The sequence below is a fragment of the Aotus nancymaae genome, unplaced genomic scaffold, assembly GCF_030222135.1.
Source record: "Aotus nancymaae isolate 86718 unplaced genomic scaffold, 86718_ANA_hifiasm-v0.15.2.pri h1tg000090l, whole genome shotgun sequence".
Taxonomy (NCBI): Eukaryota; Metazoa; Chordata; class Mammalia; order Primates; family Aotidae; genus Aotus; species Aotus nancymaae.
In genome coordinates, this window is record NW_026988505.1 from 1,187,957 (window position 1) to 1,332,135 (window position 144,179).

The following is a 144,179-nucleotide window of genomic DNA, read 5'->3' on the forward strand; positions in this document are numbered from 1 at the left end:
GCTAGACTTTTAAGTCAGAATACTAGTTTTAATTTATCCTCTTCTGCAAAATAGGACCATTCATTTGGTAAAATCAAGTAATTTTATTGGCCTTATTTTCCTTAGTTACAAGAAAAACAAAAGGTTGGAAGTGAATATTCTTTAGGTTATGATCTGGCTTGTACTTTATGTGATGATTTTACTAATTTTTTAGTGAGATTAAAAAAATAATTTTTGGGCCTCTGGAGAGAGAGATCCAAGATGGCTGATCACTAGCAGCTTGGGCTCGTAGCTCCCAGTGAAAGTACAGAGGATGAGAGGACGCCACACTTTCAGACGAATTTTTGTTGCTCATGGACCAAGAGATTCCCAGCAGAGGAGCCCCACGGGTCACCAGGGCGACTCTTGTGGCCGGTGCAGCAGTTTTGCTGGCGCCTCAGTGCGGCAGTTCTTGGTGCAGAGTCCAGAGATTCCTGGGCAGAAAAGCACCATCAATCTTAACACCACTGTTTTGGCCAGCACAGTGGATTGCTCAGATTTTGGCGCTGGGAATCAACAAGTTGGACGTCCTCTCAGAGACCTAGTTAGAAAGTCGGTAATTACAAAGACAACAGAGGGATAAATATATAATGAAGGGAAGAAACCAGCCTAAAAAGGCAGATAATACTCAAAATCAGAATGCCTCTCCCTCTACAGGGGATCGCAGTTCCTCATCAGCAACAGAACAAGGCTTAATGGAGAATGAGCATGTTCCATTATCAGAAGCAGATTTCAAAAGGTGGGTGATAAGAAACTTCTGTGAATTAAAAGAACTTGTTCTAACCCAATGCAAAGAAACTAAGAACCTTGAGAAAAGGTTTGACGAAATGGTAAAGAGAATGGACAATTTAGAGAGGAATATAAGTGAATTGATGGAGCTGAAAAACACAACACGAGAACTTTGTGAAGTATGCACAAGTTTAAACAGTCGAATTGATCAAGCAGAAGAAAGGATATCAGATGTCGAGGACCAGCTTAGTGAAATGAAATGAGAAGACAAGATTGGAGAAAAAAGGAATGAGCAAAGTCTCCAGGAAATATGGGACTATGTGAAAAGACCTAATTTACGTTTGATAGGTGTACCTGAATGTGACGAAGAGAATGAATCCAAGTTGGAAAATACTCTTCAGGATATCATTCAGGAAAACTTTCCCAACCTAGCAAGGCAGGGTAATATTCAACTCCAGGTAATACAGAGAACACCACAAAGATATTCTTCAAGAAGACCAACCCCAAGGCACATAATTGCCAGATTTATTAGGGTTGAAATGAAGGAGAAATTACTAAGGGCAGCCAGAGAGAAAGGTCAGGTTACCCACAAAGGGAAACCTATCAGACTTACAGCAGATCTCTCAGCAGAAACCCTACAAGCCAGAAAAGAGTGGGGACCAATATTTAACATCCTTAAAGAAAAGAACTTTCAACCCAGAATTTCATATCCAGCCAAACTAAGCTTTACAAGTGAAGGAAAAATTAAATCTTTTGCGAACAAACAAGTACTTAGAGAGTTCACCACCACCAGGCCTGCTTTACAAGAGCTTCTGAAAGAAGCACTATACATATAAAGGAATAACCAATATCAGCCTTTCCAAAAATATATCAAAAAGCAAAGAGCATCAATACAATGAAAAATTTACACCAACTAATGGGCAAAACAGCCAGCTAGCATCAAATGGCAGTATTAAACTCATATATATTCAAATTGGATAAAAAGCCAAAACCCATCGATATGCTGCATCCAGACCCATCTCACATGCAACGATACGCAAAGACTCAAAACAAAGAAAAGGAGGAAGATTTACCAACCAAACAGAGAGTAAAAATAAACAAATAAATAAAAAGCAGGAGATGCAATTCTCGCCTCAGATAAAATTTAAAGCAACAAAGATCAAAAGAGGAAAAGAAGTACATTACATAATGGCAAAAGGATCAATGTAACAAGAAGAGCTAACGATTCTATAGATCAACGAGACAGAAAATTAACAAGGACATCCAGGACTTGAACTCAGACACGGAACAAGTAAACTTAACAAACATTTATAGAACTCTCCACTTCAAATACACAAAACATACATTACCACCTCACACCTATTCCAAAAGTGACTACATAATTGGAAGTAAATCACTCCTCAGCAATCGCATAGCATTTCATAGGTTTAAATGAAATATTGTTTGGCTGCTTGTTTGTTATTTTCTTCCCTTATTCCTTCCTGTCTACATCATTAAGTATAATTATTGGTATAAAAGAGGTTTTCAATACCCATTACTAAACTGCATTCTAGCCTGGGCAAGAAAGCAATACTCCCATTCTCTCTCTCTCTTTCTCTTCCTTTTTCTTCCTCTTTTTCATTTTTTTTTCTTTCTTTCTTTCTTCCTTTTTTTTTAAAAAAAGAAAAAGGGGGGGGACACAACTATCTGCTTCCTACAAGAAACATATTTAACGGCAAAGATGCACATAGAAAGTGATTGTAAAATATACTCTACAAAAAAAATAATAATTTTCATGGTGTGTGACATATATATGAAAAGGTACACAAACTTTTTTTTTTTTGAGACAGAGTCTTGCTCTGTTGCCCAGGCTGGAGTGCAGTGGTGCGATCTCGGCTCACTGCAACCTCTGCCTCCTGGGTTCAAGTAATTCTCCTGCATCAGCCTCCCAAATAACTGGGATTACAGGTTTGCACCACCATGCCCAGCTAATTTTTTTGTATTTTAGTAGAGACGGGGTTTCACCATATTGTCCAGGATGGTCTCAATCTCCTGATCTGGCTATCTGCTTGCCTTGACCTCTCAAAGTGCTGGGATACAGGCGTGAGCCACTGCACCTGGCCACAAACTCTTAACATGCGCTTTTGTCAGATTTACGAAGTGGGCACAGCCACATAAACTGTGTTGAAGTCAAGAGTTGAAACATTACCAGTCACTAAGGAAGCCAGCTCCTCTCGTCATCCTGCTGACACTCAGGGTTTCTGCTTCCTGACTTCCAACATCGTGGGTTCACCTTGCTTGTATTAGAACTTTATAAAAACACCTAATAACTCAGTAAGTGTCTGACTTTTCTCACTCATCAATATTTTGAGAGAATCATTCATACGTTTTCATGGTTGTTTTTTGCCCATATTTATTGCAGTGTAACAGGGATTGGCAAACTTTTTCTGTAAAGCACAAAGTTGAAATTTTATTGTTGATGAATGTTGGGTTATTTCCAGTTCTGAATTATAACATATAGTACTGATACGAATATTCTCGTATACTTGTTTTAGAGCACACATGTATACATTTCTATATACTAGGGAACATGATTGCTGGGTCACAGAATATGTATATAGTCAGCTTTCGTGGATACTGCTAGACAACTTACCAAAGAGATTCTAACACCTTATGTTCCTACCAATCAATGTATGACATTTTTATTTGATCTACAATCTTAACAGTAGTTGGTTTTGTTCATCTTTTTAGTGAGTTAGTTGAGTATGTCGTGATAATCATGTCGTGGTTTTAATTTTCATTTTCCTGATAAAGAATAAAATTAAGTGGTTTATTTTATGTTTAGAGGGAATTTATATCTTATTTTGTCAATTGCCCATTCAAATATTTTGCTTATTTTCTATTGGTTTGTTTACTCTTTTTATTGATTTGTAGGAGCTCTTTACATACTACATCTTTTGACAAATGTATGTTTTGCAAATATCTTCACCCAACGTATGGCTTACATTTTCATTCATTTGAACGTGTCTTTTGATAGACAGAACTTCTTAGTTTTAATATAGTCAAATTTTTCCTGTGTGGTCAGCATATTTTTATTCTATTTAAGCAATCTTTACTTTTGCCAAGATTGTATAAATAATGCATGTTATTAATTCTATTTGTAGTTCTTCTTAATATTGTTATTCAACAAATTAACTAAATGTTACTCAATAATTATCCACTAGTTCCCCTAAGCCCATGAAAAAAGAGGAGGTGAAAGAAGCTTCAGAAGTTACCTGGCAGGGAACCTAGTAAGTGGATGGGAAGCTTCAAGAGGTCATCATGCGGTAGGCTTGCTTTTGTTATTTTAGTTATTTTTCAGGAGGTGAGGAAAAGATGACAGATGAGATGTTTCAAGTTTCTTTCTGTAAAGTAGAATGCCACCAGTATCACTTCACTCCAGCATTCCTATTATCCATACAAATATAAGTAGAATAAATAGACAGTATAGTTTTGCAGGGAATAACTTGCTGGAAGGTATGGAAAGAATCTTGGTAGGATTCTGGGTTATAAATTTAGGTGCAAATATCTTTATGAGTATATAATTTTAATACTTAAAAAAAACTTAGAAATATTGGAATTGTGATTCCAGATGGCTGTAAGAAGGATTTATGTCTTCTACTTCCCCATGTTCTTAATATTTTGGAAATTTAAAATAAATTCACTGTAATGCTTAACCCTGGAATTAGAATTAGAATCAGAATTTGGACTGAGGGGAAGAAACAGGGAAAAACCCAGGCAACTGAGGCATCTGCAGCATGTATTGGGAAAAGAGAGGCCATCCCTGTAAGTGGACTTTTTCAAAGTCAGGATAGCTCCAGCAGCAGAGGTAGCAAGTGTACACCTACAAGCCAGTCAGGAAATTAAGAGAGAAGTGGCTCAGATGCACCCTCAGCCTCCCTGTAGAGCCTGCCTTATGAAATTAGAAATAAACAACAAGGGAATGTGAAGAATTCTGATAACAAGGCCCCACCCAAATCCAGTCACATTGGAATGAGAGTGGCGCTGAGGTGTCCTATGATTTAAACGCACCCTCAGTGATGCTATTGTGCATCCTGGGTTGACAATGGCTGCCTTTTCATGTTTAATTAAAACATAATAATAGGTTGTGATTATTTACATCTGACAGACCCAGGATGTCTCACCGGGGCCACTTATGACCAGGGCCGCTTATGACATCTGACCAAAGCTGGTAACAGTTGAGATTTTTTTTTCCTGTGTTATTGTGAAAAATAGTACAATAGTTAGAAAAAATACGTATAATATCTTCTAACATTTTATTCTAAAAAATATAAGAAAGATTCATTCTTATGTGTTAATATAGCAATTCCTATAAATGAATTAAACACTCAGCATTCAGCTAACAATATATTTTCAAAAAACAGCACAATAAGCAAAGAATCAGATAGAAGAGATCAATGAATATAGTACAAAACTTAGTAAACTAGAAAACAAAGTACTAAACTTACTCCATAAAACCAAAGACACCCAGAAAAATTATTCACACCTTGAAAGGACCAAGAAAATAGATGAATACTGTTGAATCAATAAATGATATTTTTCAAGTCCGTTTTAAAAACAGAAAGCACATGACTTTACTAACACAAAAAATGTAATTATAAACTTACAGATGTAAAATGTCATAAGAACGTATGAATAACTTCTAATACAATGATGGTGATAATTATAATATGCATATTCTCTGACATTTATTGAAGCTATATATATTGTCATGTAATTCTGATACAAGTCTATGTGACAGATCTTTATTATCCCTTATAAACTAAACTTTAGAGAGGTTAAGTAATGCATCTAAGGTGACAGAAAAGCAAATCTGGACTCAGACCCAAGCCATCTAATTTCCAAAGTTCTTAACCACTTTGCAATATTATCTCCTAATGTGAATAAACTGTAAACTGATGTAAAAAATAAGGCTTTTTTTTTTCCAGTCAAATCAAGGGTTTTTACTTTAGAGACTCATCATTCTGGGATCTTAAGTGCTCCAGAATCAAGTCAATAGGTCCTGATGCAGATTGATTCTTGTTCATTGCTGATTTCCTTGGGGTATTGCTCTGTGTTTTTTCCTACAAACTGTCGTTAGTATATGAGGGAAGATTTAATTGGTTGTTTCTCTTTGTAAGTTTAAAGGTCAAGCTATTACTGAATATAAGATTCAGCTTTATTTTCCAAAAGGAGAAAAAAAGACTGGCCCAAATGAGATTTTATTAACCCATCTTTTCCTTTTCTTAGTAATACAGCTAAGTGACTTGTGACCAATGCGTTACTACAATCTTATCACTTATTCTTTTGCAGAAAGGCATTAAAAGTTAAAATTATCTTGAATGACATGAAATAAGATTGTTGATTTTTCCCCCTATGTCAAAATGAAAGGACACCATTGATAGTAGTATGTTATATACAGACTGACTTGAGTGAATTTATTTTCACTTCTTAAGGTTGTTGTTAGGTTTCTTTCTTCCTCTTTTTTTTTCTTTTTTTTTTTTTTAAAGAAAGACAACCATAAGTATGTGTACAGCCATGAGATATTCAACTGATTTCCACATGTGCCTTATGGAAAATAGATTTATTTCTTCAAAGTTAAATGTACAGTAACTGAGAAGTTATTTAGGTGGCCTTTTATCACCTGACTCTGGAAGAAAGGAATTGGTTTTAGTCTACACTTATAATTATAAATGTTGTGAGAGTAGAGAAATATTGGTGATTTTATGGTTGTTAAAAGGTCTAATATTTTCTATTTCAGTGGGAGCAATCCATTTGTTTTCCATTTAACAAAGTGACTTTGCTATTTCATTAGTGACTTCATGTTATTGTCCCTTCAGGAATTCCAGATGGTAATTGGAGTTGATAATTTTACTGGTACTATTGCAACCATCACACTACACACCCCAAGAGATTTTCTGTTAAGAATATAGCTATCTATGTTGACTTGGTGATATGCTTTGGATTTGTGTCTCCACCAAAATCCCATGTCCAGTTGTAATCCTCAGTGTTAGACGAGGAGCCTGGTGGGAAGTGATGGGATCATGGGGGCAGGTTTCCTCCTTGCTGTTCTCCTGAAAGTGAGTGACTTATGTGAGACCTGGTTGCTTAAAAGTGTGTAGCACCCTCCTCTCCCTTCCTCCTACTCTGGCCATGGAAGATGTACCTCCTTCACCTTGGCCGCCACCATGACTGTAAGTTTTCCGAGGATTTCCCAGTCATCCTTCCTATACAGCCTAAGGAACCGTGAGGTTATTAAACCTCATTTCTTTGTAAATTACACAGTCTCGGATGTTTCTTTATAACAGTGTGAGAACAAACTAATACACTTGGCTTTGGGTTAAGTTGTAAGGTAATTCCAGCAAGAGGAGATTGAAAATATTTGTTTTCTGAAATAATGGAAACTCTGAGAGACAATTTGAGCTTTTACAGTCTTACTGAAGGCAAGACCTAATTTTTATTTTAATCTTTGTACTCTAAGTATTTAGCAAGTGCCTGGTAATTAGTATGTGCTTAATAGACATTTATGGAGCAAATATACAAAAGTTTATGGAGACATCATTGTATCATTATATCAAAGCCTTCAATATATGTTTGTTATTTTGTACAATTTACAAAGCTAGCTTTTGTTAGACATAATTTGTGTCTTGAATTTGTTTGTTGGGTTTGCAAGTAGTTATTTCCCAGAAATTTCCAGGTATATATTATTATCACTGAGGACCAAGAGATAAATCAATTCTCAGATGCTGTGTGAATGCCCACATAACATACAGTCTATATTAAAATTCATTTTAGCTCTTCTACATAAATACAGTTTTTACATGATTAAGTTTACTTCTTCAGGAATGAAAATTTATTTTGATAATTCTAAATGAGATTCATTATAAAATTTCATGATTTAAACTGCCAATTCTTATTCTTTTTTATTAGGTTTAGATGTTGGCATAGTTGAAGAATTAACAGTATTAAAATCATATAATAAAAACTGGCAATCGTTTACACTATACCTCCTTCATTTCCACCTGGATAATAGATTTCAATTACTTTTGCTCTGTAGTTAATTAGGTCTTTCCTTCTAAGTATTACACTGCTTTAAAAAATACTCATTTAGGCATTATTTATTAGTTTCCTTTTATGATGAAGATTTAACTCCCTTATGTATCTTTCTCACAATTTCTCTTCCTGTGCTTTTAATATACCTGTATTACATTCTTTGGAGCAATAGTCAGTATTTTATACATGTTCATGGCTGAACAGAGGTTTTCCTGTAGTAAATTGTTACCTCAATTTGCTATAGCTTCCTATGTTCCCATTGCTAAAAAACATAAATAAAAATGAGGGCTACTGTTTAGATACATCAAGATCAACCACTCATAATTTAGGTGAAACATAAGTCTTCCCACTTTCCTGGTTATTGTAACTCTAAACATAAACAAAATTCCAACATTACTTATTTGTTAAACAAATGTCTAAGTGTTCCCATTAGCATCTGTTTTTTTTTTTTTGCTTTTTAGTAATGGCCATTCTGACTGGTGTCAGATGGTATCTCATTGTGGTTTTGATTTGCATTTGCCTAATGATCAGTGATTTAGAGCTTGTTTTCATATGCTTGCTGGCCGCATGTATGTGAAAGATCTCTTTCCTAGAGATTTCTGTTGCACTCTAGGGCAGGTGTTCGGTGGGACTGCCTTCTTTGTAGAATGCATTCTGGCTTTTATTTCCTAGGTCTTGTTTTTCTAGGTTTACTACTTCATTTTCTGAAGGAAAAGCTCGAGTAACTTCTTTAGGAAAGGTGCAAGGAAGGTAAAATATTGCATATCAACATTTCAAAAAGTTTATGCCCTTACTTTTGATGGAAGGTCTAGCTGAATATACAATTTAAATAATTTGAAGGTAGTGGTTCCCAACCTTTTGGACACCAGGGACTGGTTCCATGGAGACAATTTTCCCACAGGTGGGGTCGGAGGGCATTAGATTCTTATAATGAGCGTGCAACCTAGATCCCTCGCATGCACGGTTCACAGCGGGGTCCTCACCTCCTGCTGTGGGGCCCGGTTCCTAGCTAGGGGTCTACCACTTCCGGGGGGTTGTGGACCCCTGGTTTAAGGTGTTTCTTTACAGTTTTTCTGCTTCTTTTCCTGCTAAGAATTTTGATTTCCCTTTTTTTTTTTTGTGGTTATGTATTCTCTCTCTGGAAGCTTTTACTATTCATGATCTTTTAGCTCTGCATTTTAAGACTTCACAATGATATGCTTTATTGTGATTCTTTTTAAATTTTAACTTGTGCTAGGCACTCAGAAATTTAAACTTGGAAAGTCATATCATTCAGTTTAGGAAACTTTTTTGCATATCATTTTTTGATAATTTCACAACCTCCATTTCTCTGTTCTCTATTTATGGAGTTATTTTTAATCCTCGAAATTTTCTGTTCTCCTTTGTTTCCACCTGTCAGTTGATTTTGTTCTGTGGTGGCTGTTTTTTCTCTCGTGTCTTCTGGTGCTAATTGTATTTTCTTTTGCGCCCAGTTTGCCCATCAATTGAATTTGTAGTTTTAAATAGTATTAAATATATTTTTCAGGTATAGCATGTGTATTGAATCTTCATATTATAGGTTACAATTTCATCAAAATCTTCATCTTTTAATCTCTTTTGTATTTTTTCTCTAGTTTTTGAACATATAACTCATAGATATTTTTAAATTCTGGTTTACCAATTCCAGCACTATTATCTCAGTGGCTCTGCCTTTGTTTTCTATAGTTTTCTCTTGATTATTGCCCCTAGGGTTCTCTCCATTTACACGTATAGGATTTTTTTTTTTTATTGTTAGACATCATGTATGAAAGAGCAGTGGAGAGTATATATGATTTTATCTCCTTTCTTCTGCTAGGCAGAGAGAGTGGGGGCTGATCTCCACAACCCAATCGGGGATGCGGCAGATTGTGCTTTGCTAATGTTCATTCTTCCTGAGCTTCATGTGTGTTTCTAGGAAAAGGACCTTGGTGACATTTCTGTTGTGAGTCTAGAGAGGCTTTGTCTCCTCAAGACAAAGAGACTATGAAAATTTTTCCTCTATGTACTACTCCACAGCCTTGTTTTCAAACTTACTCCCTAGCCTCCTGCTTTACACTGCTTCAGAAGTGGCAAACATCTTGAGGGAAGCCTGGCTCTGTTGACACTCCCCTCCCCACCCCCCATAAGTTTTGACACCCCAGCTCAAGGTGAGCATCAGATTCTCCACTGTTTGTTTTCTGCCTCCAGCTGTGGCTTCTGCCTAAACTAAAGCCAAATTCTTAGTGGTCTGGCACATGGCTGCAGGGAAATGTTCTGCAAATTCTCAGCTCACCTTTGAACATTTCTTCCCTCTCCGGACTTTGTGCTTCTTTAGTCCTTGTTTATTCCGAAGCTCTCTGATACCTTTAACACCAGACTTTCTGTTGTAATACTCTCGACTCTTCTGCTTGTTCTAAGCTGCAGCTTCCACTTGCTGTACATTGTTTTATATAATTGGAAATGGAATTTCTATGTATTGGGAAGGTTTTTAGGTCCTAGTAAGACTATATTGAATGTTTACATTCTCTCTCTCTCTCTTAATATCGTTATCTGTCTCTCTATCTCTCTCAGATATGCTCAATTTTCCCAAAGATGCTGTATAGGGACTCTCCCACTAAACACATGCTTATTGTCCTATGACATACCATCTTTGATAATCTTGCCTAATGTTATGATCTGATAAACTAAATGGAAGAATCTGGGTAGAATGCTATAGGACTTTAGTTTACATTTCTACATTTTAGAATTTAGTACTGGATAGAATTTCTAGCTTCCAGCTTCCTCTTGGACCCACCCTGACTCTGTTAGATTCCCAGGGCTCTAGTGAAATGTAACTCTGTGGTTGCAGCCAATATACCTCCCTGAGAAGACCCTAAAAGCCTCTCTTCTAATTTTTTGTCTTTCACTTCCATCATTCATGGAGTTAGAAATATCTACTTTCAAATGCCACCCTTGAAACCTACTAAGTGTAGCTTTTGGCAATACTCTGAGACTGCTTTCTTATTGGCAGAGTAGAAATAGATGAAACACATCAATTTTCCCGCCCCCAGCACAGAGCCAGGAATACAGTCATCACTCAATAAATGCCCATAATTCCACAGTCCCTGTCTCATACGGACAAAAGGGAGGACAGAAGAGAAGATGCGTGAATGATAGAGATACGGCAAGGGCACCAGCCAGTTCTGTCCATTACAAAGTCTCCATGTGTAAGGCAGCCCTTGATATCTCTCCCAGACCCAAACTAAAAAGGGAGGAAGGAGGACATGGACATCAGACAGCACTTTCATAACTTGTCAAAAAGAGAGATTGGGCCAATGCCTTTGACTGTGTAATTAAAATATTGATGAGAACCCAACTCTTGAGTGTTTTAAAGCCCAGACTGAAAGCAATAAATGAGAGCAGAGGAGTTCCAGAAATTTCTCTGCTTTTTGTTTGCAGCCTGTGAGCATATGGTCAGAGACGTTCTGCTCCCTTGGCTAAATCACAGTGCTAACAAAGCAGAGATCCCTGAATGAGTTATTTAGCTTCTAGCTGGGGGGAGAAAAGACCAAAAAAATAACATGCCATGTTTTTCTTTAACACATTTCTGTAACGTGATGCACCTAAAGTTGAAAAGTTGACTTCCACTTCCTGGGCAACGTGGCTTGGGGTTGTGTTCAGCTCAAGATAAAACTCAGGTCAACACCAGGAATGAAGGAGAAATCTGTGGCTTAATGAAGGTGAATTATGATAGTACCTTCTCACATAAGTCACTGAGTACTCCTTCATTAATATCTTCAAGGACAATTTACACCCCAAACAATATGAACTGTAGCAGTACCTGTAGCCTCAGATATATTTACTTATATATATTTTTAAACCCCGTCGGGGTTGGATGTGACCTAGGGGTAAGGGGTTAAAGCTGGCTGAGGTACAGAGTTTACACACTCTGGCTTCAAGATGATCCTTTGAGTTTGCCTGCAGTGTGCCCTTTAGCTTTAATTCTGTTGATCTTTATCACTGTTTTGGGTTTAATGCTCCACCAAATACTGTAATTTGCTCATCCTTTTTAGCTTGAAGACACTGGATATAGCCAGATTCTTTAATCTCATAACCCAGATGAACAACTTGAAAGCTTATTATAATTTTTCTTTTAACTTTCTGTGTATCTGTATTAGAACAAGCAAGATTTTGTGTTATTAGAATAAAGTAAGTACAGACTAATTCCAGGGTTCTGTACAGAAAGGAGAAATGGAAACTTTACTTAATTTTTAATTTTTACTTTGCTCCTGTTATTACCACACGAAACCTGCTAAACAGCTACTTCTTATTTCCAAATCTCGTTATTGCCAACAAAGACCTTGAGAGAACCCATGCTTTCAGATGTGACATTTCGCAGCACGTTGGATTGAATTCTGTCACATTTGCATTACTTTTCTCAGAGTACAAGCCACTTATTTGACTCTTAGGGGAATTTTGGGTTGAGTTCGTACTTTGTTAGGGAGACTGAGGCTCAGCTCGTAGAAACAGGACTGTGGCATTGCATGGCACAGTAGGCGAGGTACCAGAAGTAGTCTACTTGTGGTCCTCTGGGGAGCTGACCTTGGGCATCCATCTTGGGCCTCAGTTCATTTGTCTTAGAGGGGGATGGTGCTTGTCCACTTTGTCCAGTCTGCCTGACGGGGTTGTTACGTACATTAATAAAGTAAACTGAGATGCCCTGAATATATGAATATGCTAAAGATAAGTAATTATTATAATTCCAGTCAATAACAGGTGGATAATTTATCCATGGTGATAAGGAAGTGAAAAGTATTCAGGTTTATGCAGATGTGTAGTGTTGGTAGTATCAATTTAAACAACACCATCGATAGCTTGGGCTTCACATTGTTTCTATGGTGGGTGTATCCAACTTCATCTGTTAGTAACATGTGTGAGTCAATTCCATCTTCCTGCCAAGCCATGGATGCCAGACCCTTGCTGGTGATTTTCCTGGCACTTCTGATGCTACCTGTCCTTCAAAGTCCATCTTAAATGCCACTTCTTCATTCATCGTCCTAGGATTTCTTCTTCTCTCACACAGAAGAGAACATTTCCTTGTCCATCAAATTCTCATTGCAAATTGTCTACAATACCTTTACAGCTCTTACCGCTTCCTAGTTTATATGAGTTATTTAAACTCTTGCTTTGCTGTTAGACCATTTGCTTCTTAAATATATAAAATAAACTGAATAAAAATAGATTGCACTTACTAGAGTTAACTCTGTGCCAGAAGCTGTGTTAAATTTTATATGCAAATTCTCTAGTTGAATCCTTACAACAGTCCTATGCATGTGGTTCCATTATTAATATATTGTAGAAGTGAAGAAACTGAGGGTGATTGAATTTAAATCATTGGTTCGATGTCACAAAATGGTTAAATGGCAAATTCAAACCCAGACAGTCTGGCTTCACAGTCTGTCTTAATTGGTTTGGGCTTTCATAACAAAACTGAGTGGCTTATAAACAAATGAAACCCATTTCTCACAGTTCTAGAGGCTGGAAATCCAACTTCAAGGTGCTAACAGATTTTGCGTCTGGTGAGGACCTACTCTCTGGTTCGTATATAGTTGTTCATCTTTTCTCTATGTCTTCACTTAGCAGAAGGGGTGAGGGAGCTCTCTAGGGTGTTTTTAATTACATCCCAAAGGCCCACTGCCAAATACCCTCACATTGGAGATACGGAGGCAACATATGAATTCTGAGGGAATGCAAATACCCTCCAGTTTTGGCATACATAATGTCCTCAGCTGATAATTATTTTATCTTATGAAAAAACACAGCTATTGTTGAGTAGTCACTAATGAAAATACGTTTTTTGGTTTTTTTTTTTTTTTTTTTGAGATGGAGTCTTGTTCTGTCACCCAGGCTGGAGTGTAATGATGTGATCTCGGCTCACTGCAGCCTCCTCCTCCCAGTTCAAGCAATTCTCGTGCCTCAGCCTCTTGAGTAGCTGAGACTACAGGCACACACCACCACACCTGGCAAATTTTTGTATTTCTAGTAGAGACGGGGTTTCACCGGGTTGGCCAGTCTGGTCTTGAACTCCTGATCTGAGATGTTTTGCCCTCCTCAGCCTCCCAAAGTGCTGGGATTACTGGCAAATTACAGGCATGAGCCACCATGCTTGGCTGTAAATTATAATTTAATAAAAGATTTGCCCTTGGGAAAAATTTGGTAAAGTTTAAAAAAGGCAAAATATTGAATTTTAGATAATTATAAAATAGCATTTTATTTATACCTTGAGAGTAGATCAACTAAAACAGCTTTACTGTGTGCTTTAAACTGTCTTAAATTGTTTTGTTAACTTATTCTTAAAATACAGAATTATATTTTATTTTCTGTTTTTGAATTGTTCCCTCTACCAACTGATGTTTGGCTTAGTACAGACACAATGGATTTGACTTTGCATATAAACTTAAGCATCTTTCTTTGCTACAATTTTCTCAATCATGTTGTGATTTTTCTCACCTTTTATTTCCTGGGACTAGAGGCCTCACAAAGGAATAGTTGACTTCACTGGTGGGGGATTTTTGCTTCAAAAATTTTTAAGTCATTTTTTTTTTTTTTTGAGATAGGGTCTCTCTCTCTGTCACCCAGGTTGGAATGCAGTGGCACAATCATGGCTCACTGCCTTCACTGTGATGCTGCCTCTTCCCTTCTGTGTGCATCAAACCATGCTTTGCCTTCCTCTTATAAAGAATATATTGGCCCCACCTGAATAATGCAGGAGAGTCTCCTCTCAAAATCCTTAATTTCACATCTGCAAAGTCTTCTTTTGTTTCTATCTAAGGCAACATTCACCAGTCCCAAAGACTAGGAGATGGATATCTCAGGAGTCATTATCCAGTTCTCAGTGGAATTGAGCCACATGGCAATATTAATTAATGTAAATTTATTAGTTAATGAAGATTAGTGGGTTGTCTTCCCTCATCTAGCCCACTTCTTTACTTCCTCATAATGTTTCCTGGGATCATCTCCCAAATAAACCACTCCTACCTAAATCTTTGTCTTGGAGTTTGCTTTTAGGAGAAGCAAGACTAATGTAATATCATAAAGATATTACATAAAATGTAATATCATAAAAGGAGATTTTAAATCTCCTTTTTCAGTAATTGGTGAGTAAAACAAAACATCTTAATAAGAATAAAGAATATTTGAATGATTCAATAAACTCGATTTCATGGATTTGTATTATAATAACTAATACTTAATATAACATCTAATATACTCTAGGCATTTAACAGATATGCTAACTGAAGCTCAGAGAGGTTAAAGTAACTTGTCAAAGATCACAGAGCTGGTAAATGTGGGAGTTATAATTTAGAGTCTGTGTCTTAATCATTTTGCTGTATTGCTTCTCAAAAACCACCATCCTTGCACAAACAATTACTATACAAACAATTTCACAACACAAGGGACATTTACAAAGATTGATTATCTACTAAGTCAAAATGAAGACTCAATAAACTCCAAGAATCAATACTAAAAGAGCATGTTCTGGAACAAAAATGGATTATAGAAACAATTTACAAACAGATTCAAAAGCTCTCATAGTTTGCAAGACACACACAAATGAAACGACCACACTTCTCATTCATTTATGGTGAAAAAAAAATGCCATTAATGTAATTAGAAAATACCTGTAACCGAATGATGATAAAAGCTGTGCACATTAAACATTACAAGATGTGGCTAAATTGGTATTTGTTTAGAAATTTAAATCTTAGAAGGATTCTATATTCCAGTTTTTATAAGTAGAATGAGAACTAGAAACAGAAAGAACCAGCAACAAAAGTATACATTGGAGGATATGGTAGGACATTAAAACTGGAATAAAAGAATCTGCCAGGCGTAAGAAGAAACCTTTTAAAAGACGAGGTGAGAAAGTTTCCTTCAACTATGCTGTTCTTAATATTGGTTAATCAGGAGCTTGCAGAGGAAGGTAAACATCCTCTGTTTCATAGATGATAAAGAGGAATATAAGAACTAGATAATGTATCAGAGTCTATTATTGAACCAGTGGAAATCAATACCCAGGACAGCAGGTGATTTCCCCCAGGACTGTGGATCCAGGGCTATGGAGACCTGGTGTGATCACCAAGAGCTGGGTTTGGTTTCTGGATGAAGAGCCGGACAGTGGGGTTACCAAAAACCATTAGACTTGCTGACTGCTTTCTAATTTTTCTATTTTCCTGATACAGGTGGGCACAACTGGGATGCTTCCAGAATAAATCAGACAAAAAGCTGAAGGGCAACTGGGGATCAGGCAGTACTTTCTTGTATATTTCCAATCGAGGCTTGGGACTTTGGAAGAAGAACAGGGCATTCGAATTGATTTTTATATATTTAATACAGCCAGAGTTAATGGCTTATAGATTTTTGTAACATTAGGCTCAGTTTGAGATGTTGGCTTTGAGCCACAATTTCAAAGGTCTTGGGAAGAATGCTATCAGTCAAACTGAGAAATCTCTCTGTAGGTTATTTTAGTATACATGTGTACTTCTGAATTCTTGAAAGACAAGATTCTCAGGTAACCATCATAGAAGTTTTGTATTTTTGGGGGGCACTTCACAACAGCATGCCTGGGATATTAGTGATAGGAATATCAGTGAAATACTCTATGCTTGCCCAGGACAAGTTCCTGCTCTCTGCTGCATCAGAGCCAATATCTATTTAAGAGCATGTTTACATAGAAGAGGTTAATTAATTTGTGATTACTTCAGTCTTTTCCTACTCCAGATCATTTGAGTAACATCCCTACTTTTTTCATGTTTTTGAGTTTGGAGATCCGTGTCTGGTGCCTAAAAGTACAGATTCTAGTATTTCAACTCCCGTGCATTCAAAATCTAGGAAATGATGAGAATTCACATTTCATTTTGTGAGTCAGAGTTTAGGACCTTGGAATGCTGGTTTTAAGCTTAAGAGAACTATGAGGAATGTGTGTATGAGGGGACAGGCATGTCTAATTCAAAAGTTTTATGATTGAAAAGGGAAAGTGAAGAAAAATAAAAAAGTAAGAGCAAATTGTATAGAGAGCATTGTTAGGATGCTGAAACAAACAAACAGCCACCACTAAAGTAAGAGAAATGATGACAATGGAAAAAATGCACCAGTAATTCATAGGAACCATTAATTAGGATAAGTATTGTTTGTAGAATAGGCAGAAAAAACTGAAGATTTTATAAATACATTAATGGAGGAGGAGGCACTTTGTTTCTTAACATTGAGATATAATTTAAACACAAAATCTGTACAAATATTAAGCGTATAGTTCTATGAACACACACACACACACACACCCCAGATTTTGTTAAGAAGCATTTCCATCATTCTCAGTGTAGTTGCTTATTTCTATCACCCTGTCATAGTTTTCCCTGTTCCATATGTCATGTAAATGGGATTTTAAGAAGGCATTATTTTGCCTGAATAAGGCCACTGAAAGCATTCTTGTGTATGTCTTTCAGTGTTCACATACACTCATTTTTCTAGCCTCTATCCCTAACTTGGAATTGCTGGGTCATTAGGTGGACATATGGTTTGCCTTTGTGGATCCTGCCAAGCAGTTTCTCAAAGTTCTTCAATCAATTTACACTCTTGCCAGCAATGTCTGAGAGTCCCAGTTGCCAATAACCTTGCCAACACTTGATCTTTTTGGTCTTTTTAGGCATTCTGGTACATTTGCTCTAACAGCTCTCTCTATTTTTACCTTGTATTTATTTGCCAAGCACCTGTTTATGTGAGTTGGTTATATGGATATCTTTTATTTTATGAAGCAACTGTCCAATGTTTTGGCAATTTAAAAAGTGAATTATCTTTTTTTACTCATTGGTAGCTGATAGTTACATGTTCTGAATATGTGTTCCTTCTCAAATATAAGAATTATGATATTTTCTCCATTGTCTTGCCTATTATTTATCCTAATGGCATCTTTTGATGAACAGAACTCCTTAATTTTAATGAAGTCTTACTTGTCGTTTTTCCTTTGATGGCTAATTCACTTTTATGTTCTTCAAGAACACTCGACTTACCCCAAGTTCGTGAAGATACTCTCCAAAGCTTTCCTGTAGAAGTCTGAACATGTTAACTTCATATTTAGATAATGCTTCACCTTTAATTAATTAAAAAATATGTATTAGGTAGAAATCAAGTTTCACTTTTTATTTTTAAAAGATCATTCAGTTTCTAGAGCCCCATTTACAGAAGAGGCCAGTTTCCACCAGATTGCATGATGCTTTTGTCATGAATCAAGTGACAGTACATGTATGTCTATTTCTTTATTCTGCTTTTTTCCATTGGCCTACTTATTTACCTTTTGTACCAATGTCACATTGTCTTTATTAGAATAGTTTTTAGTAATCATTAGCTCTAGTGGTGCATGTTTTCTGATACTGTATTTCTAAATCTCCCATCCTTTGCATTTCCATGTGAATTTTAGCATCAAATCTTATTAACCCCTATGGAAAAAAGTCTGCTGGAAATCCGTTTGGAATTACACTGTAGGTCTCGGTCAACTTGGGGATAATTTACATCTTAAAATGTTTAGTTTTTTATCCATGAACAGATACCATCTCTGCACTTATTTGTATTTTTAAAATTTTTCTCAGCACTGTATTATAGTTTTGGTATATAGACGTTTCATGTCTTGCCTTGGATTTTTTCACTAGGTATTAAGTATATGTAATGCTTTTATAGAAGCTATTGCTTTTTAAGCTTCATTTTGTAATGTCTGTTGTTATTGTAGAAAAATACAATTTATATTTGTATATTGAGTTTGTATGGAGTAATTTCCTTAAAATCACCTATTAACTCAAATAATTTTTGTAAATCTCTTTTAAAATTTTGCCATGTTAAGTAAATTGCACTTCATCGAGGTGTGTTATTTAAAAAATATGTTGCTAGATTATGTTTGATAGTTTTTGAGGTATTACTGAGATTATATTTATGAAGATATTGACATATAATCTATGTACAATCATATTATCTATCAACAGACAGTTTTACTTTTTCCTTTCTGATTTTGGTCCTTTTCATTTTTTTCTTGTCTGATTGCACTGGTTACAGTCAATATGACTGTGTTGAGTAGGGGTGGGGATAATAGCATCCTTTCCAGTCCACTGTTTCAATATTAAGGTATTAGCATTTTATTTTCTTTTTGAAAGTATATTGTATTAGATTGAGGGAGTTTTCTTACATTTCTTTTTGATGTGTTTATTATAAATGGGTGTAGAATTTTCCAAATGCTTATTTTCTACATTTATTGAGGTAATTTATGTTTTTTTCTCCTATATATTGTTAATGTGGTGAATTATATTGGTTTGGTTTTCAAATGTAAAACTAAATTTGCCACCTTCTTAAACTAAATCTCATTTGGTTATGGGGTGTGTGTGTGTGTTGTCTTGCCTGGTTGTCTTTTCTATATTTTGGGGATATTAAATTTTATGTTCATGAGGCTATTGATATATAATTTTCCATTTTGTAATACTTTTGTGAAGTTTTGATATTATGGTCGTCTTTGAAATGACTTGAGAAATAGGCTCACATTTTCTGTACTCTAAAGGAATTTCTGTATGTTTGTTATTGTTTTTTATTTTTTGGGGGGAATTACCCAGTTGAGCATTTTGGTTCTGAAATTTCATTTGTGAAAATAATTATACAAGCTGGGCACAGTGGCTCTTGCCTGTAATCCCAGTGCTTTGGGAGGCTAAGAAGGGGGAATCACTTGAGGCTAAGGGTTCAAGACAAGCCTAGTCAACTTAATGAGACCTCCTCTCTACAGAAATGAAGAAAAAATAGCCTATGGTGCGGTGGTTCACGCCTGTAATTCCAGCACTTTGGGAGGCCAAGGCAGGCGGATCATGAAGTCAAGAGACTGAGACTATCTTGGCCAACGTGGTGAAGCCCATCTCTACTAAAAATACAAAAGTTAGCTGGGCATGGTGGCATGTGCCTGCAGTTTCAGCTACTCGAGAGGCTGAGGCAGGAGAATTGCTTGAACCTGAGAGGGAGAGAGATTGCATTGAGCCAAGATCGCACCACTGCACTCCAGCCTGGCAACAGAGCGAGATGCCATCGAAAAACATACTAAAATAAAATAAAATAGCGGAGCATGGTGCACACCTGTAGGCCCAGCTACTTGGGAGACTGAGGTGGGAAAGATCTCTTGAGCCCAGGAATTTGAGGATGTAGTGTGCCATGATCTTCTTGCCATCTCACTGCAGCCTGGGTGACAGTGAGATTGTATCTCTCAAAACAAACAAACAGAAACCTGAAAAACAAAACATACAGACAAAAAGTAGAAAAAAAATTATGTATGATGCAATAGACTACATGCTTCTATGTCCCCTAACCATGAAATTCATATGTTGAAATCCTAACCCCCAAGGTGATGATATTAGAAGGTGGAGGCCTTTGGAAGGCATTTAGCTCATGAGGATGGAGCCCTCATGAATGGGATTAGTGTCCTTGTAAGAGGAGTCAGAGTGAACCCTCACTCCTTCCACCATGTGAGGCTGCAGCAAGATGGCATATGAACCAGGTCAAAGGCCCACCCCAAGCACAGAATCTGCTGGTTATTTCATCTTAAACCATCCAGGCTCTAGAACTGAGAAATAGATTTTTGTTGTTTCTAAACCACCCAGTCTATGGCACTATTGTTATAGCAGTTGAACAAACTAAGACATATAAATGCAATTTATTTAACAGATACAGAACTATCAACATTTTCTATTTTGTCTTCTAAGTTATGTTCTTCAAAAAATTCAAAGAATTTACTTATTATATTGGTAGGCAGACTATTTAGAATTATATCCTCTCAGGCTCTATTTCATGTAAAGGAGATATTAGTGATACTCTCTTTTACATTCTTCATGTTAGTAATTTTTTTTTTTGTCTTGACTAGCATCTTAGAGGTTCACTAGTTATTTTGAAGAACTAACTTCTGGTATTGTTGATTTTCTCATCTTATATTTATTTACTATTTCTTTTTTTTTTTTTAAAATAATTTAATACTATTAGAAGCAACGTTTAAATATATTTTGATTTTCCAACAGAATCAACTATCTAGTTTTTATCTGCTGAACTGTTTGTTTGGGAAGTAGTAACAGTGGCTTCCTAACTTAAGACAGTGCCACACCAAACCAGGAGGAAGAGAGGTGACATTTAATAAAGTGCTAAAAAAAAAGCACAGGGGTGATGGGTATATATTTCCTAAGAACAGAGACCACTTCATAAAAACCAATAACTCAACAGTAGAAACATGGGTAATTTTTCCTCTGTTTGGCTATATTTTCAAAATTTTTCTATAAACATATGTTACCTTTATAATGGGGAATACCCAATGAATTATTTATTTTAACAGTTACACATGACTCCAAGATAACTGGGAAAGACTTCAAGAGAAAGAGCTATCATGTCTTAATACATTATATTGAATGTATTTTCCTCCAAATTTAAATTATCATAATCTCTATTTCTGAAAATAGGAGAAAATGACAATCTCCAATAGATTTTATAAAATCTAATGTTTCTTTTTTTTTTTGAGAGAAAGAAAGAAAAAGAAATGAAGAAGAGGAAGAAAAAGGAAGAGAAAGAGAGAGAGAGAATGGGAGTATTGCTTTCTTGCCCAGGCTTATTTACTATTTCATTGTTTCCAACTCTTCTATCTTCTGAGCTGGAATTTCAGATCATGTGTTTTATATTTCTTAGTTTCTAAACTATGCCTTCAGTGCTGTAAATTTCCTTCTCATTCATGCCTTATCTTCACTTCGCACACTTTATGTTTCATTTTTATAATCATTCCAATTTCAATTGTGAGTTTTTCCACGACTTGGGAGTTATTTAAAAGTGTGCTGGCTAAGCGCGGTGGTTCATACCATAATCCTAGGATTTTGGAAGGCTTAGACAGGAGGACTGTTTGAGTCCAAGGGTTCAAGACCAGTCTGGGAAAATTAGATCCCATCTCTCCAAAAAAGGAGAAAATGTTCTCCGGTAGTCCCAGCTACTTGAGAGGGCTGGGGTGGGAGGAGTGCTTGAACCTGGGAGGTTGAGGCTGCAGTGAGCTCTGATTGTGCCACTGTACTGCAGCCTGGGTGACAGAGTGAGACCCTGTCTCAAAAATAAAAAATAAAAAGTGTGCTTCTTAACTTCCATACATTTGGGGATTTTTAGTTATCTTTTTGTTGTTGTTTCTATTTCGATTCAACTGTGGCAAGGAAACATAATCTGTATAATTATAATCCATTGGAATTTATGAAAACTTCTTTATGACCTAACATATGGTCTATTCTGGTAAAAGCTACATGAGCTATATATAGGTTTGGAATTCTATAAATGTCAGCAGGCCAACTTGATCAATAATGTTCACCTTTTTCATTTCTTTATTGATTTTTAATATGTTTGTTCTATCATTACTGAAAAAATGTGTTACAATATCCAGTTATGATTTTGGATTTCTCAATTGTTTTGGTCAATTTTTCCTTCATCTATTTTGAAATGAGGTCATGAAAACCATACCTTTCTTTAGGATTGCTGTTGCTTCCTAATGCATTGACCTTTCTGTTGTTAAGCTGTGTTTCTCTTCACCTCATTTTATGTTTCTTGCCATGTTGTCTATTTTTTTCTGAGTTACTATTGTTGCAATATGCTGTCTTGATTCATTTTCATATTCTGTATCCATTTTTCTCTATTTAAACTATAATTTGCTCTGTGTCCTTATATTTTAAATGTGCCTCCTATAAATACCTGGTGGCATCTTAGCTTTTTGTTTAGTCCAACCATGTCTGTCTTACATTTGGACTTAGTCTATTTACATTTAGTGTAATAAATAATATGGTTGGATTTAAGTCTACCACATTGTTATTTGTTTTTTATTTGTTCTGTTTGCTCATTGTTTTTTATAATACCTCCTCTATTCTTTTGTTTTAATCAGTGTTTTATTGATATACATTTATCTCATCTCTTGACTATGTAGAATGCTTTTTGAGGGACTATCATTCTGTTGGTGGTTAATCAAGAAAGTATAACATGGAAGTTTAACTTACAGGTATCATAAAAGTATAATTTCAGCACATCCCAACCAGTGCCAATTCTTAAAACACTTAACTCCATTTTCCTTTTTAAATATTTTATTGCTATAGTTTCATACATTTCACTTCTACATCTATAAACCCTAAAGGCATGTGAATATGAATGTCTCTTTAAGTAATCACTAGTATTTTATGTTTTTGAAACTAAAAGACTCTTATTTTTAGTAAATTCCAACAGCCTTCTGAGTTTGTTTTTGTTTTTGTTGTTTTTTCTCTCGAGTTCTCCCTTCTTTGGAATTCTGCCCCTGAAGCTTTGCTGCTTTAGTAGCCCCAGACTAATCTCTGTCTTCTCCAACCTGTGAGACCTCTCTGAGCCATAGCCTAGGAAGCACACCCGCAGAGGAAGACTGAATGTGGCAAGCCTCATGTCTCCTGTCTTTTGGGTGTTGCAGCCCTGTCTTGACAGTGCTTGTCTTGTGGAAGTAGTTGTTTCCTCTGTTTTCTTTAGGTTTTACTCTTGTTGATAGTGGGAGGATGTCTAATACCAGCTAAACTGTATTGGACGCTAGCATTACTTCATTTCTAGTTAAGAAGACTTGATTGTGCTTGTACCCTATTGTTTTTCCTTATGTCAGTATTTGTACTTTCATTACAACTTTTATCCATGGAAGAACAAGAGTGAAGGCTTCCAGTGTTTTGTACCATGGTGATCGTCATCTCCCTCCAGCCGAAAGGCTTGGATTCTACTGGGATTGACTATGTTTGATTTGATATGAGCTAATAACAGCCAAGAACTATTTCAGTTAAAATAGCCCAGACTTTGATAAATAAACTCATGCTTAACTAGAGGTTTCTTATATTTATTATCTTGCTGCCATCAGAGGACAAGAAGTTACTCTTCCACATGAAATTATCCCAGAAAGTGGTTAATCCCAGAACAGGGAATCGGTATGTAGAAGCAGCCCTTACACTGGGGAAACAGTGTAACGCTGTTTCTTCTTTTTGAGTTTCATGGCTATGGGAGCTGAACCCTGAGCATTGTGGGTCAGTTTAAGGAAACTTCCTTTGGAAGGGGGCTGGTCTCAGCATATGATGAAGAGTGGTGACCAAACATTGAACATGCTTTCTGGGATTCCCTGATAGCGGTCTGGGTCAGGACCCATGAATTTATACTAGCAATTTTAAGTTACTGTGTCTGAATTATTCCCAAGCCAATAGGAAAGCCTTGGTAGAAAACTGATCCTGATTTTTCTTATTCTGTGTAAAATTAAGGGAAGACATTCTTCTGTCTTTTAGATAAAGTTAAAGAGGGGAAGAAAGTGGCTGTGTGAAGGAAGGCATTTCAGAGATGCTGGCAATTATCGTCAGTGCAAGGAACAGTGGACTGAGGAGTGGAACTAGAGTAGATAAAATACGACTGTAACATTTGAATGGGGCTTGTGGGTACATGCTGCAGAGTTCAGAAGTTCCATTCTTAGATAATATTTTTGAGGAAGTGTCATGTTCATAAACAGGTCAAATATTATTTATAGTAATGTGTTTATAAAAAGCAAAAACAATTGTGTATGCAAAAAAACCCCACCAAAATAATAGAACAAATATAGAAATAAAAAACCAGAAAAACAAAAATATCCATGGACAAAGGATTAAGCAGATAGAATTGTGACCTATTTATGAAATTGAACATCATGCAGCAATGAGTGCAAGTGAGCCAGAGCTACATGTATAAAATAGAAGCAAGAGCCAGGAAAATATGGTGTTACATGAGGAAAGTTAGTTGCAAAAGTTGTCATACAGGATTCTATAGATTGTTGGGGATATAGATAAGTATGTATATATTACATAGACACATGATATAAACTAAATGCTAACTGTAGGATAATTTCCTTTCTTTACTTCCAGGAAATAAAGAAAGAGAATGAAACCAGAGAAACCCAAGAAAGGAGGCATTAATGTCATTTGCTAGCTTTTAATCTTTAAAAACCTTTCTAAGCAAGTATGACAATATTTTGTGAAGTGAGTAAGAAGTATATGAGGTTTACTAAATTATTGGCTGTATTTTCTGTGTATTTTAACTATTTTGTAATTACAAATTATTTTAAAATGTAAATGTGGCCTGATTTTACCACTAGAGATAGATACTTGTCTGTGGAACAAAAACAGCAATGAGGAAAAGTTGTGTGTACAACTCGTATCTGAAAAGGTGGTACTGCAATGACAGCTGACCGAGAGTGGAGGCCCCGGTCTTGCATTTTGGCCCTTAGTGATCAAAGCCATGTAAGACCTCATTTCTGCTCTCAAGGATCCCTCAGCTTGGTAGATGCTGTACTTATTAGAACCTTGAGGATGTTACACCATGAGGAAGAAAATATTGACAGATTCATATTCCCACACATATGTGCAGGCAACAACAGTGAGTCAAATTAAACAAGGGACACTTTGCAGCAATACATGCAGTTTCATTCCCAATTCAGAATGAAAGTTGCTCAACACAGGATGAAGGGATCCTAGGTATTGGCAGAAGCCTGCAGTCCTAAGGATGGCATAGCCTTTGGCCAATTACAGAAAGAGCTACTGTAGAATGTGGAGGTGAGCCTTTTTCTGGGAACTCTGGCAGGTTAAACTAGGGTCAAAAGTCAAAGGAGGGTCATTTAATCAAAGAACGTGACCTGTTTGATCTTTTGAGCTCAGCCTATAGCAAAGGCATCCGCGTTCCTCCTCGCGTTCTTTCCCCGCTGATTTCAATCCACAAAGCAGGTGCACTGCGCTGAAGAACTGTGCCCTAAGCTGGTCAGTGTCAGCAGTGAACCATTGCTAAATGCACCTTCATTTTAACGCTGAGTCTACCTTGGTGAGGATAAAGAAGTCCCTGCTTTGTGCGTGAAGCACTAAAAAGCAGCACTTGGCCTTAAGCAATAAAAATGATTGATGGTTTTAACTCCCAAGGAGAAACTTTTGGAAGCCATGGTGATTATTTCAAAATACGATTACACTTTAAAAAACAAGTGCAGGATAATTTGTTAGGAGAAGAATTCTCTTGACTTCCGTTTGTTAATCAAAATGATTAATGAAAGGATGTGGGGAGGCAAGAATATTAAGAAAATATCATATTAAAAGTGGAAATTTAACCTTTTATTAAAGTGAGACAGTAACATATTACAATTCATTGGGAAACACATACAATAAATATAGGGAATATATATATGTATTTTTTTTCATAAAACTCTGACTCTTTGAGACAGAAGAGAAAGACTCCAAGCAGTGTTTTCACATTAATAAAAGAGTTCAATACTACTATTTTTTTTCTGTTGTTTGCTTTATATTAACAGGCAAGATTAGAATAGATTTAGACTATATCCCAGGATGGAAGAATAATTCTGTTTGATGAAGCTTTTATTCAGTGCATGAGTGTGTGCCTGTGTACATGTGTTCCTGGGTGTGTGTGTGCATATGCTCATGTGTGCACTAAATCTTGTAAAATGTAGCTTGTTTTGAGGCATAATTTATATATAGTTAAATGTATAAATATTAGGGGCATAGTTCTACAACTTATACATATGTGTGTATACACTCATGTAGTCACACCTGATTAAATTAGAATAATGTCTGTTTTCAGAAAAGGTTTCTCATTTTTTACAACATATTTATTGATCTTTAAATTTTAGCCCTCTTTATTTGCAATCACTTGCTCCTCTTTTTAAAAATCTCTGGTACTCAGCATCCTTTATCTTCTCAGTTGTGTTTCCTTTTTCAAATTTTAAAACAATTGCAAAGTTATAGCTGGTATGTTTAATAGCAGCTGAAGCCCTCATATTAAGATAAAATTCACATACCATAAAATTCACCCACTGAAAGTATGTAATGCAAGGATTTAACATTTTTATCTTTTTAAAATTTATTTTAATTGACAAATAATAATTGTATATATTTGTGGTGCACAATGTGACATTCTGATATGTGTTTACAATTCAGTGGGTTTTGATATAGTTACAAAGTTTTGAAGTAATCACCACAATCCAGTCCCAGAACTGTTTGATTATATAAACTCCGTATTTCACACCCTACCCCCACCTTCTGACTCAAACCCTAGTAATTACTTCCTTGTTTTTTAAAATTACTTTTTTGTGTATTTATTTATCAATCAGTGGACATTTGGGTTGTTTCTACTTTTTGGCCATTATAAATAATGGTTCCATGAACATTCATGTACAAGTTTATGTGTGGACATGTTTTCATTTCTTTTGGTTCTGTATTTAGGAGTGGAGTTGCTATGTATAAACTCTATGGCTTCTTTTAAATTTTTATTTTTAAAAATTGACAATAATTGTACATATTCACAGGGTACATAGCGATGTTTTGATACATATAATATATAGTGACCAAATCAGGGTAATTAGCATACCCGTCATCTGAAACATTTATCGTTTCTTTGTGTTGGAAATGTTCAGTGTAGTTTTAACTTTTTGAGTCATTACCAAACTACTTTCCAAAGGGACTGTACCTTTTTACATTCCCAGTAGCAATGAAGGAGGGCTCCAGTTTATCTACATTCTCATTATTCTTGTTAGTGTTCTCTTTTCTTTATATAGCCATCTCATTTGATATATAGTGGTATGTCATTGTAGCTTTAATTTACATTTTCTGAATGACTAAAATGTTGAACATACTTTCATGTGCTGATAGGTTATTGGCATATCTTCTTTTGAGAATTCTCTACTTATATTCTTTACACATTTTAATAGAGTTATTTTTCTTTTTGTTGTTGAGTTGTAAGAGTTAAAACTACATATTTTTATATATTCTGGAAAATAGTCCTCAAAAAGAGAAATGATTTACAAATATTTTTCCCATTTTATTGGTTTTATTTTTATTTTCTTGATTATACACTTTCAAGCTTAAAAGTTTTAGAATTTGAAGTTCAATTCGTTCATTTCTTTCTTTTATTGCTTGTGTTTTTGGTGTCTTCTCCTTAATAATTCAATGTTTTCACATGGTGTAGCCCTGTTCAGATTGTGTATTTCTTCTTGACTCACTTTAGGTAGTTCATGTCTTTTTGGAAATTCTTCCACTTTAACCAGTTAATTTAATTTGTTATCATAAAATTGTTTATATAATAGTATTGCCTTATAGGCCATTTTATTTCTGTAATTGATAGTAACATTCCATTTTCATTCTTGAATTTAGTGTTTTGAGTCTTCTTTTTTTTATTTGTCAGTGTAGCCAAAAGCATATAAATTCTGTTGATCTTCTGAAAGAACTGGTTCTTTGTTTTTTCTATTGTCTTTATATTTTCTATGTTGTATATTTCTACTCTAATCTTTATTGATTTTTTCCTTGTGCTTGTTTTGGGTTTAGTTTGCTCTTTGTTTTTTCTTTTTCTTTTTTCTTTTCTTTTTTTTTTTGAGACGGAGTTTCACTGTTGTTACCCAGGCTGGAGTGCAATGGCGCGATCTCAGCTCACCGCAACCTCCGCCTCCTGGGTTCAGGCAATTCTCCTGCCTCAGCCTCCTGAGTAGCTGGGATTACAGGCACGCGCCACCATGCCCAGCTAATTTTTTGTATTTTTAGTAGAGACGGGGTTTCACCATGTTGACCAGGATGGTCTCGATCTCTTGACCTCGTGATCCACCCGCCTAGGCCTCCCAAAGTGCTGGGATTACAGGTGTAAGCCGCCACGCCCGGCCTGTTTTTTCTTTAAGTTTTAAGATGGTTTTTGCTTTGAGATCTTTATTTTTTAATGTAGATGTCCTATAAATTTTGGTGTGTTTTTATTTTCACTCGTCTTAAAATATTTTTACATTATATTTGTGATTTCTTCTTGATCTATGATTATTGCAGAGCAGGTTGTTTAATTTCAGTGTATTTTGAATTTTTCAAGGTTCTGTTTATTATTGATTTCTAATTTCAGTTTCATTCTAATATAAAAAATATTCTTTGTATGATTTCATTCCTTTTTAATTTATTGATTTGTATTATGACATAATACTTGATCTCTCCTGGTGAATGGTCCACCTGCATTTGAAAATAATGTATATTCTGCTATTGTTATGTAGAGTGTTTTATAGATGTCTGTTATGTCTAGTTAATTTGTAGTTTTGTTCAAAATCATCTGTTTTCTTTTTAATCTGCTTAGTTGTCCTATTTATAATTAAAAGTGAGGTAGTAAAGTCCCCAGTTATTACTTTTGCATTATTTATCCTTTCAATTCTTTCAGTTTTTGCTTCACATATTTTAGGATTCTGCTGTTCAGTTGTTTAGTGCATGTATTATTTATAATTTTTATTTACTTTTGATGAAGAAACAAACATTTTAACCCTTTTCTAATAATAAAATAACTATTTCTTTCTTTGTATTTATTGACAAATAGTGTCTTAAGGTCAATTTTGTCTGATATTAACATAGCCACTGAATCTCTTTTTAAATTATTGTTTTTAATGTATGATTTAATTATTTATTTATTTTTTACTTTTTCTACCATCGGATATAAATTATGTTTCTAGATTGAACCCACTGAAAAAACCCACACTATGCAGTGTCTTACTGCAACCTCCACCTCCTGGGTTCAAGCAATTCTTGTATCTCTGCTTCCTGCATAGCTGGGACTACAGGTGTGTGCTATCATGCCAGGCTAATTTTTGTATTTTTAGTAGAGGGGGGTTTCACCATACTGGCCAGGCTGGTCTTTAACTCTTGACCTCAAGTGATCCGTCCACCTCAGCCTCCCAAATTGCTTACATTACAGGTGTGAACCATTGTGAACAGCACAATTTTAAATCTCTGTCTTTTGTTGGAGTATTTGGTCCATTTAAATTTAATGTAATTAATGACATAACAAGGTTTATCTAATTTTTTGCCATTTGTTTTCTGTATAATGTCATTTTTGATCTGTATTTTTTCATTATTGCTTTCTTTTAAGTTAAAACTTTTTAATATAGCATTTTAATCCCCTTCTACTTTCTTTTACTGTATCTTTTTTGAGTAATTTTCTTAATGATTTTACTTAGGATTGTAATTAGCATTTCCATTTATAACAATCTCTATTGAATGAGGAAAAACTTAATTACAACAATATATAAAAGCTTCGCTTTATTTAGCTCCAGTTTCTTCCTCCCTTGTTTGTGCTATTATTGTCATATATGTTACATCTTGATACATTTTATGCCAGTCTGCATAGATGTGCAATTATTACTTTGTGCAATTGTCTTTTAAATAAGATAGAAAAAAAGCACATTTATGCTGTCTTTTATATCTACCTATGTACTTACATTTACAGGTGCTTTTTATTCTTTATGTAAATTCCTTTAGTATTTCTATTAGGGAAGTTTATTTAATACATTCTCTCACATGTTGTTTATCTAAAATATCTTCTAGTTTAAATATTAATTTTGCTGGATATAGAATTCTTCATTGACAGTCTTTTTCTTTGTGCACTTTGAATAATATATGACTGTCTTCTATAGGGCTTCTGATGAGAAGTCAGCTGTGAATCTATTAAAGGATATCTGGTACATCAAGTCACTTCCATTGCACTTTTTGAAATTACCTTTTTGTCTTTCTCTTTCAATAGCTTAACAATTATGTGCTCAGGTGTGTATATCTTCAGTTTTCTCTCATTTGGAGTTTGTTAGGCTTGTTGGATGTGCAGATTGATATTTTTCATAAAGTTTGGAAGTTTTTAGGTATTATTTCTTTAATTATTCTTTCTGCCTTTCTTTATTTCTTTTCTCCTGCAAATCCCATTGTGCTTATGTTGATATTTTCGATTATGCCCCACAGGTATCTAAGATTGTTCATTTTTTTTTTTTTTTGATCCTCAGACTGGCTGGTCTCAATTAACCTATCTTAACAATGATTTATTAATTTTTTTTGCCCACTCAGCTCTGTTTATATGCTTCTCTAATTTTTCATTCCAGCTATTGTGCTTTTTGACTTCATAATTTGTATTTGGTTCTTTTTAATAATTTGCGTATTGATATCTTTTATTCAGTGACACATCCTTATAAATAAATTCCTTTAGTTCTTTAAACATAATTTGTGTAAGTTTTTTGAACACATTTATAATAGTTGATTTTAAATTTTTGTCAGGTAAGTCTACATCTGAACTTCTTCATAGAAAGTTTCTAATCTAGACATTTTCAGGGACAGTTTCTATTGAGTGTCTTTTTTTTTCCTGTATATGTGCAATATTTTCTAGTTTCTTGGTTTGTCTCATTTCTTTCTGTGGAAAAAAAATGGACATTTAAATATTGTTTCAACTCTGGAAACCAGATTCTTCCCTATTCCTGGCATTTGTTGTTATTATTAGTTTTGCTATTTGTTTAGTGACTTTCCTAAGCTAATTATTTGAAGTCTGTATTCTTTTTCATGTGTAGCTACTGATGTCTCTGCACAGTTAGCTTAATGACTAGCTAGTGTTGGGACAGATATTTCTTAAATGATGGAGTCATGAAGCTTCTCAGTCTTTGCTGAAGAGTTCTGTATATGTATCAGTGCATGACTTCAAAACTCCCCTAAGCACTTTACAGCTCTGCCTTAGCCTTCACTTCCTGTTTTTTAAGAACTTCAAAATCAGTCAGTGGTGAGGACTTAGGGCTTTGTCAGCTCTTTTCTAAGCATGCACGTATCCTTGGGCATGTAAAAAGCTCTATGCACTCACATGGCTTCTTTGATTACCAGAAATATGTTGAAGCTTTTAAAAGCCACTCTACGTACATCTGACTTCCCAGCTTTTCTTTTATGTTATTTATTTATTTTTATTTATTTTTCGTTGTTGTTAGCTTGTTATTTGCCCCAACTTTTATCACTACTTCGATCACCCGAGGTTAAACAATTACTTTTTTTTTTTGAACAAACAGCACAGAGGTAAGGGCTGTTTGCATGTGGAGAGCTCTGAGCCATGAAAAAATGCTTTGGAGATAAAAATGAAGTTTTCAGGGAACTTGCAGGCATGTCAAATAATGACAAACCTCTGAGAATAGGGATTTTGAAAAAGCCCAACCTTGATCAAACCCCTGCATTGCCTGTGAGCCTGCTGTTTTTCACCTTGATTATGAGCTGTTAGTTTTCTAGGCTACCATGGAGAGGGGGAGAAAGTAATGGGTTTAGGGTAAATTAAAATGCCACAAAAATGTCCTATGCTTACTGAGATTCAGCTATTTTGCTTGAATAAGTGCTCCCAAAGACTGCTTTAAGCCTTTGGTTGATGTCAAGAGTCCTGAAAAAGTTGATTTTGGAAATTTTGCTAGTGTTCTCATTGCTTTTATGAGAGGTTTTTTTGGAGGTTTTCAATACTTCATTTTTCTAATAATGCCTGTTTATCTTTTTTTTTACTTCTCCCTCCCTTTCCCCTTCTCTCCCTCCTTCTTTCCTTCCTTTCTTTTTCTTGGGGGTTGTCTAAATTACCTGACATAAGAGAAGAGTAACAGTCATTTACCAGCCTTTGCTATGTAGCAAGTTACATGCCATTTGACCAACATATACTAGAAGGGTTAGCATAAAATGCAACTTACTCAGCATCCTCCTCTCTTCTAGGAATAAGTTAATGTAGAGATCAGTCATGGTGGCTCATACCTGTAACCCCAGCACTTTGGAAGTCTGAGGCAGGCAGATCACTTGAGGCCAGGAGTTTGAGAGCAGCCTAGGCAACACAGTGAAACCCTACATGTACTAAAATTATAAAAAATTGGCTGGGCATAGTGATGCATGCTTGCAATCCCAGCTACTCAGGAGGCTGAGGCAGGAGAATTGCTTGAATCCAGGAGGCAGAAACTGCAGTGAGCTGAGACTGTGCCACTGCACACCAGCCTGAGTGACAGAGCCAGACTCTGTCACAAAAAGAAAAAAAAGTAAATGTAGAAAAGCTTTTAAATTATATTTTCTGCTTTGTTTTTCTTCTATTTTTACTTAAAAATATTTGAAGATTTCAAATGCCCATCAGTGATAGACTGGATAAAGAAAATGTGGTACATATACACTATGGACTACTATGCAGCCTTAAAAAGGAATGAGATAATGTTCCTTGAAGGGACATGGATGAAGCTGAAAGCCATCATCCTCAGCAAACTAACACAGGAATAGAAAACCAAACACCACATGTTCTCACTGACAAGTGGGAGTTGACCAATGAGACCACGTGGATGCAGGGAGGGAAATAACACACACTGGGGCCTGTTGGCTGGGGAAAGGGGAGGGAGAGCATCAGGACAAATGTCTGATACATGTGGGGCTTCATACCTTGGTGACAGGTTGAGAGACAGAGCAAACCACTGTCACACACATTTACTTATGTAACAAACTTGCACATTCTGCACATGTATGTATCCTGGAACTTAAAGCAAAAGAAAAACAGAAATTTGTGGATTGTTTGCTTCATATACTTATATATGAAGACTATTATATAAATGTAATGTATAATACATCTTATAAATATATTTTCCACAATATATATTTCTTAATATAGTGTATATACTCATTTTATATATAATTGTTTAAATTTAAATCTTTTAAATTTAATATAGAAATTTAAAAATATTTCCTTAGTTTCTTTTCTTAACTAATTAAGTCATTTTTTAAAGGAGAAAGGAAGATAACGTGTAAGTGAAAAACAATGTTTTCACTCATATTAGTGTTTTGATTTTTAACATCAGTATTTTACTTTTTAAAAATTACTTCTAATATGGAGAAGGTTTTCTAGTTCAAGATATCAACGTACACATATGCATATATTTTAGTAATTTTTATCATGGTAAAATGTACGTGACATAAACTTTATCATTTTAACCATTTTTATATGTACAGTTCAGTGGCATTAAGTACATTCACAGTGTTGTGCAACCATTACCTCCATCCATCTCAAGAACTGTTTTAATTTTCCCACACTGAAATTCTGTAAAATTCTGAAAATCTATTAGAAAATTTCTCGTTATCTCCTTCCCTGAGACCCCAGAAAACGTCATTCTGTCTCTGTGAATTTGACCACTCTAGTACTTCCTATAAAGAGAATCATACAGTGTCCAGCTTATTTCACTGAGCATAATGTCCTCAAGGTTCATCTGTGTTGGATTTCTATAAATTTCCTTCTATATTGCTGATTTATATATATCATTCCACTAGATAATGTGTTCCTTGAGGGCAGGGATTACATTTTTAATTCTTTTGTGTCTCCCAGAGCAAATGAAAGTTTTATAAATGGGTAAATTAACACTTTTAACTTTAGTTTATTTTTCAGCAAACATTTTGTCAGCATTCACAATGATTTTTTTAAAACAAGTTTTTGTTTCCCTAATTGTAAAAGTGAAAATTGTTCCTTGATTGCCATCTCAAAACTCTTCATTCAGCAAAATTCAGACACCAATCTTCTACTGTTTGTTTTTAACATTTTGGCTAACAGAGTTATTGCCCATTAGAGCAGAATGATTTCTCTGTATTGATGGGCTGTCAAGCAGGACGGTATCCTTAGGCTCACTTCAATGGCAACAGCTTAATGGACTCCAACAACTATCCATGTTTTAGATAGATTTTCTTAGTATTTTTTCCAGATATACATTTCAGTTTGGGGAGTAATATTTCAAAGTGAGTATAATTGTGCTACAAATTATTCACTAGCTCTTTCTTAAAGTCATTGTAGATTTCTGCCAGCTAAGATGCTGTTTTCTTATTTATAAAGTATGTCTTTTTCTCACAAAGTTACTTTCTGTCAATATTGATTTTATGAATCCCATCACTTTTGTTCTCTACTAGCATCAACAGACAATTCCACATGACTGGAAGAGCCTCATGTTCTCTGTGTCTTAGCAAATCTGGTTGTGTCACTTGACAGGGTTAAAAGCAATGGATCATTTCCCGGATATCGGCTGGGAAAATACAAAGGAGTCCATTTGAAATCTGCTCAGTGACTGGGCAATACTGATGGTATTCTCTGCGGTTTAGTTTCATATTTCACTTCTTTTTAGAATGACTTCTAAATTTTTTTTGTACAGTTATAACAGAAAAAATCTCATCCATTTTTTCCAAATCTTAGCACCTACTTGATTCCAAAAAGTTATAAAAGATTTATGATTTTTTTTAATAAAATTTCTTTCTTCTTTTCATTCCTGTTGCACATTCTTTTATGTCTCATCCCTAGCAGATGTAAACACTTTGCACTTTCTATTTCTGTCCTGAAGACACTGGGCGTCTTCCTGGGTGCTCATCATTTTCATATTTCCATAGCCAAGATTATTGGTTTCCAGTTCATATCCCTCAGAGCTGTGTGAGTTTGGTTAACTTCCTTGAGCCTTTCGAATCTCTGAAACTAAAGCAATGATATGTCTCGTGAGATATTTCAAAGAAAGAATGAGAAAAGGGATGTTTAAAAATATGTGCTTGATATGAGAAAGTTAACTTTTTTCTCTTTTCAATTCCAATAGAATTTGAAATATTCAAATTATACGTGTTATTTTCGATTTTATTTAATTGCATAGCTTTCTATATCTGCCTCTTCAAAAATACAAATTGCTAAGTCTGAGCAATTGAGTTTCCCTGTATTTAATCTCCTGCAGTTCTATGCTACATGTTATAGAGACTCATTTTGATTTATTTAATAATAACTCAGTAAATCTTAATTATTTAGTAATAACACAAAGTAATTGAGAAAAAGTCCATCAGCATTCAAAGTTCCTACCACGCAGTCACTTAATATTAGTTCTCGTTAACAGACGAGCAAGTTATAATCTTTATAGAATTAAAGACTTGTGATGATAATGACTTTTTAGCTCTCATAGTCACATTATGAGATATTTTCTATTTTTAAATAAAATATTGCTGTTTGTTTTCAAGAGAGCTAAGGCCAAGCATTCAGTATCTCAAAAAATGTGTTTTACTGCATCTTAAAGGAACAATTACCTGTAAAGTGATGGCAAATATTATAATCTGCACCAGATAGTGTATTGTCAGTAAGTTAATAGTTTGCACTTAATCAGCAAATACGAACTTGCTGTCCATGGACATAGCTTTTCATCATAAAATTAATACACATTTTAACTCAACCTTTTAATATTCTGAAATATATCACTGGCAATTTTTTCACAGATGATGCTGATGTAAAATTCTTCATATAAACATCTTACATGGACATGGTGCCTCTTAGTTTCAAAAATAATTTACATATATTTTAATTATTTGGGCAATCCATATAACTGTCAATTTGAATGGATTACTTGGCAAAGTGATTAATCCTATTTGTGTGTGCGTTATTGTTGGAGAATCTTGTAGGTGTATAATGCATGTGTTCCATACATTTTAGTTTAGTCTGCACGTTCTAGGTGTGACATATTATGACAGTCTTTCAAATGCCAGTTTATTAGACATTAAAAGATGAGCATCTGTCAATCTGTGTTAGGCTTTATCAGACTAATTCACTGAACATCCTCTATGTTCTATTTCACATTTTATTTTTATTGTGGTAAGAACACTTAATGTGAGATCTACCCTCTTACCACATTTTTCAATGTACGCGACAGTACTGCCAATTAAAGGCACAGTGTTATGCAGCAGATCTCAAGAACTTATGCACTTTATGTAACTGAAACTTTCTAACTGTTCAAGAGGATCTCTCCTTTTTTCCCTCTCTAAGCCCCTGGCAGACACCATTCTACTCTCTGTTTCTATTAGTTTGACTACTTCATGTACCTCATATAAGTGGCATAATGCAGTATTTGTCCTTTGATGACTGGCTTAAGTCACTTAGCATGGTGTCCTCCAGGTTCATCCATGTTAAATCTAAAAGAATGAATGAGGCATCTGCACTCTTATGTCCACTACAACGTAATTCAAAGTACCCACGATTTGATAGCAACCTTAATATTCATCAATAGGTGAAGGGGTAAAGAAAATGTGGTATATACATACAGTGGACTATTATTCAGCCATAAAAAGATGGAAACATTTATGATGTCTTCTGATATTTGTATATTTTCTTTGCCAGTCTTCTTCGGTGTATGTTATACCATATGTATTCTTGTAAACTGTCTCAAAATATTTTTTTGGAATAAGGCTGTGTATGTAGAACTATAATAAATCCATGAATGTTAGAAGATATCATGAATGTTTTCTTTTTATGGCTGAATAATATTTTATTGCATATATGTACCATATTTTCTTTATCCATTTGATATGGTTTGACTGTGTCCCCACCCAAATCTCATCTTCAATTGTAGCTCCCATAATTCCCATGTGTGTGGGAGGGACCCAGTGGGAGATAATTGAATCATGGGAGTGGTTTCCCCTTTACTGTTCTCATGGTAGTGAATAAGTCTCATGAGATGTGATGATTTTATAAAGGGTTTCCCCTTTAATTTGGCTCTCATTCTCTCTTGTCTGCTGCTATGTAAGATGTGCCTTTTGCCTTCTGCCATGATTGTGAGGCTTCCCCAGCCATGTGGAAATGTGAGTCCGTTAAATCTCTTTTTCTTTATAAATTACCCAGTCTTGGGTGTGTCTCTATCAGCAGCTTGAGAACAAACTAATACACCATTTATCTATCTGTGGATATTTAGGAGACAGATTACAAGAATGTAAATAGCGTAATATATGTAACAACTTGATTGATCAAGTTGATTTTAGAGTAGTTAACTAGGAAAATCTTTTAAAAGGAAAAACATTTCCAATAGGAAATGGCATAAGAAAAAATAAAGGTAGGAGCTCAAAGTAAAAAAAAAAAAAACTGTTTATGTCTATATACCATTGACAAATAATTTCTCCATGGTGCCATTTCCTAATGATACAACATAATCACAACAGCGAGAGCATTAAAAATAACATAACAATATCAAGAGTTTCTCCTTAATCATCATCGATTGGACTAACCTTCTTTTCTCTGTAACCTGTGTCAATTTTTATTTTTTTTTTATTTTTATGGAATTAATATTTGCACAAGGTAAAAATGTCACAAAATGAATGCAAAGCAATTTTCCACTTACTTATCTTTCCCATCCAATTGGAAACCCTATTTGTATATTTCCTGTTCTCTTGTTATCTGTGTTATCTACTTCGGGACATATTCTATGCAAAGGAAAGCACCTATGTATTTTTTTTCTCCTTTTTCATTAATCAATATAACTTTAAGATCATTTCAGAATGCTTTTAGAGGATATACAATATTCCATTGTGTGGAAGTTCCCCGATTTTTTTAGTAATTCCCTTATTAAGAAAACTTCAGAAACCTTGAGTTCATACTCTTCCCTGACACTATTTATATGATCTTGGGCAAATTATTTTAACCTTTTTGGGTTTAAGTTTCTTGACTTGCAAAATAAATATTGATCTGGAAATTAGGACTGGGACTATTTATGTTGTAAGAGATTTCAGGAGGTCACAGAGTCCATTTTCTGGGCACTCTCTAGGGACCACGGTTACCTCAACAACATTGTCTGTATTCTTAGCATAGAATAGAAACAAACATCTGAGTGCTGCCATAGTTAGAGGTTTAGTTATGAGTCTAGAAAGAAGGACAGTAGAGCTGACCCTGTTGCTAAATTACTCGAAGTGTTGATTCTTTACATCCTCTCCCTGAGCCCTACTGGGGACGTAGGGTGAGTCAGGCACCATGCTGGAAGTTGGGGCTAAGTGTTAACAGTTGTTACACATAATTTATGGAAATGACACAAAGTGTCACCAGCCAAAACATGTACACGTACGTGAGACATAGTGTAGAACTCATACCTGAGTGTAGACAGCCAAGAGAAAACTCCCCCAAACCCAAAACAGATACAAGATCATTACGGTTGTGATAGGTGAACCTAGATAGAGTAATAAAGTGATAATAGCCTGCAGTCCTCGACTTTGCACTGTGCTACTCTGGGTGCAAAATCACAGGCCTGCCTGTGGCATTTTAATTTTTTGAGGGAAACAGGTCAAGAGCGAACAACTGCCAGATGCCCCACAAAGTACTTACTCGAGAGAGCTCACTGTTTCAGCCTCAGACGGTGTTGCATCTCTTTTGATGACATATCTTGATAAGACTGCTTTTTGATTCTTTCTGTGACAAAAGGTGAGTCCCTTGTGAAAATGAACGTGAAGAAGAAATGAGCATGGTGGTTCCCGGGAGCGAGAAGTTACGCAGCCCCCACAGGGACACACATTTCCTATTAGTGATTGCTGTGGGTGGTTGTTGAAGGATGAAATAAAAACATGATCTTTCTCTTTCAATTTATATCTATTGCCTTTTCAAATGGTGAGTATGTTGTTAGTCTATAAATAGGCTGAATCTCGCTGCTTAATAAATGAAAGTGCAAGGGCTTTTTCTTGACTTAGAGGTGCTCTCGCCAGGGAAGTCGGAGTAGTTCTGTGGCCGGGAGACACTTTAAATAGGGTGTTAGATGAGGGATCTCTGAAGATATGACACGTGAGAGGAGTCCTGCGGAGAGAAGGAGGCTTTTGAATGGAGAGCAAGTGCAGGGGTCCTGAAGACAAAGTGACCTTGGTGTTTAAGGAAAAAGAGGAGGCAGGTGCATCCAGACTCCAGTGGGTGAGAGGTGAGGGACATGGGATAACATCGAAGCTGGAGGCAGGCATCTGGCTCAGAGGGCTTTGAAGCTCACTATTAGGAGTGTGGATTTTATTCTAAAGGTAACAGGAAGCAGCTGAGAGGTTTTAAGATGGGGACATGACTTGACTCACATGTGAGTTGTGTGTGGCAGGTGGATGGTGAGGAGATGGTGGCACGAGGGTGGCGGATGAGTGAGTGGTACCCAACGGCTAGAGATGGAGATTTGTGATGGTCTAGGGTGGAAATGGTGACAGCCTGAGCTAATCCAATGGGAATAAATGGAATTAGGCAATTAAAATATGGGCCAGGTGTGGTGGCTCACACCTATAATCCCAGCACTTTAGGAGGCCAAGGCAGGGGGATCACTTGGGGTCAGGAGTTTCAGAACAACCTGGCCAACATGGTGAGACCATGTCTCTACCAAAAAAACAAAAAATGAGCCAGGCGTGGTGGTGCATAGCTGTAGCTACTAGGGTGGTTGAGGCAGGAGAATTGCTCGAACCCGGCAGGTGGAGGTTGCAATGAGCCGAGATGGCACCACTGCACTCCAGTCTTGGTAGTGACAGAGTAAGACTCCGTTCAAAGAAAACATGTTTGGGGAATAAAATTATCAGGGCTATTGGAGGAATTTTTATAAAGGAAGAATCGAGGGAAATATCTAGGGTTGCATCTTAAGCAATGTGGTAGATGCTGCCGTTTACTGAGATGAACAAAAGCAGGAGGACAGCAGTTTGTGGGGACAATCAAAAACTTCATTTACACATGAGGGCTTGAATGGAACTATAAACCCTTTTTGGTTCTAACATAAACCGGTGCATTGGTCTGAAGTGGTATCACCCAGCTCTTGGAGGGCATCGGGTGCACATTGGCCAAGGGCTGGGAGACAGAGCAGCCAGAGATGAAATGTTTTCAGCCTCAAATTCCCAGGAGGACTTACAGAGGCATGTGGGTGGGCCAGCCTCGAAATGTTTACATGAAATATAGCACAGGTCAGGGAGAAGGAAGCTGAAGAAGGCCATGTTCAGGGATGCCCTCACATCTGAAAAGGAGTTTCCATACCTGCAGGTTTAGCAATTGCCCGGGAGTCATGAGTGAGGAATTCTGTAATCTCAGTCAGCAGATAGACATAAAGTATTTCCAATCTGCAGGCTGGAAGATTAAGAATAAAAAACAGGTGGTAAGTTTGTTTTAAACAGCAGGTTTTGAAGTTATTTCTTTTCTATTTTATTTTGAGATGGAGTCTCACTCTATCACCCAGGCTGGAGTGCAGTGGTGCAATCCCGGCTCACTGCAACCTCTGCCTCATGAGTTCAAACGATTCTCCTGCCTCAGTCTCCCAAGTAGCTGGGATTACAGGTACCTGCCACCACACCTGGCTATTATTTATTTATTTATTTTGTATTTTTAGTAGAGATGGGATTTTGCCATGTTGGCCAGGCTGTTCTTGAACTCTTGACCTCAAGTGATCCACCCACCTCGGCCTCCCAAAGTGCAGGGATTACAGGCGTGAGCCATGGTGCCTGGCATGAAGTTATTTAAAATAGAAGAAACCTAAGCAAAACTTAACAATAGCAATGGCGAACTATACTTTCAACTAGGTGACAGCCCGTGGCTTGTTGTTTTCTTAATTTTCCTCCTGTGACATGGTTAGGCTTTGCGTCCCACCTAAATCTCCTCTTGCATTGTAATGCCCAGGTGTTGACGGAGAGGCCTGATGGGAGGTGACTGGATTGTGGGGGCGGGTTCTCCCAGGCTGTTCTGATGAGAGTGAGGGAGTTCTCACGAGATCTGATGGTTTTATAAGGGGCTCTTCCCCCTTGGCTGTTTCGCAAGCGCGTCTGCTGCCTTGTGAGGGAGTTGTCTGCTTCTCCCTCCCCTTCCACTGTGACGAGAAGTTTCCTGGGGCCTCCTAGCCATGCTTGCTGTTAAGCCTGCAGAACTGTGAGTTAATTAAGCCTTTTACTTTTATAATTACCCAGTCTCAGGTAGTATTTGTTATAGCAGTGTGAGAACAGACGAATACACCCTGAACTCAAAGGAATAGGCCTTTTGCGTCCTTATTTTTTTCCCCCAAGTCAGAAACAAATATAAATATTAGAGAAATATAGGAAAGCTATAAAATGTGCTTTGTGGTTGTTTTTAGATACAGGGCAATGGGACTGAAACCTCTCTCCTAATAACTTGCTCTCAAGAAATGTCATTTTGATATGTTTGAGTTATTTTGATACACCGACGTCATAAAACAAAAGAAGGTCTTATGCTCATATTCATGTGCTCACTGCCAAGGTATGGCAGATCACTGGAAATCCATGTGGCCTTGCTTTTTATCCACAATCATGCAGAAAGTGAAATATTGATGCTGGTTTACTTTGGCGAGGGGAGGGGTGGGGAGGATCCATTTCTTTTTATTCACTGAAATACTTTCCGTATTCACACGCTGATGTGATGTTTGCTGCCGTCTTCTCTCCTTGTGAAGGCTAATTTCTCTCGTGAGCACTATTTTGAGAGAGCTCCCTGACCTCACTAGAGAAGACCAGAGGAAGCAGCAGGGAAACCCAAAGGCACTTTGGACCCCTGAGCCCCATGTGGGAGTATGGGGGGTGGGAATTCGGTTAGGAAGAGCCGGGGAGACACTTACTAGGCTGCCAGCTGGCTGGCCTGCTCTCAATCTTTATCACCAAAGCTGGGAGTAAAAGGCAAATCTGTTTTCCTAAAAACCCACAGCACAGAGTTATGATCACTCCAGATTGTAGCTTTGTCTCTCTGCAGCTGGAATCTTAATTGGCTGTGCTATTTCTGTAACAGCTGTTGGAAATTCTGCCCTTTCTCAAGCTGCTATGCCTCTTCCGTGTCCGCCACACTTCAGATACGTTGAGGTTTTGTCATTGGAACAGAATTGTTGATTGGGGCACTTCTCATTGATGTTGAAGCCTGCCTGCAGGGGCCACTCAGGAGACCAGGGAAAAATGAGCTGCCGGAGGGAGAAGACTTTAAATAAAAGTTGAACAAAACTGCAGTGGAAGCCGGGGAGAGTCTTTTAAAGAGGTGGTTTAAGGTAGGGATTTGCCTAATAGGATGTGGGTCTCACAGGAGCTAATTATTAGGAGACAGTGATGCGGCTCAGTGGCAGGTGAGCTGGGGCTTCTCTAAAATCAGGTGAGGCACTTCTGCAGGTGCCTGCCAGTGGGAGGCAGATGCAAAGCCCCAGGTGTTTTCAGTTGCCTCCTTGGTGACTTCTGAATCTGGGTGTGGGGCTCATTACCTAAAATCAAATTGACTCAAACCTTAGCTCAGCAGCCAGGAGGGAGTGGTCAGGTGGACAGGGTTCCGTTCTGGGTGCTTTCTAAATTGTAAGATCTGCTGCATCCTGCTTTTGCGGAGTGATTGGGTATTTCCTAGGTGAATCCCAACTTAGGAGGTAAGGGTTTGTGTTCTGGGTCCGTCCCTCAGGTTGTTGTGTGGGCTTCAGTAGCTCATGTCCCCCAGCAGGCCCCCGTCTCTCTAATCGGATGGTTTTAGATGAGATTTTCATTAAAATCTTCTTCACTTCTTACATTCTCAAAGCCTTACCTCCTGGGAGCTTTTCCCCACCCACATGGAGATTCGGTGTACTGTAAAAGTAGATTTGGAGGAGGGATCTTAGTGCAGAGTGGGACAACCATCTGCCGCCAGCATTGAAGGTAATTGTGTGTGGGATTAGAGTGTATAGCAGACACAGAACATACCCGATCAGAAGATGCTTTTAATGACCCACCGTGTCACAGGTGCTAGATACATACAAGAACCATAGTCCCTCTAGAAGAAGCCAGCATTTTCACCATTCCTTGATCATTTGATTAGCAACCATCAACAACTTTATTTTTCAAAATTGGCCCTTTTGCTCAAATCTCCCTTAGGAGTCCATCAAATGCTTACTTAAATCTTAACACGCCTTAGATGTCTTAATCATTGTTATGTCTTTACTAGTTTACTTTCATTAAAATGCACTTTTTAAAAATTGTGAAGTGGGTTTTTTTCTACTATATTTTAAGATAGATTTTCTCCATTTTGCAAAGAGAAATGTTTGATCTATAATTGAAAAAAAATTTAGGGCTTATTGAAACAAATTATGCAAGCTAACTTTGATATTTTTAGGGAACATTTCATCATTTGCAAAGAGGGATCCGGTCACTGTGTTATAGTATATATAACAGAATAGGATTTAAGACATTTGAAATACAAAGGAAAGGAGAGGACTGAACATTGCTGTGAGACACTTTTATTAAATTACTTAGGATAGTGTCTGAAATATCACAAACAGCCAGCAAACGTTAGTACATAAAGGGGCTTTTAAAACATTAATTATTCTATTTGATTTGGAAGATAAATTCAAAACGACTTGATGGTTTTCAGGCACATTAAAAGGAAGTTGGCTGAAATACTAGATGATGGTAATACAAAAGTATCAACTAGTAAACTGAACAAAGAGGGTGGTGAGGTGGTGCAGTGTCTTCTGGGCTGGAGCCTGACCCCTGAAAAAGAGCTTTGCCTCTAATTGCTGTGCCATTGTGGAGGATTTATTTGCTGTCTCTGTGCCTGGGCTTTCTTATTTGTAAATAGAGGTTATAATTACATTACCTTTCTCATGGGGTTGTGAAAATTAAATAAGTTATTAGAATTAAGCACTTAAAGCAGCACCTGGCATATATTAAACACGCAAATGTTTAATATACGCCATTTGAAAAATGCCAAAATGAGGATTAGACTGGGCAGGAATGGATACTGAATATTTTCTAAATTAAAGACAACTAGATTCTAAGATGGAATGTTAAGCCAGTGAGTTCATTCCCTACTTTATTGGGAACAAGCCTTAAGAATCCCTGGTAGACATAAGATGGCATTTCAATTACTCCGAAATCAAATTTCTATCTTCTGTATTTATAGAATGTAATCATCTACTTGGATGCACGTGAAGAAGTCTCTCAGATCGTGGGAAGTTGTAGCCGCACAGTCTGCACGCTTTTTTTCATGGGGAGTTGAGGAACCAGCAGTCACTCTGCTCCCAAGTGTCTGCCACACAGCTGACCTGGCTGAGCATCTGTTCTGACAGGCACCTGCGAGGCACTAGGGGCCATCGTGGGAAGACTGGGTCTCTATGGTTTATGGAGCTTGCCCTTGAAGGAGGAATGGGAGGGAGACCCAGGGGAAAACAGATATGACATGATCATTTCATATAATGTCAGCCTGATAGTAGAACGTGCTGGGGAATACCTGACCGGACTGGAGGAGGCAGGGAAAGATCTTCCACCCAGGATGGGACACAAGCCAGGAGGGTAAAGCGGGAGCACAACAGTACCTGGCTTGACCAGATAGCCAGATGGTGCTCGTGTCCCCATGGGGCTTGGCCTGGGCTGTGGGTAGGGAAGAGATTAGAGGTGAAGGGGTAGAAACAGTATCTGGTGTGATGGCCTTGTGAATCATTTTAGGGGAGCTTGATTTCAGTACTAGTGGAAATGAGGACTCACTGGCAGATTTTAGGCTGAAATATGCATTTGTGACTCACGTGTAGAAAGATGCTTCTGGCGATCAGGTGGAGATGGTTTGGATGGGAATATGACCAGAGGCAGGGGATCCATCGTGAGACTCCTGGTGAGATTAGTCTCTATGAGATGACGTGAGCTTTGTCTCGGGTGCTGGCACCGAGGCTGGGAATGGATTCATAAATGCTCTTGTGGTGCCATGGACAGGACTGGAAGGGTTTTCCATGAGAAACCCTTAAGGGGTATGGCAGTGTTTTAGGAAATTGAGGTTTCCAGTGTGAGTAGGAAAAGAAAGTACATTTTGGCAGAAAAGACAATCTGCTGAGTCTTAAATATCTTGGGCATGAGCTGCATCTGCAAATGTAAGTGGAAAAGCCTGCAGGCAGGGCTGCAGGAGTGAAGAGTGTGGGACAGAGACCTGGTGGGGGTGGGATCAGCACATAGATGATATTTGACAGCCCGGAAGGAAGGAGGTGGCTCAGGCTACCCGCACGGGGAAGCCTGGCAGAGGCTGGGAGAGATAATCTGGGCTTCCCTTGGCTTTAAGGGATGGGAAGAAAACGGTAGCACCCAAAGTAAACCCAAGGGCAAATGCCAGAGCCAAATGGCAAAACAGCCACGTGGGAAATTGTAAGGCTCCAATGGAGAGAATCATGACCACAGTGCATGTGTTTGATGCAGTTTAGAAAGATTTACAAGCCCTTCCAAAAGGAAAGCACTTGAAAAGTCTCATGTTAGTTAGGTCAGAAACCCCATTCATGGAAGACCTCATTTGGAGGTCCCTTGGTTAGCTATGGGTTCGTTAAGAATTAAGCAAGGAGAATGCTGAAGAGCATATTTATTATTAAGAGATCAAATTAATCACACGCTAACAAGTGGAGTGAATTTATTAGACTTTCATGCCAGGAAGTTTATGTGATGGATTTCTTCTCCCTTTATAGTATGATTTTCACAGTTTGCCTAAATAAAACATAAGCTGCAGCCTAACACAACTGCTGACCTATTATCTGACGTTTCCTGCTACTTTCCAAGGATGGCCCATAATATCTCCTCCAGGAAGCCTTTTCTAATTGTGTTTAACTGGGAGTAAGGACTTGGGAAAAACCAAAGCTATGTTTTTCCTTTACTTGTCCCTCACACACCCCTCAGTACAACACTTCTGACACCAGATGTGTGAAGGTATTTTACCACAAACCAACCAAGGGGACACCAGGGGGATGTCCTCTACTTCAATTTAAATCTGACACTGTCTACCTGAGATAGCGCCCATTCCACAAGTTGAGGGCTCAGTCCCACAAGATTGCCCTCCGTATCAGACGCCAGTTGCAAGGAGGAGATGGTCACCTGTACTTCTGATCAGTCGGCTAGAAATTGGGGATTCTCACAACCCCTTCTTTGGGTTCTATTAACTTGCTAGAGCAACCCACAGAACTCAGGACCCCTTACCCATTCATTACAAATGAAACTACAAAGGACACAGATGAACAGATGGGAGAGATGCCTAAGACCAGGTATGTGAGAAGAGGCATGGAGCTTCCATGCATTCTCCGTGGCTCCCTGTGTTCAGCTGTCTGGAAGCTCCCTTGTTTTTTGGGGGGTTTTATGGAAGCTTCACTAGGTTGATAGAATTCACTTATTGATAGCATCACTGGCCATTGGTGATCAATTCAACCATCATTTTCTCTCTCCTCCCCTGAGGTTGGAGGGTAGGGCTGAAAATTCCAACCCTCTACTTGTGCCTTGATCTTTCCAGGGACAACCCTCCATCCTGAGGCTGCCTTGGAAAGCCCAGCCACCAGTTATCTTATGGGCTACAAAAGAAAGGCTCATCATTAGGGAATTTCATCCTTATATAAACATCATAGAGTGCACTACACACATCTAGATGGTACAGCCTACTGCACACCTAGGCTCTATGGCATAGCCTGTTGCTCCCAGCTTACAAATCCATATAGCATGTGAGTGTACTGAATACTGCAGACAATTGTAACATGATGGTATTTGTGTATCTAAACAGAACAGGGTAATACGTTGCACTATAATATTATGATGGCTATGAAGTCACTAGGAGATAGGAAGTTTTTGGATGTATTACAGTTTTATAGGACTACCCTTGTGTATGTGAAGTGTAGTTGACAGAAGTTGTTATGCTGTGCATGACTATTTCGCTATATCACACTGGGCATTATTTCTTTCTTCTTAGAACCCTCAGAGCTTTCATCTGCATATCACTAATAACACATTTATACTCTTCTTTGTACTAATTATCTGGGAAACTGCCATTGTCGTTTCTTTAGATGAACATCCCCTAATGGGCAGGAATTTTGTTTTTCGAGAATGTGAATGACACAATGCCTAGTTGTAGAATGTCCCTCTGGTATACAAGAGTCACTCCATAAATAGGTCTCATCGTAAGCTAACGTGTATGTTGAGTGTGACAGCAAGGACAAAGTCAAGACTGGAAATACAGGAAGAAAGGAACCATTAGTGATGAATTAAATCCTACGTAATGTACATATGGAGAGAAAAAAATAAGGTAGAAGAATAAACAATTTCTGCATAATCAGGTAACATTGGGTAGCTGATTATTTGAAAACTTGGCTATGACCAGAGTGGTTTTCTTTTGAAAAGCCAGGAGGAGCAACTGTGTAGTGAAATGGGGAGATGAGGTCTTTGAACTCAGTTACCAGACCCATAGGGTCCTTCAGTATTGGGCAACGTAGAGAGCTTGGAAGGACCTTAGCAAAAGGCAAAAAGTGACTCAAGTACTGAAACCTAAAGGTCTCCATCAGGATTGGAGTGACAACACACGTAGATATCAAAAGAAGGAAAAAGAAGAGGAAAAGATAGCTTGATCTGGCAGAAGGGTTAGTCGTAAGCAGATTGAGAAGTGTGTGTGTGTAGGGTATGAAGAGAAGTTGGTTAATGGGTACAAACATACAGTTAGAAGGAGTAGGTTCTAATGTTTGACAGCAGAGTAGGCTAACTAGTTAGCAGCAGTATATATTTCAGAACAGCTAGAAGAGAGGACTTGAAATGTTTCCGATACATAAAAGTGATAAATCATTGAGATGGTGGACACTCCAGATGCCCTGATTTGATCATTTCACATTCTGTGCATGTAACAAAATAACACTTGGACCACGTACAAATGCACAAATATTATGTATCAATAAACATTAAAAATTAAAAACACTGTATGCAAGTAAATTTTGGGCAAACATTTTGATGGAGAATGGTGAGTGTGGCTGAGGACCACAGTCATTTCAAACCACAAAGTTAATGAATCTAAAATATAAATGTAATCAACTTTGTATGTGCAGAAATTGGTTCTAGACTTGTATCTACTTTTCCAGAGGTTTGAATTCCAACTCTGCACTTCTTTGTTTTCCTCCTTGGGTTTGAATCATGGGTCATTCTGAGAATCTGATGAAAGAGATTAAAATCCTCTTTGGGAAAATGCACAGACACAAAATTCTGACTATACTTCTGTGGGCCTTTGAGGTTTCCCAAAATGATGGCTCCTGGCCCTTCTGCAGGGTGCTAAGCTGGTCCTTTGCAAAGGGGTGCCTTTTTGGATTCAGTTTCTGGGCTCTATTCCAAGTTTTTCTGAAGTTCCCTGGCCTCTGGTTGACAGCATTCACAAGGCTGTGCCCATTTCCTTATCTAAAAAGGCAGTACACAGATGCTGAAATGCTCAGGCAGAGCTGAGTTCTGTTTTATTTTCTTTTCACATGATTTTTCAGTGTCATCAAGCAAAACTCCATCTCTAGAATCGCCTAGAAGCACTGGCTAAGGATTATTTGGGAACCAAGCCGCACTTGGCGTGTTGTACCTCAGGCTTGCCGTCTTGAGTCTGTCTGGTTGGAAGGAAGGAGCAGAGTCGTGTTGCTCGCCAAGCTTCAGATGAGTTTGCTCACTAATGAGGTGGTGCTCTCAATTCCAAGAGCCAGTGTGCTGGGCAAAGCCATTTGATTTTAAGATGTTCCATAAAATTCTGAGAAAGATGGCAACAACAGAGCACCTCAAGTTGAATGAGAGGGAGCACTACAAAACCAGAGATTGAAGTGTGGGAAGGAATATTTATTGGTACCAACTCCATCTTGCCAGCCTCTATACCTGGCAACTGCAAGCCTTTCAGCAACTCTCAAAAGCAGATGAAGTTATTTCCTTTTGACCAGGCGTGGTGGCTCTTGCCTATAATCCCAGCCCTCTGGGAGACAGGCGGGCAGGTCATGAGGTCAGGAGTTGGAGACCAGCCTAGCCAACATAGCAACACCCCTTCTCTACTAAATACACAAAAATTATCCAGGTGTGGTGGCATGTGCCTGTAATCCCAGCTACTCAGGAGGCTGAGGTGGATGAATCGCTTGAACCCGGGAGGCGGAGGTTGCAGTGACTCCAGACCATGCCATTGCACTCCAGCCTGGGTTACAGAATGAGAATCCGTCTCAAAAAATAAAGTTATTTCCATTTTGCAATTTGAGGATCTAGTTTAATAAAAGTTAAATCCTGTTCAGAATCACTATGCCACCATGTAAGGTGTTTTTTTTTTTTTTTTAAATGGAGTCTCACTCTGTTGCCCAGGCTGGAGTATAGTGGCGTGATCTTGGTTCACTGCAACCTCTACCTCCCCAGTTCAAGTGATTTGCCTGACTCAGTCTCCCGAGTACCTGGGACTACAGGTTTGTGCTACCACACCTGGCTAATTTTTGTATTTTTAATAGAGACAGGGTTTCACCATGTTAGCCAGGCTGGTCTCAAACTCCTGACCTCAGGTGATTGACCTGCCTTGGGCTCCCAACGTGCTGGGATTACAGGCGTCATGTAAGGTGTTTGGTAGGGTTGAGATTATATCTGCTGTGTGACTTGGGAGCAGCAGCCTTGGGAAGGTGCATGAGTGGATGTGACCGGAGCAGTCTGCCTGCCTACAGGGAGCTCAGTCAGGTGGCTGATGCGGCAGTTCAGGAGGCCTAAAGGATGTAGCCCTGCAGGAGCTGAGTGTGGTGGTAGAGAATCCCACTCGGGTCACAGTGACAGCCAGAAGCACCTTGATGTGGTCGACTTTGTGAGCTGCACTGCAGCCTGGTGAGAGAGAGCTCGTTTTATTTTGGTCACTCAGGAAAGGTTTGGGTGCCGTCATTATTCCTTGTCTCCCTGGCTGCACCAGTAGGTCAGATGCTCATGGAGATGTTCTGTAGTAGCCTTTTGCCATCACAGCTGTAATGCAGGCCCTGTTTTAAGGGCCTATTTTCGGAGCCCCTAAGTGTTTATGAGGACCTGTTTTATAACCACTATTATATAAGCGTTTGATCTGGTAACTAAGAACTGGCCTGTTGGAGCAAATGGAGTCATATAACCATGATGAGCCACATGTCACTCCTCCGAGCCCCTCATGTTCCTCTGGGTCATCTGCCCCTCTGTGTGGTGGTCCCCAAAACTTTCCAGGAGGCTTCATAAACTGTACACGTGGTTTAGCTTCTTGATGCTGTCGTTTCTCTCATGCATTTTAATGAAACGTTTTAGATCTGGGTCCGCAATGGGCTACAGACCATTAACAGTTTGTAGCCCGTTAGGAACCAGGCAGCACAGCAGGAGGGGAGTGGAGGGCAAGCAAGTGAAGCTCCATCTGTATTTACAGTTGCTCCCTGTCACTCACATTACTGCCTGGTCTCTACCTGCTGTCAGATCAGTGGTGGCATTAGATTCTCAGGAGTGGAAACCCTATTGTGAACTGCACATGTGAGGATCTAAGCTGTGGGCTCCTTATGAGAATCAAATGCCTGATGATCCTTCACTGTCTTTCATCGCCCCCAGACGGCACTGTCTAGTTGTAGGAAAACAAGCTCAGGGCTTCACTGATTGTACATGATGGTGAACTGTATAATTATTTTCTTATATGTTGTAATAGCAATAGAAATGAGTCCACAATAAATGTAATGCACTTAAATTATCTTAAAATCATCTCATTTCCTGGCCTGTGTAAAAATTATCTTCCACGAATCTGGTCCCTGGTGCCAAAATCATTGGGGAACTGCTGTTCTAGATTATTATAATGGTCTCTCTATTGGCCTGGCTTCTATTGTGAGGGAGAACTGGGGTGGGGCCCCCAGCCAACTCAAGAAAAGCACACAATCTGAGTGAGAAACTTTAAGTCACTGAGATTTGAAAGTGTTTGTTACTCTATCATAACCAAGTTGATACTGACTGATACTTCCTCCCATGCTGTTCTGAAATGAATACCCAACTTTCCAGCTTACTTATATTTTGCACTGATGATATTAATTTTTTCCAAACTCAGCATTTGAGTAATAAATGCTTGGCTCCTGCCTTTAAACTCTGCCATTTGAATCCATACTCTTCTCCAGAGTGTGAATGATTAGCTTCTTTGAAGCACACAAGCTTATGTCTCTCCTGGCTCTCAATTTCTGGAGGGTTTCATATGAAGGCTGCTGGTGTATGAGGTGAAATGGAGTATCTTTATATGGCCCCACCCCACTCAAGGCATAAGCACTGTATTGGGATGCCCTGGATGGGATGAGTAAGAGTGGCCATGTCACCCCACAGTCTGCTGTTTCTCCCCTGGACACTGCCAAGCAGCTTTCTTCACTTAGGAGGAATTTGCTTTCAGCAGTCACTCCATGACATTTGCCCTCTGCTGCCCCTTATGGGATTGTAGGATGTTAGCTTTGTAGACACGGAGTTTGAAGCATCTTCCTAGGAGACCCTTCTGCTCCTATATAAATCAGAAGCAGACAACAGAGGGAGGGGAGAGTGTAGAAGTGTCCCTCACTACCATGGCCTAGATAATTCTTGACTACCTTAAAAATGCCACTTGGCTATTTGAAAATTCATGAGTATTAGCATGAAGCAGTTGGCTCCAAACAGGTTAATGTGTGTAGGCGTCAAATGTTAATGGCCGTTCATAATCAGGGAAATGAACAGATTATGCCCTCTCTGGGGAAAGGCATACTTCACATGTATGAGGAGTGTGTCTCCAAGAGCACGGGGGACTGAAAGCAGGTGTCATGATATCCAGGGAACACTGAATTCTAGACTGACCTTGGCATTTTATTTAGAGTAGGGTGCATGTTGCATGAAGAGCCAGCTGGGGTTGGAAGAGTGGAAAGGCCAAAAGTGGGTTCTGTGAACCTGGTCATGGGCAGGGGCTTGCTCAGGCTGGTCACTGGTATCTCTCTTCTTCTGTCTCCTCACCCTTTGGCATGTCTGTCCTTATAACCAGAGGCATTACCTTAAACAAGAGTGTTGGCCAGGTGAGGAGCAAAAATGGGCTACAAATTGCTACTAATAAGAATAAAAGTAACAGTGACGAAAATTATAACCATAATGCAATAACTACTCACATAGCATCTAAATTACACCAGATGTAGTCTATCTTTTATTGGTAGGATCTGTAATCATTAAAAGAAACCTGAAAATAACTTAGAATAGCTCTCATTTTACAAATAAGGTAGTGAAAAGTCAAAAAGCTTAAAAAACTTGCTATAGGTCACACAGTTAGGGTCTGAATTTGCAGATCTAGATATATTGTCTCCTGTGTGATAGTCAAAAATATTGATGTACACTCATTAAAATAATTGCATTGTTCTTTATGGTTTCATAAATCACAATATTTTGATTTACTGCAGTTATATTTGGCATTGTTACTGGGTTATCTTAATCTTACTGGACTATATGACTTCACCTTACTACTCAAAATAATTTTATTAAGTTTTCCAACAAACATGGGCTTTATTGACTTGTGTTCATCTCACTGAGGAATCAGAACCAGAAGCCTGGGCCTTATCCCATCTCCCTTACTTCCCTACCACCACCTGCAGAAACTTCCTACCTTCTCCCTATCCAGCATTCCATCCAGATCACTGTATTTGGGATATAACCACATTCCCTCAACTCAATTTTACTTTTTATCCTTTTGCAAAGAGGTAGAGAATAATGGATTCTTGGCCTCTGAATCTAAATACCCAAGGATTCTAATGTACCAAAGGAATTTAAACTTGGGGCTGAATTAAGCCTCTACAATGACACAGTCTCATTTTTCCCTTTTGTTTCTAGGCTCCCTGGATGTCCTGACCCTCTATCCTTGTATTCATTCTGACTCCCATGCACTTACTCTGTGGATATTGCTGTTTCAGTGACCTAGGTCTTTCCACTTGTTGGACCCAATGTGCCTGGTGGAATCCACAGCTTCATCCCCTCTACATTGCAGTGGCTGTGGTCCTTGAACCAGCAGCATGAGCAACACCTGGCTCTTGTGAATCTGTAATTTAACAAGCCTCCCAGGTGACTTGGCTGCATCTGAAGGTTTGAGAACCACAGCTCTCAGGCATTTACAATCATTGAACAGGAATTCCTCCCCCAAAATCTCTCCTGCCTTGTTTATATTCTAAAGCTTACTTTTCTTTATTACTATAAAGGAATACATTAATATTCTCTTACAATTTTTATGTTCTTCTGTTTCAGCTTTCTCCCCACTTTGGACATTTTTTACCCATCTCTTATTATAAGTCCCCCTTCCTCTCTGTTTTTGCGCTCCTCCAATTCTCTATCCTTGTTCCTATTTTTAATCTTTTTCTACTCTCCCTCTGAATTATTCTCATCACTTTGTCTCTGCTGTGATTCATGCTTCAGCATCTCTTATCTGAGCCTCACATAGTTTCATATTACCAAATGCCCACCTTATCCTTGTATTTTCTTAATATTTTAAAGAATAATTTCTGACTCTACAAGAAGATCTACCACTGTGGAACAAAACAAAAAGAAATGTTTGGAACATAAGAAACAAACCAATTGGAATAGGTGTGGTGATACCTCGGTTCACAACACAGGCTGAAAATCTGCTGTAACCTAGGAGCAAATTCAGAGAAATCCCATGAACAGAGAGGAAAACAAAAAGAGCAGGGAGTTACCCCGAAGGTGATCTAGGGAGTAGCTGATGAAGTGACTGAATTTGTAGCAGTGGGGCCAGAAGTCAGTCTGTTATCCCTCCCTGGCAACACACAGGTATGATATACAAGCCCATAGAAGAACATCTGCAGAGAAAAAGTGAAACATCTGCTTAATATTGAGTATATGATCTTGGGGGAGTTCAGGCTAGAAATTGAAATAATTGAAGATATTCATAATGGAAAAGAAGAGATGGAAGGAGGCCCTGACTGTTAATTCTACCAAGGAATAAAATTCACTCTAATCCTTGAAGTCTAGGATAGATATTTCATCCTTTGGGCCATCTGGAATCAGAGCCTAGGTGCTGACTTCCCTCCCACGTGCACTAAGAGGAAGCAGTCCAACTCTAGGAAGGTATCAGTTGAGAAAACCAACTTACACAACCTCAGAGGCAGCTTATTCATCTTCCTAGATAAGAAATGCTAGGTCTTTAAAGTGGAAAAAAATGAGGATGACCAAGTTGTTGGAGAAAACGAAGTTCATTAAATGTAAGCCAAAAATGAAACAAATAGGCTGACTCCAGATACAAAAGAGAGAATTCAGGGATCAGAAGAGAAGTTAATACTTTTGAAAACATTTGAGAGGATGATACTTCCATACAATGAAAAGGATGCCATTAAAAAGGAATAACTAGAGAACAAGATTAGTCTTGGAAATTAAGCATGTTATTTCTTTAAAAAAATCAATATGTGGTATGCAAAATAGATATGAAAAGTACTCTAGAAGATGATGAGGAATTGCCTCAGACTGTAGAGCAAGAAGAAAATATAAGTTCCAAATGTAAGATTAAAGGTAAGAAGATGAACCTAGAAGTCCTATTATTTGTTATCTACTAGGGATGTCATATGGGGAAAATGGAAGTTAAGGAAAAGAAAAATGGGTTTATATTTGTAACCAAAATAATGTAAGTGAATTAAATTCTACAGTAAAACAAAAGGATCAGTAAAAAAATTTAGTTAAAGTGTGTAAGAAATATACTTAAAATAAATGGAGAACTTTTGGAAATACAGAAATGAAAACCGATTTTTTTTCCCTTAAGACAAATGCAAACAAATTAGAAAACAATTGTGAAAATATAGAGGGGAAAAAGGCAAAACCCAAAACTCTAACGTGGTTAAAGATACTTGATAATGATAAAAATCTTAAATGTACTTCAAAACTAAGAGTCCTAAATCTTTATTACTATCCATATATATTTCAGATACATAGATACATATTAGATAGTGCAGGTTCAGTTCCAGATGATGGCAGTAAAGCAAATACTGCAATTAAATGAGTCATTCAAATTTTCAGGTTCCCAGTACATGTGTAAGTTATGTTCACGCTACATTGCAGTCGGTTAAATGTAGAATAGCATGTCTAAAACAATGTTAATACCTTTATTAAAAATGCTTTATTGCTAAAAATGCTAATGAACATTGGAGCCTTCAGGGAGTCATAATCTTTTTGCTGATGGAGGGTCTTGTCTTGATGTTGATGGCTGCTGATTGATTAAGGTTGTGGTAGGTGAGGGTGGTGGCTGTGGCAGTTTCTTAAGTAGAACCACAGTGAAGTTTGCCACATTGATTCTTCCTTTGATGAAAGATTTATTTGTAGCATGCAATACTGCTTGATAGCATTTTACCCACAGTAGAAGTTCTTTCAAGATTGGAACCAACCTTCTTAAACTCTACTGCTGTTTTATCAACTAGGTTTATGTACTATTTTGAATCTTTTTTCATTCAACAGTGTTCACATCATCTTCACTAGGAGTAGATTCTATCACAGAAACCACCCTTTTTGCTTATCCATAACAAGCAACTCTTCATTCACTCAAGTGTAATAATGAAATTGCAGCAATGCAGCCACATCTTCAGACTTCACTTCTAGTTCTAGTTTTCTTGCTGTTTCTACCATATCTGTAATTTTCTTCAGTGAGGTTTTAAACCCTTCAAAATCATCAAAGAGGGTTGAAATAAACTTCTTATGAAGTCCTGTTCATGTTGATACTTTGACCTCCCATGAATCAAGATAAATCTTAATAGCATCTAAAATGGTAAATCATTTTCAGGAGGTTTTGAATTTACTTTGCCCAGGCCCATCAGTGAAGTCACTATCTATGGCAGCTGTAGGCTAACATTGACTTCTTAAAGAATTGAAAGTTGAAATTACTCCTTGATTCATGGGCTATAGCATGGATGTTGTGTCAGCAGGCATGAAAACAACATTCTTCTTGTACATCTCTGTCAGAGCTCTTGAGTGAACAGGTGCATTGTCAATGAGCAGTAATATTTTTACAGAAAATTTCTGAGCAGTAAGTCTCAACAGATGGCTTAAAATATTCAGTATACCATGCTATAAACAGATAAGCTGTCATCCAGGCTTTGTTATTTCATTTCCAGAGCACATGCAGAATAGATGTAACATAATTCTTAAGGGCCCTAAGATTTTCAGAATAATAAATAACCATTGGCTGGGCACAGTGACTCAGGTCTGTAGTCTGAGCAGTTTGGTAGGCTGAGGAGAGCAGATCATTTGAGGACTGGAGTTTGAAACCAGGCTGGCCAACATGGCAAAACCTCATCTCTACTAAAAATATAAAAATCAGCTGGTGTTGTGGCACATGCCTGTAATCCCAGCTAGGTTTGAGGCAGAGGCAGGAGAATCGCTTGAGCCTGGGAGGCAGAGTTTACAGTGAGCTAAGATTGTGCCACTGCACTCCAGTCTGGGCAACAGAGTGAGAGTCCATCTCAAAAAGGAAAAAAAAAAAAAAATGACCATTGGCTGCATTAGCCCCTACCAAGAGAGTTAGCTTGAAATTTTCAGCTTCGAAGCTAGGCATTGACTTCTCCTCTCCAGTTATAAAATTCCTAGATGACATCTTATTTAAATATAAGGCTGTTTTGTCTCCGTTGAACACCTGTTGTTGAATATAGCCACCATCATAAATTATCTTAACTAGATTTTCTAGATAACTTGCTGGAGAATCTATATGATCACTTTCTACTTCACCTTGCACTTTTATGTTACGGAGATGGCTTTTTTCCTTAAACCTCATGAACCAGTTTCTGCTAGCTTCAGACTTCTGCAGCTTCGTCATCTCTCTCAGCCTTTATAGAACTGAAGAGAGTTAGGGGACTTGCTCTGGACTAGGCTTTGACTTAAAGGATCATTGTGACTGGTGTGATCTTCTATCCAGACGACTAAAACTTTCTCCATATCAGAAATAAGGCTGTTTCACTTTCTGATTATTGTTTTAACTGGAGTAGCATTTTACATCTCCCTCAAGAACTTTTCCTTTGTGTTCACAACTTGGCTGTTTGGCTTAAGAGGTGTAACTTTCAGTCTGTCTTGGCTTTTAACATGCCTTTCTTATGAAGGTTAATCATTTCTAGCTTCTGATTTAAAGTGAGAAACATGTGACACTTCCTTTCATGGAAACACTTAGTGATCATTGAAGGGTTATTCACTGGCCTAATTTCAACATTATTTTGCCTCAAGGAATAATGAAGCCTAAGGAGAGGAAGAGAGGTGGGAGAATAGTCTATTTAAGGACTCACGTAACACTTAGAACTACGTTTGCTGTCTTACGTGAGTGCATATTTTGGTGCAGTAAACAATTCCAATAATACTAAAGTCACTGATCACAGATCACCATAGCAGATAGAATAATAATGGAAAAGTGTGAAATATTGTGAGAGGAACCAAAGTGTGACACAGCGACTGGAACTGTGCTGCTGCTGCTGCTGTAGAAGTGGAGCCAATAGACTTGGTGATTAATGCAGGGTTGTCACAAACCTAAAAAACAAGAAAACAACATCCTCCAAGTCCGACAGAGTGACGCACAATAAAATGAAATATGCCTCTATAGCAGATACTATCAGAATATAATATAACGTAGTCATGATCAGAGTGAAAGAAAAATATACCCGACTCAAAATTCGCTTACAAACAACACACTAAGTAGTATGAACCCTTCAATGAAAGAATCAGTCAAGGGTGATATCAGTTTGTATTCAACATAGTATGTCATCATTTTAAACACAATTTGCTGTGAATAATATCGTATTAGGCAAGAAAGGTTACGTTCCTATTTCATAAGGGAAAATTTTGCATTCAATATTCACTTTTAAAACAATGTAAAAAACTTAGTAATTACAACAAAGATAGATAAAAACGAACATACCATCTCCCTGCCAGATCTCTTTGGAATTAATGACAAAATAAAATGAAAACCCTTAAATATATCTAGCATTAAAAAGGAAAAACATAAAATGAACAACTTTTCAGACATCAGTAAAAATGACCTAACTTGATATAAAAACTTGTGTGTGGGGGTGAGGGAGGGTGAAGCTAAGATGGTATTCACAGACAGAATTTAGCCTGGAAAACATAGTGAGACCCTCATGTCTAACGAAATAAAACCCAAAACATGTAGAATTCTGTTTTAAGCTTCCTATTTTGGAAAAGTGTTTACATAGTGCCCGACAATGTTCATTGCAGCCTCGTTTGAAATAAAATATTGAAGAGTTAATACTGACTAATGAAAGAACAGTTAAGCAATTAATAATGGCTAAGGCTTCATAAAAACATGGTACATCCATACTCGAAAGTACTTTTCAGGGGTACAAAGACTGATTTACACCCGTAGGCCTGTGTGTGCATGAGTGTATACACCCACACAAACACATGTATTCTCTCTTATACTCTCATACGTAAAAACAGCCCAAACATTAAAACATTATTCTTAAGAAACAAAGATTTAGAAAATCTGTAGAGCATAATCTCGTGAACATGCAAGCAACACAAAATATTTCTGAATGTACGAATATGCATGTAAATGCAAAGCAGGTATTCTGGAAAAATTTACATTGAAATCGTAATACTTGCTTCTTCCAAGGTTAATGTAATTAGACTGGGAGGTGGTAAGTGATGATTATGTTTACATTTGTTTCTGTATAAATCATTTGAGGTAGGATCGGTATATTCTTTGAAAAAATTTGTTTAAAACCCCAGGAATTATAGCCATCTATTAAACCGACAGAATTAAAATTCTAGTTGTTAATCAGTACAGCCAGTGTGATTTTAATGGGAGTGTTGGAAAGCTCTGCTGAGCTCGTGGAATGGATCTGTCTGTGGCCACACACAGGATGTTTAGAGAAGTCGGCTGCAGGTTAAAGGAGGAAGTCGGCAGCGTTAGAGGACTGAATTCTGGGGAGCCAAGCATGGAGGTTTTGGGAATGGAATTTCATTGAAAAAGAATTAGATGTACTAAATTAAAACATGACGTTATACCTAATCTCTTAAATAAATGTAACTGCAGGTTGGTGAGAAATGGGGACCACAAGAATGTTTCCTCCGAAGATGCAGAGCTTAGGCTCTTTTTTTTTTTTTTTTTTTTTTTTTTTTTGAGACGGAGTTTCGCTCTTGTTATCCAGGCTGGTGCGATGGCGCGATCTCGGCTCACCGCAACCTCCGTCTCCTGGGTTCTGGCAATTCTCCTCCTGCCTCAGCCTCCTGAGTAGCTGGGATTACAGGCACGAGCCACCATGCCCAGCTAATTTTTTTGTATTTTTTAGTAGAGACGGGGTGAGCTTAGGTTCTTAATGTCACAAGAATGGCATTACAATATTTAAATTATACAAAATAAAGATAATGTAAAGTCCAATGAAATAATTGGTTGAGGTGATCTTTTGTGACACCTCCAATGGGCCCACCATCGTACTTTCTTGGCAGTTGACCCTAAATCACCATTTGGGATGAGTTGCTCTAATAATAACTGAATCATTTATGTTAAACTTAACCTCAGTATTGCCTTGACTTCCCATTAGGAAAAAGGATGACCCAGTGCTTGGATCCATCACTCTTGTTTTGCAGTCACCTTATAGGCCATGAAGATAGCATGAAGAGGAGGAGAGTGAGATGCTGACCTGGCCAGTGCTGAAGAAAACAAAAGCTGTGTACTCAGCACTGTGCCTGGCCACCAGACTCGGTATGTGTGGAGAGAAGTATATTTAGTGTGTGTCTTGAAGATCAAGTTTTAATAAGACCTCCAGAATAAAAAGGAGACACTGCCTCCTTTTACCTCTATATTTCAGCGTGAGTGTACATGAACTTCTGCAATCTGAGCAGTAAATCTGGCCTGCTCTTATTGTAAGCGTTGTCTATGTTATTCTGGATTAATGGGCATTTTTTTTTGGTGGGAGGAGCAGCAGTGTACCTAATAATAGCTCTCAGAATACTAGATAATGTCTTATGACCTTAATCACATTTGCTGTGAGATACCAAAATAATTTTGTAAATGGTCTACATGGGAACATGGGAAGTTTTTTTTTTTTAAATAAATTTTATATTGCTTAAAGAGAAGAACTCTACAATCTAAAGAAAACCTTTTTCTGAAAGCAATTCTCAAGCCTCTGAAGATGGTGGTGTAAATTTGGCCATGGGCTGTAACACAGCATGTGGTCCCTGGCTCAAGGCATCTTAAGTCACCTGGGAACTTGTTAAAAGTGCATTTATTCCAGGCCCACTGAGTTGGACACTTTGCAGGTAGGGCCAGCAATCTGTCATCTCAGCAGCTCTCCAGGGATGCTCTTGCGTGCTCAAGTCTGAAAACCACAATGCTGCCTATCAGGCTGTGAAAAACATGTCAAACAGTTGACTGTTCTCACCTATAACCTATTAAGGCACTGTTTAGACCTGTGCTGTCCCATAGAAATAGAATGTGAGCCACATACGTAGTTGAAGATTTTCTCCTAGCTCCATGAAGTAAAAGGTGGCTGAAATTAATTTTAGTAATATTTTAAAATGCATTATACTCAAAATATTACTTCATCATGAAACCAGTATAAAATATAAACGTATATTTTACGTTCTTTTCTTTTCAGTACTACATCTTTGAATTCCAGGGCATTTTACACTCACACCTCATTTCATTATAAAGCAGCCACATTTCAAGTTCTCAAGAACCACTCACGGCTAGTGGTCCTTGTGTTGGGTAACACAGACTATGATTTAGGGGACGTTATAGCCTTTGAGGGAAACCTGGGCCCCAGCTACATATTTTGCTTTGAATCACCTGGACTGGATTGAATGAAGATCTCCTTATCCAAGTGATTGGGACCCAGGTCCACAGTTAGCTCTCCAGCAGCCAGATGAGGCAGACAGAGCCTCAGAAGCTCATGGCATAAGGCGGTCTGTGGTACCCAGTCCCCATGTGCACCTCTTCCTGTTTTGTGAAACTAGAGTATATTTGCTTTGTTAGCAAAGAGTGGTAGATGACAGATCTTCCACCCTAGTAGAAAATCTAGGACATTGCTTTTCAGGCTTGGGAATGAACACAAGTAAACGTTGTTTTTTCCAGGTAGAGACAAGAGAATATTGGGGAGCACCAGGGATTTGTATCAGACTTCAGAAATTGACACAAGGCTCTGCTGCATGCTTGTTGAATCAGTTTATTTAGATACAGGATCTTGCTCTGTTTCCCATGTTGGAGTCCAGTGGTGTGATCATGGCTCACTGCAGCCTCAAATTCCTGAGCTTAAATGATTCTCCTGCCTCAATCTCCTGAGGAGCTAGGACTACAGACGTGTGACACCACACTCGGCTATTTTCATTTTTATTTTTAGTAGAGGTGAGGTCTCACTGTGTTGGCCAGGCTTGTCTTGAACTCCTGGGCTCAAGGAATCTTCCTGCCTTGGCCTCCCAGAGCACTGGGAGTATAGGCATGAGCCACTGCATCTTGCCTGTAGCTTTTTTGAGGAATGCAGGAGTAGTAATTGTTTCAGGAGGCTTGATACGGGTTGGCTCTGTGTCCCTACCGAAATCTCATCTCAAATTATAATCCGCACATGTCAGGGGAGGGGCCTGTTAGGGGGTGATTAGATCTTGGGGGTGGTTTCCTTTATGCTGTTCCTTGACAGTGAGTTCTCGTGGGCACGTCCCCCTTGTGCTGTTTCTCCTGCCACCATGTAAGATGTGCCTTGCTTCCCCTTCACCTTCCACCATGGTTGTAAGTTTCCTGAGGGCTTTCCAGCCATGTGGAACTGTGAGTCAATTAAACCTATTTTTTAAATAAATTACCCAGTCTCAGATGGTTTTTTTATAGCAGTATGAAACAGATTAATACAAGGCTGTTGAAGTCAAGCCTGTATGTTAAAGCCCTTTGTAAAATCTACAATGTATTGCATAGTATGTGATCCTTTCTAAATTGAGCTTTTGTTCAAATCTATTTTAGGCCCTATTTTTTACACTTAAGCTTTTAACAGGCTGACTTATATCCACAGATCTGGGCATCTTGGCCCAGGGCTTCAAGTGATTGCTGTGTCATCTCAGGTGCTGTAAGCAAGGTTGCTCTGAGGTGTGGGTGATAAAACATAGTCCATTCTGAGACACAGTGTTGGACTTCAAGGCTCTTCTCTCCATTTATTGAAGTGTATTGTCTGTCTCTGCCTCTCTTCCTGTCTCTGTCTTCCTGTCTCTTTGCCTGTTTGCCTCTCTATCTCTCTGATCTTCATTCATGCAGTTTGTATTGCGTTTCTGTGTGTGAAAACTGGGGTTTCAGACCTTCTACTATCACAGTTGTCCTTTCCTCCCTGTATTCCTTTCCCATGAGACTTTCCTTCATCCTTCAAAAAGGTCCTATATTTGTTTCATCAGTGAATACAGTTAATTGTATTAATTAGCACCATTCCTCTGCTTGCTTTTATTTACTTTGGGTCTCTGTCAGGGATAGACCACCCACATTTATGGCATTGCATTTCTCTGAGTTGTGTAATGGATTTATTCATCACTGTAAATAAGGCTCCCAGACCTCCTTCCATGCAGGGTCACTCATGTGCGCTCTCCCCACCCACGTACCGCCTCACACTCTGGACTACCCACTGCTGAGCTTCACATGTTCAAGTTTGGTAATAAAGAAGTCCAAAGCAATCCTGCCTAAAAACAGTCTCTCACTTTTCTCTCATCTCTTTCTGGTGTGTTTTTTTCAAAGGGTGGAAATTCATCATTCTTAGAATGAAGAATTGTATCAGCATTTGTCCTGATACTAATTTATATTTGTTAATTGTTCCTTGAGGGATGGTTATCCCACTTAACTTCTACACGTTTCAGGTTCTTAACCCATCTGAGGAAAAGTGCCATTCATTGCTAGCGCTCATATGATTTTACATAAACATGCTCTTTGAGGACGAAGCAAATCTGACTGATTTTCAGTGTGAAAACAAAACATAAAAACTGTTCTTGGAGTTATTTCTAAACAGAAAATGTCAGAATTGTCTGAATTATTAGAATAATATATTTCAGAAAAATGGGATTCATCAAATGAATCTTCAGCCAATAACTGTTCAATGTGAACGTCACATGTAGGAACGTTACGTTTTCTAGGATTTGACATTTTCAGCAATCAAAAATCACTGTTTCATAATTGGGAATACCACTACTAAAATCAGAATGCTGTAAATAGAGTGATGTCTTTTGTTTCCAAAGTCAATATACTAGAGTGATGCAAAAATAACAAAAGCAAGATAATTTGTGGCAAAGTTATCTCAGGGTAAACCCTGCAGCCACAAGTGCTACTGGTGAGTCTTCCTGGGGCAAATGGGAAATGGGCTGAATATCTTCAGTCATACGCTGGATTACACCATTTCTGCTGTATTTGTTGTCTTCACATTCATGACCTGCTATCATTTACATATTTGGTATTCTCTCTTCCTTAGGTTCCATATGATTGTGTTAATATTTTTCATTTTTTTCCTGATTATAAAACATACATGAGAAAAATACAGAAATATAAAACAAAGGTAAAGAACACAAATAGTTCTACCATTCTGAAACTGCCATTAATGTTTTTCTAATCTTTTTTAATCTTACAAATTTTCTTTACATGGTATTATGCCATATATAAATTTTTATACTTTTCCCCCTAAATATCACATAATCATTTCCCCATGGTATTAAAATTTTGTCAAATTGGAGTTTTTAATGGTTAAGTAGTAGATCAGCATAGAGACGTTACCTGAAATTGCGAAACAGATTTTGTTCAATTTTTACTTGTATATTTGGGAATTTTTTTCTTGTTTTCATGTCTAAGAGATCACTTGGTCATGTAAAACATTCTTGGATCACATCTGTTGGATTGAAACTCTTCAGATGTGCCTTGGAGGTCTCCTTACATTTAGAGCTAAAGGTAAGTGTGGTTTTCCTTGCTTTGTAGATAACTTTTTTTTGGTTACTGCCTGGACATCTGTAGAAGTTCTTTTTCTATGTTCTTGAAATTCCCATTGTTTTTCAGGATGTCTTTGATTGGGATGCACTTTTTAATCATTTTTCCTGGAACTTGGGGATATTTTTTGATCTGCATACTCAGGTCATTTTCTGGGCAAGTAAAATTTCCTAGAATGTTCAGAGTTGGTTTGTGTTTGGGTTTGGGTCTGGAGTCTGTGCCTTAGAAGTAGCTCCATACTTCAGTTACTCAGCCTAGAATGTTGCAGTCATGCCTGGCTCTTCTTCACTCACCCACTGCTAATCCTTCAGCAATGTCTGTTTTTTTCCATCAGTGTTTCCAGAATCCCACCTATTGATTTCCTACCCTAGCTGTGCCCTCGTCTAAGCTAATGTCACTTCTGTCTGGATTGCTACAATCATTGATTTCTTGGTTCTACTCTTTACCTGCAGTTTATTTTCAACACAGTACCCCAGATGATCCTATCCAAACCTAGATCAATTATTGCTATAGCTCTGCTCAGAATCTTCCAGTGTTTTTTCATTTCATTTCATTTAGAGATAACCAAAGTCCTAATCTGCCTCCCAAGGCTCTGCATGGACTGGGCTCAATTGCCTCTGGCTCTCTTCCCTGCTAGTTGGCCCAGGTTCCCTCCTCCCATGCTGCAATGGTTTTCAAGCACATTCCTGCATCCTGCATCAGCACTGGTTCTTCCTTCTGCCAGGAACCCTCTTCTCCCAGATACTGTTTCCTCACTGTCTTTTAAACTTTGCTCAAACATCACTTTCTCAGCAAGGTCTCTAACTGCTGTGTTTCAAATTGCAATTTCCTGGAATTCTTGAACTCCCTTTGCTGATTTTTCTTGTAGGTGTTTTTAACTTCTAACACACTATACTTATTTCTTTGGTTGGCTGTGTATCTTCCTTATCAGAATGTAAGCTCCAGGAGGACAGGGACTTTTGCCTGAGTTATTTAACAAATGCGTCCTTTATGCCTTAAATTGTGGCTGGTACCTGGTGGGGACTGAATAGCTACTTGGTAGATTCATGAATGGAAAGTTGGTTGAGGTTATGTTACCGGCTGTGAGCCAAATATGTATTTAGACAGAAACTTGCATATTGCATGTTATTAAATAATCATGTTTTAAAATCTGATATTCAGCTGTTATTTTTCCACGAAAGGAGATGGTCCATCCTTTTTTTGTGTGTATGAGATGGAGTTTTGCTCTTGTTGCCCAGTTTGGAGTGCAGTGGCATGATCTCTGCTCACTACAACCTCTGTCTCCTGGGTTCAAGTGATTCTCCTGCTTCTGCCTCCCGTGAAGCTGGGATTGCAGGCATGCACCACCATGCCTGGCTAATTTTGTATTTTTAGTGGAGACGGGGTTTCTCCGTGTTGGTCAGGCTGGTCTTGAACTCCTGACCTCGGGTGATCCGCCCACCGTGGCCTCCCAACATGCTGGGATTACAGGCGTGAGCCACCACACCTGGTAAGTCCATCCTTTTTAAGCATGTCATGAATTGTTCTCTTCCTTGTGGAGTGTGTACACGTGCACGTGTGCAGCTGGATGCTTATTGACCCTCATAATTTTTTTATGTCATAAGGCTTTAGGGGTGCACTCTTCGAAGCTCTGTTTCTGTCTGTAAGCCTTAGATTTAGTGCTATGGAAAGAGAATTCACTGCTGATTTTGCTGATGCATCATCTGAAGGCCACGCACCTGCAGAAGTGAAGGCCGAATGAAGCTACAGGGCCAATCTGATGTTCTTGGAAGTTTGGACTGTATTGTCTTTCCATGTTCGGAAAATGATTTATTGACAAAACTCATAATCTCATTTCAAGAGAGTGTCATCTTGGAGAAATGTATTAATTACTTCCTTTTCCTTTCGTCCACAAACAAGATTCTGCAAAAGCTAATGCCCCAATTATAGTTTGCACAATTGAGGCTACTTTCTGTTTCTACCCCAGCTGATGCCCCTGGCAGAGTTTTATCCTCCAGTAAGGACTATTTGTTGCTAAAACTTAAGCCTAGCCTGTAGGGCGGAGTGAACTGCTGAAATCTGGATCATGCATATTTATTCTCAGTCATTTGGTTACAAGAATTAGAATTGTTTTGTTTAAGCCGTAGAGAGAAAGTGTGCTGTGGGGGCAGTCATTAAATCTTCAATCCTTCGGGGAACCTAAGCTAATGTTCCTCATTCGTCACCTAGGATAAGTGTTTATGTTCCTGGAAAAGAGGGTTGATTAATTTTATATAATCATCCAAATTATGAACTGTATGTGTATGTATATATACATTTGTTTGTGTGTTTTTTGTTCCACTTGGGCTCTCTAGAAAGCAGAGCCAGAGGCTAAGGGCTTGCCTGCCTGCTCCTTCACCAGGAGGCATGTGTGAGGGACGCAGGAGAAGGTGATGCAGGGTGGGAGGGAGAGGCAGCAGCCCAGAGCATTGCTCAGCTGACCACCGGTAAGTGAAACCTCCTGCTTTATCTTGAGGCCGTCTCTTGAAAAGCCCCATCTCTTACCTGTGTCTCAGGACCCTATCACCAACTGTGGGTGGAGATGGGAAAGAACAGATCTGCAGGCTCCGGTCTTCCATTCAGAGTTAAGAGCTCCCTGGGCCTCCTGGACAGGTGCTACACTCCTTACCTCAACATCAACAGGAGGCCCCAGGGAGGCCCTCTTGCCCCTGGCCAGAGGTCAGAGGCATTGGTGGGAGAGTGTAGGTTGTACCCTGCAAGAAAGTGATCTGAACCCAGGGAGATTTGGTCCGGAACAAAAGACTGGTGAAGTAGAGAGGACCTGTAACAGAGAATTAGTGTCCTGTGGTGTCCATCCTGTATGTCTCAGAACTTCTTGGCCCAGTTCTCATGCTACAAATTGGGACTGAAATTCATGAGAATAGAAAGCCCTTGCTTCAACCCTAACAGAGTGTAAAAACAGAATCTTACTGACAGTCTCTCTTGTCAAAGACAATATTAGAAGACAATGAAGGCAAAATGAGTAGTGAAACAGAGTGTGGTGAAAAGTGAACACCTGTGATAGGTTTCCCTCTCTCTGCATTTGACTCATAGATTGTTTGGCTGGTGGCATGACCCAGGCATTTATCCCTGAGGCGTCAGTGTCCTTGTTAAGCCAGGTGTGCTGCAAATCCTCCTTTAGTGCTCTCTCTGGTCAGAGAAACACCAGGTAAGCGACCTCGGCTGGTTCTGCTGGTCCTCAGCCTGGCCTGTTACTTAGCTACCCTGCCTACCTTCACGTATAGGCCAGATTCCTTCTGCCTGGAGAGCACATCCCTTTTTTGCCTGTGGGCCCACCTATATGACAAACTCAAAGTGACCAGGTAGCAGTCAGAGTTTTGGAGTCCCCGGAACACTTCCCTGTGTACCTACCTGCCTCCCAGGATCTCAGATCTGGACGAGCCTACGTTTGAGGAGCAAGAAGCATGGATTTTGCAGGTGGCTCCACAGGAATCATGGCAAAAAGGGCTGATTTTGCTGCCACTGCTGTTTGAGCTCATCTGTTCTGTCTCCTGGGAGCACAGGATGTTGTCCCCTAAGGTGATAACTTATTCTAGCCTTTATCGAAACATTAGGCTCCAACATAGAATAGGTTATGGTTATGTCTCTTTTTTTAGTATAAAATGAATTTTAGTCTGAGACAGTATTGTTTGGGATGCAGTGCTGAGGGATAAGCAATTATATAGTTCTTTTTTATCATTGCATTTTAAGTTCTGGGGTACATGTGCAGATCTAGCAGGATTGTTGCATAGGTACACTTATGCCATGGTGGTTTGCTGTCTCCATCCCCCTGTCACCTACATCAGGCATTTCTCCCAATGTTATCCCTCCCCAACTACTCACCCCCGACCAGACCCTAGTGTGTGACATTCCACTCCCTGTGCCCATGTGTTCTCATTGTTCAACACCCGCCTATGAGAACATGCAGTGTTTGGTTTTCTGTTCTTATATGAGTTTGCTGAGAATGATGGTTTCCAGAGTCATCCATGTCCTTTGAAAGGACATGAACTTATCCTTTTTTGTGGCTGCACAATGTTCCATGGTGTTTATGTGCCACATTTTCTTTGTCCAGTCTATTATTGATGGACATTTGGATTGATTCCAAGTCTTTGCTATTGTAAACAGTGCCACAATGAACATAGGTGTGCATGTGTCTTTATAATAGAACTATGTATAATGCTTTGGGTATATACCTAATAATAGGATTGCTGGGTTAAATGGTATTTATTTCTAAATCCTTGAGGACTCACCACACTGTTTTCCACAGTGGTTGAACTAATTTACACTCCCACCAACAGTGTAAAAGTGTTCCTATTTCTCCACATCCTCTCAGCATCTGTGGTCTCCAGATTTTTTAATGATTGCCATTCTAACTGGCATGAGATGGTATCTCAGTGTGGTTTTCATTTGCATTTCTCTGATGACCAGTGATGATGAGCATTTTTTCACGTTTGTTGGCCTCATAAATGTTTTCTTTTGAAAAGGGTCTATTCATATCTTTCGCCCACTTTTGAATGGGGTTGTTTTTTTCTTGTAAATCTGCTTTAGTTACTTTTAGATTCTGAATATTAGCCCTTTGTCAGATGGGTAGATTGCAAAAGTTTTTTCCCGTTCTGTTGGTTACCGGTTCACTCTGATGATTGTTTCTTTTGCTGTACAGAAACTCTTAAGTTTAATTAGATCCCATTTGTCTATTTTGGCTTTTGTTGCCATTGCTTTTGTAGTTCTTTGATGATAGTGCATGTGAGAATCAAGGTCAAAACATATCTGGGGTACAGATTACAGTGAGGAAAACCTGGAATTATATAGAAAAACCTTCTGCCACACTGGGAGATGAGACATAAAACCATGACTTAGCAAGTCCAGCTTGGCGAGTAGCTGAGTTTATTAGGGCTTACATATGAGGTTTTCTGGGACAGCTCTAGAGATCTGCGTTGACTCCCATCCCTAAACTGCTTTTAAGCTAATTTTCTGGCTCCTTGCTGTGTGTGTGTGTGTGTGTGTGTGAGAGAGAGAGAGAGAGAGAGAGAGCGCAAGAGAGAGAGAGAGAGAACTGTGTTCTCTGGTAGATTTTCAGATACTCTCTGGGATATTTGAGTTCTCAGGAACACCTGCTCCTTGGCTGGGTCCCGTGGTCTTTGTCCGTGATCTGGTCTTTAAGTTTCCGGCGGTGGATATACACCCTTTAGTAACCTGGTGGGGAACCCATCACACTACACAGATTGATTCCAGTTAGAGTAACTTCACTACATCCTCTGGGGCAAAGGCAGCATAGAAATACCTACCTGCCAGCATCCTGTATTACATGGGAGCCTCAGGATAGTGGCACTTTTAAGATTCAGTGTCTATCTTTGCTGCTGCTGGATTAGAAATGTAGCAGTGTTAGTTACTATACCAGCCTTTGTGAAAAGGACCCCATTTCTTGGGCTCATATATAGCCTCTGTATCTGCCACTAATAGTAACTTATTTCATGGGCTTTTTGCCCCAGCACAGTGAGGGTGAAGAAGAGAGACCAACACCTGCAAGATAATTCATCTCCCACGTAGCTGTTCAGTCTTTGTTTGGAAAACCTGGAGTTGATCTTGGACAGGAGATGCAGATCCACCCACTGTGTGCCCATCCCAGGTTCAGTAACCTCTTCGCAGATGTCCTTGTCTTCAGTCAGTCTTCCTATTGGTTTCCTGTCCTGCTCCTGACCAACAAGTCAAGGCAATAACCTCTGCCCTGGATCATGTGCCAATGGAGAGTTCTCTCTCCATGGGAAGGGGAGATGCAATGCACCGCGCCCAGCTATCCCATTGAGGATTTTCTTCCACTGCTGCCCTTCAGACCTCTTCCCAATCTGTCCTTCCTGCAACAGCTTCTCATTTTCTAGTAACCACGGTGCTGACCCATCTCTGAATTCAGCACACATTCTTTCCTTTTTCATCGGCTGGTCTCAAAAAGCCCCTGGATCATATGAGTTGAGGAAGGTGTCAGTGCAGTAAAGGTGGATGATGAGGGATGTGGCCGTATGTATTTAATTTATTCATACCTTCTGGACCTGCACAGATTCTGTCTAAAATGTGCCATCTTTGACAGTGGATTGCTAGTGGGCCCGCAAGAATCTACAACCCAGTGGCATTGGCAATGCCAACCTTCTAATGGACAGCCCCAAATACATGGTCAGCTGGTGTCCCATAGTCTGATGATCTGGGGTCTGTGTGACCATTTTCCTGCAGGGATTTTGCAGAGACTGCAGAGATCATTCTGATCACTGATTCACAGGGCTGTGTGGCCACATGGCTTGCCCTGAAGTCTGGACCTACTGAAAATCTCTTCATTACCAGTTACCCAGTAAATGGCTCAGAGTGGCACTTCCAAGTGTCATGCAAGCTGCCTGCGGGACCCAAAGAGACAACCATGTTCCCAAGTATTTACCCCAATGAGCTGTCAACTTAAATCTACAAAAAAAAAAAAAAAAAAAAACCTGCACAAAAACGGTTTAGCAGCTTTATTCATAATCCTCTCAAAATGGGAAACAACCAGGATGGCCTTCAGTTTTTTCCAAGTTGATTTGTACCTACAGTGCAAATCCATAAACATCCCTGAGGATTTTTTCATGGAACTTAAGATGATTTTAAAATTGGGATGGATGAAAGAATGGTCAAGAATGTCTAGGACACTTGTGAATATACATCCATATAACAAAATATTACTCAGCAAGAAATGTAAATGAGCTATTGAGTCATTAAAAGACATGAAAGAAGCTTAAATGAATATTACTTAGGTGAAAGAGTCATTCCGAAAAGGCAAAAAATTGCATGACTTCAACTATGTGACATTCTGAAAAAAACACAAATCTGTAGAGACAGTGAGAGGATCAGTCTTTGCCTGGAGCTCCAAGGGAGAAAGGACTAAACTGTGAACAGACGGTTTTTGGGGCAGTGAAACTACCTTAACTCTGTGATACTGAATGGATGTTATTCTTCCTTTGTCAAAACCCATGGAATCTGCAATGCAAAGTGAATCTTAATGTTAATTTTGAGCTTAGTTATTAATATATCAATATTGGTTAATCAGTTATAATAAATGTACAACACGAATGCAAGGAGCTAATGACAGAAACTGTTGGAGAGAAGGGGTATATGAAATTACTCCTGGAATGCAGTATTGCTTATTATTTTGTAACCTGAGACTACTATCTTGGCCAGGTGGTAGTTGATATGTTAAGACGGACCATCCAGATACCCCAATTCCCCACTGACTTTTGGGACCAAGGTACTTATACCCCCAGCTTCAGGGAGTGTCACCTGGTAACAGCCAGCAGCTCAGTCCCTCCCTAGGATTCTCTTCTCTGAAGAAATTGCCTCTCCCAAAGTTACAGCTGCCCCTCACAGGTTCTCCCTTCTGGTTATTTGTATAGAAAAATCCTACAAAGTCTGTGGAAAATTTTTATAAATATAAGTGCAGAAAACATTTAGATTATCAAATCAAGGAGAAACTGTTTATAATAACATCAAAGGATATCATGTATATGAAAATAAAACTAAACGGTTGATGTCTAAGACCTCTACAAGGAAAGCAGTAAAATGTTACAAAGATATCTAAAATTACACACACACACACACACACACACACACACATATTTGTAGTAATTATTTACAGATAGTTGATACTAATTTTTTGTCACATGACCCTGTAATAAGTCCAAGTGTTGTAAAGATTCCAATTCTCCCGAAGTTGTTGTATAAATGTAGTACAAATCCAATCAAATTCTTGATGGGAATTTTTTTCACAGAACTGCGTGATGTAATTCTAAATTTATAGGAAAAAGAAATAGCTAAGAATGGGCAAAGCACTTGTGAAGGAAAAAAGCAGAAAAGAAACTTGCCCTAATATAAATTATTATAAAATTAGTGTAATTATGAAAATGTGATGTTGGCTCAGGGTTATTCAATTGATCAGTGGAACAGAGTTGCTCATAGAAGATCCATGCGTGCAGTACGTCAGAACAATCGGGAGAGATGGCAGGATATACGGGACTGGAAAAACAGCTGTCGTGAAAAAAATGAATTGGACCATTATCTCATACAATACACTCCACTTAACTGCAGCAGCATTAAATAATTACATGAACAACAAAATCTAACTACTTTTTAAGAGAGAAAGTATAACTAAATATCTTGTACCTTGGAGTAAAGAAAGTTGTCTTAAATAGCGTACAAAAAGCTTTGTTTATGAATGAGAAAAATAGCTAAATATGACTATTAAAATTTATATCTCTTGTATCCCAACAGATATATTAAAGGAAGTAGATGATTCATTAGACTTTCACAAACACACAACTTAGTATCAAGTGTATACATAGAACATTTACAAAATGTGTTCGTGGACCATATACAAAGCAACGAGGAAAGCAGCTCATTGGAAAATAGTTGCCGAAAGTAAGCAGGCATTTGGTAGAACAGGAAACATATTTTGCCAATACAACATAAAAAGAGATTGTTCACATCATTAGTGATGAGAAAAATCCACTTTGACACCTCAGTGAGACAGTTTTACATGATTTTGAGTTGCAACAGTTAAAAATTTGACACTGTATTAGTCTTTTCTCACACAGTTAATACAGACATACCTGAGATAGAGTACTTTATAAGGGTAAGAGGTTTAATTGACTCACAGTTCAGCATGGCTGAGGAGGCCTGAGGAAACTACAATCATGGCAGAAGGTGAAGCAAACACATCCTTCTTCATACGGTGGCAGGAAGAAGTGCCAAGAGAAAGGGGAAAGGCCTCTTGTAAAACTACCACATCTCGTCAGAACTCAGTATCACGAGAACAGCATGGAGGTAGCTGTCCCCATGATTCAATTACCTCCCACTGGGTCCCTCCCATGACAGATGGGGATTATGGAAACTACAGTTCAAGATGAGATTTGGGTGGGGACACAGCCAAACCATATCAGATACTGTCAAGTTTATAGTAGATGCTAGACCCAGAGACTCTTAGACATTTCTGGTGATCTCAAATGGCACATCTTTGACAAGCAGATTGGCTGTTTCTTAAACCTTAATATTTATCTAATGATCTAGCAATTGCTCTCCTGGTTATATCCAAAAAAAGTCATGTGCATGTTCAGCAGGAGACATGAATGAAAATGTTCACATGTGTGAATGCTATTCACAAAAGTAGAGACCAGGAAATAACCCACCTGCCCAGTCATGGGAGAATGCATAAATAAACTGGCAGGTTTCACAATGGAACCTCAAATAATTGAACTACAAGTGGCACAGGACAATGTGGATGGTTTTAGCTAAAAATATTACACGAAAAAGTAAATTCTATAAGATTAAACAGATTTTTAGAAAAATCCTAACCAAGTTAAAAAAGATGCATATACATGTACTTTTTGGGAATATATATGGATGCAATTAAGTTTCATATAACAGTAAGAATATTATGGATGTAGCTTCAAGATGGTGATTAAACTGGGTGGAGGAAGGAGAGAAGATGGAAAGTAGTTGGAATATGTTATCTTCACTGTTGTAGCATTTAATGTAGGTGGTGTATTTGAAAGTACTACATTGTGAGGCAGAGCTAATTAAATAAAAGGACCATTTATGGATGAATGATAGAAGCATGCCATGAACAAGATTTAGAACTTAATTCTGTTCCTCAAATTTAAATGGTGGTGGAAGGAATATAGTTTCTGTCTTTGTGCATGCATTATTTCATATATGTGTAAGTATATGTGTAAACTATACCTGAAAGTAGAATTTTTGGTGAAAGAATATTTTGAATTTTAAATGTTGGTAGATAACTCCCAAAACTCTACAGACGTGTAACTTAAACTCCCTCCAGCAATACATGAGAGTCTGATTAACTCACACTTCTATCAGTACAAAATGTTGCCATAAATTTGAGATTTCTCAATGTGAAAGATGAAACATACCTCATTGAAATTATTACTGTGCATTTCTGATATTGTTGAGAATTATCTTTTATTTGCAAACAATTCATATTTCCTTCTTTGTAAAATACCTGTTCGACTTTATTTTTTAAATCTCATTTGAATTATTTCTTACTGATTCTTAGATCTTTATATATTTGACTAACCTTCTAATATGGCAATTTGGAAAACACTTTTCCCAATTTGTTTCTTTTCACCTTGAGTTATTTTTATTAGCTATGTAGAAATTATGTATTTATTTTTGTAGTCAGATTTGTTAGTCTTTACTTTTATGACATTTGGATTTTATGCCTACTCAGAAAGGTTGTCTTGCTTATGACTTCCTCCTTGCTTCTTGATTACTTAAAAAATTGTGTTTCTTTTAATATTTTAATCTCATTTCCCAAGTTTAAAGATCTGTCCCAACAGATATTTGTTAGATGTCAGTAGTGCAGTTAATATTCACTTTTTCCAACTTGGCTATCTTGTTACCCTAACATTACAATTTTCCCCAATGTTTTAAAAATGTCATCTTTATTATTTACTGAGAGTTCCTATGTACATGCATCTATTTTTGCATTTTTCTAGCATGTTTCATTGATCTGTTTATTGATTGGCAGTGTCACATTGTTTATTTTAGGCATTGCTTTACTATCTCATAAGGAACAGGTTTTATCTGCATTGTGTAGATTTTATAGATTGTGTGATAATTGGGATAGATTTCATTATTGTTTTCAAACCCCCTTTTCGTTTAAGGGACATACAATTTTCTGCTCTCATTGACTGGAATTAGCAACATGACTTGCTTTGGCCAATGAACTTGAGTGGTCCTGGGGTGCCCTGAGAAGTCCCACTTGACAGAGGCCTCTGTCCTGCCATTGCCTGGTTTCTGGTAACACAGGAAGGGTATACCTTAGCGGGGAATAGGGATGGGGAAGATAACATTTGAGGCAAGGCTTACAAATTAAGTGTAGTTCATAGTTACAACTTTTCTTTTAAATAATTTGGCAGCCCTTTCTCACCTTTTGATACAGTCTGGCTGTGTCCCCACCCAAATTTCATCATGAATTGTAGTTCCTATAATCCCCACATGTTGTGGGAGGGACCTGATGGGAAGTAGTTTAATCATGGGGCTGTTTCCCTCATGCTATTCTTGTGAGAGTGAGTGAGGCCTCACAAGATCTGGTGGTTTTATAAGGGGCTTTTCTGCCTTGCTTGACAGTTCTCTTTCCTGCCATCATGTGAAAAAGAGTGTGTTTACTTCCCCTTCTACCATGATTGTGTTTCCTGAGGCTTCCCTGGCCATGGGAAACTGTGAGTCAATTAGGCATCTTTCCTTTATAAATTATCCAGTCTCTGGCAGTATTTAATAGCAGCATGAGAATGGATTAACACAACTGTTTATAAGGATTACCTTTTAAAAACATGTGTTGAGGTCGGATGTGGTGGGGCATGCCTGTAATACCAGCACTTTGGGAGGCTGAGGTGAAGGATTACTTGAGGCCAAGTTTGAGTCTAGTCTGGACAACATAGTGAGACCCCGTCTCTATAAAAAATACAAAATATAGTTGGACATGGTGGTGCACCTTTGTGGTACCAGCTCTTCGGGACAGAACAAGAATGATGAGGAAGAGTTCAGCTGTAATCTAAAAAGCAGAAGTTACCACAACATGCTACATGACTCAGACCACAGTCACATTTCTTGGGAGACTTAAGGTGTTACAGGAATTCCAGCAACTTTTAATTTTTACTTGTTTACTTATGGCCAATGTTGTGTTGCACATTCAACTTTTTTCTGAGAGTGTAGAGACATGATTGTTCTGATTTTTTCCCTAATTACTCTTCTTTTCAGTTTTCTCTGCGTAGGTTTTCAGCATGAGGCCATGGGTTTGACCTGGGAACATTCAGAATAACAGCTCTTGTCACAGCAAACATCAGAGCCCTTCCCCAGCTGTCAAGCTTCTTCTCTACCCATGGCCTGAGGGCTCTGCCTGCTGATTCTTTAGCCATGCCAGACCCGTCTGCCTCCTGGCATGCACAGGCTGTTTTAGTTTTTTTGTTTGCCTTTTTTTTTTTTTAAGACAGTCTTCCATTGTCACCCGGGCTGAAGTGCAGTGGCATCATCTCTGCTCACTGCAACCTCTGCCTCCCAGGTTCAAGTGATTCCTTTGACTTGGTCTCCCAAGTAGCTGGGATTATAGGCACCTGCTACCACATCTGGCTATTGTTTTTTGTATTTTAGTAGAGATGGGGTTTCACCATGTTGACCAGGCTGGTCTCAAATTCCTTACCTCGTGATCCACCCACCTCTGCCTCCCAAAGTGCTGAGATTACAGGCATTAGCCACTGTGCCTGGCACAGAGTGTTTTTCAAATCCTGACTTTGATAAGTTGAAATTAAATTTTTGTCCAGAATGATGGAAATGACATAAAACAAGGTAAGAATGTCATGCCTCATTATTAAAAGCACATTTGAATAGTATTGAAATTTAAAAAAAACTTTTTTTTTTTTTTGCTAGCATGAATGATCTGAAGTCTGTTGGCTGTTTCCAGTATTATTTATTTCAGGCATCTTGGTCCCATATTACCTGATGAATTTTTAAAGGACAGCAAGGGCATAAACCTTTTCCCCACAAATGACAAAACATCGTGAAAACAACTTGCAACTTATATCTATATGGTAATTTCAGATAGCATAATACTGATCTTTTGGATAGGAAGGGCTAGAATGGTATCTTTTTAATACTTTCTAGCTGCCGAGATTTCAAATATGTGTGGAGTTGTGAAAGCAGCCAGTGCTGCCATGAGCTAAAACAATCCTCGGGTGTGACGTGTTTGGAAAAGAAACTTTGGGAATAATTGAACCTATACTAATGGGATGAAGCCCCACCTCTTTAGAATACAGTTACATGTGTGGTTGGTGTGTGTGTGTGTGTGTGTATATGCATTTATGTAGAACATCACTTCTGTGACAGGCTTCTTTATTTTTTTCCTTTGAGACAGTGTCTCAATGTGCTTTCCAGGCTGGAGTACAGTGGCGCAGTCGTAGATCACTGCAAGCTCCACCTTCAGGGTTCAAGTGATGCTCCAGCCTCAGCCTCCCAAATAGCTAGGATTACAGGTACCTGCCACCAGGCCTGGCTAATTTTTTGTATTTTTAGTAGAGATTGGGTTTCACCATGCTGGCCAGGCTGGTCTCGAACTCCTGATCTCAGGTAATCCACCTGTCTCAGCCTCCCAAAGTGCTGGGATTACAGGCATGAGCCCCTGAGCCCACCCTATTACAGCCTTCTTAATACAATCATAAACATTTTTTTAGCTGTGCTAAATACTTCCTATTTTTAGTAAGATCCAATAGATTCTATAGAGTACCTCAATGTAAATTTTCATTTTCATTTTTTAATTCATGTTTTTGGCTCTTTCTTCACCTACTGCACTCCTTGTTCCAATCTGTTTTGTAAGGGTTTTGGGCTTTTTATAAGGGTTTCATCACTTCTTTCAAAGATGTCCCCAGTCTTTCTGTATGCATGGATTCAAGGGCTAAATTATAATTAAAATTGTCATCAAAACTAATGAAAAGAGGTGCTTCTCATCAATGGGCACTGTAAATTCTCTCACAGTTGTTTCTGCGACAGAGCTTCCTCTTGAGAGAGGTGCAGTGGCTTTGCTACATGACTGTGTATCTTGCTCTGATGACTCTGCCCTTTGATGTCTACTTTTGAAAGTAGTGAGAAAGGTTTAAAGCCCCTAGCTTCTCAGCTGGAGGATCATTTTAGTTTGGATTACAGCAGAAGCTGGCAGAATAATGGACTCTTCCTTCTGTCTGTACTATGGGTATTAAATATTTTCCCTAACTTGAGTGGCCTAGAGTTTTACAAGGTAATTTAGTACCTGGTCATGGTTTTCTTGTCAATAGATATTTGTGTTTGTGGACATGTAGCTGCTGCATCTTAGGTACTAATTTATTTTGATATTACTTCATTCCTTGGGTCTTATTCAAGGGCTTTGTTCCCTATGTAGGCCAAGTCCTTTGATTTCATCTTTGGAGATTCTGTAGAGTACACCATACTCAAAGTTCCTCAAAGGGGCTATTTGTTCTGTGACAACTTTGATTATAAAGTAAAGGAGGTTTTTCCAAAGAAACTGATGTTGATTGAGTTTACTTTTTCCACTACTATTAGATGACCATCCCTCTTTAATGAAATATTTAAATGCTTAATGCAAAGCATAACTACGTATTATGAAGTTTTTAAATTCTTGAATGGGTATTGTTGCATAATGTGGTATTGTGTGTATCTGTGTATGTTCTGTTAGTCTAATATATGTTTGCTGCAGTGCAAAACAAAAAAATTACTGACTGAACAAAAATAGTTCTTGCTTCTGTTAAAACCTAGTGCAAGAATATGTGTGTGTGCGTTCCTTCCAGGGTAACTCAGAAATTCAGGCACCCTTTTCTTTATATGTGCTGCCATGTAAATACAAGTTCTTCAAAGACTCTGTGAAAGCAGGAAAAACTGGGATGGTTAAGAGTGTTTGACGGGCCAGGTGACATGGCTTATGCCTGTAATCCAGCATTTTAGGAGCCTGAGGTGGGCAGATGACTTCAGGTCAGGAGTTCGAGACCAGCCTGGCCAACATGGTGAAACCTCATCTCTATTAAAAATACAAAAGTCAGCTGGGTGTAGTAGTCCATGCCTGTAATCCCAGCTAAGCTGAGTCAGGAAGATTGTTTGAACCCAGGAGGCAGAGGTTTCAGTGAGCTGAGATTGTGCCACTGTTGCACTCCAGCCTGGGTGACAAAGTGAGACTCTGTCTTAAAAAACAATTTTAAAAAAGTGTTTCATGGCCAGGCCTGAAATGGAGCACATCACTTCTGCCCCTAACTCACTGAAGCAGAATCCAAATCATCTGTGAAGAAGGCAGGTGACCAAACACGATTGGTAATAATTTAGGAAGTCCCTGTTACATTCTTGTTAATGGCTGATTTTTGTCCTCCTTTCTCCCCTGCAAAATTCATGTGTTGAAATCGCAATCTCAGAATGTGACAATTTAGAGATGGGGCCTTTAAAAAGAAGATGAAGTTAACGTGAGGCTTTGAGGGTGGGCCCTTACCTAACTGGACTGGTATCCTTGTAAAAAATAAAAAATGAGGACACACAAAAAAGAGACACCAGAGGTGCAAGAGCACAGAAGAAACACCATGTGAAGATGCAGGGAGAAGGTGGCTGCCTGCAAGCCAAGGAAAGAGGCTTCGGGAGGAACCATCCTTGCTGATGCCTTGGTCTTGGACTTCCAGCCCCTAGAGTTGTAAGAAAATAGTCTGCTGTTTAAGCCTCCCAGCCTATGGCACTTCCTTATGGCAGCTCTAGGAAATTAAGAAAATTCCATAAAAGAATGACATTTAATTTATAATTTTGGTAAGTTGACAGTTTTGTCATATTAACTTCTTGCTAAGAATTTTCCATTTGTTTAAGGCATTTCCTAGGACATTTTATATGAATCTGTAGATTTCTTCAGGTAGTTATGCACATCTATTTTAAAGTTATTTTCTTGGCTACAGTTTTTAGTAGTGTTTTGGAATAGAATATTTATCATCATGATTTCCTAATTAATTAGGGAAGCGGTTGATTTTTGTAAATTATTTCGTAATCCGTATATCCTACTGAGCTCTCATTAATTCATACACATTTTCAATTGTTTCTCTTGAATGTTGCAAGTAACGATTATTCTGTGCATGTGGTAGACAATCTATTAAAATGCATGCAGCATAGATTTTCTATATTTTGCTTGTTTAAAACACAAATGAGTGAGAGTGTACAAGGTTCCCTTTCATGCCTATCAATTTCTCTCTTTTCTTTAAAATCTGTTTTTGCACTGTATATTTCTATGATACGCATTTTTGAATGGATGTTTTTCTGTTATATATTCATAATGAACTATTATAAATCACTCTTTTTAACTTTACTTTGACTTTTATTATTTTTTTATGCTGTAATCCTTGCCTTGGTTATCATTTTTTGACATAGCTTATGAATGTTTAATTTTGATGTTTGTCAGTGGCTTTGTTTTGGCAGTGTTGCTAGCTTATTTTGGAAATTAAATAATCCAGTCTGAGAGTCTTGCCTTTGAAAGAGAAACTCTTCCCGTTTTGCCCACAGTCTTAACTGACAGAGTCTCTCTTCTGTCATCTTTTAATGCCTTCTTAGTTTTTATTCCTTTTATCATGAATGAGCTTCCTCACCACTCCTTACTTCTATCCATAATAAAGAAATTGTATATGCTATTTCTTAAGGACTGACAGTTTGTGTCACTCTAAAATTAGTATACTGAAGCCCCAACCCCAGTGTGGCTGTATTTGGAATAAGGAAGTCATTAAGCTTCAATGAAGCCATAAATGTGGAGCTCTGGTCTGATGGGATTAGTGTTCCTGTGAGAAGAGAAGCCAGAACTCTCTTTTGTGCTCGCTCTCCCCCACCATATCCCTTTCCATCTCCTTCCCTGCTCCTTCCCTGCTTTACCTCCCTCCCTTTCTAGCTCCCTCAGATGCTCCAAAAGAGGTCATGAGGACATATCAAGAAGGCAAGAAAGCAGCCATCTGGAAATCAAGTGAGAGCCCTCATCAGAAACCAAACTAGTCAGCACTCTGGTCTTCTGCTTCCAGGCTTCATAGCTGTGAGGAAAATACATTTCTGTGGTTTAAGCCACCCAGTCTGTGGTATTTTGTTATGGCAGCCCAAGCAGATGAATACACTGTTTTTGTTTATTTTTATTTTCAGTCATTTTTGGGACTACATAACCAAGCAGTGGTTTTGGATTACATGGATGAGTTCTTTAGCAGTGATTTCTGAGATTTTGGTGAACCTGTCACCTGAGCCGTGTATACTGTACCCAATATGTAGTATTTTATCCACCCACCTCCCACCCTTACCCCTGAGTCTCCAAAGTCCATTATGTTCTTCTTATGCCTTTGTATCTTTATAGCTTAGCTCTCTTGTACAAGGAAGAACATAAAGTATTTGGTTTTTCACTCCCGAGTTACTCCAATTAGAATAATGGCTTCTAGCTCCAACCAAGTTGCTGCAAAGGCCATTATTTCATATCATTTTATGGCTGGGTAGTATTTCATGGTGTATATCTACATTTTGTTTACTAATTTGTTGATGGGCATTTAGGTTGGTTGAATATTTTCGCAACTGCAAATTGTAATACACTGTTTTATATTATCTAAAGTTCACCTATTTAAAAAAATTTAAGGCAATTTTTTTTCTAATAATCAGTATCAGCAATAAACCATATTGATGACCACATGAAATTCAGGGCAATTTTTACACTTACTTATTTTAAACCAGTACTGGCCATTATTGATCTGAAAAGTTAGATAATATTTTTATTTTAGATTATTTATCTTACATGTCAACATGTAAAATTATGTTTACATTCTGGTTTATAGCTGTACTATAAGAATTATTCAGATAAAAATAGTTTAAATGGGATTGTGTGCTACTCATCAGTCCTTCTATACTTCTGCTCAATGGCAAAACTTAGCCAGTGCCATTGAGGGAGGTCTCTGGTTTGAGGCTCTGACAGGCAAGTGTGGGTGTGTCTAGGATCTGCAGTGGGTCTGCCTGTATAGTGAGCCTCTAAAGTTCCCTCTAGAGAGAGTCGTACAGCAGCACGTTCTTACTGTGAGGCACCCTGGTCCATGGGAAGTTTTTGGAGGATGGCGCTGGGGAAGGGGAGAAAGGGAAGACATGACAGGAAAATACAAAAGGAAACTGTGCTCCAGGAGGCAAGGGTTCCTTCTTGAGACCTTGGACATTGGATAATCTAGGAGAAGAGTGCTACCCTCTGGGAGCAGAGAACCCAATTTTGTTTTCTGGAACTCTGTGGCAGGATCTGATAGTAAGCTATTGTAATACAGCACCAAGCCATCTGCCTTCCATTTCTTGGCAAAGTGCCTCCTGCTATTTGAGGAGAATAGAATCATTTCTCTTCAGCACCTTCCCATTTACAGTCTTAGGAAAGTATCCTGGGCTAATGCATCTAGGTTTTCCTGTTAGCCATGAAAAAGGTGGTCAGCTCTCTAAGGCCACAATCTCTACCCAGAGGACAGAGTGTAACAGATAGATGTCTGGTTTATTATTTTCTAGTTATATCACTTTTGCAACTTCTCTTCTTTGGAGTTCCTCAGTGTGATTTATCTGGGAGCGTTCTGTGGATACTCCCCCATAAAGGGCTGTAGGAGATCTACTTTCTATGCCTTTTGATATGATTTGGCTGTGTCCCCTCCCAAATCTCATCTTAAATTGTAGCTCCCACAATGCCCATTTGTCATGGGGAGGACCTGGTGGGAGGTAGTTGATTCATGGGGGTGAGTATTTCCTGTACTGTTCTCATGATCATAAGTCTCATGAGATCTGAGGGTTTATAAAGAGGAGTTTCCCTGCACAAGCTCTCTTCCTTACTGCCATATAAGATGTGACTTTGCTTTTCCTTTGTCTTCTACCATGATTGTGAGGAATCCCCAGCCACGTGGAACTGTGAGTCCATTAAACCTCTTATTCTTTATGAATTACCCAGTCTCAGGTATGTCTTTATTGCAGTATGGGAACAGACTAATAAACCCTTTTATTGTCTCCAAACATAAATGAAGACCTAAAGGTATAGTGCACCTAGTCTGGTGTTTGGTACAAAAGTGGTCTTTAATAATATTTGTTGAAGAAATTACTGAATGTCGAATATTAAATCATATGCTTTTCTGTTTTTAACTCTGAAAAATTATCTGATAGAAGAAATCTGCATTCAATCTAATTTTTCTTTGTGTCATTGATCTAATTTTTCTACTTTAATAGTTATTTCCTTCAAGTATAAGATTTTCATCAGCTGGGGTCCACATATTCATTTTTACTTTAAAGGAAATTTTGCTGCTATCCAGAATACTCCTCAACTAGCAGATTCAGACCTTCTACCCGAGAATTTCTTGTTTCCTATTATGCATTTAGTGTTGCTTCTCCTTCTGTCACTCTGTGTCTTTTCAAGGAACACAAATTACATACAATTTCAAGTTCATTATACCTATTTTATATCTTCTCTCATGTTTAACTCTTTGTCTTTCTTATTCATGAACACGAGATAGTTTCTTGAGCTTTTTATCTGTTTTATTAATTGTTTTCTACAGTATCAGTTCTGTTCCACTGATTCTAGTGCACATTATTTTTCTATAATTAAACTTTTGCTTCTGTTAGATACAAAGTATTCCTTGTTTAATCTGACTCTCCTTAGATTTTTGTTTGCCTCTTGGCCATACATTTTTAGTATCTGTCTGTAGCCTTATAACCCAATATTTCATACACAGGTTTTTAAAAGCCGTGTTTTCTATTGGGATTGTAAAATGTCTTTCTGCAGTGAATCGTGTGTTCTCCCTTCTTTCGTATTGTATTCTCCTTCTCTTTTTTCTTTTGTTTTAAAATCTTTATTTTAAAAGAGTTTTTAAATTTAAAATTTTTAAATTTAAATTTATTTATTTTAAAAAGATTTTATTGTGTTCTCCTTCCCTTTTTTGTTTTAAAATCTTTGTTAGACTTTTCTTTTTGTTTGCTCATTGGAAGTCGTATAAATATTATCCGTGTCTTGTACTTTACTGGATCAATTCTTGTGGACTCTCTTACTGCATGTCTTTAGTGACCTAATCTTTGATTTCAAAAATGTGCTTAAAACTAGGAAGAGAAGGAACTCAATCTACTCCAGGGGCCATTAAATGCCTCCTGAGTTCAGAGATATCTGCAGGGCTTAAAGCCAATAAGCTGTTTGTTTCACTTTTGTTTGTGATTAGGGGCTTAAGTAAAGCATAATCTTTTCATCATTAAATTAAAATTTAATTGTTAAAAATACATGGGTTACTTTTTTAAACACTTGGTTAACTACTTGGTCCAAAAAGAGAGAAATTCAGGCTGTATAAAAGGAGAATTTATTTTGAAGAAATTATTCTGAAATTATTCAGGGTTACTATTCAATGTGAATATTCACGTAAAGAAATAACCTTTATGGCAAATAATTAGGTACTATGGCACAGCTTCCCAGAATACATAATAACTATAGGTCAAGAAAGTGTGGTCATGGTTTAAACTGCATAAAATTTCAGTATCACTATTCTTTATTAATCACAAAGAAAGGATATATGGGAATGTTGTAATTTTATGGGGTAATGAAGAATTCACACAGAATTTATATTCATATCTGTGTATCTGTAAGAGTATCTGTATATCTATTTCTATACTAAAAGACAAGCTGACATCAGTCTGAACTTTCGTGACTTCTAAACTCACCACTTTCTGTAACTTGATAGTAAAATAGTGTTTCCAGGTAATATATAGAATCACAAGTTTAATAAATTTCACATAGACAGTGGATAACTTTTCAGTGTGAGTATGCTGCAAATATCACATGGGACATATTATTTATCCTAACAAAATACTTTTTATTTGGAAATCAAATTTAACTATATATTCTATATTTTTATTTGCCAAATGTAGCACCATTATATTAGAATTATTTTTAAAAATTTTTTCAAAATGTGGCTTATCAATTTATAAATATATTACATTTTTGAAATTGGAATGTGATTTTATATTTCCAAATCTAATGTTGAAGTAAGAAAATAGGATTTCTAACAGATAAGTCCACTGACCTTTGAATTAAAGCAAGATGTCATGAATAGTCAATAATCTTGTATAACAGTATTCCCAATGAGATACGTTGTACAAGAAATAAAATTAACTATTCTGTAAGGGTTGTATGTTTACTCTGTAGAGAGTTTATTTCGTTGTGAGAAGGTTTTTAGTTTAATTAGATCCCATTTGTCAAATTTTGCTTTTGTTGCAGTTGCTTTTGGCATCTTCATTATGAAATACTTACCTGTGCCTATCTCCTGAATGGCATTGCCTAGGTTCTTTTATGGGGTTTTTATAGTTTTGGTTTTACATTTGTCTTTAATCCACATTGAGTTGATTTTTATATGGATATATGGCGTAAGAAAGGAGACCAGTTTGAATTTTTTACATATTGCTAGCCCGTTGTCCAAGCACCGTTTATCACAGAGGGAATCTTTAGAGTGATTAGCTCAGATTGCCTACATTAGTAATTTAGTATATTACATCAGTAAATTGTGTGCCTGTGTTACAATAGGCAGGTTAGTACTCACAACAAGAGCAGTAGTCAGAACAGCATCATTTTTGTGCAAGTTTCCTGAGCTCTGATTCCCTAGGGATGACACAAGAATTCCAGATGTCACTTGCATGTGTAATAGAACCCTGAGGTGGGGAAACCAAATCCTTCATATAATGGGCAGTGAGCCTGCCTGTCCTTTACTTTAGACAGAAACACTCTGCTTCTGAAGATGTTTGCTATGGAAGCATTCCTGAAACAATAGTCTGGAACAAGGAAGTCACTTCCATACTTCGTAAGACTACACAGAAACACAGAAGACTCATGAAAATTTGTCTTCTTACAGAGAGGGAACATAGAATTGGACTGAAGGGAATACAATGAGTAGGGTTGTGAGAAAGCTAGGGTTTGTGTTACCCATGTAAAAATGCAGGTCTGAAGATGAAAAGCAGAGAGGAGAATAAGAGTGACAATTCGAGATTATTGCTTTTTGAGCTACCTCTTATTTTTAAAAATCTTGGCTCTAGGGTTATTAAACTCAGTGTTCCTAATTTCGACCAATATCTTGAGAAGTGTTCTACCTGAAACACCTTTCCATTTTCTGTATCTACGAGAAGAATCAAAATGTTCCAGGTAAATTTTGCAGTATGCTAGTTTGTGGTAACACATTTTCAAAAGCAGCCTCTTTTTTAGTTTCCTGTTACTTTATAATCTTGCAGAAATGCAACTCCACAAACTGTTTTCAGTAAAATGGAACATGCTGTCCCTTTTATGACTGCCTTTAAGTCTCAGACAATGTGCCCAAAATCCTGTGTTGTGAATATTAAGTTTTAACAGTCATGCATTTCTGTATTTTTATAGAACTTCTAAATTAATATTTACCAAGCTTGAGGAGTTTAGAAAAGAATGTGATAACGTCGTTGAAATGTATCTAGAACCTGCTACTTAGAGTGGCACTCAGTGGTACTCTTCATCGCATGAATGTCCAGGACTAGGCAGAGGAAGAGAACAGCTACTCCAGAGTCCTTTTCAAATTTCATACATCTGTCTGTAAGACGACATGGAGAAAACAGCTACCGCAAAGCCATTCTCAAATTTCATACAACTTTGTCTGCAGGGCAACATGCCAAACTCCTCATAGAGTGAACAGAGACAAAACAATCCTTGCTTAGGGTGAATAAATTATCCAGACATGATTCTCTGAACCTGGCTTATATTTGACCCCTGTGTCTCTTGAGGGCAAAGAAGTATATATTTCCACATTTAATAGTGTGGCCGGGAACTTTTTGCCCTTCAATTAGATAATAAGTTGATTATAATTCTAGATAATTCATGTATATGAAAAAAAACTCATTGGTGACCAAAGGTCAAAATTTATTTTGTGACAAGTATGGACAGAGGGAAAAGTAAACTGAATTTAGTCACAGACCTAAAGATCTTAAACCCTTTCAAAAGATATCATGACAAGAAAATGCACTGACTTCTGCATGACACTTCAGGGTGCATGGTGCTTGCGCTTCCTATCACGCTATGTGACGAGGTATTATTAATAGCTACTATCCACAGACTTGGAAAAGGTTACACCCACTTAGTGGCCTATGAATATTTCTCAAGGAATTTAAGGAAAAAAGTCATGCCCTTTTGGTGGCTATATTGTTTCTTTTTCAACTGTGTGTGTGTGTGTGTGTGTGTGTGTGCACGCGCGTGCGCAGTTGTGTGTGTGTATACATAATTACACATGAATGGAAAGATGAATGTGTGTATAGACAAATAGGTAAGGATAGGTCAATGGGCCGATGGATAGATAGATGGATGGTTGAATGGATGGATGGTTGGGTGAATAGTTGGGTTAGGGGGTTGGTGAGTAGATGATCACATGGTTGGATAGGTGGATGGATAGATGAATGATTGGATTGATGAATGGATGAATGATTGGGTGGGTAAGTGGTTAGTTGGTTAGAGGGATACATGGATAGCGAGATAGATATACCACAAGCTACCAGAAGTTGCTGTGATGGACGGACTCTTTTAGTGTCACAGATTGAATAGGATGAGGGAGAAGCAGGCAAATGACTTGCCTTTTCACTTTCTTAATGATGTCTTTTGATTGAGAGGTTTTAAAATTGCTGTTGTCCAATACAGTTATGCATCACTTAATGAGAGGATTACCTTCTGATATATGCATCATTAGGTAATTTTGTCATTGTGGGAACATCATAGAGTATATCTGCATAAACACAGATGCTGTAGTTTCCTATACACCTAGACTGTATGGTATAACCCTATTTCTCCTAGGTTAAAAGATGCATAGTATGTTACTGTACTGAATGCTCTAGGCAGTTGTAATACAATGATATTTTTGTATCTAAGCATATCTAAATATAGAAAAAGTACAGTAAAAATATGGTATACAAGATAAAAAAGTGTATACTTGCATAGGACCGCCCATGAATGGTGCTTGCAGGACTGTAAGTTGCTCTTTGTGAATCAGAGAGCGAGTGGTGAGTGGGTGTTAATTCCTGGGACATTACCATACACTACTGCAGACTTTATTGACACTATGTACTTAAGCCGTACAACATTTATAAAAACACTCTTCTTTTTTCAATAATTAAACAGCTTAATATAACTTTTTTATTTTTTGATATAGAGAGTCTGTCACCCAGGCCAGAGTGCAGTGGCACTCAGGTCACTGCAACTTCCACCTCCTGGGTTCAAGTATTCTACTCCCAGAAGCAGAAAAAGAATTCTCCTGCCTCAACCTCTCAAGTAGCTGGGATTACAGGTGCCCGCCACCACACCCAGCTAATTTTTGTATTTCTGTATTTTTTTTTTTTTTGAGACGGAGTTTCGCTCTTGTTACCTAGGTTGGAGTGCAATGGCGCGATCTTGGCTAACCGTAACCTCCATCTCCTGGGTTCAGGCAATTCTCCTGCCTCAGTCTCCTGAGTAGCTGGGATTACAGGCACGCACCACCACACCCAGCTAATTTTTTGTATTTTTAGTAGAGACGGGGTTTCACCATGTTGGCCAGGCTGATCTTGAATTCCTGACCTCAGGTGATCCGCCTGCCTCGGCCTCCCAATGTGCTGGGATTACATGTGTGTGCCTGGCCAGCTTACTGTAACTCTTTACTTAAAACAGTTTAAAACAAACACTACAGCTGTACAAAAACACTTTTTGTATATCTTTATTCGGTAAGTTTTTTCTACTTAGTAATTTTTTAAAACTTTTTAAACTTTATTGTTAAATACTAAGACACAAACACACATTAACCTCGGCCCACACAGGGCGAGGACCATTAATATCTCTCTCTTCCACCTCCACATCTTGTCCCACTGGAAAGTCTGCAGGGGCAATAGCACATGGAGATGTCATCTCCTATGACGACAATGCCTTCTTCTGGAACGCCTCCTGGAAGACCTGCCTAAGGCTGTTTACTGCTAATACTTTTTTATAGTTGGAAGGAATACAGTTTAATATAATAAAATGTATAGTAATATATCAGTAACATAGTCGTTTATCAAGTATTAGGTACTGCGCATCATTGCATGTGCTGTACTTATATACGACTGGCAGGGCAGTGGGTTTGTTTACATCAGCATTAAAAAAAAAAAAAAAAAAGATGAAGAATGTGTTGTGCTACCACCTTACTTTTGCAACAGTGCCACTAGGTGGCAGGAATTTTTCAGATCCGTTATAATCTTACGGGACCTCTGTGATGTATGCTGCCTGTCACTGACCACAATGTCATTATGTGGCACGTGGCTGTATACCAGTCCTTAAATTTATTTTTGGTGTATTTTGCATTCTGGTCCTCCAGATTACCTTACCATTTGCATTTAGATCTAGAATCACTCTGGAAATGAAGTGAAGTAAAGGTCAAAGTTATTTTCCTCCTTGTATACGCATTTGCTCCAGAACCATTTATAGAAAATATAATTCTTCCCCTACTGTTCTCCATTGAGAATTTTGTCAAAATACAGGAAACTGTATATGTGAGCACTAATTTTTGAATTTTTACTCTACTTCTGACATCCATTTGTCCCAATTTGTGCCAATACCACCCTGTCTTAATTACGATACCTTTATATTAGTTTGATATTTGGTAGTGTAAGTCTTCCATCTTGACTTTCTATTTTTTCTTTGTTTCTACAGTTCTATTTTTTAAATGGACAAATAATGATACATATTCATGGGGTACACAGATGTTTCAATATATAAAATATTAATAATCAGATCAGGGTATTTAGCATATCTATCATCTCAAACATTTATCATTTCTTTGTGTTTGTTTTCTTTAATATTACCCTGGATTTTCTTGGCGCTTCATATTTTTGTATAAATTATAGAATAAAATTTTCAATTTATAAAAAAGGATTCTGTTGAGAGTTATATTGAGATTGTGTTGAATATCTAGATCAATTTGGAGGAAAGGAATATGTTTACACCAGTCTTACAATACATAAATATGGTATACCCATCTATTTAGGTCTTAAACTTCTCTCATTCATATTTTACATTTTTTTGTGTGTAGAGATCATGTACTTCTTTTGTTATTTGATATATTTTTAGATGCTTTTGTAATGATATTTGAAATTTTTTATTTTCCAGTTGGTTCATGTTATATAAAAATTTCATTGAATTTTTATATTAACATAGCCCGAAACCTTGCCGCATTTATTAATTCCAATAGTTTGTTTCTAGTTTCTTTTGGATTTTTATGAACACAAAGATGTCACGTGGGAAACTAGCAGTTCATTTTTATTTTTTTATTTTTTCTAATCATTAGGCTTTTCATTTTATTCTCTTGTATTGGCTGGACTTTCCATGAAAATGTTGACTGGTAACAGCCATGGTGAATCTCCTGGTTCACTCTAAGCTAGAAAGCTTTCTAGAATTCATCGCTGAATATGATGCATTGTGTAGGTATTTTTGTGGATTTTAAAAAAGATTCAATACATTACCATTTATTGCTTGTTATTATGAAATAAATGATTTTTCACCTTTATCAAGTACTTTGTCTACAGTTACCAAGGTGATCACCATAAAAAGTTTTGCGAAGTTCTATTTTATCCAATTAACCAAACAAGTTTGGTTAGGTATTATTTCTTCAGTTACTAGAGAAATTTACTGGCGAAGACACCTGGATCTGGAGTTTTCTTCTTAAAAATATTTTTAATTATGAGGAAATTTTTTAAAACAGCATTATAAACAATACTTTCATGTGTTTTTTAAATGCATTTTTTATGGAATTTATTTCAATTATGTTTTCAAAATTATAGCTGTTTATAATCATTATATTTAATGTTTCTATTACTTTTGCTGATACTCTGTTTTCATTCTTGATGTTAGTAACTTGTATTTTCTCTGCTTCTCTTGGAAATCATTGTTGCTAGGTGCTTGCCAGTTACTAACTTAAAGTATCAAAGAATCACCTTTTATTTTTGTTGACTGTCTAATTCTCTTGGGAGATTTTCCAAATTTTTATCTTTTCCTCCATGAAACATATTAATTACAGTTATATTAAGTCCCTGCCTTTTAAGTTCAATATCTTGATGGGTTAGGGATCTATGTATATTACCGTTTTTGTTTGGTTTCATGCTCTTTCCTCTTGGCATGCTGACTTGTTTTTATTGAATAAAGATGACTAATGTAGACGTTCCCTGGAGGATTTGCTGTCTCCTCTGCTAGGAAGAAAGACTGAGTCAAAATTCGTAACTGGATTGACTAGAGATAGGGTTATTGTTTTGGTAGGGCATATTCCATCTCTGACTTGCCCCTACTTCTAAGGCATGGAAGTGATGACATTTATTCTAGGGCTGAGTGCCTGGCATGTTCAGGGGGTCTTTCTTGAGCTCTAATTATTTGCACAGGGGAAACTGGACAATTCTGCTTGCTTTTCAGAGGCTGTCTCCTTAGAGTTTTAGTTTCCTACCCATGCAGTTTCATAATATAGTAGATGTTTTAGGGTAGAATGCCAGTTTATTTGTAGTCCCCCAAGAATTGATTTGTGTCTTTCTAGTCCGGGAAATGGCCCAGAGCTCTGCTGGTTTTTCAGATGTGCAACAGTAGCCTTGGATTCTTACCTCTTGCTTTGCACTTAAAACTGACAGATGCCCAGGGATGATGTGACAGCAGAATTTATTTGCTATTACTTTGTGGAGGAAGTGTGTATTTGTTTTCATGAGAGAAATTTGGCCTTGAATTCCTCGTTATCGTGCTCTCATAAAATTTTAGCAATAAGCCATTCTGGCCTCGTAAATTAGAAATAGGAATTAGTCCATCATTTTTTTAGTTTCTGTAAATGTTTGACTTTATTTCTTACTTGGAAGTTTAGATGAATTCCTTTATGATGTCCTTTGATGAAGATTTATTTATTTAGAGACAGTCTCAATCTGTTACCCAGGCTGGAGTGCAGTGGCGTGATCTCAGCTCACTGCAACCTCCACCTCCCATGTTCAAATGATTCTCCTGCCTCAGCCTCAGGAGGCATGGGCCATTATGCCCAACTAATTTTTTTGTATTTTTAGTAGAGACAGAGTTTGATCATGTTGGCCAGGCTGGTCTTGAACACCTGATCTCAAGTGATCCACCGATCTTGTTGTACCAAAGTGCTGGGATTATAGGCATGAGCCATTGTGCCTGGCTTCAGAGAAAGCTTTTATCTAAATTTTTTATTTGGAACATTTTAGGCTATACATATAAATTTTAATGCATAGATAAAATATTAATTTTAAAAAATTAGTAGGTTTATTTGTGCTTTTCTTTAAAAAGTGTGAATTTTATTTAAATTTATTAGCAAAGAGTTGCTCATAAATATTCTCATGGCAGTTTATTACTAGTGTCTTTGTTTTTTCATTTCTGGTACTGATAATTTGTACCTTCTATTTTTATTTTTCATCAGTCTTGCTAAACGCTTAAACAGATGATTAGTTTTTCGAAGAACAAACGTTTAGCTTTGCTGCCTTTTTCTATATTTATTTTCTGTAGCATTAAAATCTGGCTTTCATTATTTTCCCCCTCTGCTTGTCCTGTTCTTTCTCACTGTAATTTAGTCCTCTGTAATATAGGTACTTAAGGTTGCATGCTTGTTCTTGTTTACTCTTTAGCTGTATCCCATTATATGACTAATTACCATTATCTTTTTCTAAATACTTAACACATTTACATTTAGGATTTTTCTTTGACAAAGAGTTTTTAGAAAATGAGCATTGTTGTATTTCCAATTATTTGGGATGTTTTAAGTTACCTTTCTAATATTCTTCTCTAAGTTCACAGGAATCTGAGAACACACTCTGTGTTATGGCAGTCCTTTGAAATTTTGGTAATTTGCTTTATGTTATAGATGAATCATTTTGGATTAATGTCTTATCTACAACGTATACTCTGTAATTATTGGCTATAATACTTTCTGCATGGTACTTACTGTTAATTTTGTTTTTCAAATCATCTATTTCCTAAAGAGTCTCTGCTTCTTCCATCAATTACTATGGGAGGTATGTAAAAAATGCTTGTGGCTTTGTTAAATTTGCTTAGTGTATTTCAAATCTCCATGATTATATGCATAAAAATTTATAATTTGCATATTTTTGTTAGAATTACTCTTTTTTCATTATTAAATACTCCTTTTCATCACCAGAGTGGTTTCTTGTGACAGCACTACCCTGTCTGATGTTACTAGAGCTCACTATCTTTTTGAACAATTTCTATTTCATGATGCACATTTCTATCCTTTACTTTTTAATCCATATCCTTATAAGTGTATTTTAAACATGGTTGGGTTTTGTTGTATCTAACTCTCTTGTTATTTTTGTATATTAAAGTATTACGGAGTATTATGCCTGTTTAGTCACCTATATATTCAGATCTATGTGCCATTTGTGATTTATTTTTTGTTTACCAAATCTTTCTGTTTATTTCCCTATCCCTTCATTTACTTCTTTTGGATTAATCAAATATTTTAAAAGCGTTTTATCTTCTTAATTATCTCTTTAGTAATGAATTCTTTTATTATCATTTTAGTGGCTACTCTGGAGGCTATTACTGAAAACAGCAGTCTTAATACCCATCATATACAATAATGAAAAACATAAACTTTCAACATTTAAGTACAATATAAGGACTCCTTTAGTAATTGTTGTTTCCTTTTCTGGTTATGTATTAAATTTTACATTTACTTGAACTCCCTCATTATCATTACTATGATTTCTATTTATTTACTATTATTATTTTCTATGATTTAGATTTAGCCTCATGTTTTCTTTTTCCATTTTTCTTTATTTAAATTTCTGTGCATCCTTTTGCCTTCATGTTGCTTATATTTGCAGACTAGTTTTCAGCATTTTATTTAATGTATGGTTGATGGTGAACATTTACTTGTTTCTCCTGTTTTTATTTTTTATATATTTTGTAGAATGTTTTTTGTTCATAGATTTCTAGGTAGGCAGGTATTTTCTTTTTTCAGAATTTAAATTTGAATTCCATTGTATTCTGGCTTCCATCAGTTATATGAAGAAATCAACTGTAAATCTAACTGTTGCTCCTTTAAAGCAATGTGGATTTTTTTTCTGTGTATGTTTCAATATTTTTTCTTTGTATTCGGGTTTCAGTAGTATTAGTATAATATTCCTTGATGGGAATATGAGAATATGTGTATATATTCTGTATGGGAATATATATATATATTCTGTCTATATGAGAATATATGTGTATATATATAGAATATATATTGTATGTTGTATGTATATATTACATAAAATATATACATATACATGTGTATATAAAATATATACATGCATATGTATATATTTTATGTTGTATGTATATATGTAATAGATATGTATATATTATGTATATATTACATATATACATGCAACATAAAATATATACATATACATACAACTTACATATTGTATATATACATAAAACAATATATATTCTGTATATATATATACACACTTACATCTTGTATATATACATACAATATATACACACAACAACATATAATATATATTCTGTATATATATGTACACATATATAGAGACACGCACGTGCATGTGCACATGAGCACATATATGTCTTATTTTTCTGTGTATACACAATATATATACATTGTATGTTGTATATATATACATTGTATATACATACAACTTACATATTGTATGTATACATACAATATACAGTATATATTCTGTATATACACACATGCACATATTTTACAGACACGCACATGCACAGGCACACACACACATGTGCACCTATGTATTTGTCTTATTTTTCTGGTCATTCACAGAGCCTCCTCAACCTGAGATGGTCAATGTGTCAATGTCTTTCTTCAATTTTGTAAATGTAAAAAAATATTTCTTTGTGTAATGCTTCTATTCTTTTTCTTTTTTCTTCCTGTCTGGGACTTTAATAATGTAAACATGTTACAGCATTTCATTGTGTCTCACTTGATTCAGATTATTTTCATTTCCCATTTTTTCTCTCAGTATTGGAGAGAACTGTATCTTTTCTGACAATCAATATTTGAGATCACTAATATTCTGTTTAACCTGCTAATAAAACTGTTATTTTATTGTTCAATTCTATAATTATAATTGTTTTCTTTTCTAAATGTTCTCTGGTGAAGTTCTTTACCTTGTCATATTTTTTTCTGAAGATACTCATCAGTGCTATTTTAAATGTAGCTAGTATCTTCAACTCCAGAGTGTGGGTCTGTTTCTAATATGTGTATTGTCTCTTGATACTGTCTTGGCATGCTTGGTAATTTTAGACTAATTGTTAGACATTGCACATGAAAATTTTTTTAGAGTGTGGTTATCGTTATCTTAAAGTGATTTTTCTTTAGCTTTTGTTAGGCAGCTGTAATGGAGTACTTCATCTTAATCCAATAAACTAATTTGAGGTGTGATTTAAATCTTTCAATTTTTATTCTCCCATTCTCTTTTAAACAATAAAAGCAAATATTTGTTCCCACAAGACCATGCAGATAACTCTTATAAACTATGCTACTAACTCTATGTTGTGATGTTCTAAGCTCAAATATCATTCTCTATCTGACTTGCTCTCTCTAAAAAAATTTTGGCAAGATCAATCACTTCCTCTTTCTCTTAACAAATGTATTGGAGTATACATATTTCAGAAAATAAAATGCACTGATTTTCAGTGTGAAATTCAATAATTTTTAGAAATTTTATTAGGTTGTGCAAACATCACCATTCAATTTTAGAAAATTTTTATCACCCCCAAAATATCTCATGTATCTATTAGCAAGTTACTCCCATTTCCACTTTCAGTCCCAGACTGCCATTAAACTACCTTCTTTCAATACAGATTTGCCTTTTCTTGAATTTCACATAAATGGAATCATATTATACATGTGGCATTTTTGTCTTTCTTCTTTTACTTAATGTTTTTGAGGTTCACACATGTTTCAGCATGTATCAGTTGTTCATTCCTCTTTACTGCCAAATAGTATTCAATTTTATACATATACCATATTTGTTTATCCATGGATTAGTTGATGGATATTTGGATTCATCCTACCTTTTGACATTTATGAGTAATTATGCTATAAACACTAGTGTCTTCCCTTTTTCTGGACTTACATTTAAATTTATCAAGCTGGGCATGGTGGCTTAGGTCTGTAATCCCAGCGCTTTGGGAGGCTGAGGTGGGCAGATCACTTAAGGCCAGCAGTTTGAGACCAGCCTAGCCAACCTGGCAAAACCCCATCTCTACTAAAAGTACAAAAAATTATCCAGGTATGGTTGTCTGCACTTGTAATCCTAGCTACTTGGGAGGCTAAGGCATGAGAATCCCTTGAACTTAGGAGGCATAGGTTGCAGTGAGCCAAGACAGCACCACTGTACTCCAGCTTAGCTGACAGAGCAAGATTCTGTCCTCGAAAAAATAAAGATAAGTAATAAATAAGTAAATAGATAAATTTCTCTGGTAGCTACATAGGAGAGTCATTACAGGATCATGTAGTAATTTGTATTAACTTTTCCAGGATATGGCAAACTGTTTTCCAAAGTGGTTACACCATTTTACATCCCAATCAATACTTTGCTTCTTCCCCCCTTTTTTTTTGGAGGGATGGGGCTTCTGGGTCATCTCCCTCTCTTAGTTCACTGACATCAGCTCCTATTTCTTGGCCTTCTTTGATGGGCTGTTCTCAAGTCCCTAACATCCAGAATTTGAAGGATCTTAAAGCTCATTTTTAAGATATGCTTTCTTCTCTATTGATAATTACCTAACAGGATATTTCAACAAACCTCATGACTTTGAAAGCTTTTTCCCTGATAATTTTACATATTTGTATCTTCAGGCCAGACCTTTCCCCATGAATAGGCACTCCCATCTGTCTACTGGATATCTTCCCTTCAGTAAACAACAGACATTTAAAAAAATCAGGAGGTTCATAACTGAAATCATGATTCCTGTCCCACACCCTGCCTCCCAAATTCCTCTTTTCATAGGCTATATTGTTTTCTTCTCAGTAAATGCAAGCTCATCATTACAATCGATCAAGCTAAACATTCTTCACATTCAAATCTAATCTGTCAGCAAATCCAATTAATGCTACCTCCCAATATGTTTAATAATTGATTCCTTCCTTCCTTTCACTCTGCTTCCAAACAGTTCCACAAATTCCCGTTTTATTCAGAATAAAACTCAAATCACTTACCAAAGTCACTGGGGCTTAATACCTTAGATAATCTGGATTTGCTGCTATCCCTACTGTCCATCTCCTATAACTTTTCACTTCCTTACCCCATTCCAGACACACTGACTTCTTCAGTGTTACTTTAAATTTCCAGTATTCTCACCACTGGCTTCATCTGTGTAAAATCCATGCCAGCCCCTCTGCCCCAGCTGTCTGCATGACTTTCCATCTCTTCTTGTTGAAATACCACCATATCAGAGAGGTCTCCCCTATCTTTTATGAAATACCAACTACATGCATCCTTAGCCTTGTACTTTTTACCTTTCCCTCTGAGTTATTTTTCTCTATTTTGCTAATGTTTAGTTGGTATACAGGTTGACTGTCCCTTAATTAAAATGCTTGAGACTAGAAGTGTTTTGGATTTTGGAATATTTGCATATACATAATGAGATATCTTTGGGAGGGTACTCAAGTCTAAATATGAAGTTTATGTTTTATATACACCTTGTAAAATAAAATACACACATAGCCTGAAGCTAATTTTATATAATATTTTAAATAATTCTGTGCATTAAACCAAGTTTTGGCTGCATCCCATCACAAGAGATCAGATATAGAAATTTTTCCCTTATGTTTTCATGTCAGTGGTCAAAAAATTTTAGACTTTGGAGCATTTTGGATTTCAGATTTTATTAGGATGCTCAACCGGTATAATATATTTGTTAATTGTTTGTGTCCTTCCATTAAAATGTAAGAACTGTAAAGGCAGGGAATATGTCAGATTTATCCTCTGCTGTATTCTCAGGGCTTGAATGATTCCTGGTATTGTAGATTCTTAATACATATTTATTGAATAAAAGATTAAATAATAACAGAACAAGAATTAAAGATAGGAGACTTAAGGAAAAGTGGACCCGGGCTGTTGCCCAGGTGATTAGCATAGGGCATTTTTTTTTAAAATAAAATTTCTATTCTACCTTCTTTTTCATAATAGCAGACTAGGTTTTCTTGGACAAACATTGCTCCTCCATCATAAAGTGCATGTGGCACAGTCAGCAAAGCTGATATATTTATAATATTTTCAGGACCTGTATACTGTTTCTCATAGTGGCTCCAGCAATTTACAATCCCGGCAACAGTGCGCAGGGGCTCCCTTTTCTCCACCTTATCATCCCACACTTGTTGTCTTTTGTGTTTTTGATAATGGCCATTATAACAAGTGTGAAGTGATGTCTCGTTATGGTTCTGATTTGCATTTGCCTGATAATAGTGATGTTGAGAAGATTAACATATACATGTTGGCCCCTTTGTATGTTTCCTTTGAGCAAATGTCTTTTCAGTTCTTCAGCCTATTATTTAATTGGATTATTTGTGTTTCTACTTTAGAGTTGTAAAATTTCCTCATGTATTTTGGATATTAACCCTGTATCATATATGTGGTTTATGACTATTTTAAACAGAAGCACCATAAGATCCATCAATCCCACTTCTGAGTATATATTCAAAGAAATTGAAATCATAGTCTTGAAGAGATAGCTGCACTGCCAAGTTCCCTGCATTATTATTCACAGTAGTCAGGACATAGAAGCAGCCTAAATGCCCATTGATACATGAATTGATGAACTGTGATATATACTCATAATGATATGTTACTCAGCCTTAACAAATAGGAAGATCCTGCCATTTGCAGCAACATGGATGAACCTGGAGGACATTATGCTAAATGAAATAAAACAAGCATGAAAGGAAAAATACTACATGATACCACAAATGTGAAGTATCTAAAATAACCAAACACATAGAAGCACAGAAAGGATAATGATGGCTGTCAGAGGGACAGATGGGGAAGTTTTAGAGTACAAAGTCAATTACACAAAATGAATAAAACCTAAAATCTGTGGTGCAGCGTGGTGCTCATAGTTAATGATACTGTGTTGGATACTTAGACACTTGCTAACAGGGTCTAAGGTCAGGTTAATTGTTCTTATAAAAAATGATAAATAGGGTGGGAGGAAACTTTCGGAGGTAATGGATAGGTTGATGGCATGGATTGTGGTGATACTTTCATGAGTATATACTTATCTCTAAACTTGTCAAGTTGCATACACTAAATATATATGCATTTTTGTATATCCATCGTACCTCAATAAAGTAGTATAAAAAAATTGAAGTGTTCTGGGCAAATTGGAATGATTAGATACCCTGAAAAATAAAAAGAAAAAGGAAATTTACTCAGTCTAATTGTAGAAGGTTGGCATGTGATCCAAACTGGACCAATCAAGTGCCCTCCTGGAATTTTAGTGACACATAGTCTGAAATCAGCAGAAGCTTATTCATCCTGCCAGTGGCATCTATTAATTATCCAAATCCCAAGAGCTCCTCTGATTTTAATTTTTGTTGAATCTTAAGGTTTTTAGCTTTCTTTTTGGTCCCCTTGGCTATGACTGTCCTACCAATTAATATATCTTTTATGTTAGTTTTTTTCTATTGTTAAGTAAAGTATCAAGGTAGATATTGACAGATTAAAAAAGAAAGATCAACTACATTTTCACAGTAAGTGTAAACTATTCAGGAGGTTCTTATGGGAAACTGAATGAGTTAGTGCCTCATTTAACTTCCGTGATTCATTTGTTCATTCACTCACTCAAGTATTTACCGAGCACCTGTCATATACTAACAGTGTTCTGCTTTGTACATACACATATGGTACTTTCATTAAGAATCTCAGAATCTAATAGAGAATAATCAAATTTCAATGTCTGTGCAGAGTACTTAGTGTGGGTATGAAGACAAGAGTGGTTAGTTGTGCTGGGGACTTAGAGGGCCAGGAAGGGACCAACAGAGTTTCCTAAGCTCCAGCTGGAGCCTGGGAAGATGAATAGGCATTTCCAGGTAGTCAAGAAAAGGTGGGATAGGAAACAGGGGAAGGCTTTGCATTCAGAGAGGGCATGCAGACTTCCCAGGAAGTGGCAGTTCCAGGTAGCATGCTGGCAGTGTAGGGAGACTTTTGGTCTTTGTTTATCTACATGGATACCTAAAACAAGGTTCTAAGAAAATAACATTTCATTACTATAATTTTCCCCAGAAGATGAGGAGGGTACTTGAAGTTTTCTGGAAGTTCAGTGTTGAAATCACCCCCTTTTCCACACTGCAGATCTCAGTACCTGATAAAATGACACAGGGGCAGAAACGTAAGAAAGTGTATGGCAGATAAACACCCACTGATCCAATATTTGGACTTTCATAGGGAAAATGATATTTTGTGAAATTATCTTTCAGCTGTATTACTCCTTACCATGTGTAAAATGAAGCACGTGTACTCTGAGTAGCTTTGAGGATAAAGACAGAAAACTCTGAACAGTGGGTGGCCACTTACCCTTCCTTAGCACAGCTTAGAAAAAGCAACTCCTTGTATAATGATGCTATCAAAGTAGGGATCTGATATGATTGAACTTGTTTTGTTGTACAAATTCATGTGACTGAAAACAGGACTTGACACTTGGAATCCATGCAGGAGAAATTAGAGAAGATGCCTCCTGATAAGAATCAGAGTACAGTTGAGCCCAGGCTGCTATTGTAAACATCCATTTAAAAAAAATGTTCCCTAGTGAATTGTGTTTTCAGACCATACAGAATTATGTACAGAAAGATGTTTAGAAATGTAAGAAATCAACATTAAATTCTTCATTTTCTGGCCTTTGGCTGAACTAGAGTGAAAGAATTTGATAAACTAGTTTTTTTTTGATACACTAATTTTTAATGAATCACTCTGTTCCTTTTGGCACTGGTAATGCTGCATTATCACCGAAATATAAAGGAAGAGTTAAATCAGTTTCTAATGGTTGACTTGTTATCTTCTCTGGCTTACAAGTGAAACATTTGTGAAAATACAGGACAGTGCACCCTCCACAATAAACTTGTAATTATTGAAAGGCATAATGTTTCTGTGCACCTGCTGTGTGCCTGGTCTTATACTAGGTCATGGCGATACATGAATGACCATGGCCATGATACATGACCACGACAACCAGATCCTTTCCTTTCATAGCTTATTTTAGTGCTATGAAAAGTAAAAATTCTCTAGGAAGGGAAGCTTTCCTAAAACTACCCCCATATTCAACATGTATGTAGTAAACATTAAAATTCCAAAACAAATATATTGTTTAGTACACACTTTCCATTTTAATTTTGAATACCTTATGCAGTTAATAGGTGAATCAGATGATCATTTACATAGAAATATTGCCTAGGAATATGAAAATCTTCTGTGTGTATATGGGATAAAGAAGATCTTCAAAACAAAGCTGGTCTCACAACTGCTCAGCGAGAGGAAATCTCTCTCTTATTGTTCTAATGAATCTTGTTTGTTTTGCGAGTGAAGAACATTGCCAAGAATTTTTGGCCCCTCTATAGGGTTCATACTGGTAGAGTTGATTTTACGATCCTACAATAATAATTTTTCCTTCTGTTCTAGTTAAAGGGTTGTCAGGGTCTCATTATATTCAGAGATTCTAATTTCTGAATTGAGTCTGTTTCATCCTGGCAAATCATTAAGTGCAAATCATCAAGTACAAATCACTGTTGGTTACCACATTATGTCCCACAAAATATGGTATAGGGTTCTTGGCTTCTGTACCTTTGTCTCAATTTTATGTCAGTGCTGTATAGTTTGGATTACAGAGGGGGTGTGTGTGTGTGTGTTTAAGCAAAGAGCAGGGCAAGAGAGGATTTTAAGAGTAAAGATGTTGGATTACAGGTGGATGCTGGACAATTCATTGGTACAATGCAAATCAATTTAAACAAGAGCACATGAGAGGATATTTAGTAAAGTATTTTGAAGGTTGGCAAAAATTCAGTTGTGCCTGATTAAAAAAAAATCCATTGCTCTTTTTACTATGAATTCTCATTTTGAGTGGTGAGATAGCAGACATACTTTTTTTTACTTTTTTTTTTCTGATACAGAGTCTTGCTCTCTTGCCCAGGCTGGAGTGCAATGGCACAGCCTTGGCTCACTGCAACTTCTGCCTCCCAGGTACAAGCAATTTTCCTGTGTCAGCCTCCCAAGTGCCACCACACCTGGCTAATTTTTGTATTTTTAGTAGAGATGGGGTTTCCCCATGTTGTCCAGGCTGGTCTCGTACTCCTGACCTTGTGATCTGCCCACCTCAGTCTCCCAAAGTACTGGGATTATAGGTATGAGCCACTGTGCTCAAGCTGGCATGCATACATTTAATATATTATTAGCAGATAATAGCAGTGTTACTTCTGGATTGTAAAATTCTGACTCCATATAATGAAAGCAAGATCATCTTTCTATTGTGTCTTGTGTAGCATATTGGAAATATGTCACGCATGACTCCTTTTGACCTTTTTAGAAAGAATTAGTTACAGACAAGGTGCTATTTTGACTTGTATTGCCAAGAGACTGTAGTTTGTTAGTAAAAATTATTGAGTGTTAAGGAAGGCTATAAAGAATGAACAAGAGAAGAGAAAACCCAGTGGGCATTTGCTGCATCTGCTCCAATCCCCTGGGATGAAGTGATAGCAGAAATGATAAATACTGGACCACTTTCCAAGAGTTCCAAATTACATGGCACCATACCCCAGGGGAAGTTTAACTTCCTAGACATCTGTTGGGTTACAAATACTGCAATCCCATGCTTCCTAAATTATGCTGGGGACAGCTTTACGATGCAGCAAGTGAGAAACTAACCAGAGTTGAAGTCATTTTGACTTAACTTGAGAAAAACAAAGAGAACTTGTATCAAAGTATTGGGCAAAAGAGAGATGGACACATAGGGCTTGGAGCAGATCTGGCTCATCATGACCAGGCAGGCTGACATAGGAGCTGGAACAAATGTATATTTAAGCAAATAAGAAAAAAATTTATTTGACTTGTTTAAAAATTACATTTTTGAGAAATCTTGATTCGTGACAGCAATGGCAACTTTTTCCTCATGTGAGGTGATCGACAATATTACCAAAAAATCCATTTTTTCAAGAAAATAAGTCTGAGGAAAGGAATTGTTGGACAATTTAAAAATGAAATATTTATCTCATACAGAGTCTATATCATTTCTGTGCTGTATTCACACACACATCCTCACATATTCCTGAAGAACTTTGGAAAAGGCATGTTAGACCTAATCAGTGGCAGAGATACTATGATATGTAACAAGGAAGAGCATGCACATCATTTATTTACTTTCCTCTCTAGGTGTATGATCATTCTACCCATCTCAGCCTCTCTTCTGGAGTGTGGTCAGCACATGGCTGGTTTCTAGCCTGTGGGAGGGAAATGAACATGATGAACGTGCTCTCTCCACTGACAAAACACAAGGACTCTGAACCCTAGCATGGGGCAGAGCCATGATATGGAAGGAGCCTGGGACCTTCTAAGTCTACCTGACAACCAGGAATATCTCTTTTGAACTTTCTGTGGGCAACAAATAATTCTGTTGTTCTAAGCCTATCAGATTTTGTGGATTTACCTATTCTAGAAGCTAGCTTTTTTCCCCCCTTTAACTATTATGATTCTTAGAATTCATGTGAAGGAAAATCTATTTTTTATTAACTCTTTTCTATTATTTCAAAAACATTATACAATGAGTTTTACAGTCAATTTTATCTGTTTATCTTACTGACTTAGGTATGTCTATTAAAATCAAAAGGATAGAGCTGGAAGCCATTTATAAGTTGGAGCTAAATAGTGAGAATGCATGGATTTAGGGATGGGAGCAACACTTACTGGGGCCTGTCATGGGTGGGATGTGGGAGGTAGAACATTAGGAAAAATAGCTAATGCATGTGGGCTTAATACCTAGGTGACGGGTTGACAGGTGGCCCAAACCACCATGACACATGTTTACCTATGTAACAAACCTACACATCCTGGACATGCATTCTAGAACTTCAAAATTAAAATAAATCCAGTAAACATTTACTAAGAGCATTTAACTCTTAAGGTACTATCGTTGGTGTTGGGTAGATTTCACTGGAGAGGCTAAGAAGTAGAAAATTAAAAATTAGAAGAAGCTGAGAGGAAGTGGGTAAATAAAGTGTCTCCCAAGCATGCCTTCTCCTGGACTTCAAAAGAAAACAGAGAAGAAAGCAGTTTATAAATGCACCATCATGGTGTACCGTTTCCACCTCTTGGATAGTATGTTTTTTCTATATAGTGTTTTTTGTTTGTACCATCTTTAAACGTTTTCTTTATAATACTATTCTTTTTCTTTTGTATAATTACATTTTTCTAAGAAATATGTAAAAATCACCAATAGTTCCATCCCATTGTCTTGAGTAGTCAACAGGAATCTCAGAGAATCAGTAATATTTATAGATTTGTCAAAAGGCCATGCCAATAAAGGCATGATTACATTATGACAAAATACCCTAAATGGGAGCTATTTATGATAGATTAAAATACCTTAGTACCTGATTAAGCTGATATAATTGTGCAATAACAAATGGCTACATTTGGACTCTCAAGATTTAAGAAACTGTTAGTGGCTTATTTAACAAATAATAACTGAGCACTTATTGCATGCAATGCATAGTGTTAAGCATCCTGTAGAATACAAAACAGAGAAAAAGGAAAACCATCTCCTAAAGCAATCATCTTGCACTTATAAATCTCAAATAGGAGATTCGAGATGCTCTTACATATCCAAGATTTATTTCTAGTATTACGCTAAAGAAAAAACGCTCCAAGTAATTAAAGGAAAGAAAAACATAGCTCCATTGTTAACCTAGAGGAGACCTCATGTTGGAGAAGCTATTTGTACTGCTGAGTAGCAAAGTCGAGCACACTGGCCCCAGTACTGAAAGATTTCCTGTTATACAGCATTACTAGTGATGAAGATTTACTCCTAAAATTAGAAAGCAGCCTAAACAGAGGCAATTTCTGAGATCATCTGAGGCACTGCATCTGACATCCTCAACACATTTCACTCATTCCCCCTACAAGGCACTGTGCTCCACGGTGTTAATTACTATCAGGGACCTGCTATCTTACTGAGGTCACAGTCTATTTGAATGTCCTTGGAAGAATACAGAAGTACAGAAGTATTTTTATTTTTTTTAAATAGGGTCTTGCTTTGTCACCCAGGCTGGATTGCAGTGGCACGATCTTGGCTCACTGCAGCCTCAGCCTCCTGGGTTCAAATGATCCTCCTGCCTCAGCCTCCCAAGTAGCTGAGACTACAGGCACCTGCCACCACACCTGCCTGCTTTTTTGTATTTTTTTGGTAGAGATGGGGTTTCACCATGTTGGCCAGGCTGGTCTTGAACTCCTAACCTCAAGTGATCCACCCACCTTGGCTTCCCAAAGTGTTGGGATTACAGGCATGAGCCACTGAGCTCTGCTGACTTAGCATCATTCTTAAACACCATAATGCAGTTTGAAAAGACTTGAAAAGAGGCATTGGATGAAGAAAGTACTTTGGGGCTAGGGCCTCTTTAGAGACTGCACGTAATTGGCTCTGTTGATGTTGGGAAAGATACTTGCAAAAATACATTTTGTGCTTTATGATAGAAATAAGTTAATCTATAAGAATTTAACCACAAATTGTCTACGAACTAATTTGGGAACATCAGAACTGAGAAACCAAATAAAATAATGTGTGCTAAGTTCCAGCAGTGATGTTAAAGACCAAGAAGAAAGGTGACAGGACACTATAAGTTGAAAGTTTGGCTTGGAATTTCCTTATTTATTTATCAGCTTAATGCTGTTTCTCACACTAAACTTCCTCTTGTAAAACACAAAACTTTTGCACAATACTCACTGAAATCAAGAGGGAAAGTGCTTATTATATCTTGCTAAAAAGGCATAATTTATTCTAGCAGCAATAGATACATGGAGAGAGATACCTCGAAATAGGTTATATACATTTCAGATGAGGAGTTAATATGTCTCTCTTTATTCCTAATTTTAACAAAAATGTCTCTTAAGGATTAAAATGTTATTTGAATACTTTGTTCACTCATTTAGTGAATTATCTAGTCTTTCCACTTCTTTATTTGCTACTCATAATTTTTGTGTGTTTTGACAAGCCTATTTATACATAGTACTATATTAAAAATTAAAGTTTGATTACTGTTATAATGTATTCAACATCAGTGCTCTTTCATGTATATTTCAAGTAAATGTGACAAAAATTATCTATCTGAGGCAATCACCCTTTTCAAAATATGCTTTTACTTTTGTTATCAGTGCTTGTAAAATTTGTATTTGTTATTTAAATTTATCATATTAGCCATCAACATTTTGCTTAATGAAGCAAGTATTTTTGTTCAAAGAAAATGTCTAGTTTTGATTAGCTGTTATTTTGAAATTTGCTGATAAAAGCAAATTAACTTTCAATTGACTAATTTGCATGTTACCAACTGTTAAACTGTGTACATAGTTACAAATGTGACTCTGACTCATAATTCATCTAGAGGTCAACTGGCGGATGTTTTTAGATAATATAACTGAAGTTCAAACTTTCTTACGAGAATTTAATGATGTATGTGAGGTCCTAACATCTCAATTTTAGGCCATTTTGGGATGGGACACCTTTTGGGTTTTACACATTTAACCATAAATAAAATGAATGAAGTCTCAAAATTTCATTGGAATTTGCACTTACATTTCAGCACTTGTTTTGGGCTGACTCTCAGCTTGGGATATAATCTTTTATGTAGCTGATAGCTGTTAGCCTTACCACTTTCAAAAACTGGTAATTTTAATCTTGATCTAATGATATGTGTTTTTATTTGTCCTTGGCAAATGTAAAAGTGCATTATAATCAAAACAATATTTATATGTTGTAACTCTTGATTCAACCAACATTATGTTGCTATGCTAGTAGGCAGTTGTAAGCACAGGATGTAAGGGCAGTCTGGCTGCCACATCTGTCACCACATTGATCACCAGGGTTGATATGGCTGATCTGGCTGGCTAGGCAGGTGACCCCTGCCTCCCTCACCATTGCATGTGTGTCCCTCCTGAAGCTGCATGCTCATTCAAAGAGGACAACCATTTCTGATAAAGGGCGACCGGTCTTCTGTCGAGGGTATACGAGTAGCTGCATTCCCCTGCTAGAGCCTCCAAACAAGCTCTCAGGAAAAATAACTGTTAATATGTGTAAATACTTACCCTTCTCAGTTAATGTGGTGTCCTTAGGATGAACTGCTGCTGGATAATTAAAGCCACAGAGGTTATGTGTGGTGATCCTGGAAATGAATCTATCAGGAAAGTGCTGGATACCAGGAGTGCCCATGTGGAAACTGAAAATCAAGGGAGAACACTAAAGACAAAAGAAGTATACAATAATAGTTCCTGTAGGGATGTGGAGGGGCGTGTCAGACACCCGAAATTTGAGTTTGAGAGCAAACTGATGATGGAATGGATCTGGGACCATCATCTGACTCTGAATCACGTTGACATCTCTACTGCTTTTGGTTCTTAAAGTGCTCTCAGCTGGGACAGGGACACATCACAATTCTGAAACTGCCTTGTGCTGTGTGTTAGGACTTGACAATAGGGCATGGAAGAAAGAAGACAGCTCTGAGCCTGGGCATTGTCCAACAGGAGGGGTGTGGCAAGAGCTTCGGGCCGTGGTTGGGGAAGGGGGATACATAAAATACGCACCACCGGAAATCGAGTTTGGGAAGAAGTATGTTGAAGGAGTGTGAGACCACAACAAACCTCTTTGTGCACCAGGGCAGGGAGGAACAAAACCGTAGTATCAAGGGTCAGGAAACCGGAGTTTTACAGCATGGTCTTTAGCTGACTGCGTGAACTCGAATCAAATAATGGCATCTTTCTTGGCCTGTTTTGTTACTTTAAAAATAAAGAGGGTATTCCTCCTGTGTTGCTGTGTAACAAGTTGCCAGAAACTTAGTGACTTAAAATGATTCAAACTTAAGATCTCACTGTTTTTGCTTGTTAGAAATCTAGGCAAGACATGGCTAGATTCTGTGTTCCAAAGAGCTGAGCGGAAATCAAGTTGTCCTGGGTGCTGTGCTTCTCACCTTGTGCTTACGGCCGTCTTCCAAGCTCACAGGTTGTCTACAGAATTACTTCTTTGCACTTGTCGGACTGAGGGTCCCATTTTGCTTGTGGCTGCTGTCTGAGGAACACTCGGCTTGGTGAGGATGTCTGCAGTTCCTGCCACGTGGCCCTTACGGATAGTTCATGGTATGTCCGATTTCTTCCAAGCCACTCAGAGTGTGTCTTTCTGATGTTCTGTTCTGCAGTTAGCAGGAGAAAACCCTCTGCTTTTAAAGGGCTCATGAGGTTAGGTCAGGACTACCCAGATAATCTCCCTATTATAAGGAGGACTGATTTGGGAACTTAGTTACATATTTAAATTCCCTTCACATCAGCACCCAGATGAGTGAAACAGGGGCGAGGTTTGTATACACCAGAAAGCAGAATATTGGAAGAGACACATGTTAAAATTCTGCCGCCTCCAAAAGGGTTTTCTTTTAAAACTCACTCTGATTCTAAATTCTATGAGTTTGCTGGTTAAGTGACTACAGTGGCTCTTGTGAAAAGCACTGTGACTTTGAACCCAAGGGTTCATCTTCCTGAAGATTTAGGCACCTGTAGTGCAAGCTAGGTCTTCAGACACCAATACAGTCTGATAATAAAATAGATAATATAAAAGTAGAAAACCTAAATGTGCTAGATTTCATGTTAAAGTTCATAGAGAATGACAATGAATTTGGCCAAAGTGTTGGGGTTGGTCTCATCTGTTACTCTTTCCCTTATGTTCTTCTAAGTTAACTCCTATTTTTTTTTTCTTAAAATGAAAGGATTTGTTCAAATGGAACAGAGGTAAAATCATTGATTTGTTCTTAAACTGGCACCTGTGTTATTTAAATTATACTTTATTATTTCCAGGCTCGTATGTCCTTCCTCATTTATTGACATCTAATTAGTATAACTGTTGATTTCACAAGAGATTTCAGTTTTAGAATCCCTGGATTCTGGTTCTGCTTCTTCTAATTACTACATGTATGAAAGTTGTTACATGACCAAAACTCAATTTCTTTTATATTTACAAATGGAGGTAATGCCAGCTACTTCACAGGTTATTGTGAATATATGAGACAATAAACATAAAAATTTATTTTTAACTATGAATCACTACAAATATAAGGTATTAATAGTTAACAATCATCCTCTAGTACTGAAACTTTATCCAATAAATCTTTATGAATTAGATATATAAGTGGTTTAAACATAATTTAAATTCATCCCACAACTATAGAAAACTTCTCTTCTTCCAAAATCTTCCAATAGCACAAACCTGATGATGCAATTTCTTTGCTAAGAAATCTTCAGTGCCTGCTTATTAAAGCGTACATGATTTTTTCTGGCATTAAACTCCTTCTGTTCTGGCTCTAACTCATTCTCTGACCTTGTCTCCTTCTCCTTCTTCTCCCCCTTCTCCCAGCCTCTATCCTCCAGTCCTGTAATTCCGACTGGCCTTAAAGCAGACTCCACATGGCTCTTCACTATCTCCGCCTGTGATGATTTTACCTCTAATCCGAGGTATACCTCAGATACCTCCTATGGGAGGAATTCCTGGATTTTAGACAGTTAACCTTGAACTCACCTCGGCTGCTCATGCAGCCCTTCATACTTAAGCGTTTGTTCTATTTTTCTGGGAAGAAGGTTACTGGTTTATAGATCTTATCCCACAAGAACATGGGGTACTCAAACACAGGAGCCATGTCTTCACCCTCCCTGTTTCTTCATCAGCCTAGTGTTGTCCTTGTGAAAGATGCCCAAGAAACTTTTAATAAAAATCCATTTGAATGAATAAGGAAGTCCACAAAATCTGGTTAAATCAGTGCTTTTCAGCTGAGGTCAAATTTATGTCTCTAGTCTGTACAGAAAGCCCATTGACTTTATTGTGTAATGAAGCATCTGGCTGTGGAAGGTGGATGGCGTGGCGAAGGAATGTTTCCTGCCTCTGAGAGCATGAGGTGGCATTCGCTTTGAAGTAAAACACATGTCTGCATTTTCTCACGTGGCATTTTCTTGATAGCCCAGAAATAACAAAGATAAAACAAAATGTGTAAGAATTAAAATCATCAAAGGAGAGGGAGACTTGTTATTTTTGCTTAGATCAGGGAATGGTTGTCTTAGACATGAATTATTTTGTTTCTAAGTATGCATGTGAGACTAGTACAGTGATTTTCTGCAGGAAATGATGACTTCTTTTTTACAAACTCTGTGTGTGTGCAGATACCGAACTCAGAAAAGTAGGTAAACATGAAATGCTCACTATTTTGAAGTAGTTAAATGAAAAACATCTTAGGGAGAAAAGTCCTCATAGGAGAGACCAACTGAATTATACTATCGTTACAATATAGGATGGAAATTGCCATGGGTGTTAGACATTTCCTGTTAGCACTATGGCCAATTTTTGTGTTTCTTTCAGCATCATAAATGTGACAGAAGGAAAACTGAGTTCATTTTCCAGGTTGCTTGCCAGCATTCTGACTTACTTATTTGAACCTTCCAACCCACCAACCCACCTACCTTCCTTCCTTCCTTCCTCCCTTCCTTCCCTCCCTCCCTGCTTCCCTCCCTCCCTGCTCTCTTCTCTTCTCCCCAATCTGATATGAGCTCTTTTTCTCCTTTCTGTGGTATGGATTCATTTATGTACCTCAGTTCTCCCCTCCCCCACTCTCCCCTTCCCCTTTTCTCCTCCCCCTAATTTGATATGGGTTCTTTTTCTCCTTTCTATGGCTATGGATTTATTTATGTCATAATTAATATAATTACAATATAATAGTAACATAATATTTCAAATAGTTTCCCATAGCAGAGTCTAAAAGGCTCTTCTGAAGATTAAGAAAATGCAAAGCAAAGGGGCAGTTCTGAGTTTCTGCACAGTGCAGACTTTGCCAGGTGGTCTCCCATGTGAAGTCCTTGTTTGAGAGGAAAATGGCTGTGTCTGTTTGCAGAGGTGAAGGACTTTCTACTGTAAATGAAAGTTAAAGAGAAAGCAGCAGTCAGCTTTCCAGCATTTCCAGGGGACTCAGGGAGAGGAGATGGAGGGATAGAGAGATAGAAGGCAAGACCAAGAGGCATGAAGTTGCATGTATTTGTGAGTGAATGCATGCGTGAATGGAAGAACAGATTAGTGAATGGATGGACAAGTTACTGAATGATAGCCAGGCAGGTGAGATCTTAAAACATCTGGTGACTAAATTGGTTTGAAGGACATAGGCTTACAGGTAGAAAGTGGTTCAAATTACAATTGCTTTAAAACTCTGAATTTGACTAAAAGCTAATCGAGATTTAGATGAACATAGCTATTGTTAATAGATGGTAGCTGTCTTAGTATTTCTCTCAAAATTAGTTCCACTATTTCTTCATATTGTACTTCAATTTCTCTTCAGTTTCAGTCATTCGTTTTTATTCACTTAATCATCCATGTCTAGTGAGCACCAACTCTGCACTGGCTGCATGGTAACCATGGCCAATATAACATGAGCATGTCAGAAGTGGATGGCTCACAGTTCACTGTTTAACAGTTACTTCATCATCAACATAAACTCTTCTCCTCTGAGAATCACACATTTAAGAAGGAGTAAAAATGTATTGATTTATGAGCTTTATCCCCACTTTTAGGCATCAATGCCTTATCTGTTGGTGCAAGTCAGTGATCTTTTGCCACCTGTAGCCGTTACCTAAATCATACACATGGCAGGTGATGAATCACATTAGCTACTAGGAGAACTTGCCTTGCAATTCGATATTATTCCTCATGAATACATCTCCTAGCCCTTTATGATCTCAGGTCTCCCTGTTGTGGGTGTTGTAAGTCATGTTCTCTTTTGCACAGGATCCTCACATATTTTTAGGAATGGCCAACCGAAATTTTACTTACTACTTCCAAAAAGTTAGGACCTGTATCTGAGCCCCCGAAGGAGACGTGTTAATGCATGAGTGTAGTCAAGGCTTCCCTGGTAGCTCAAAGTAAATACGAATTCTAAACTGTGCGGTTTAGGTACCAAGTAATGCCAACAATGTCTCAGCTGCTTTAATTTCCTGATTCATCCTTTTCAATGAGAAAGTATGAAGCAGATCAGAGACTCAGTCATTGATCAGCACTGTCACTTAGAGATGCGTGTGAATGAGATGTGGATATGCTACGCCCATTTTTCTTGTGGCGTTACCTAAAACATGTTCAGATAAGTTTTGTGAGGCACAGTCTCATCTAACTTCACCCCAGGCTCTTGGACAGCCTGGCAGACTCGGGTAGGAAGTGTACTGGCTTTATTTGCTTATTGTTTATTACCTTCATGGACTCATTTCTCCCCACCGGGGAAGGGTGGTTGTATGATATGAGGAACTTTCTACTTTTTGCTTCTCTTTTGTATAGTTTAGTTGAATATATTTGCTTTTAATTTTCTTTGCATCACATCTTATCATTCAGAAGATAGTCATTAAGCAACGACAAAATGCCAAACTCTGTACCATGTATCGGGGTTGCAGTGCTAAGCAAAATAGCCACAGTGCCTGACCTCGTAGAGAACTCTGGCAGAGTTACCTCGTTTCAGTTACAGGGCTAGATGTGTTGTCCTGTGGGGAACACTTTTACATTTACCCTTTTGGACACCATCCACTTTGCCTGAATAGTATCCTTTCAAGGTTTGTGGAGCAATGTCTAACCACCCTCATTTCAATGAGCTTATATACTGTTGCTTTATTTTTTAATGAGATGGAGTCTCGCTCTGTCAGGCTGGAGTGCAGTGGTGCAATCTCAGCTCACTGCCACCTCCGTCTCCCAGGTTCAAGCAATTCTCCTGCCTCATCCTCCCGAGTAGCTGGGACACTGCAGGCACATGCCACCACACCTAGCCAATTTTTTGTAGAGATGGGGTTCCACCGTGTTAGCCAGGATGGTCTCAATCGCCTGACCTCGTGAACTGCCTGCTTTGGCCTCCCAAAGTGCTGGGATTATAGGTGTGAGCCACCGTGCCCAGACTGTTGCTATATGCTTACACCACTCTCATCCCCACTGCTACTGCTGAGAAATCCCCTGTGCTCCACGCCTCCTCCACAGCACCTCATTGGTCCTGTGAGGTGTGGGAGGGCATTAGATCCACACAAAAGAGCTCTGGGACCTTCCTGAGGGCTTCAACTATTGACTCAGGAGCAAGTGGAGGCTGTGAGAGGTTCCAGAATTCCTTCTCCTCCTCCCTTCAGAATAACTCAACCATTAGCTATTCATCTGTTCCTGTTCCAAGAAGTTTCTGAACAATACAAACAGTTCCACTGCAAAAACAAAAACACAAATAGAAAAATCAAGGTTTGCAAAACAATTTGCTGGGTGCAACACCCTCGCGTTGGAAATATTGAAAAGGAATGGATGTCTACAGAGGTCAAGGGGCTGAATGGTGCCCAAGGAAGGGCCAGCAGACTTGTGTCTGTTCCCTTCTGTTCTACTGGGCCACAGAGCAATCACTCTCAGACCAGACAAGGTGTTAAGTGTGGTCCCTGAGAAGAGCGCCCCAGCTGACATTAGGCACACTAAAGTTTGAACACTACTGTCACCATGGTCAGAGGTGGATTTGGAGAGAGAGAAAGGTGTCTGTGAGTCTCGGCACTGGCTGCTCACTGGCCTAAGAGTGTCCTCTCTTTATCGCTTCTCATTTCTGACCCGGTACATACAATCCACTTAAAGCATCCAGGTCTTTGATATTTGGAAATCTCCTCTGGCAGAGACACTCTTCAGATTTGTCTCATCTACTTTGGGGAGGCTGCATGATTTCCAGGCCAGCTCCAGGTGATGTCCATAAAGCCATGCCTAAACCGTCAGGCAGCACTGAGCAGCGTGCCTCTGGGCCTTCCTGTGCCGCCCATGCTTCTTCCATAGCGCAGATGGGCTTGACTCTTTTCTTTCTCTGCTAGAATGTGAGCTACTTGAAGGCAGAGCCCATTTCTGTTTATCTCTGTCTCTCAGAGCAAACTAAAGTACTTAGCCCGGAGTAAGCTCTGTCTCCCATGATGAGAGACAGAGAGAGTGCACATATCATTGCCAATTTGGTACACCGTTTTACTAATACACCAAATATATTTAATATTTAATAAATATTGCTGTATTAGTAATTTATTACTAAATATATATAACCACAAGTATATTAGTCATACAGATATTTGTTTATATATTAGTAAGTGTATTATAAATAAGTATATTACTACATGTATGTGTTTATTAAATGACTCAATTCTGTCTTTTCCCAATATTATCAGTGGTATAGTGAACAAATCAACTACTTTGATTCCATTTCCTTGTCTTAAAAATGAGTGCTTTTTAAAAGTTTGTTACAATGATAAAATCAGAAAATACTATATGGAAGTGCTTTGTGAATGTGTGTATATATGTGTGTGTGTGTGTGTTTATGTATATGTATATATAATTCTTCTTAGAGTTTGTTTCTATGCAATAACATATTTTAAAAAGAAGAAAAAAACAGTAAAATAGTAAACCATCAGTTTGTCAACCAAAAAAAAAAAGAAAAACAGCATTCGTGGCAGCAATCCTTCAAATATTTCTCTCCATGCAATTCACCAGCTGCGTTTGTTCCTTTCTTTCTCATTGGTCTCTTCAACTTCGGTGTGAATTACACACCTTCCTCCAGCAACTCTATGCTCTTTGCAAAGTAAATCAACCTGGTCTGTCACTGTCTTTGGTATTTCCTTTCTCTATTTTTCAGACCAGGCAGCAAAGACAGTCTCTTTGTGGTAGGCCAGAAAGAAGGTGAGCTGGAGACTATGCTAATTCTGTGTTATGTATGTATAGACTCATATACACCACAGCACCTCACACAAATGCCAGCAGAGAATGTTCGCCGTGTTTGTTGTTACTCCTTTCCTACTGTTCTCTGTTTGAGACTTGCTAGATTTATGGCCTTAAAACTATAATGTTTTCTTGTATCTGTGAGTTAATTCATACTGAAATAGGAAGACTGGAACATACACAAAGCAAATGCAATAATCAGGGAAGTACACTTTTAAATCAGGAATGTGTGTGTGTGAGAGAGAGAGACAGAGAGAGACCTGTTGTTTTAAATAGATGTGCATTCATGTTTAGAAATACAAATGATAAAACAAGGCATAGTCTCTTTTCTCCATTTCATACATACATGACACCATGATACATGCACTGTTCAATGCCTTGCTTTGTTCGGTTTCCTTATTGGGACACAAAGGCTTTCTTGATTGTCTTTTTTTCTTTCTTTCTTTTTTTAGAGACAGAGTCTCACTCTGTTGCTCAGGCTGGAGTGCAGTGGTGTGCTCTAGAGCCACTTCAACCTCCACCTCCCGGGTTCTGAGATTATCCTGTCTCAGCCTCCCCAGCAGCTGAGACTACAGGTGTGTCCCACCACACCTGGCTGATTTTTTTTTTGTATTTTTAGTAGAGACGGTGTTTCACGGTGTTAGCCAGGGTGGTCTCGATCACCTGACCTTATGACCCACCTGCCTCAGCCTCCCAAAGTCCTGGGATTACAGGTGTGAGTCACTGCGCCCGGCTTTGATTCTCTTTTTAACGGCACAGGGTCTCTGTAGTTGATTTAGCTAGCCCTCTGCTGAGTGGCTGCAGCCAATCTTTCGTTATTACGCACAGTGCTGTCGTGCATACCAAACACATTCGTTGTATGAGAGTGCCTGTTTGCTAATTGGGAACTTTGGGCAAGAAATACTTCATACATTTTTTTTCCTCTTCTCTCTTCATCCTATCTCTCTCCTTTTTCCATCCTGTTTGGCAAACTTCAGTGACACAGTAGATCACAGTCTAAAATATGCTAAATATTTATACTTTCTGAGAGCATTTGTCATAAAACTCATCGTCTTTATTCTTTTTGAACAAGGAGTCTCTCTGTCTCTTTACTCTTTCCCTCTTTGATTGTACTAATCCTTATAGCTCCAACCTTACCCAGGCTGATGGGAATTAGAGGATTCTTATTCCCCTGGATACCTGTTGGATCTTCATAATCGATGCCCTCCTCTTCCTAAATTCATCAAGAATAAGAACATTTAATAATAAAGAACTAATTGATTTTTCTGGGTTCTAATTGAGCCTGTCTGCAAACTTTAAATAGTTCTAGTGAATTAGCTTTCATTTCATTTATTCAACTTTTACTATATACAACATACTGGGTAGGGGACCCAGTAGAGACTGGGTGAAAAGACAAAACTTAGTAACAAACCATTTGTTGCTGTTCATAAGCTCATCTTCAGAATGGAAGAGTTTATTTCCCCATGTTATATATTTGAAGTAATTTTTTCAATAATTCAAAGTTTTCTATTAAACAATTAGAAGCAATTAATGCTAGTATATATGTGAAAATAGTGGACTGTTTCACTCAAGTTAACTTTTCATATTGTTAAAGTTTACCCTTAATGTGTTAAACCTTTGCAAGGTGCTCAACCATTTTGGATGGAATTTTTCCTAAAACATATTACAAGTGTTTCTACCTTAAAAAAAGAGAACACGTTTTAATATGACCTTTTCTTTCCTCACTAAAAAGTGGGAAGGGTGTTCAGGGTATTCTCTAAGGTCTCTTTGCTTTCAACGTTGTGCAATTAGATGATGATTCTACCATCCATCCTGCAGCAGGGCTGTGATACAGCATGCTCCCTGGGCCTACTGTGGGCTCAGTCCTATTTGCTCCCATAATAAATGGTTCCAGATAACTCTGCTTTAAAAAAAATTACTAACATAAAGACAAGGCAGGGAGCAATTGGGAAATATTAAGATAAAGGAAGTCATAACACCCCACCAGCCTCACATTTTCTCTGTTCGACTTTTCTTTTTGTAGTCTAAATCTTCCTCTGGGAGCAGTTTCCTTCTTTCTCATGTACATTCTTAAGGATTTCTTTCAGTAAAGTTTTCTCAATTTGCTTTTGGCCTGAAGATGCCCTTATCTGCTATGTGAAGATTATTAGGATTCTTCTTAGTTGAATGTTAAATTCTTTCCACACTTTCACTATATCATTTAACTTTTTTCTGGTTCCTAGGATTAGTCTTGAAAAGTCTACCCTTTGGTTCCTTTCCCTTGTAGGTAATCGTCCTTCACTGGTGAGTAATTTTGCCCTTCCTTTGTAGGTAATTCTTTTAATGTTTTCTCTTTGTGTTTGGGGTTCTGTAACGTAGCACGGTTCGAGACCATATTTTCCTTTGTATTTCCTTTTGTGCTCTCGGTCATTGTTGCCTTGAATTTTGCTTCTTCCCACGCCGTTGGCGCTTTCATAGCCCATCCAGACTTAGTTTGGCCTCTTTCTTGTGCCCTTTCATTCTCTCTACTTCTCATCTACATTTTTTACATCTCATTTTCTCTCTGTGCTGCATTCTGTCTTGCTTCTGATTTAGCTACTAATTCCACCGTCATCTTGTCTGCTATTCCACCTCCCCATTGTATTTTAACTATATTCATACTTATATCTTGTAAGATCTTTATTACTTTGGTTATATTGTTAATTTACTTCTGAAATTATCTTACTTTTTAATATGTATAAACATTATTTTATATTTCATATCTTGTAATTGTAGTGCAACCTCTGCAGTAATGTTAGGGGGTCTGAATCTGTAGTCTTTGTTTCTGTAGGTTCTTTCTTGTTATAAATAAACATCTTCAGTTTTGAGCTCATGTTCTGTAAAAATCTAGACCAAGTTTTGATGTGCATTTTCTCCCCATATCGGCTTCATTGAGATAGCAAAAAATTAGTCACTTTTAAATTTTGAGATTTGTATCCACCAGCAAATCACAATGGAGAGCATTATTGTATGCTCATTCTCATTGAGCATTCAAATGGTTTATGTCTTATATACTGGTTCAAATATTGCCTCATTTTTCCTGGGTTGTCTGCAGTGTTTTATTGAGTTGTAAGAGTATTTTTTCCATGCTGTAGCTAGCTTTTTCATCTTAAAATAGGAATCATTTAAGGAAAAAATTTTAAAAATTTGGTAAAGTTCAAGTTGTCCATATTTTATGATTTATGCTTTCTATAAACCATGCAAGAAATTTATTCTTACCCGTAAGTTACAAGTATATTCTTCCATGCTTTCTTCTAAGAAATGTTAAACTTTTACGTTTCACCTGGTTTGAGTTAATTCTTTGTTTTTTTTTTGGAAACAGTCTCACTGTCACCCAGGCTGGTGTGTAGTGGTGTGATTTCAGCTCACTGCAACCTCTGCCTCCCAGGTTCAAGTGGTTCTTCTGCCTCAGTCTCCCAGGCAGCTCGGTGTCTGCCACCATACCTGGCTAATTTTTATTTTTAGTAGACAATGGGTTTTACCACATTGGCCAGGTTGGGCTCAAACTCCTAACTTCAAGTGATCCTCCCACCTTGGCCTCAAAGTGCTGGGATTACAGTCATCAGCCACCATGCCCTGCCTTTGAGTTAATTTTTTTATTTGCACGTTACATACATGTGAGCTCTTTTTTTTTTTTGCATGTGAACACTCAATAACTCCAAGATCATTTGTTGAAAGGACTATTGCCTTTGCACCTTTGTTGAAAAGCAGCTGATTATATATCAGTCTAATTAGAACCCTCTATTCTGTTACATTGGTCTATTCAGTTGATCAACTGAATACTCTCCAGTCTTATTACTGTAGTTTTATAATAATACTTAAAATTAGAAATGTACCTTTTCCAACTTTGTTCCACTTCTTCAAAATGATTTCTTAACTCTTCCATGTTGTTTGCATTTCACTGTGAATTTCATTATACAATAGTCAGTTTTTACACAAAGCCCATTGAGATTTTGATTTCCATAGTATTGAACTTACATATCTGATAAAACGTCATGTCTCTTATGGACTTAATAGACATATTCAGTGTTCCTCCAAAATGTTTATGTTGAAGTCCTGATTCCCAGTGTGATGATATTTGGAGATAAGGCCTTTGGGAGTTAGATACAGTGAAGTTCATGGGGGTGAGGCTCACATGATGGGATTAGTTTTCTCAGGACAAAAGAAACCAAATAGCTTACCATTTCTCTCTTTACATATGAAGACCCAGCATGAAGGATGCTGTCTGTAAGGCAGAGGGAAAAAAAAAATGCCCTCTCTAGGAACCAATGCTGGCATTCTGATGTCAGACTTCGAGCTTCCAAAGCCATGAGGTAATAAATCTCTTCTGTTTAAGACAATATGTCTGTGGTATTTTGTTATAGTGACCAGAACTAAGACTAGATCTTAGCAACACTGAGGTTTTTGAACCGTGAATATGATGTATGTCTCCATTTATTTAGATATTCTTTAATTCCTGTCAGCAGTGTCTTATCGACTTTAGCATATAAATCTTTTGTCAGATTTATCCTCAATGTTCAATTTTTGATGTTATTTCAAATTAATTTTTAAATTTTAATTTCTAATTCCTTATTGTAGCACATAAAACTAAGTTGATTTTATATGTTGATCTTTTATCCTGCAATGTTGAAGAACCCATTTATTTATTAACCCTGGTAGATTTTTTTTTGTATAATTAAAATTTCTTTTTTGAATGCTTGGTGAAATTTACAGACATAGTCTTCTTTCTGAAGAAGTTTTTAATAATTCAATTTATTAGAGATAGAACAATTGATATCTTTTGCTTCCTGTGTGAGTTTTGAAAGTTTGTTTCTTTCAAGGACTTAGTCCATTCCATCTGTGTTGTCAATTTTATTGTCATAATGTTTTTTGTAATATTTTATTACTTTCCTTTAAATATCTACAAAATATATATTAATGCCATTCTTTTTCTTTCATAAAATTAAAGTTCCTTCTTTTCTCTTTTTATAAGTTTTGTATGGAGGTTTATTGATTTCACTGCTTCTACTAAATAACCAGCTTTTATTTCACTTTCTGTTTATAATTTTATAGATTATTTTAACTTCATAAGTTTTGTTCTCATTTTAACTTTTATTCTGAATATAGAATTCTATTTTTCTTTTTTTACTTTCAACACATTAAAGATATTCTTTTGTTGCTTACATGGTTTCTAAGGAGAAATCTGATGTTATCCTTGTTTTTTTCTCCTATGTCTTGTTACCTTGGTGGATTTTAAGAGATTCATCACTATTTTAAAGCAGTTTAATTTTAATTGGGTTTTATTCATATTTTTTGTGCTTGGAGTTCATTGGCCTCCTTGGATCTGAAAATGTATAGTTTTCATCAAATTTGAAAAAAAATTTTAGTCAGTAATTCTTCATATATGCTTTCTGTCATCCTTTCTATCTCTTCTCCTTCAGAAACTCCAGTTAAACATGTATTAAGCTCTTTATCTCATTTCTCACAAATACTTTTATTCTTTAGTCTCCTTTCTCTCTATTTGACTAAATGGAGCTATTATTAAAATGCTTACAAGTTAATTAATCTTTCATTTTGCAATCTAAACTGCAATTAATTCGTGTAGTGTGTTTTTGTTCTCCGTGCTATAGTTTTCATTTATAGAAGTTTGATTGATTAAATTGTTTACTGTCTCTCTTGTCTCCACTTAACCTGATCAGCCATCCTTCTAGCTCTTTCAATACATGGAATATAGTTGTAAAAATGTATTAATGTGTCATGTCTCAGCTGATTTTAATTTTGACCTTTCATTATCGGTTACGTTTTTTGGCTTCTATGTGTGCCTAGTAGTTTTAACTTGTATTCCAGTTGTGCATTTTACCTTTTGAGGTGCTGGACATTTTATTCCTATAAATGCTTTTAGCTTTATTCTTGGGATACAGTTAAATTACTTGGAAAGCTCTTTATACTTTTGTGTGTTGCTTTAAGCTTTGCTGGGAGTCAGCAGAGCAGCATTTGCTTTATGACTAATTTTGCCTGATTACTGAGGCATAACCATTCTGATTACTGTTCCTGATGTCCTGTGAATGATGATGTTTTCTGCTGTGCCTGTGGAAGCAGGATTATTCCTGGTTCTATGTGAGCTAAGAGGAGTGTTTCCTTTGATCCCTTTGGGAGATTATTTAATTGGCTTCTTATACTTTCTTTAACATCTGGACTAATAAGAACTCATTTTAAGCCTCAAGACTACTTTCTTCAGATTTCTGGGTATCTCTCTGTGCCTTGATGGTCTCTGGTGGTCTTCCCTCAACACTCCAGATTGTTTACCCTCCCTGAATTCCCACAGAGACCACCAGGTTCTGCCTGGGTTTCCCTTCTTTGTGCCACAGCCTGGAGTCTAACTTCAGGCAATAAGCTGGGGAAATCAGAGGGCATACCTGCATCATTTGCAATGTCTGCAGAATCCTTGTCCTCTGTCACCTGATGCCTAATGTCTTGAAAATATTAATTCATACATTAGATCCCTTTGAAGTTAATTATTTAGACTGGATTGTAAATCCATTCTCTATTACTTCATCTTGGCCAGCAGGCGGGTTTCACTTTTACTTTGAATGATAGTCTTGCTGGATATGAACTTTTTGGTGCACAGTTTTTTTTTTTTTCTCTCTCTCAGTGCATTGATTGTGACTTTCCATAGCATTCCTGCCTACCCTATTCCTAATGAGAAGTCAGCCATTAGTAACACATTTGTTATCTTTTATGCAGCAAGTAGTTTTTATCTTGATGTTTTCAATGTTTTATCTTGTCATTGGCTTTTGGCAATTTGACTATGAAGTGCCTACATGTGAATCTCTGTGTTTATGCTACTTGGAGTGTGTTGAGTTTTTTAGACATATACATTAATGTCTATCATCTAATTTGGGAAGTTTTCAGCCTTTATTTCTTCAAATATTTTTTTCTTACCCCTTTTCCCACCTGTCTTTATCCCATGTATGCCTGGTATTCCTTGATGGGCTTGGTGTTTAACCATGCAGCTATGAGCTTGTGTTTATTTCTTTTTTTTATTTTTTCCTTTTTGATTTTTAAATTGAATAATTTCTCCTGATCTACCTTCAAGTTCATTTATCTTTTCTTCTATCATCTCAAATCTGTTGGGTTCATCTAGTAACATTTTTACCTTTTAAAAACTATTCAATGCTAGTATTTCCATAGATTTGATAGTTTCTTATTTTTTAATTGAGATTCTCTTTTTGTTGAGTCATTATCACTTTTTTTGTAATTGTTTAAACATACTTTCATTATTTGAACATATGTGTATAGTTGCTTTAAACCATTATCTGGTAAATCCAGTATCTGGGCCCATTCTGAGTTAATTTTTATTGACCTTTTTTTTCTTACTTTTGCATCCTTGGTTATATTTTCTGTTTCTGTGCATGCTTTGTAATTCTCTAAGAGCTGGTTATTTTAGTTATTTTATTGTAGCAGCTCTCAGTTCAGAATTTTTCCCTTTACATTTTTCTTAATGTACTTAGACTTAAGGCTCTGTCTTCCATGTTGTTTGAGTTGCTGAAGTCTGTGCTGTTTTTGAATTCTTGTTTTTATTTTTTAGTCTATCTTCTAGGGGTTGACCCTATGACAGTGTAGCTTAGTGGTGAGTGAATGTTTCTGGCAGAGCTTGTGCTGGAACATCTCAGGGCCATACATTTCCAGTCTCTGCCGATGGATGTGTATTTGTGTGAGAAAAGTAGGTGGGGGAGCACATTACATGTATTCAAAGTTTTCTCACCTTTTATTTTCCACTGGAAATTCTCAGTTATCTCCTGCAGTATGCACATTGTTTCCCAGACAGCTAGGGGTTTGTGGAGAGCTTCGATAGCTCTCTGATGTCCAAGCTCTCCCTGTTAAATTTATTCTGGTTGTCCTTCATTGTTGTGACTAGAAATCAGGCTAGCAGAGCTGCAAGGTTTCCCCATGCATTGCTCACAGGGTTTGATAATTTTACTGATGCTGCTATGGGTATTCACTGACCATCTCAAGTAAAGTTTGTGTCCTCTGGTCTTTGTCACCAGCTCTGCCTGATAAAATATTATACTCTTAAAATGAATTTGGGGAAATGAGAGAAGACCTAGGCAAGAATCCCCCAGATTTCCACTTTTCTTAATCAAAGCTCTACCAGCTTCTGAATAAAAACTTCTCAGTTTGTTTATCTTTTATCAATTTCCAGAGCCTAGAATGTGGTATTTCTGAAAAATGCTATAAAGTGTTTTGTGTGTGTGTGTGTGTGTGTGTGTGTGTGTGTGTGTAGGATAGCTATCAACCGCGTCATGCTGTAATAGTTAGAAATCTTACTTATCCTCTAAAGACACAGAAAATGGAAAGAATATTATATGTATATTTAAATATATATGCAAATACTAAACACCCTGTGATACGTGTGTGCCTGTCTGTGTGTACAATTTTCTTCTTGTGTGAGGAACCTCATTCTACCCCTATTTCAGTGCAGAGATGCTGGTGATTAATTATTGTAGCTTTCTGGGGGACTAAAAACATTATTTTTCTTTCATTTTGAAAGATAGTCAATTTGGCAGAGAACTCTAACTTAACAGTTACTTTTCCTTTACACTGTTTTACCCTGCAAGGCTTGTGGTTTCTGATGAGTGATCACTGACACTTGATTTTGTTTTTTCTATTGAATGTGTAATATACCTACCATCCACCGAACTTTGTTGGATGCTTGTAGAGTTTTTCTCTTTATCACTGGTTTTCTGCAATATAATTATGATTGCCTTGCATGGGTTTCCTTATGCTTATTCTGCTTGAGATTTGGTGAGCTGCTAGAATTTGGATTGATAGTTTCAATCAAATTGGAGAAAAAATGGTATTATTTTTCAGAAATTTTCCTTGTCTCTTCTCTTTGAATTATATGTATATTGGACTATATGCCGTTGACCTACAAGTGACTGATGACCTGTTTATTATTTTTAAAATCTTTATCCCCCTGTAGTTTGAATAGTTTCTTTTTCTATGTCTTTCAGTTTACTGGTCATTTCTTCTGGAGGCTCTGATCTGCTGTCCACTCCACTCAGTATATTTTTCCCTTCTGATACTATATTTTTTCTTATCTAAAAGTTCTATTCAGTTCTTTTATTTTTTTATTTGCTTCCTCACCATACTTGAATTTTTCTGAAGCTTCTTGAACATATGGAGCCTATTTCTAATTGCTAGTTTTTGTCCACTGCTAATCTGTCATTCCTGCCATTTATGGGTTTCTTTCTATGGACTAAATTTACTACTTTCTATGAGTTATATGATTCTGCATCTTTGAATGTCTTGTAAATTTTGATTGAATGCTAGGTCTGGAGAATTTTATGTTGTTTGTTATATTTATGTTTTACTAATATATGGTTGAAGTTTGCTTTGGCATGCAGGTTATTTATGTAGAATCCTTTCAAGACTTGTTTTTAAGTTTTCATAGGTTAGGTCCAGGGAAACCTTCAGACTAAGGTGAATCTGTCTCTAGCAAGGCAATAAATACCCCTCTAAGGAACTCTTCTCATGTATTCTAAAGACTCTATCCAGTATGTTACGGAGTCTTCCATTATGGTTGGAGTCCCATGGGAGTTCTAGAGATTGTTAACAGAATCCTTTCTTATAGGTCTTTGCCCATTTAAGATATTTTCTCCTTACACGTGCACATTAGTTCTCAGCCAAAGACTCAAGAGAACCATCTGTGCATATCCAGAGTTTTCTCTGACAGTTCTCTGCAAATCCTAGCTCTTTCCTCTCTTCCTAAACTTCAGTAAATGTCTTACCATGGAAACCAGTTGACTGTGTCTGTGTTTTCCTGTGTTCACTGTAACCTGGAAACTGCCTCCCAGACGGTAAATTGGTGAACATGTGTGATTCACCTTGTCTAGTTTCCTTCCCTCTGACTTTAGAGTCCTTTCTTTTGTCAGTATCTGCAATTCTGTACAGTTTCCTAGTTCACTGTGGCTGGTGGATAAATAGAGTCCCTGTTGTTTTATCTTGGCTGAATTTGGAAGTCAGCTTGATTGGTGGTTAAATGTCAAGCAAGCTCACATTGCTAGAAAAAAAAAAAAATCCTATTGTTTGTATTATCTACTTTATATAGTGTATTCTATTTACTTATATTTATGACAGATTTTTACTTCTATAAACCCAAGGGATACTAAGATGTAACATTATTTTCCCCCTCTTTCTAATGTCTTTGTGTGTTTTTGATATCAACGTACTGGTAGCCTCACAAAACAAGTTGGGAAATTTTCCAACAAAATGGAAAATTCTGTGAAAGAGTATATATAAAAAAGTTTTATATTCGTTGACTGTTTAATAGAATTCACCAATGGAACTACCTGGGATTGACATTTTCCTTATGGGTACATTTTTAAAAACTGCTTCAGTTTCTTCAATAAGTTTTCTTTTATTTTTGTACTGAATCATGCTAATTTTCTTTTACTTTCATGGCAAGTTTCAAGGAATTTATTCATTTCATCTAAGAGAATGAGTTTGTTGCCATAAAGTTTTTAAAATAGTTTCTTGATACCCTTTTGATTTTTGTATGAGCAGTGGTGAGAATGTTACTTTTTTTGATATTTAATTTTTCTTCCTCAGTTTTACTAGTTGTATACCCATTTTATTAATTATTTCCTATAAGCAGGGTGACTGTTTTCTCTGTTTCTCTGTTTTCTATGTCATTGGTGTCTGCTCTTCATATGTATTTTTTTCTCCTTACATTGTGTCTATTTAACTTTTCCATTTTCCTTGAAGTAGAATCAGAGGATATTAACTTAAGACTTTTCTTTGTAATAAAATATTTTAAAACTATGAATTTTCCTCTGAGTACTGCTTTATTGTTTCACATGAATATTAATATAAATGTTAATTTAGTATCCATTTAATTAAATTTTGGGGGAGGTAATTTCTTCTTTGACCTATGGATTAGGTAGAAGAGTATTGTTAATAATCAAGGAATTGGGGTTTTCCAATATATCTTATTGTTAGTATATCTATTTTAATTCTGTTGCTGCCTATGAACATACTGGGTATAATTTTACTTGTTACAATTTACTAAAACTGATCATATGGCCCATTTGTGAATGCACTGTACTCACCTAAAAATGTTTATTCTGCAATTCTTAGGTTTAGTATTTTATACATAGTAGTTAGGTCAATGTGGCTAGTAGTGATTTTCATATCTTCTGTGTCTTTACTGAATTACCTAATTTTTCTATAAATTGCTTAGAGGAGATTAAAATCTCTATCACCATGGAATCCTGTATGACTTCCTGTCAGTTTGTTCCTTATATAGTTTGAGGATCTCTTATGTGCACACAAATTTATGGTTGTGACGATGTCATTCTAATTGACTACATTATTGTTATGAATGCTGACCCATTTATATTTGGTAATACTACCTTTGTTATAGTCCATTTCATCCAATACTAATAAATCCACTCCAGCTTCTTTATGCTTACTGTTTCCATAATATGTCTTTTTTAAAAATGTATTTACATTCAATATGGCTTTTGAAATTTAAAGTGAAATTTTTTACAGGCATCATATAATTGGCTTTTGCTTTTTATAACCAGTGTGACCCTCTTAGTCTTCTAATTGAAACACTGGGTGTATAATGCAAAATTAATATTCAGTGATGTGGTTTATATAGATTGATTTAGGTGTGCCTTTGCATTGTTTGGTTTCTGTTTGTTTTATCTGTTTTCTGTGTAGTGTGCCATTAAAAATAATTTTCATCATTCATTATGCAGTTGCATTGATAAACATTAAAGCCTCACAACAGTATTAAATTTTTGCTTTAACAGGTATATGTATTTAAATATTTAAGTGTACAAATAACATTTTATATGTTTATAGCATATAAAATATACATTAATATATATAGTGCTTTGTATTAATAAAATATATAGACATAGGTTAATAATATATTTAGCATAATATACTTCTAATTTTTTATTTTATATCTTCCTCCATTATAATTTTCAATAATCTTCTACTCATTCCTGACAATTTGATTTTCCATTGTCATTCTTCAACTTAGAAAACTTCGTTTAGCATTTCCTGTGGGGAAGATCTGATGGGATATATTCCCCTAGGCAGTCTTTATGTGAAAATGTGTCACCTTCATTTTAAAAAGGATAGTTTTGCAGGGCATGGAATTCCAGGTTGTTACTGTTCTTTAGCACCGTAAGAAGAATGCTTTTGTTGTCCTCTGGCCTGGAGGATTTTGGGGAGAAACTCTAGTAATGTGATCATTGTCAGCCTATGTTTTTCTTCTGACTGCTTTCAGGGTTTTATCTTTCATCTTCAGCAGTTTGTCTTTTGTGTGCCTTGTAAGTGATTGGTTTGTATTTATCATATTTGGGTTTTGCTGAGATGTTGAACCTATAACTATATGCCACTGAATTTGGAAGGTTCAAGCCATAACTGTTGAATTTTTCTTCTGTCTTATTCTCTATCTCAGCTTCTCTAATTGTTCTTAAATGGAAATTTTTATTCTCATCACAAGTTTCTGAGGTTCTTTTATTTTTAAAAAATACAGTATGTATTATTTAGAATACATAATTATATTTATCCATCTTCAAATCTGCTGACTTTTTCATTGTCATTTCCAGTTACTCTTAGTCCTATTCAGTAATGTTTTTTAAAACATTCAGATAGCATCTGTTTTCAGTTTAAAATGTACATTTGTGTGTATATAGATACATGTCCATATTCTATCTCTTTGTTGAGATTTTCTACCTTTTTATTCATTATGAGTTACTTCCTTTTGCCTCACTGAACATTATGATAATAGCTATTTTAAAATCTTTCCCTGATAATTCCAGTATCCAGAATATCAGAGTTGCTTATCTTTTCCTCCTCAGAATATATTGAAAATATTTTCCTGGATTCGTATATGTTAAGTAAGTGTAGGTTGTATTCTGGACCGTGTGATTTCTGTGTAGTAAAGAGATTGAATCTGATATTCTTTGTAAAAAAAATTTGTTAGACTGTCAGAATAAGAGACAATAAAATAGGCTACACTCAAATTGCAAACTGTCATGCATGCTGCAGGTAGCTAGCTGCTCAGACCTCAGTCCGCACACCACGTGGAGGTTCAAGGAGACACTGGAGAATTAAGTAGATTTTATGCTCGGAACACTTTGATTTTCACTTGATGTCTCTTTCCTTTCTGCAGCCTTGGAGGCCCCAGGCTGCTCCTCCTGGTGCTTTTAACAACAAATAGGACAGAATTTGCAACACAATCTTTGCCATCTCTGCTGCCTGCAGGACTATGCCTGTGGTCAGAGACACAGCTACAAAAGTGAGAAATTCAACCCTTGCTGATTGCCTCTTTTAAGTTCCGATTTCCCTAAAATATCTAAATATTTGCCAACTGTTGTATGGTCTGCACGGCACTCAAAGTGTTTTGTTGTTGTTTTTTGTGTTGGGGAGGGATGGCTGTATTTTGACTAGAGTTTACACTTGCTGTCTGGAGACAAGTCATTTTCTTATAAAATTCCTCATCCATATCAGAAGCAAAATTCTGTGGCACCTGGTTTTAAGATGAAATTCTGCAGGAAAGGTTTGTTGCTGCTAGGTGCCTGATAGCGTATCACTTAGTATCACGTTAAATTATACTTTCACCCTTTTTGTTAAGGGCATGTAATATCAGTGTGGGCTCACAGGTAGGAATTATTAGGGATTTTACTTTTTCTTCTTTATCCAAAGGTGAATTTGAGATATGCACAATCCCTAATGTCTGTTGTGTGAAGCAGGGAAAACAAACAAACCTGGTTCTTCTATTTTTCTACGTCTACTGAGAATATCCCCCTTCAGTGTCTTTGCGTCTCCATTGCCCATCCTGCTGATAGCTCAGATTTCTCCCATTCCTAGTTTATGCATATCATTGAAATCCAGACTTTTGGTGACCAGCAGGCACCATATAAGCACAGGGAAACCCTGACTCCAGTGCTTTCTTGTCTCTGTAGGCTCGTGAACTTTTGTGTCCCCGGAGGAGATCCCTTATTTTGCCTCCAGGTCAGTTAGGCATACAAAGATATTTTGAAAAACAGATTTTAGCTATTGAGTCCAGGTTGTAGCAGGAGATGTTTGCTGAAGTACTAGTGATCTGTTGGGTTGAATGTGGCAATCTCCTTTATCTGACCTCTTCCTCGTTCTAGTGCCGCACGTTTGTCATCCAGATGCACGTCAGAAGTGCATTGTTGTTCCAGTTCTGTTAGGAAGACTGTGCACAGGGATTTCAGGAGTGACTTGAGAACAACTGTCAGAATGTAACACATTGATGGTATTTAGGGTTCTAAGTAAAATGCCTCGTATATTTAATAATTGTCAAACACTTTTCAAAGCAACCTTTGCAATTTTTTTTATTATTACCCTGTAAGTAACTTACCCCCGTTTTATGGATGACAGAGTGGAGGCATGGACAAGCAAAGTAATTCATCCGACATCACTGGGACTTGGCTAGCTGTTCTGCTAATGCTTGTAGGAGAGGGTTTTCTGTTGGGTTTCTGGGCATGTTAGTTTCCTGAATGACCTTGGGAAGAGTGACTTACCTGCACCAGTGAAAACTCACCTCCTGTATACGTGTTGCTGGGAGCATGGGAGTGGGGTGCATGTTGGCACATACAGTTTTCTGTATTCTAAAAAACTTCAAGATTGATCAAGGGAGCAAATCTACTCAAGGTTTCACAGGCTGTCACAAATTGTATTTTCCAAAGATGGCCACAAAAATATTTCCCATTCCATTTGCTTTTTGACAATTTGTTCTTGCCATTACTCCATCAAAGGTGACGTTTCATTTCCCGTCTGAAAATTCTGTGACGTTGAATGCCACATGATGGAACGAGCCTTTGGAGAGTGCGGGTCCCAGCGGCTGCATCACCCTCAGCCACTGGGTTTTCCCAACTGAGTTTTTTGACGTTGTAGAACAGAGGAAACACTGTTGCTGTGCCCTCTCTGAATTTCCAAACCACAGAATCAGTGTGCATAATAAAACGGTTGCTGTTCTTATACTACTATAGTTGGGATTTTTATTATGTACCAGTAGTGACTGGAACATGTTCCCCAAAGAATTAAGCACTGTTGTTTGTGATAAATTCCCAGAGCTTAGATGCATCCTGCATACTTGTTTGTGTGTTACATAGTGGTCTAGGCTAACCTTTACGACCGAGTCTGTGTTAACTTTGTTGTAATAGTGCTTTTGAAGATTAGGGGAAATGTCATACGTTTGAAGATTAGGGGAAGTTGTCATATGTTTGAAAATTAGGGGAAATTGCTGTTATAAAATTCCATGAGACTAACATCCTCAAATGACAGGCAAAGATACAGATTTTGGTCTTTTATTATATATATTATATCTGTTATTATATCTGTTAGGCTGTCAGATGAAACCTATAAAATATATGTATAAATATGTGTATGTGTATATATATATATATATTGTTATATCTGTTAGGCTGCCAGATCAAAACCTATAAATAGCAACTCACAAACAGCAAAGTATATGAATTTGAGTACATTGATTTTTATAACATTAATTGTAACTATTAAGAAATTTTCTTACTATTTTTTATTTGCTGTGATCAAGGTAGAGATAGATAATGGCCGTTTAAATAACTGAAGAAATATCACTGTATATTACATATTTATACATTAATATTTTATTTAAATGATATTTAAACATCTGCTCTAGGAAATATTTCAGTGACATGGAACTTTTCCAAATTCTAGACTCCTATAAGTACTTTAAGGTTCAGAGGAATGCTGCTGAGCAGTTAGATTCAAAAAATACATTCAATTTTCAGTATAAAACAGGGAATAGTCTAAATTACTGTCCCATTTTCTAATTATTCTGCAACATTCTTTTTGCTGGTTTTCATAGAGATTACAGGCTCAAAAAACATGATTATGGCTTTATTATATCCAAGACACAACTCAAGAATATTTTCAAGTTTACAGAAAACTTGATTAAACCTAGAACCTGTCCATGAAATTTGAAATCTGGATTTTTAAAATTCTCGGGTAATACGTAAATATAATCGTTCATTTTCAGAGACATGCCCATTTGCAAATAGGCAAAAGAAGTCTACTGAAGTCGGAGAAACTGACCACGTGAGTAGTGAGTAGTTGCCTGCCACAGCACCACCATCCAAGAGCTGATCACATGTGTGTTCAGGTTACTAGGTCTGTCACCGTCCCATGCTTTCCATGCTCTGTAAGGAAATTTACAGTAGTGATTTATGCTTGGATCTAGAATGATCCAGAGATTTAGAAAACCACGTAAGTCTCAGATGAAAGTTTTTCAGTCAACCACAAGACATGGTTACTTTAAGACAACAAAATCCAGCATGGAGGAAAACATAGTGCTTTGTCAAATCTAGGACCCAGCTGATCTTGTTTAGTCTTCACTGATCACCCCGCCAAATTTTTCTAAAACCTAAAAGAGAAAGTTATTCCAAACCAATCTCCATGAATAAAAATCTACTCAAAGTCACCTCTATGTCTATAATAAGAGGGGAGGTATTAAATATAAAAATCATAAAGCTTAATTAAATTTTTGAAACTTTCCCCGAGAATTTAGACAAAGAATGCTGCCAGCCTGCCTTAGTGATTATACAATGATCGCCGAGGGGGAAGCCTTATAAGAAGCATAGTTAAACTCTGGCCACACTACTCTGCCTACTTCAAAGTGGGCCATAATGCAAGGAAAAGTAATTAAGAAGCCCGGAATGCTCTTGAACATTTAAAGCATATTATCTAAGCCAAATATGCCAGGGAGTGTTAGGCAAGGAGAACTTCTTTGCTTTAATTAGAAGGTAGTGTCTGGTGCTAATACAAATGAAAGCCATCAATATCTAGCCAGTGGACTTGAACCAAAAAAGACTTCCTATCTCAAGGCACATTTACCTTAATTGCAACCCTCGAAGCCTTTTGCCATCAAAATTATATGGGCTTCCATCAGAAATGAGGTCAGCATATTCATGAGGTTTATTAAAGTCGTTTCTTTTTACAAACTTTCAGCCATTTCAATATAGGAAAAGTCTTTCAGCGTTATATGTATTTTCTTTCTCTTCACTTAAATTTCAATCACATTTTCTAATACCTGTATGGATCCCAATGAATAAATTAAAATACCATGTAATTTATACTAATGAAGCTGATAAAGTAATGGTGCATTCATTCAACAGAACCAGTTAATTCAAATCCAGAAACCTATAGTGTAGTGTGCTGTGGAAGAAGTTATATTATCAGCCACCATGATTAGAAGCTTAATGAGACCTAGAGAGGTTGTGATCATGCTCAAATAGCAAACCGACTTTTAAAGTTCTTTTTTTAAAAAAATTTTTATTTAAACTTGATTGCCAAAATTCTTAGTGGATCAGAACTAGAGTCACAGACAGAAGAGGAAGGTCTGACTGTTGTCTGTAGCCATTCCCTTACAATGTGTTTGGGGTAATTGAGACCAGGTAAGAATAAACTTTTCCTGGTCACTGTCATTGTCACAATAGGGGTGAAGTTTACTAAATCCTTGTCCTGTGACCTAAACAAACTGCTACATGGAAACCATGTGAAATTGGTATTGGTATCATGTGCCCTTTAAAGTGAAACTAAAAGTGGGTTGAGTCCTCCGTCTTTCAGTGTCCATTAAGTCCAAAGCAGGCCCCGAGTTCTCTGATTTCCCACAGATTTATATTCTCATGCAAGCTTCACATTCTGAATCTCCAAACTTTCAGCCTGACTCAGTTTCTTCCTCTGGCACGTGTTCTTATTCCTCCGCCTCACGCTGTCTTCAGTGTGGAAACACTTCCTTTGCTTTGTCAGTTGATAGCACTCTACCTGCAGTGATTTTACCCTGTTAGACCTTTCCAGAGGATTCACAGTGATGGAGGATAGAGGCAGTATCACATCACATTGCATGACAATGGACAATAAAATACGAGGCATTACATAACCCCATTCTGAAAAACACTACCTTTCCATACTTGCTAGACAAGCTCTCTAGGACAACACCCTCTATTGGATGATCTCATGGCTTTCCTGAGCCTTTAGACATAGCCCCAACCCAGGTCCTACTGAATTCATGTGGGCAAATGTGACCCCATCTCCCGAGGCCAATGGCAAGGTTCCCTGGCTTCTCCTCCCACTTCCTGTCTCTGATAATGTACATGTCACAGGACAAGAGATCAGGCTTCCTCAGCAGACACTCAGTTACTCAGGTGAGACAATGTGAAAGTGTGTGTGCGGAGTTCAATTTCCACGTGATAAAATTGGATCAACGGGATAAAGGAGAAAGGAGAGGCCAGCAGATTAATTCTCTCTCTTTTGCTCTTTCCCCTGGATTATCCAGAGACTTGGTGTTTCTGTCAAGTTCATCTGAAAATATCCTACAAGCCTAAGTGATGAACAGTGTTTCTTGGAGAGCACTGTGCAGCTTGGTCAGGCACCAAGAAGCATTCTCCCTCATTCACTCTGATAGACTGTACCTGTGAATAAAGTAAGAGCTTTTATACTTTGCTTCAGGCTCCCTTTCCTTGGGAAATTTGCCTACGTGGTTCTAGACGGCAGGTCCTTAAACAAGGGACTCTGTGGTTGGATTTCCCACCTTCTGAAAGCAGTGCTGGTGGTAAGTGGTGTGGGAGAACTCTGCTGTGTCAGTGTGGCTCAGCTTTCACCTGAGGTTAATTGGGATGACAGGAAGTAGAAGAATAAGTATCTGCCGCACTTAAAAAGGTTTGCAAGCAGCAATAATTGTACGATTTGTGAAGTGGAGTTGCTTACTTAAATGACATTAAAGGCATTATTAAAAAAAAAAGGTAACAAGATCATGCCATTTAATTATGAACTTGAGACATGTCCTGAAGGCCAGAAGACTCTCATCTCACCTTTGAAGGAGTCCATGACCTCCTAAAGCCACAGGACGCACTGCACTGAAAATCAGACCTGGGATCTGATACAAGACTAAAGGATATGACAGGAAACTAACCACACAGATGTGAAAGGTCTTTAGGTCCAAGTGAAGTCTTTCAGAAAGATTCCTGCACTATAAGATAGTGTCATTTGAGGGATGAACCAGAGAGTTTTGAACCCTAAAATGGCTTTTGTTGCTTGAAGCAGATACTTTTAAGTTCCCAGAAGGAAACGGCCTCACCTTTCCTGTAGAATGTGTGATGACATCACTTAAGGAAGTGACATCACGTGATAATGTTTTTCTTCCTCAAGACTTGGTCCCACCTCCACCACCACTGATTTCAGGCAAGGACATTCAATCACTTTCCCAGAAAGACATAGGCTTTCAAAGGTTCTGTGAGACCTGGCTGATAGGTGTGGACAGGCATTGTGAGAACAAGGGTGGGATTAGAACTTGACAGTTTTCATCTAGAGGAAGAGGACACAGGACTGAATATGGGAGAGGAGAATGGGGCATGCATTTTTGACTCAGTATTTAATATTTTGTAAGAGACACCTGGGCAGTTATTAAGCATTCACTGGCATGACTCCCTTTAGCCTGGACTTCCTTATGCCCTACAGAAAGAGGCGGGTGTCAGAACTTCTCTGGTATTCTACTGAGGAGGATGTCAGGAAGCTCAGGGAGATTGGAATGTGAGAGGTTTATTATGTACAACTGAGAACCCGTTGCTGACAATGTTCCCAGAAGACCCTGGAGGACCACCTTCTCACTAAGATTAGAAAGCATGTACTGTTGAAGGGTCAAGAGCACCCCAAGAGAAAGCTTGGTCATGCATGTCCTCTGTAGCTCAGGGCTGGTGGTGCATGGGGATCAGAGAAGCCAAGTCGAAATGGTGATTTTCCATCTTACAGTGGATGCAGTGATTCTGTGATGAGAGACACCACCATTTAACTGGGTTTCCTAATAGCGATGACAATGGTGGGGCTATTGAATGAGAGACCAGGAGCAGCACTCATCCATCAGAGGCAAGGTCCTACCATGGCGGTGATATGACAATCAGATGCCTCCATCCACAGGGACCTGATGTTTTTAGTCACTAGATAAACTGCTGACTAAAGTGTTGCTCTACTTGTATATTCAGAAAAAAATTAAGAGCTGTCAAGCAGAAACTGAAGTCTGCTGCTGCAGTGGAAAAGTGTTGTCTCTAACCCAGTTTACCTATGTCAACATGGCCATTGAGCTCTGTGAAGGAGAGGCCAGGTCCCCTTGAGGAAAATGCCTGAAATGTTTCCCCAAGACTTTCTTTTCCTCTTATACTTCCAGAAAGGCAATTACAGACACCTTCCAGGGAATCTCTACACTAAGGGTGGGAGATAATCAGATTTGGAGGATTACTAGACACACGTCTGAGCTGCCACTGAAGTCAGGATATCTGAATGCCATAATCATCCTACAGATAGAATGGTGGCACGTAGAAGCAAGGTGAAAAATGAAGATTTTTCTTCTTACACTGAGGATTTTTCTTACAGTGGATCCAGTGAGTCTGTGCACTTGCCTGGGGTTATATATCTGTCCAAAATGCAAATTTGGAAGAGAGATAATTAGAGACTGAAATAACTTTTACTTTGGTTCCCTGACCAATGGAGGAAAAGGCCCCAAGGCAGAAGGTCTAAAAGTGTAAGTCCTTCACCTCCCAAGAAAAAAGATCAGAAGCACTATCATATTCCCACAGGGACAGAAGAAACAAGAGCCACCATTGTAAATTGGTTCCTATCCATCTTCATTCAGTGGATTTTCATTCAATTTTGCCTCTGCAAAAATAACATGTATTCTGGAAGATGATAGTAGAGTACCCTAAACTGAAGAATGCCCTGACACAAATCTCAGCGGGTGTGCTGACAACCAGATGTGATATTTTCACTGGAGCAGATAAACAGCCTCCAGGCTTGGTGTGCAGTGATTAAACTCGAGAATGTTTCCTTCTCGATGCCATTCAATAGGGATAATAAAAAGCCATTTGTCTTTACATGTCAAGGAGAGTAGTACAACTCGGAAATCAATTCCACAGAAAACCTGGCCACCTTGACATTCTGTAGAACATCTTGCTGGTCTGCGGTGTTGGTGACATCATCCTAATTGGATCTTGTGAACAGCAAGTGGTGAATTCTATCTCAGACAGGTTGGGATGTCAGAGTAAAATACTATAGGCTAGGGGGCTTAAACAGTAGAAATTTATTTTCTCATCATTCTGGAGAACAGAAGTCCAGGATCAAGGAGTCAACAGATTTGGTTCCTGGTGAGGGCTCTATCTTAGTTCATTTAGGCTGCTGTAACAAAAGTACCATAGACTGGGTGGCTTACGAACAACAGAAATTGGCTTTTCACAGTTTTGTGGGCTTGAGAAATTCCAAGGTTAAGATGCTGCCATGTTAAGTGTTTGCTGAGGGCCTGCTTCTTGCTCACAGATGGCTGTCTTTTTGTTCATACAGAAGAAAGGACCAGGAAGCTCTATGGGGTGTCTTTGATAAGGGCGTAAAATTCATTCACGACGGATCCACCATGGTGATCTAACAACACCCTAAAGCCTCGCTGTCTAACACTATCACAGTGGGGATTTGGTTTCAGCATATGAATTTGGCGGGGGACATGAACATTTGGTTTATTGCAGGGTTTTTTCCTGGTTTGTAGACAGTTGACTTCTTACTATGTCCTCACATGGCAGAGACATGGGGGTGGGGACAGAGAGAGAGGGAGAGGAGAGAGAGAAAGTGAGGGGGGAGAGAGAGAATGAGAGAACACTGAACACTCTGGTATCTATTCTTATAAGGGAACTTATAAAAAGCTTAGGGATAATTTTGAAAGGCAGTGGAAAAGGGAAATATTTCCAGGGGAAGAGCAGTAGGTCTGGGGAAGGTAAGTATGTGGATTTTTGGGAGTGGGGATACAGTGCATGGATTTTTGATGCCATTATCCTCAGCCAGCTCTGGGCTTGTACACTGAGCTCATGAATAGAGTATACTGAATGACAGGGACGGAGACTGTGTGTGGGTCCATGAGCATGAGTTTCTCTCCAGAAATTCAGTAATTACACAGCCCATCGTTCTGGTAGCAGAATTCAATGCTTAGCCTGGGCAGCTCTTTATTGCTCAGAGACCTTCCAGCCTCTTCATGGTGGGTCAATTACATAGCACACTCCCCCTTGGCTGGAGCAGCAGTTTGTGTTTCCTAGAACTGTCCTGTATTTTAGATGTTGAACTGCCCTCACTGACAGCATTCTGCCCGAAAGTACCACCACCCCAAGGGTTGTAGAAAGCTTTCTCCATCAATGGCATATGTAATGTGTCATTGCCCCAGAACAACAGACTCATTTTAAGGCAAAGCAGACATCATGTTGGGTTTCTGGGCATGGAATCCATCAGTCCTACTGTGTGTCTCACTACAGAGGAGCTGTTGATCAGACAGAATACTCAGCTAATGGTTGTCTTCAGGCAATGCCTTGCATGGGTGAAGCCCTGTCCTCTGAGATAAGTCCTCAGTGAGGGCATGGAACCCATTGCTGAATATGGTGTGTGTCCCATTGGTTAGAATACACAGCTCTAGGGAGTAGCCCCTCTATTACAGCTCCCAGTGACCCACTTCTGGAATTCCTGCTCCCAGTTGCACTTCCCAGTTAAACATAGGCTTTTGTGGGCTAGGGAGAAAGGTTCTCAATGCAGAGCTACACCCTCCAGAAGAAATAGCAGGCCATGACAAACAGGTGACCAGCTTGAGTTTCTGCTCTATTGGAAATACAGGCAAAATAAATAATAAAAAGGAGTTGCATTTCTGGCTGGAAACTTTGCCTTCTTCCGCCATCTCCTCGATGAAACACCATCGTACAGGATGTTGATCTGTCTTGCCCTGGGGCTGCCGAGCTTCTTAGGTATTAGCACGTACAGGAGATTTAACTTCGATTGAGACACATGTTGATCGATAAAGGATTGGGGATGGGAGTGATCCGGCAGATAAAATTTCTTTCCATCTCTCCATTCAAGGGACTGTTTGGCAGCATGCTGTTTCTAAGGTATGTCCTAGATGAATTGTGGGGCTGAACACCTATGAGCATCTTTTTCTGTCTTACGAAACAGTAGGTAGTTTAATTATGCAGCCCAGTATATCTGCCTCTCATTTTTTCCCACCTCACTATAATTCTCCCATGTTTTGTCACACTGGGATTGCACCTCCTAATAACATATAAGAATGTAGGTTGTGCCTCAAACTCTGTTTTCCAGGGATCCCATTGGCCAACTATCCTCCTAAAAATCTCCTCGCTCTCCACATGTGGTGCTGCCACTCTGCTTCCCAAGACCCTCTTTAGGTTCTTCTCTTCTTAAACTGTCTCATTTCTGTTTGTTCCTTTTTCACTAACAGTTTAGCTTTCTGTCACTCTCAGTGGAATCCTATTAAGAATATGCCCCAAAGACCTCATCTTGTTTGTCCTACCTACCAGTTAATAAGTGTTTGAAGAAAACCCCAGTATCTTACTGAGTTGAAAAACAAAATGTGTAAATATTTGATGCGTATCCAAAGGTCCTTCTCTTAACACAGTCCTTTATTTCTGTCTGCTTTGGTGCATCAGTTCTTATTGTCAGACTGATTGCCTGTGGGTTCAGAATTTGACTCTATCAAGCATGTGGGTATGGAGAACACATTTTCTTTGTCTGAATAGGATCATGGCCTGAGATGACTCTTCACAGAATTTCCTTCTCTCTTCTCCAAGACTTCAACTCTTGCCATAGGGAAGCATAAAATTATTTAGCCTGGATCTTGATAACAAGTAGTTACCTACTTTAACAAGTCCTTTAAAGCCTGAGAGCCCTTGGATTCAAGTCTGGATAAATATTGGCCTAATTGCCATGACTGATGGTCCTCTAAGATCAGTCAGTCCAAATCGTGAAGATTCTTTGTATCTTGAAGATTCTTTGACATTTCTAGCCCTGCTGCCACTCTCAAGTACTGATTTATCAATTTTAAACATGTGTGTACTATACTGTGGTGGTTGGGCTAGACACTGGGCCTGTGGTGTTCATGAAGTGGTACAGTTCCCACCCTTGGGAAGCTTAGTGTGATGGGAAAGGTGGACAAAGACATATCATGAGTAATTACATAATTGCTAGATGGTATCTGTGAAGCAGCATATAATACAGCCATATGGAATAGTCCTTCGAGCTAGTACAGAATATGTAATGAGGCCGCTCAGAAACTGCGGCCTTCTCAGGATAATATTCTCTATTTGCGCTTTTCCACATTGATGATATTAGAATAAAAGTTGACATCTTCGAGGAGGCAGCCAATTGGCTGGTGTTTATACTTGATGTGTCAGAAATGGTTTAGCAATCATGAGTGACAACATATAAAATTTTACATGTTCCATCTTAATATAGGTATATATTATATGTGTGAAATATGTGTATATATACACAATATGTATATTATAAAATATATAATACAGTTATATAACATGTATATATACTATGCTTATACATATACAATATATAGTATATACTGCATATATACACACATGATATATAGATATATAGATATCGTGTGTGTGAATATATATACACATTCCTTCTCCAGCTTCCACATCTTGTCCAGCTGCTGCCTCATTTCTCTGTGTCTCTCTATAGGAACTTCTCTTGTGTGTCTTTACAGGACCCTACAAACTCCAATCCTTTTCTTCCTGCTATCCTTGGCACCAATGCCAGGTGTCCACTTACCTCTCTTCTCCACTTAAATGGCTCTTGGCAAGGTCACCAGTAACATCTCTAGTGCTAAATTTAATTGTCTACTACTATTCAGCAGCATTTGAAAAAGTCAAATGCTCCTTGTTCAAAACATTTTCTGCAATTGCACATAGAGTAATCCTGTGACAGTGAATTAAAACACATAACTGGGCTCAAAATCTTTGAACCACTTCTCATTTCACTCTGAGTAGAAAGAAGAGGTCCTGTGGTGGCCTGTGAGGCCCTTGATGAAATGGCCCTTCTTCCCCATGCACTTTATTGCACAGGTATCTCCTCCTGGCTCATTAGGTTCCAAACACACTGGGCTCTTTGCTGCCCCTTGAATACACTAAGCAGACTCCCATCTCTGCTCACTGTCTTGTCAGCCCAAATTGACTCATTTCTCCCCAAATGGTCACGGGACTTCCTGTGTCCCATTCTCTAGGTCTCTGTTCAAATGTGACATTTTTTAGCAAGACCTTCCTGGATGATCCAATCAAGAACAGCAGCACTTTCTCATTCCTGCACTCCCCACCATTCTCCTTGGGTCCTTTTCTAGCCACTATCTGTTCCAGCCACTGACACTACCCATGGCACATTGTGGTTTGGTTTTTGTGCTCCTTTGCTCAGAAGAATAGGAGCTTCTAAGGGCGGGGTACTTGGAATTCTTCACTCTCTGCTGCCTTCTCCTTAGCTTAGAACAGGACCCAATGCATCAGAGGAGCCCAATTAACATTTACTGAACAAATACAAGGATAATTTCCAGGGTGCTTTTTCTGGTTTTTCCCTACCTTGGTTTGAATTTCCTGTATTTTTTTTTAATTGTGCTTTAGGTTCTGGGGTACATGTGCAAATCATGCAGGATTGTTGCATAGGTACATACATGACAAGGTGGTTTGCTGCCTCCATCACCTATATCTGGCATTTCTCCCATGTTATCCCTCCCCACCTTCCCCACCCACCGCTGTCTCCCCCAGCCCCCCTCAACAGACCCCAGTGTGTGATGCTCCCCTCCCTGTGTCCATGCGTTCTCATTGTTCAACACCCACCTATGAGTGAGAACATACGGTGTTTGATTTTCTGTTCTTGGGTTAAGGTGTGTATCCTTGAACAGTTGACCATATTTCTTCCCTCTTTTCATTTCTGTGGCCTCCAGGCAGGTGTGGGACCTCTGCTGCACCCAGGAATCCCGTGGAGACAGGGAAGGAGGCTAATTACCTTCCTAGTGCATGGGGGATGATTGTTGTGCTATGCTAGTCAAAAAGGAAAGGAGAAGGCTGCACAAAAACCTGGAGCAAATTAACATGCTGCTCAGCACAGTTTCTTTCTTCAGAGCTCTTACTTTTAGAGCTAAGAGGACCAGTTTATTAAATATACCTCCTCTGCCCATCAGCAGCATCGACTCATTCCAGGTACGCAGGCACCTCTGCTGGGTGGAGACAGCAGGTGAGGAGGGTGCTGGCGAATCAAAGACAAATCTTCTGCCCTTGAAGACTTGAAAGTCTAAGCTGTCACCTGACTGGGTTAGCAGCGGGGGGAGGGGAGGTGACAAAAATAGGAGGTAAAGAGAAAAGGTATGATGCAAGGGAACAACATCCTTAAAATTTTACTTTTCTTCAGATGTGCCAAGGGCTATTATATGTACGTGCTAGAACACATGGTCATTGCTTGGCCTGGTAACAGCATGCTTGGCTCTGAAGACCAGTGCAGTGGTGTCAGGTCGAGAAGCACAGCTTGACACAGGCGACGATTCACTATTCCCTCCTCTGCACACTCAAAACACTCTGTGGTTGTCTTTCTGATGCCATTTTTCACAGTGTATTTTAACTTATATCATCCACCTACACACACAGACACACACACACACAACTGTAAACTCTCTTAAGGCACAGATCATATCTTCTTTCTCTTTGAACTCCATTGCTGTTATTCTTCCAATGCCTGCTCCTCCACCCAGAGATGAGTATCTGTGTGGCGCCCAAGCATCAGTAGATTAATAAACCCTTTGTGTGATTTTAATGTTCTGCCAAGCTTGAGAAGAACAGTCTGGTAGTGCTCCACGATGGCCCGATTTCAATACTCTGCTGCTTTATGTAGCAGGAGACCCTAGTTGGAGCTGCAGTCAGAATCCAGCCATGGCTCAGCCTAAACTCTAAGAGCTTTGGCTTTGTTCATTAATCCCTGGGCTCAGGGATCCAAGGTTTTCTCGTACTCAGCATGCGTCAAAGTCCAGACTCACCCTGTCCTCTGGCTCTACCTTGCTTAGCAGGTGACTTTCGTTTCCAGGGTGAGATGATGGATATTGTTTCTCTGGACAAGACTTCTGTGTTCCAGGAGGGAGGAAGAATCAAGGGTCAAATGATTGCTCATGAGGCTTGATTTTTTATTCGGGGAAGGAAAGCTGTTTTTATCAGATTTCTCATTGGACTGTGTGGTACCTGAGAGGTGCTGATTGAGCTGCCTATCTCCTATGACAGACGAAGGAAGGAGAAACAGGCTATGAACGGCTCTTGGGTGGCCGGCCACATCTGCAGGTGTAGCCAGCATTGTCACCATTGTCACTCTTTGGGACCATTAAGTCCAGTAAGGGTGAATCGAACACAAACACTGATACTATGATGGCCTGGTAATCCCGATGGCTGCTAGGTGACTAAAGGGTAGAAACATCGACAGGGTGGATCTGCTGGACGAAGGGATGACCCACATCCCTCCAGGATAGAGTGGGCCAGCGTGAGATTTTATTACACTACTTAGAACTGCAAATAATTGAAAACATGTGGATTGTTTCTTTCTGGAACTTTCCATTTAATATTTTCTGACCACAGTTGACAGTGGGTAACTGAAACTGTAGAAAGCAAAGCTGTGGATAAAAGGGAGCTACCGTATAAAATCAAGAGAACTCTGGGGGAGTCCAAAGGACATGCCCTTAACTCTTTTATTTAACTTTTATTTTAGGTTCGGGGGTACATGTGGAGGTTTGTTACATAGGTAATCACATGTCATGGGGGTTTGTTCTGCAGATGATTTCATCACTCAGGTATGAAGCTCAATACCCAGTAGTTACCTTTTCTGCTCCTCTCCCTCCTCCCACCCTCCACCCTTAAGTCAACGCCAGTGTCTGTTGTTTCCTTCTTTGTGTTCATAAGTTCTTATCATTTAGTTCCCACTTGTGAGAATGTGTGGTATTTGGTGTTCTGTTCCTGTGTTAGTTTGCTAAGAATGATAGCCTCCAGCTCCGTCCATGTTCCTGCAAAATACATGATCTTATTCTTGTTGATGGCTGCATAGTATTCCATGGTGTATACGTACCACATTTTCTTTATTCATTGTGTCATTGATGGGCATTTAGGTGGATTCTCTGTCTTTGCTATTTATTGTGAATAGTACTGCAGTGAACATTCTTGTGCATTTGTCTTTATGATAGAATGATTTATATCTGTTTGGATACATACCCAGTAATGGGATTGTTTGATTGAATAGGAGTTCTGCTGTTAGCTCTTTGAGAAATCACCATGCTGCTTTCCACAGTAATTGAACTAATTTACCCTCCCCCTTAGAGACACACTCTGCCCTGAGGCATCAGGGAATGCACCAGTTGCAGAGTTGGCAGTAGCCTCCCAGTGATTTTTCTGCGGGCCACATGGGAGAGGGGTAGCTGGTGCAGCAGAGCATGATCCCCTAATAACAGTGATGGGACTCCCCGAATGGCCAAGGCCAATGGCAGAACTTAACTTTCAGAGGCAACGTGGGCACGGTTAGTACAGTGGGCAGTGAGGCGCCAGTGGCAATCGGGGTGTGAGACATTGGGCTTAGTGACTGTGGTTGGAGAGCTTGGTGCTTCCAGAGGAGAGATGGACACCCAGACAATGTGGGTGTTGTTTAGCACCTATAGTTTAAAGAGAGAAAGAGAGAAAGCCAGCAAGTAGAAGGCTGATGTCAGTCTTCCAGAGAAAAGTCATACATCCTCACCAGGTCCAAGATCTCAGTCACAAAAGCAGAGTCTGTGGATTGAAGGGAGGACCAGATTCTTCTGAGGAAGGCCTCTGAAACACCTCTGCAAATGCATCGTTTAAATACTCCACCACTCCTCCCCAAAAAGACGTAAGGCCGTTTTCCAGAGAAGCTGAGATTTCTTCAGCTCTGCCGGTGAGAGTTGAGGCCAAAACACTGTTCCTCCAGATGCACGGTGCTTTGCATTGACATCCGTGGTGGCGACGGAGAGGTACAGTCATGGTGGCATACGCCCAGAGGCTGTGGAATTCATGGAAGATGAGTCCCAGGGAGCTTCCAGTCCATTCACAGATGTGAGCCACAGAATGAAGATCAGCTTGCTCTGGTTGAGATGTTAACAATAATGTGAAAATCCTACTGGCTTTGCAGGCAGAGAAGATAGATTCTCTTTGAAGTACAGGCTGAATTCTTGATGGACAACAGGTAAGAATGACACTGCAAGACAAAGCGTGATGTAAGAGGACCTGGGAAAACATAAAATTCCCCAAGGACTTCTTCTCAAGCATGATTCTGTAACTCTAAAGAGTGCCAGACACTTGGCAACAGCGTGGGGAGAAAAGAATCGGAGAAATACAATATGAAGTCATTAATATTACTATTAATTTGTGAGGCCTGAGAAAGCATGGGTGACAGCTGCAGAGATGATTTAAAGACAGAAGTGACCATTTCTCTTTGCTGACAAGTGAACCTAAAACTGCAGTGGGTAGTCAGGCTGGAATGGCGATCTGCAACTACTCCGTTCTTGCTCTTTAGAGTCTTAATAATTTTGTTTCTTTGCTCAAATTGAATAAAATGCAGTGATACAATG